Consider the following 144,179-nt stretch of genomic DNA (forward strand, 5'->3'; position numbering starts at 1 on the left):
AAGGTTAACAATAATCCTCTGAGAGTCAGCTTACCTGTGACTTCTTCCTCACCCCACTTTCTGTGACTCTAGATGAGTGGTTGTCAACCAAGGGTAGCTTTGCTCCCTCTGCCTGGTGGCAATATCTTGAGATAGTTTTGGTTTTACAAGTAGTGGGTGCTACTAGCATGCAGTGGGTAGAGACCAGGGATGCTACAAAATATCCTAACTGAATAGGACAGCCACTCACAACAAAGAATTATCCAATCTGAAGTGTCAATAATGTCAAGGTTGAGAAACATTGTCTTAGAGTTAAGATCAAAGGAAGCCCAGCTGGGGACTGGAGGCAGATCTGGTGGAGCTGGGTACTTAGTGAGAAGCAGCAGAGTTGAGGACAAGTTCGTTTCCTTTTGGGCTGTTCCTTTAACAATAGTATGGGGTTCCTGTCAGCACAATGCTAGATGCCAATGGCAGCTAATATTTGTTTATGTATAGAATACTCCTGTCAACACTGTCTTTGGGTCTTCGGAGACTTGGTGCTATCGGGGTACACTCCCGCCATGTTGTCTTACTATTTACTCCGCTCATAGGTCAGGTGTTAGGATCACTAAAAATTTGGATGTTTGATTCAGAAGCAGGAAAGTTTAAATTTCTTTTTTATAGCATGGATTTTATAGGGGAGACATTTCCTCACTTGGGTAATGGAGTCCCTATAATAATTAGCACTAATTGAGATCCAGGTAGGAGCTTTAGTAGAAAGGCTGACAACTCAATCACTCATGGTGGTGACCTGGGGACTAGTCTCACAGGTCCTTGTTTAGTCTTATGAATGAAGAAGAGGGAGGCAGAATTGAATGAGATTATTATTAGTTTTCAGGAAGCATTACATTTGTTGTAAGCAGTTGGAAAACTATTTATCTGGGCTAAATGCCATGAGCCAAACACACACACACACACACACACACACACACACACACACACACTTCTCTTAAGGAGAATCTGAGCTCTACCTAATTATACACAGAGATCAGAGGGTCAGCAGGATTATTCTTTGAATAATATATAGGTTCTGTTTAGTAGCCTGGGGACAAGATCACATGTGTCTCAGTTGGGTCCCTAGAGTGTTTTTGTGTGACTCTTACTTAACTTTTCTTCAGTTTCTCCATTATTAAAATGACCTAAGCCTTTATTGTTTTCTGTTCTGTGAAAACTCTCCCATACCTCTGCAGAACTACATTTTGAGGGAGGCTAACATTAGAGAGAACTGTGAAGTTTAAAGAGACATGAGTTCATTAGCTTTCTAGAGTTCTATCCTGGTTTTCTGGGGGAAATAAAGTATGGGAGAGAAAGTCATTTAGATGATGAGAACATTCCTTTTAGATGGATCACAGATGAGAAAAAATTCAGTGAAAAAAGCTTGAAAGAGCCAGGGTACCTGCTATGGAAAATAAGATGTAAGACTTTGGCTTTGTCATATAAAGCTAGGGAATAGATGCCAATCAAAGTTCACAGAATTTTGACAGTTTCTCTCTAACATTTCTCATGAGAGTACAGAATAAGAAGTCATCTGGATTGTATGAGGGCAAGTTTTCCATAATCTGGGACAAATGTGGTAGATGCCAAGGCTATAAGAGTGTCAGTAATCTTTGCCCTGTTGTTTTGTGATTTTTCCATGAGGAGACTAAAGAAAGAATTATCTGGATTCTAGCTCCAGCTTTGCCACTCGCTAGCTGGAAAAAAAAAAAGGTTCTTCATATGCCAAGAAGAATCCCAAACAACTTTCTGTGACAGAAATTTCTGTGAGAAATAGAGTAACATTTCTGTAATCCATACCTCTGGGACTCCCCAATTTTGAGCTTGGACCTTCTTTTGGCTGAATTCATCATCAGAATTAATCTACTGCTAGTGAGTTCCAAGCTTAAGTCCAAGCTGCTGTCACTCCAAGACAGTAGGACACATCCGCTCCTTTTGGCGAAACGTAGCCAGTGAGGTCACCCACTCATTAGAAGCCTATTTGCATAGAGACCTGTAAACTCTATGTATTCTCTGTCTAGGGAGAAAATTCTTGGAGAAGAGAGCTCTAGGCACCCACGCTTGTTTTATTAGCCTTGGTAGTTGAAAAGGGTTTGAGTACCTAATGGTGTTCATTATTTTTTCTCTTCTGTTCCCACTAACAACTCCATGAGAACTAAGAATGCCTGACTGCTCTGCTTTGGTATTTGTGTGGCAGAGTGTAACACAAAATGCGCAAGGCCTTTGGTAGGGAACTGAAGTGGGACTTCTGTGAATCGAGGGAGTCAGAATACAGGCTCTAGCAGTTACACTCTCAGGAGCTGTCAAGACACCCAGGGGGTCTGACAAGGGGATCTGGCAGTGGTGATACCTGGAGTGATCTTCGGTACTCTGGGAAGGAGGACCTTTGTGGTTGGTGGCCTCTCTGTGGGTACATGCTGCAGCTGTGCCAGTGAGATCTTCTTGAGTGGCCTTTTAAGGAGTATGTGTGTACGGAAGAGATGTTACACAACAATGTGTACTCCACATAAGGTGGATAATCTGTCAGGCCCCTTGGCGGGGGGGACTTTGAATAGGGAAGAAGCTCCAACAATCACAGGTCCAGGGGGCGATTGGACAACGTAGTGTATAACTGTAAATGTGCCCCCCTGTTTTCATTCTCCCTCCTTTCCCTCCAATAGCACCCCTCCACACCAGCCTCCTCCTTCTAACCACCTCCTATTCTCCGAGCTGAAAACCACTCGGTCGGAAGTCTGAAGAGAACCGAGTTAAAGTAGTTGCATTGTTGGTTACTGCATGTATGAAGGCATTTCTTATATAATAGTGAGAAATAGAAATGCTTTTGGGGAGTATAAGATAATTTGATTGTAAGTTTTGGATGATAATGGTAGAATGCAGGGAGAATGCTGAAAGAAGCATCCAAATGGAATATCCTAGAATAGAACTTGTACACATCATAGCTTCTTGGAAAAGAACCATAATATGTGGTGTGCTATACAACCTTACCTGGTGGTCCTAGCTTGCAACAGAAAAATAATCAACCTAGGTTCTGTGACTTCCAGTTTCAAAATCAAGTATGGTTTCTTAATTGCACTGAGCTTTCTACACTGACATCCTAGATCAGGACCACTGGAATGGTCTCTGACCTTTATTTTATTTTTGCTTTTTTGAATCCATTTATCCTTCTTTTGGTGACCGTACCCCAATTTTCCTCTGACAGACTACTCTATTCTTGACTTTCTGTATATGTCCTTCATTCTAATTGAGTGGTCTCAATCTCCAGCTTCAGCGATGGGGAATGGGATAGAGCTCAGGTAATTAGACAATTGTATTACTCTAGTTGCAGTGATTGGCTCAGAAATGGGCATATGATCCAATGGAATCAATGAGATGTACTGAGAAAAATCGTTGGAGTATTTGAGAAAGAACTCTATCTGGCTTGTTTTCTGCAGCCATCTAGTAACCATGAATGAAATAAGAGCCTGGCTGAGAGTAAAGCCAACATGGGGGCAAGTAGAAGCAGATAATGGAAGAAGAGACATTGACTTTTGATGCTATCTTGAGCTTTCTATAGCATCATATCAAAGGACTAGGACTAGTTTTATGGGCATATGTCCTGTGCAGGTGCACAGGGCCCCATGCTCAGAAGGATGATGAGCTTGATTTAATGCACTGCTGTTGCCTTGAAAAAATTCATTTTGTTCTTGAACTTGTATTCTGTGAGTAAAGTCCAGTGGAACAATGGAACATGTGTGTGAACACAGGAGTGCTTGTACACCTGTCTGCTTCCCTTGACCCCCACTTGCATACAGCATTCACGATGAGCCAGAAGCACAGAGTTCCAGTGAACTCCACAATGTGTAGAGGCTCAGTGAGACTCAAAGTGAGTACAAGGTAAGCCTGACATGTCTCTGACTGAGTAAGCAGGGGCGCTGACCGTCCAGGGAGGCCATGTCTTCCCTCTGAATCAGAACTGGCTTGGAATGCAGAAAGTAAACAAGAGCATTCTAAAAAAAAAGAAAGAAAGAAGGAAGGAAAAGAAAGAAAGAAAGAAAAGAAAAAAAACCCACAAACAACCAAACGATTCCGTCAGAACTTTTCTTGCTTGTGTTGTTACTTCCCCATATTAGTTAACCACTTTGAAAATAATCACTAGAAGGAAAGGGAAAGAAAGAGCAACTTTTAGTTGCTTTTCTTTTCAGTTCTTCCATACTTATCAATAAATGTAGGATAGAGTGTTGGTAGAATTTATGTGTCTCAAGAAGTGAAATAAAAACAGTTGAGTTAGTTTCTGTCATGTTTCCACTATTCACCTAAGATTGATGTGTCTATGTGTGTATAGGCTACGAAATAGGAGTTGTACAATTTTGGTGATCCTGCATGTGAGATAAGTGCTCTTACATTTGCATTTAAAACTGGCATTGCACAATACAGAGATGAATGGTAAAATTCATGCTAATAATTTAACATTTCGATTTTCCTCTGCTTAGAATTACTGAAATAGCAAAAAGTAGGAACAAAAATACCCCCCAAACCTAAACAACAAAACAACTATGACAAGTCAGAGGGACACTAGAGAAGGGAAAAAAAGCCTCATGTTTAGTATCATTAGTGACACTTTTTTTTCTTGCTTTTTGAACCAGGGGCACCACATTTTTTTTTCTCACGAGGATTTGCAAATGATATATCCAGCCCTGCAAGAGACTGGTATTAGTTAGCTAGGGCTGCTGTAACAAAACACTGGATTTGGTGGCTTAAACTACAGAAATTATTTTCTTACAGTTCTGGAGTCTGAAAGTCCAAGGTCAAGGTGTTATTATGGTTGGTTTCCTCTGAGGCCTTTTCCCTTGGTTTGCAGATGGCCACCCTCTTGCTGCCTCTTCATGTGATTGGCCCTCTGTGCATGTGTCGTCCTGGTGTCTCTTTGTGTATCCAAATTTCCTCTTCTTATAAAGACACCAGTCAAGTTGGATTAAGGCCCATTAACCTAATGACCTCATTTAACCTTAAAGACCCCTGTAAACCACCTCTCCAAATATAGTCACATTCTGAGATGCTGAGGGTCAAGGCTTCAGTGTATGAATTTTGAAAGGCTACAATTCAATCCAGAGCTAGACTTTTCAATGACATGAGCAATAAATTCCACCACCACCCCCCGTTTTTTTTTATGTCAAGTGTGCTGGAGGGTGCTTGGAGCCAGTATATTAAATTAAGAATACGTAGATTATGGCCTGCTGAATGAGGAGAGATCGGCTTCACACATGGGGGTCGCAGGTAGCTTCCTCAGCATCTGAGCTCCCACTTAAGGGAAGTAAAAACCCCAGAGTCATTTTGATTGAAGGTTCAGTTTCCATATACTCACTCAAAAGAAATAAAGTCACAAGATTTGTTATACAGAAATCCCAGAAGAGGAGCAGAGCGCATGAGCCTGGGGAAGAGCAGGCCTCCATCCCAGGTCATGAGCAAGCAGGGGATAGAGAGCAGAGAAGCAAGCACCCATTACTTCTAAGGTGGTCAGGGCGGAGGTCAGCTTTTCGTGGGCTCAACCATAGTGATTATTTGAACAGATGTCCTGGGAAAACCAAAGCAGGAACTTGTGGCAGGAATCCTAAGCTCAGATACTTATCCAAATGTCCAGACTCTGGGTATGAGCTGGTCATACAGTAAATGCCAAGGCAGCACCTCAAAGTAGCTGTTTGCTCATCACATCAAGTTAGGTTTTGTTGTTGTTGTTGTTTTGTTTTGTTTTTTTGGTCACTAAGAACTTAAGAGAGCCTAATTGAGACTGCTTCCCAGTGCAAACTCTCGGGTCCTTCTCCTCAGTATTCTGTTCTCCGTGGACAAAATAATTTTAGTGTTCTTAAGGGACTTGGAAATGAGGGAGCAGAGACAGATAATGTCGCCATAAAGTGCAACCAGCTGTTTATGAAAATACACCTTCACACTTTGTGCATGAAGCCCAGAAAAGACTAATGGTAGTGGAGATCAGGTATCAGCTCCTTCATTTTCATAGATAGTAGAATCAGAGTTTGTGGAAGTCAAATTAAATCCAGATAGCTTGGTAAGCGAATACTAGAACCCACATCTCCTGATGCCTAGGTCAGGATTCTTTCCATCCTGCTCAGTGATACTCACCTTCAACGTCTATAAACAGAGATGAAGCATATAACTCTGATCCCTGCCTGAATTGGCTCACCTACTTGATAAAAACCTCACCTCCCAGGTGGCCTTTGGAAATTTTTAAAACAAACAATCATTTGAATGAAAAAATGTGTCAAGTGTACAAAAATGTACCAAGATCTCCGGCTAAATTCTAACTAGCTAAATATGTGCAATAAAAGAGTGTTTTCTCATTTTTTTAAAAAAACAACTTCTTTTATAGAAGTAATGCAAATAAATGAATTTCTCATCGAGGAAAAATCATAAGTGCTACAATCTAAACTGAGATCTTTGTAGATGTGACTTCAATTACAGTATGTGCAAGGTAATCAATAATTATAGAAGGCAACTTCTCTAAGGCAATATTGGGCTTCAGAACTAGGATTGAGATTTGAAATTTAGAACACCCTCTACTCATCCCCTGGAGTTAATTCCACATGCAGGGCATAGACTTTGGTCTCAAGAACGAACAGGGAGCAGAAAAACACTATTTTACTTGCACAATTTTTAAAGAGGAATCACGTACAGGGTGGATGGATATTTTTTATTTATTGAATGTTCTCAGCATTTCTCATTGGTGTCTCTAAGCAGCAGCACTTAGATCAATAGGAAGGCATAAAGTTGCAAGATGGGAATGAAAAATGAGATTAAGAGTAATGTTTGTAAAAATACTAAGATAGCTGCTTGAGAGACAGTGGAGGCTGCGTGACTGACTCTTTCAAGCTCCCTCACTTCTTGCATGATGGCACTAATGCTGTGGACTCCTTAAAGGAGCTCTTTCTAAAGTACAGAATAATATATGGCATTGTGGAAAGTGAGACAGTGATGGAATGTGATTTCAAGGGAAATGACCATTTGGTCAAAGTTGAGATATTTGTCATTGTCCTAAATACGTCTGACTATAAAGTAATCTTTTTTTTTTTTTGGCTTAGGTCTGGTTTTCCACAAATATGTTAATACATCCAAATTAATGTTTTAATTCAAAATAGTCACCTTAACAATGTGTGCATGATAACATAGTAGCCATTGCTTAAAACATCTTTGGGATTGTCTTTATTCCTTGAATATATTCAGAACAAATAACATGTGTCTGTTGATTTCTGGAAACTGCCACAAGCTTACAAATGCCAAGTTTGGTGAATAAAGTCATGATTTAAGCAAATCATATTTTTTCTTGTTTTTTTTTTTATTGTACAATTGCTAATTAAACATGGAAAGTCAATGTAAACTAATGGAATTGATATTCTTATATGGTTCACAAAACGATGCTGAAAGCTTAAGAAAGAGTTGAACGATGACAACAGCAAAAATAGAACTTCTGAAGGTGGCTATTACGAAGGGTCTAATATTCAAGTACATTTGGTTATTTTTGCAAACACACACATATATATACAAATACACACAGAGCTTGCATACAGGTTGTACCATTTTCAATTGTCTTAGTTGTGTAAAAAAATGTAAGTTTATATGATTCGACTAAATATACATTCAAGGACACCATTACTCCCTGGTTATAAACATTACAAGCTAAGTCAATTCTGAGTTTTCTCCATTTCTAGTCTAAGCGCCATCCAGTCATAATTTCTGTTTTTCCCTGGGGCTAATCTAAGCTGTGATGTTTCAACAGTCTGATAGCGATAGAGATGCTATTTATGTGTTGGTCTTTACCTGTCCTGCACTGGTCTCTCCTGAAATATGCAGTTGTCCTATTCCGTCTTCCATGCTGCTTCATACTTCTGTGCCCTACCATCAGACTGCAGGATCCATTTGGGGACCCTTGTTCTCTCTCTTTCTCTCTCTCTCACATTCTCTTCTCTCTTTCAGAGCTAACATCAGTATCCTGAAAAGGTAAGGAAGAAGCAAGAGTCAGTGTACCTCCCACACCTTTTGGAGTGTTGCAGACTTGGAGAAATCTGGGACCCTCTACCCCAGGCATCCCATGAAACCATTTAGCTCCACTGCTGTCTTGCTTTAGTGGTGTGGGGAGGAAAAAGCCATATAAAGATGTGCCTGCCCCAAAGCAAGGATCCCTATGAAACCACTGACTGAATGAATGCAGATGTTGTTTCCCAGAGTTCCAGAAGGGAAGTAGGGAATATGTTTTCTCTTCTTTTGGATTCCCCAAACTAAACACAGGTTCTATTCTTTTCTGCATTCTCTTTGTAACTATTTCTGAAATGGGAATAGAGGGAAGAGGATGAGGGCCCTTCTAAGAAACCTGGAAAGAATAATTCTAGATCTCCAAGGACTCTCTGGATCAATGTAGTCATTTGAGGAGGCTGCCAAGAGTCCCATCTTGTTTGCTTAAAGGATACTTACCTTTTAAGGTCTAGATGAGGCCTATCCCTTAGTTCCCCTCTAGACTGTATGTTCCATGAGACTTTTCTGTTCTTATCACCTTTGTATTACCAGGTACTGTACTTGGCATATGAGCAGCCAATACACATCTTTGAAATAATTAATGTAAATATGAATAACTGAACTATTTGAACCAGTATATTTGGACATTTCAGAGGTTGGTGGTATTTTCTAGATTTGGTAGTTCAGTTATATAAGAAGACTGGAATTATTGTCTTAGTCCTGGCTACATCTTTGCAAATCTGGAGATAGTGGATTAAGAGGGAAGTGTTACTATTCCCAAGTTAATACCCCTTATTGAGCTCAAAACTCAGGGACATGATCCGGTTTTAAGATGCCATTTATTTAACTTTTCAGGTAGTTAGTTAACAAATTTATTTTTGCATACATTTAAGGTCTTATTAGAGTGCTCTGGGACAACTTGAGATCTGATAAAGTCAGTAATCATATGTAAATTTTTGGTTATATAACCAACAATCCATTTCTTACAGTCCAGATTCCTCAGTGACAATAAATGACTTTGAAAGGAAGAGTAATCCTCACCAACTAGTACAGGGAAATCTCCAATGGACACTTTGCACAGTGAAGATTAGGAATGGCTGGTAAATCTTTAATGGGCAATTGGCTGCACTCTTCATGGGTTTATGAAGAACAGCTGCACCACGCTTACTAAATTGAAATGTTCTGCATTTTGCTAAGAAGGGTCAACTTTTGTCTTTCTTCCTTCCTCGGTTTCTTCTTTTCTTTCTCCCTCCCTCCTTTCCTCCCTCTAGTTTTTCTTTCATTTGTTCCTTTCTTCTTTATTTTTATTTTCCCTATCATACTTGTAGCCACTGTGTCTTTAGCCTAGTTAACAAGATTTGCACAGAAGTAATTCTACGTGATTGGCATATGATGGGGAGAGAATAGTGCTTATATCCACTTGTTTAAACCACATCCATATTCAACTCAGCTATACATGGGAGCTAAATTTTTTTAAGGATAAAGATTATATTTCAAGGAAGATAACTGTTGTCTGGGATTTTCTTCCTTTTATCGGTTACCAAAGTCAGAGAGTTATTATGTATCCTCAGAGTAAAGACAAAAATTTATTATTGGCATGCAATATTCCATCTTGATTAATTTGGGTCAATCACAATGACACAGCACAGTCAACATGAAGGATGGGAATTAGATGTCAGTCCTTTATCTTAGATTTGGGAAAGATTATTGAACTATAGTTTTGAAATCTGGAGCTTCTTTCACTGGGGCAGACATGCATTCAATTTTTTTTTCTTATTTCTTTTCCCTTAGTTTTGACAGAGGATCTACCAAGGAGATGAAAAAAAACCCAAAAACCTGGATTATCAAGAAGCACCTTTTAGGCTACTAATTGTACATGTTGCTGACATACTGATAATATTTATAGCACACTTTAAACAAAAGTTTTAGGGGGCGCCTGGGTGGCTCAGTCGGTTAAGCGTCCGACTTCGGCTCAGGTCATGATCTCGCAGTCCACGAGTTCGAGCCCCGCGTCGGGCTCTGTGCTGACAGCTCAGAGCCTGGAGCCTGCTTCAGATTCTGTGTCCCCCTCTCTCTCTGACCCTCCCCCGTTCATGCTCTGTCTCTCTCTGTCTCAAAAATAAATAAAACGTTAAAAAAAATTAAAAAAATAAATAAACAAAAGTTTTAGTTTGGAATATTTTAAACATACACAAAAATAGTGAGGATGGTGTAATGAACTCTTATGCACATAATCCCAGCTCCAATATATATCAACTGATAACCAAATTTGATTGATCTAAATTCTCACCATTTCCCCTCACCTTAAGTTATTTTGAAGCAAATACTAGACAATATGGCATTTCATCCATCTGTATTTCTATGTGGATATTTAAAAAGATAAGAATTATTTTTTAAAAATCACATCATGTCAATATTATACCTAAAAATTAACAATATTTCTTATATTATCAAATATTGTCAGTGTTCAGTTTACCTCATTTCTTTATATTTGTGTGTTGAATCGGGATCTAAGTAAGTGCAAACACTGGAATTGATATGATTTTTAACTTTCTTTTTAAAACTTTTGTTGTAGTAAGAACACTAACATGGGACCTATCCTCTTAACAAATTAAGTGTACAATACATTATTGTTGATAATTGGTGCAGTGTTTGACAGCAGATCTCTAGAGAATATTCATCTGTTTAACTGAAATTTTATGCTGATTAATAACTCCCCACTTCCACTTCCCTCCATCCCTGGTAATCACCATTCCATTCTTTGTATTCTATGAGTTTGACTATTTTTGATACTCTATCCCTTTCTGTAGGTTGCTTTTTCATTTTGTGTATAGTTTCCTTTGGTGTGTAGAAATTTAGTTTAATATGGTCCCATTTGTTTATTTTTGTTTTTGTTACCTGTGTTTTTTATGTCATTTCCATACAATTATTGCCAAAACAAATGTCATTAAACTGTTCCCATGTTTTTTCTTAGGATGTTTCACAGATAGAGGTCTTACATTTAAGTGTTTAATTCATTCTGAGTTGATTTTTGTGTTTACTGTAAGCTAAAAATCCAACTTCATTCTTTTGCACGTGGATACCCATTTGTTGAAGAGACTATCCTTTTCTCATTGTTTGCTATTGGCACCCTCGTCAAGGATCAGCTGACCCTAGATGTGTGGATTTATTTCTTGGCACTGTACTCAATTTCATGGGTGGGAATACTGTGGTTTTGTGACATATTTTGAAACCAGGAAGTGTGATGCCTCCAGGTTTGTTCTTTTTTTAGTTTGATTTGGCTATTGATGGTATTTTGTGTTCCAGTAAATTTTAGATTTTTTTTTCTATTGCTGTAAAAATTGCTATTGGGATTTTGATAGGCATTACATTCAATAATATTAAGTTTTCCAATCCATGAATATGGTATTTTTTTCCATTTGTTTATTTTTTGTTTAATTTTTTCATCAATGTCTTGTTTTTAGTATACAAGTCTTTCCCTTCCTTAATTAAGTTTATTACTAAAAGTATCTTATTCTTTTTTTGTTATTGTAAATGGGACTGTTTTTCAAATTTCCTTTTCAGATAGTTTGTTGTTAGCATATGGAAACAGAACTAATTTTTATTTGTTGATTTTGTATCCTGCAAATTTATTGAATTGGTTTATTCTAAAAGTTTTTTTGTGGAGTCTTTGGGATTTTCCATATATAAGAGCATTCCATCTGCAAACAAAAACAGTTTTACATCTTCTTTTTTGATTTAGATAATTTTATTACTCATTCTTTCCTATTTGGTCTGGCTACAATTTCTAATATTACATTGAATAGAAATGGTGAAAGTGAGCATCCTTGTCTCGTTCTTGATCTTAGAGGAAAAGTTTTCTGTGTTTCACCATGAATTGATGTTATCTGTGGACTTTTCATATATGGCTTTTATTTTGTTGAAGTAATTCCTTTCTATTCCTAGTTTGTTGAGAATTTTTATCATGAAAGGATGTTGAATTTTTTTCAAATGCTTTTGCTGCTTCTTTTGAGACAATCATGTCATTTTCATCCTTTATTATGCTAATGTGATGTATCAAATTAATTCATTTTCATATGTTAAAGTATCCTTGTATCCCAGGGATAAATACCACTTTGTTATGGTGACCTTTTTAATGTTGCTCTTGGATTTGTCTTGCTAGTATTTTACTGAGGATTTTTGCATGTACATTTATTTGGAATATTGGCCTATAAATTTTTCTGTGCTCTTTGGCTTTGTTGACAGGGTAATTTGGCTCCATGAAATGAGTTTGATGTATTCTCTCCTCTGCAAGTATTTGAAAGTATAAGAAGCATTGGTGTTAATTCTTTAAATGTTTGGTGGATTTCACCAGTGAAACCATCTGGTCCTGAGCTTTTCTTTGTTGGAAAATTTTTGATTACTGATTCAACCTCCATACCAGTTATAGGTCTCTTCAGACTTTCTGTTTCTGTATGACTTAGTCTTGGTGGGTTGTATGTTTCTAGAAATGTATCCATTTCCTCTAGGTCATCCAGTTTGTTGGTGCATAATTATACATGATAATCTCTTATTTTGTCTTTATTTATGTGACCCCATTGGTAATGTGTCTTCATTATTTTCCCTGGCAGAGGCATCTGCCTTACTGTAGGCATTTGTTGCTATGAATTCCCCTTTGTGCTGCTTTTGTTGCATTCCCTAAGTTTGGGTATGTCGTGTTTTTGCTTTCATTTGTCTCGATATAGTTTCTAATTAAAAATTTTTTTTCTTTGACCCAATGGTTGTTCAAGATTGTGTTGTTTGTATAACATGATGTATAAAATTGTCAAATCACTATGTTGCACACCTTAAATTAATGTAACATTGTGTGTCAACTATACTTTAACAAAAAAGGACCTTGTTGTTTAATTTTTACATGTCTGTGAGTTTTCCAGTTTTCCTTCAGCTATTGATATCTAGTTTAAGTCCATTCAGTCAGAAAACATATGGCAAAACTGTAATCATTTTTAAATTTGTTAAGACTTATTTTGTGACCTAACATGTGATCTATCCTGTAAAAAGATCCACATGTGAACTTGAGAAAAATGTGTATTTTGCTGCTTTTGGGTTCAATGTTCTGTATAGGTCCAGTTAGTCAATAGGGTTACTCAACTACTTTGTTTCCTTATTGATCTTCTGTTTGGATATTCTATCCAGTATTGGAAGTAAGGTATTGAAGTATCCTACTATTATTGTATTGATGTCTGTTTTTCTTTTCAGTTCTGTCATTGTTTGTTTGATATATTTAAGTGCTCTGATGTTGGGTGCATATATATTTATAGTTGTTATATCTCTATGTTGAATTGACCCTTTTTTCACTATGAAATGTCATTCTTTGTTTCTTGTGACAGTTTTTGTCTTAAAATCTAATTTGACTGATATATGTATAGCCATCTCTGTTTTATTTTGCTTACCATTTGCATGTAATATCTTTTTCTAATAGACAGCATACAGTTGCATCTTGTTCTTTATCCATTCAGCTTCTCTATGTCTTTTGTTTGGAGAATTTAATCTATTTACATTTAAAGTAATTATTGAGTAGGAAGGATTTGTTACTGTCATTTTATTTTTTTTTCTGTCAGTCTTTTTTAGTTCTTTGTCTCCTTGTTCTTCTCTTGCCATATTCTTTTGTGTCTTGTTGATTTTTTTATATTGATATCTGTCTTTTGCACAGGACAAATAAGATAGTTGAATGAGGATGTGTTGGTAATCACCACACTGTGTCTTTCAAGTTCTTGATTGTGGCTCTAATTTCTTCAGTTCCTCTAGGAATGTAGTATTGCTTTTGGTTTACTATTTTCCTCCATAGAGGCCATTCTAATGGTTTCCACTTGGCCTTTCTCACCGTAATAACCCTTTCTCTACAAATCATAGACCTAATGTGGGCATTATGCCAGCTGGTAAGTATGTCTTTTCCAATTATGCATTCTGGTACTGGAGAAATACCACAGGATGGGCTTGGGGACTCACAGGACCCACTGTGAGATAGACCTGAATTAAAAGCTCCATTGATCATCTGGCATCTGTTAGTCCCTACTCTGTCTTGTGGGCCAAAGTGATATTTTGGGTCTCTTGGACCAATCAATTCAAAGTCAGTATCCAGTAGTCCCCCTAGCGTGTGAGTATTTCCTTTTCCCTCATGTACAAGTACTCTGGTAAAAGGCAGTAGGTCCCTTTTTGGGAGAGCTGGAAGGGAGGAAAATTAACAGTGTTGCATTTCTGTAGTGTACTGTGGTTCTTTCTCAAGGGGACCTGGACTCCCCTTCATCCAAGTTCTTCCGAGTCCGTAAACTGGCTTAAGCCTGAAAATTGACTGAATGGCTGTGACTCTCTGTTTTACAATCCAGGTTAGATTTTTGTTCACTTGACCTAGAATTATGGAGGTTGAATATGTATTTGGTATTTAATGTATAAGAACATCATGAGATCAGTTACTCAGTGTCCCAATTGTCCAGGCTATTACGATTGTCACTTTGACTCTGCTGTCCATTATGGTAACTATGCCCCTTTTGTCTTTGGTGGCTGAGTGCTGCCAGTTGGCCCCTGACATGCTGAAACCCAATCACTCCTATCACATTTAGGTTTCCCAATGACAGTTCTCACTGTAGATTTTTACCTACTGAGAAGAGTGATCACAGAGCCCTTCAAGGATATTGGAGCTCCCTCATAAACTTATTTCTCATAGTATTGGTGAAAGGTATGTGTCCTGGATCCTTCCACTGTGTGTGAGTTGGTCTTAAATGACAAATCCACATTAATATTGCAGTCTCCCTAAGCCCTTGAATCCCTTCTTACACATTAAGCCAAAGCAGGCTGTACTTCTCCAGTTTATTCATTATGGGCCATATTTGGTTTGTGTTTCAGCCAACTAACTGAAGAAACTGTTATAAAGCCTTTTCTAACTTTCTGAGATGCAACTTTCTGAGGTGCAACTTTCTGAGATGCATGCAGAATCTTGGCTGAGTGAACCCACATCAATAAATTCTACCTAACCCGACTTTATATTCCTTCTATCATTGTCTCATATCCTTAGTGTCCATAGCCACAGATGTGTCCTGATTTTCTGTCTGTATAAATTAGAAAACTCATGTAGTCCTTCTGGAATGTAGTGCATCTCTTCATGGGATACATATTATACCTCATCTTAAGGGGTCTACTGTTACTTGATATGCTTATAGATCTAGAAGTAGAGAGGGGCGGTTGGGCAGGTCTCGAGGATGCTCAACATTAGCTTGCAAAGAAACTGCCTCAAGGGAGGCCATTGCCGTTTCTTCAGGCAATGCAGACTAAATGGGAAACGTCAATGCTCTTATGGCTGAAGAGGTTGATTCCACTGAGGGTGGGGATAAGCCCTCTTCCACTGGCAAAGACTTCAGACTTTGTTTCAATGTCCCCAGTTTCATCAAAGTCTTCCCACATGTCCCCATTTCAATCTACAGGATCTCATTCTTTCCCAATAAATGCCCTCACATTAATAGTAGACACCCTGTGAGGCTCTGAGTTCCACTTGCTTTGTAACTCAATCATCAAAATCACAGGATGGTTCTGCATTTGATTTTCAGCAATTTCAGCTCTGCAGCTGCAGAATATAGGGGACTCCTTTGGGGGACATAAAGAAACTCTTAGGTCATTTATTGGATGCTTTAATTGGGAATTTGAACCTCTTAGCTCATCTTTTTCTTGTACTACTTTGTCCAGCAACATTAGGAGTAACCAACCAACATCATTATATTCATTAGTTTTTCAAAAATACTAAAAAATATCGTTACAGAGTTACCTCGCTTCTTGATTCTTATAAGTGGTTGATTAGGTGTATCCCTTGCAGGTGTTTTGGGTAGGTCATGCTGTAGACTATCAGTGTTCTCTTTATTATTGGAAACAGAGTCATTTGCATCTTTAAATCTAGTCAGGTTAGAGAGCCAATTCCAGAAAACCTGGGATCAATTCAAGAAACTCATTCTTAACATTCTGTTTCTCTAGAATCACTTTCAGTACTAAAATCTTTATTAGTCAGGGTCCTGTAGAGAAACAGAGCCAATAAGATATACATATGGAGATTTGTTATGAAGAACTGGCTCGCACAATTATGGAGGCTGAGAAATCCCACAACCTGTTGTCTATAAGTTGGAGACCCATGAAAGCCAGTGGTGTGATTCCAGTCCAAGTCCAAAGGCCCAAGAACCAGAGGTGCAATGGTGTATATCTCAGTCTGGAGGCAGGACCAATGTTCCAGCTCAGTAGGCAAGTAGGAAGGGAAGGAATCCTCCCCTTCTCCTTTTGTGTTTAATGTAGGCCCTCAATGGATTGAATGATGTCTATTCACATCAGGGAAGACAATCTACTTTACTAAGTCCACTGGTTTAAATGTTAATCTCATCTGAAAACATCCTCATAGACACGCCTAGAAATAATGTTCAATCTGGGCATTTTGTGACCCAGTCAAGCTGACACATAAAATTAACCATCACAGTTTCTTTCCATCTTATATACTGATTATCTGTATGACATTCCAACTCCATTTATAATTCAATTATGAGTACTGAGGAAGTGAAGACATGTTAATTGTGTATCTGGAGAAATTCCAAATTCCATGCAGTCTTGTTATGATGAATCAACAGGGCCTTTTTGTTCTGATAAATGAGATTTCTACTTCTCCATCTCTTCTAGCTCCCAAATTGGAAGAATTCAGGGTCTGGTATCAAGGTGATTGGTATTAATAATTTTATTTTCAATAAAATAAATAGGAAAGGTGGAATCCTTTTAATTTTCCTGAAATAATAGTGAGGAATATCATATTAATTAATACATATCTGTGAATGGTTTGGGGAGTATAGGAGATGTCCAGTAAATAATTGCTGGTTAAAGAGGAGGAAAAAATAGTAGGTAATTAATTTTTGTTGGTCATAGAAAGTATTGTGAAGTACTGTGAAGAATATGTTCTTACCCTATTATGCAGACATAGAAACTAAGGCTCAGGGAGATTAAATGACTTGTCAAAGGCTGCTCAGCTACTCGCATATGGATACTTAGTTAATTCGAGTCCTAATTTCAAAGTCTATGTATTTTTTACCCTACCAGCATTTCCAATGTATAGAAAAGATCAGTGCTGAGAAGTGTTCTCTGAGTAACAGATTGTGTGGCTACATGAATTTAGAAAACTCTGGATAGAAAACTTGTTTCTTAGCAATTCCCAATGTGCATAATAACGCTTCTGAGAAGTCCTGAAGAAATCAAAGTAAATTGTTTGCTAAATCTAGCATTTGACAATGGACACTTTCGCTCTTTCATAATAATTCTTTGGGGATTCCATACTCTACTGAGCTAGACTAATTCTTTGGGGATTCCATACTCTACTGAGCTAGACTGAGAGTCAGAAGTCATGGAAGCTTTATATCTATATATCTATATCTATATCTATATCTATATCTATATCTATATCTATATCTATCTATATCTATATCATCTATATCTATATTCAATCTATATCATCTATATATCTACATCTATCTATATCTACATATATCTAGATATTATATCTATATATGTTATAATTATACCTAGATATAATGTCTATCATCTATCATTTATCTATCATCTATCTATCATCTGTCTATCTCTACAGAGAGAGAGAGAATGGGAGAGAAAGAGAGAGTGTTCCAGCTAGCAGTTGATGCTGGCTACTGGCTAGGAGCCTCTGTTCCTCTCTATGTGGACTGTTTCATGCTGTCTCTCTACATGGGCTACTTTGGGCTTCTTTGGAGCTTGGTAGCTGATATCCAAAGGCAAGTATCCTCCCGTCCCAAAAAACAAAGCCAAACATAAATCCTATTGCCTTTTATGACCTATCCTCAGGGACTACACAGCATCACCTACACTGACTTTCTTTGTTGAGGATGTCAGAAAGTCCTGTCTATATTTAAAAAGAGAAGAAATAGGCTCCATCTCTTTATGAGAAGTAGCAAGATCCTAGAAATTCACCTGCAACCAAAAATGTTGTTGTGGACATTTTCGGTTTAAAGTTGAACAGATATGTTTTAGGCAAAGGGCGGTGGCAGGAGCATTTCTGGTAACATGAGAAAGTGGCACAAGCAAATTACTGAAGTGTGAAACAGCACAGCTTATTCTGAAAACTACAAGTAGTTTGGACTTTTGACTGGAACAGTTGTTTGACTGGAGTGCAAGATGCAAGGGCAGAATAATATGACAGATTTGTGATTCAAAAAGAATACTCAGTCAGAAATATAGAGGATAAACTGGTGAGAACTAGACGAGTTTGCCCAGATTGGACTATCTATATCTATACCTATATCTATCTATATTTATCTATATCATCAATTATAGATATACAGAGATAAATGCATATATATAGAAAGAGAGAAAGAGAAATATGTATAAGTATAGAGAAAGAGAGATATGATATGCATATATATGTATGTCATATATATGTCTGTCTGTTTGTATGTATATATGTGGAGATAATATAGCTCCACAAAAATCTCTGCCTTCATGGACCATATATTCCCCATAGCCTTGTGGCCGTGTATAGGAAATAAGGATATTATAGTAAAAGAGATGTCCTCAATGAAGCAAGAAGAGAGGAAAGTATCCTTTCACATAGATTTACTCATTAATGTGAAAAATCATTTACAGTTTAGCATGAATTAGAAGAGAAAGCTGGAAGGAGAGAAGCCCTTGGATTTTTTCCACCTGCTCATCTAGCCAGTGAACTTCATGGACAGTTATGCATTCAAGCTTCTTTGTAATTTAAGCCTTCTCTCGTGTGCTGCATATGGCGATCTGGGCTAGCCGTATGGGATGTGACTCCTGCTTCAAGAGTAATGCTGAAGTTTGTAGCACTCACTGCCGTTGTGGGAAGCAGACTGTTGTTGAAGTGTTATTATTAATGAGGATTACTGCTGGACAGCTTGAACTAGAGGATAATTTATTCTCCGTGAACTTCTAATTGCAGTAAAATGGTTCATTCACTGCCACACTTGTCCATCTTGTTTGTTCCTGTCTTTCAGGCACGGTTGGCTGCAATGAAATAAGGCAGAGCTGCACAGGCTGCACAAGAAACAAAAGTCTGCATTTCTGGAGACACCGTGGAAACTGGTCAGAGAGGCTTAGCTCATTTAAGAGAGGCATGGGAAAATGATGAAAGGCATGCTGGCATTCTCAAGGGGGTGATAATCAATTCCTGTGAACCAAGGCACCTACTATGTGCAATACATTATGCTAAAATGGGAAATGAGTTTCCAGATGGCCTTCCTCTGATCTCACTGTTGAAGCTCACACTTTCCCTCTGGCATTTCCAATCGAGAGCTCTTTCTCTTATTTTAAAATTTAGCATACCCTTTCCATTCTCTCATTTTGCTTCAAGAGATTGCTTTGGGAAAATGAAAACTGTCCATGATGATGACATGTGTACTTTCTTGGTAGTTTTTTTTGATGTTATGGTGACTTCCTCCTGATTTGTGCTGAATTTCTGCCTCTCATTGATTCCATTTTTTCTCCATCTTTTATCCCTGGTAGAACTATAGCCTTGCTCTTTGCATAAATGTTGTTAAATGTGCTCCTGGATTGCTGCTACCATGGTAATAGACACTTGTCGTAGACTCATTACTGTATTTATAAAAGATTTGGTCACTGGTGGTTTAGCATGCTTAAGAAACAACTGGATTCCCAGCCAGTAGAAGGATTCAAACCTGTCTAAGATGGATGAAAGATTAGGGTTTGGGTGCTATTATTATTTTATAGTTAGCAAGCTCTCTGAGTGGACTAGTGACAGTGTATCACCTAGGGAAGTGATCTGGGCTGTCAAATAGCATCTATTCTACTGTAGACAATCTTACAGAGACACTCAGCTAGAAAGAGACAGAAAAAGACAAGGAATAAGAGACAGAGAAAGACAGAGACAGAGATAGGTAGAGAAAGACAGAGAGATTGAGTCTTGCCATCACTGTCCTTGATTATCTTTGACAATTTCACACTTACTGGATAACAAGCCTGGAGGAATCCTCAAAATCTATACAGATGCTAAGGAAGTGGAGAGTCTAGTTGACCTCAGGTTCCAATCTTGACCTAGCAAGGGATGTTTTATGTGAGGAACAGATGGCTCACATGTGATTTAAGGATCACTGGGAAAGTAGCCATACAATAGTTATTAGATAGATGTACCAATCCACTGCCACAGTGCATGAAGTTCTTTTTTTCTTTTTAATGTTTATTTATTTATTTTGAGAGAGAGAGAGAGAGAGAGAGAGAGAGAGTGCATGCGTGTGCGTGCACAAGCAGGGGAGGGGCAGAGAGAGAGAGAGAATCCCAAGCAGGCTCCACGCTGACAGCAGGGAGCCTGACTTGGGGCTCGACCTCACCAACCATGAGATCATGACCTGAGTCAAAATTGAGAGTTGGACACTTAATCGACTAAGCCACCCAGTCTCAGTCCCCTGAAATTCTGCCCATAGAATCATGCCTTTGGGTTTAAGCAGAAGGCAGTAATTATTCACAGAGGGGGAGGATGAGAGCACAACTTAGGGGTGTTAAAAATTTCTCCTTAAGAATCAATCTGGCAATTACTTATGGAAGAAGTCATATTCTTATGTGTTGGGACAGAAAAGACTGAGATCCATTAGGCTAAGGCATTGCCTTCCCTGGAATCCCCTTGAGATTATTTAAAAATCTACTACAGACAACAGCTATACTGAGAGGCAGTATACAGAGAAGGCTAGACCCTGGATTTTGTAGCCAGACTCTCCAGGTCCAAATTTTTACTCTGTCCACAGTATATGTATAACCTTTGCAAAGTCATCACCTTCTCTATGCTTCCTATTTCTTATCTGTAAAATGGAGTTAATAATTGTACTTACCTCATAGAGTTATTGTGATGATTAAATGAACTAATATACCCCAAACACCTAGAGCAGTGCCTTACCCTTAGCAAGTACTACCGGAGTCTTCACAATTATTAATAATATTTTTGGAGGTAAATTTGTTTTTCTCAAATTGTTTTCTAAGGCAGTTTGGAATGGATTGTAGCACATCCAGAGCATTTTGATGAAAGAAGGAAAGGATGTTTTTGAGCCCCAAATGTCACTGCCCCCATGGTCACTCTGGGTCTTTTCAGTGGGGTGCTTCTGACACCCTAAGCTCCACATGAAGACAACACATTGCTCCACAGAAGCTGAGTGAGGGGGAAGAGATGTTAGAAAGATCCTTGTTTTTTGTTAACCATTTTGTCAGGGTCTCTAACCCCGCCATGGTCTTTCCTCTCATTCTCGTTTCCTTTTAGATGATGTAGAGAAGTGTTTCGCCTAAGGGGTTGGGGATGTGCCAGTGTTGGTGACATTATGAGTGCTGTTTGTAGAAGGAACTGGCACTTTAGAGACAGATAGACCCAGGTTCAAGTTCTGACTGTGACATCTACTATCTCTGTGAGTCTGGATAAATCACTTAATGTCTCAGAGCTGCAATTTCTCATTTATAAAACAGGCATGCCAAAATGTGCCCACCTCCCAAAGGGGTGGCGCTAAGCAAATGTGATGATATGCATGCCACCAACCTATAAACGGTAAAGGGTGACATAGATGTGAGTTGTCATTAGTCGTGGTTCCTTTAATATCGCTGTTCTCTACAAGCAGACCTACATTTCACACCTGCATTTCAGGTGTGCTGTCATTGCTTGGCTGTTGATTTTATTTGAGGCCTTCACTCAAATGAGTGAAGTGAGTCTGTGACTGGTAATTGTATGCGGCTTCTCTTGCCGTGGAGATGGTATATGCCCACTGCTGGACCGGTTCAGGGAACTAAGGCTGAAGCTCTGTTTCCATAAAACAATGAATCCTGACAGTGTTCAGAAGGGGTGCTTTTCTTTCCTCAATTTGTGAATCGCATGATATTAATAGGAAACTTTTTGGAATCATGAGCTGTTCTTTTTGGTGGTACTGTTACTCTGATGGTCGATTAAGCAAGTTCAGAAACCAAGAGAATCAGAGGTTGGCCGGGGTGGAATGAATGCTATAAATCAAGATTACCTGAAGGGATATGAGAGATAAGGGATTAAGTGGAGTAAAGAGATAACAAGGGGGAAATATCCAAGGAGCTTGGAGAAATTTAACAACTTGCAAGAGCAGATTTTGGGGTATTATTAAAAAAAGTCATTCTGGTGAAAACACTTTCACTAGCAAATTCATGAACTAAGGATATGGTTTTCTTAATGTTGTGTTCAATGTAGTGGCTGCGTTGGACTGAAGTGCTACAAGAAAAAAATGGAAGAGGAAAGAGATGTCACTGTTGTGGACAGAATCAGATGGGGTCAGACCTGTGCTCTGCGGGCCACAGAAAACATTTTCAAATACCTTGCCTTTCAGGTCTCACTCATGGACAAAAATAGAGCACAGAAGGTGCTTTTTAGGGAAGACTTCATTTTCTCAATCTTTCACAACTGAAAAATGGAGCAAATGAGTGTCTGGGTACAGACCCTTGGCACCAAGTGACTGGGAGTAAATGGAACACTGCAGGGACCCAGAACTTTGCCCGCCGCTGAGCATATTATGGGAGAAATACAGTACAGACCCAGCAGGCTTCTGCAAACAACACATCCCTTTAAGTTAATTGGTGTTATATAGAAGCTGAAATGCTCCTCTTATTTACAAAGCTACAGATTTATGTAAAGCAAAACCAATTACACTTAATGCCTAAACTATTCCAGGTGCTCAATGATAATGTTGCTAGGCTCTAGAGAAGAAACTGCCGTGTGAATGTATCCTGTTCCGAATGGAAGCATGTGTAGTTACTGCAATTTAGCTAATCGCAAGTGTCAACCCCAATGTGAGAATTCTAAGCTCTTTTGGTGTTTGCTTTGGGTCAACTTTATAAGTCTGTAGATCTCTTTTCATCTCTAAGGAGGAGTGAAAGCGTAATGAGCACTTTTTTCTATTACCGTGTAGAAATTGGGGAAATGAAGGCAAATTTTTGGGGGGAGGGAAAACACAACATAACAAAATAAAACAGACCCTTTTTTTCTAATAGTGGGAGAGACTGCCAGAGCTACTCACTTTGTACTAAGGTGAGGTGTTTAAAGGTTTCTTGATATTTTGGATGTTCACTAAACCCAGATTGCAAACGTGACATTTAACCTTTGCAGCAAAGAAAACCTGTAAGACGTATCCAAGGGTTGGCCTCACTATTTTTTCAGATCACACACACACACACACACACACACACACAAATAGAGAGAGAGAGAGAGAGAGAGAGAGAGAGAGAGAGAGAGAGAGAATGAGATTTGGAAAAGTTACAGGGCAAGAATTTATGTCTGCAAGAGCTAGTCGTTTTATTTGTCCTCCAAACAAACAAGCAAACAAAAAATTGAGTATGAGAAACACCTGGTGCTTTACAGCTGCTCTTTTGCAATTAAAAATGCATATCATATCTAATCAAGATGAATAAATCTTTTATTCTACAGATCTAAAATATTTTAGGTATACACAAGGGAAGGTGCTTAATTGCAGAGTCGTTTGCAATCAGCTGATAAACCCAGCTATCCTATCTGCTGTGAACTGTCCTAGAAAGCAGTGGCACTTATACTTCAGGGAGAATGAGAATGATTGGGGTGTGTTTGTTAAACCCACTGATTCCTGGAAAAAGATTTGGATTAAAGCAGTCTTTGGTAGGAGCCAGAAAGATTCTCCTAAAGCAGGTGATCCTCAACCAAACTTTGACAAGCATTGCTACAAAGGTAGGGGGCATTAGTTTTGTTTGATATTGGTTTATTATTTTTTATATGAGTTTCCACATTTCTTTGTTTATTCAAAGGATAAATGTTATTTATGTCTTTTGGAAGACGATCTTCTGAATATATCTGAATTGGTAGCATTGAAGACCAAAAGGTGTCATTTGAGTTAGGGATCCTCTTTAAGCTTCTCTATTTGATTCATCAATTACTCTCTCAACACTCATTTAATCTTCCTCAATTTTCTTTTTTTCCTTTAATCAGAATAATTCCATCACTTACCTTTATTTTATAATGTCTTCAGGATTGAATATTCTTTCTTTGTTAAGGGCCTCAGTTTTAGTTAACATTGCTTTTTAATTTCGAGAAAATTTCCTTCATATCTTGATAGGATAATATGAAGATCAAATATAGTAAAATCATGTATAGATTTATTATTTAGTCAGATATAGACAGCATATGATCACAAGGTCTGGCATTGTAATAAGTGCTCAATAAATGTATAGAAAGGAGGAATGTTAACATACTATTATTTTGATTCTATTGGCACATTAAAACTAAAAATAGCATTTATATTGCTTTTAATGGCTGAACCACCATTGTAAAAAGTTGTAAAATATACTAATGTTTAGGACCTAATCATTTTGTTGTCATGGAGGCAACACAGACTTTGAAATTACTTTATTAATTGTAATGTATAATGTGTTAATGCAAAAGCATAATAGTTCACCAGAAGAGTCATGATTAGTCTTTATAAATAAAGTACACCGATAATATTCCTGAAGTCACTGCCATGCATATTAGTTCTTAAACTAAAATGCATAAGGTGTTCAGGTGAAGAAAACGTGAATACTTTGCTCATAGGATGGGTAGAGTCAAATGTAGTTTCATAGGGCTGTCTCCCAAAGATCAATACTTGAAGAAAATTCTTGTGTACTGCCATAAAATTTCTGAGACTTTTCATGGAGGAGAAGTGTTTCTTCAAGATTACTTCCACTGATGTTCTGGGCATTAAAATGATTTAGATTACAATACCTAAAAAAGAAAGAAAGAAAGCTTTTTTTAGGACCAGATGTAGATGACTTGATAAATCATTTGCTTTCTTCCTGTGCTGTCTACCTTTTATTACGGGTCCATAGATACTGGCACAACAGTGATGATTATTTAAGAGCACTGCGTACCAGAACAGTCTTTATAAAACGACAAAGGGAGTTTTAGGACATGTTAAGTTGTCTCATAAAGACCTTTAGATGGCGCTGTTTTACAACTTGCAATGACTGACAGAGCGAGATGGGGGAAAGTCTGAAACCCTCTCAACTTTACAGTTTTCATGGAGGCCAGGACTCATGAAATACTTCAGATGCACAGGAGATTTGTAAATTCAGTGTTGAACCCATATAGAAAACACCGTTGTCAAACAATCCATGAATACATTTCTAGAATGCATACCCTATACTCCTGACCCAAGGAACATGTGGTTTTCCTGAGTGTCTGTCTTCTAAGTGCCAGGCACCATGCTAGGGCACTATACCCACCCTCGCTTAGTGAATTCTCACTACAACCCTAGAAGGATGAAATCATCCCCATTTCACAGATAAGGAAACTAAAATTCTAAGAGGTTAAATGACTTCTTTGGGGTTCATATGAATAGTAGTTGGCACACCCTAGGCTGGGAACTCTCTTATTCAAAATTCTGGCCTTTTCTCCCTGTAGCACACTACTTTTAAAGACACATTATTCTCTTGGGGCACCTGGGTGGCTAAGTCAGTTAAGCGTACAACTCTTGATTTCGGCTCAGGTCACGCTCTCGTGGTTTTTGAGTTCAAGCCCCACATGAGGCTTTTTGCTGTCAGCACAGAGTCTGCTTTGGATCTTCTGTCCCCCCTCTGCTCCTCCCCTGCTCGTGCTCTCTCTCTCTCTCTCTCTCTATCTCTCAAAAATAAATAAATAAACAAACATTAAAAAAAAAGACACAAACACTTCTGAGAAAGTTTTAGGAGGATAGGAATTTCAAACTGCTTTATTCACTGCTCTGTTCCTAGTGCCTGGTGGATAGCACATGCTCAAAAATATTTGTTGAATGAACAAGTGAATATAGGCTATAAGTTCAGTTTTATCAGATACATGTAAGCTTCTGAGGTCAAACATCTACTTCTGATCTGTGAAAGTTTCCAAAGTGAATTTTACCTGCTTTTCCCTCTCAATATATTGCTAAAAGTAACTGTAAGGGAAGAATAATGCTTGAATAAGTGGTCTTTTGTCTCTGATTTATGTTGCTTTCAATAATTATGACAAGTTATGCACAGAAGACTACTGGTATCATTGACAAAATTGGGGCAATGGTATCAACTTTAAGATGTGTTTTACAGAGGTGCCTGGGTGGCTCAGTTGGTTGAGTGTCTGACTTTGGCTCAGGTCATGATCTTGCAGTTTGTGAGTTCAAGCCCTGAATCAAGCTCTGTGCTAATAGTTCAGAGCCTGCACCCTGCCTTGGATTCTGTGTCTCCCTCTCTCTGCCCCTCCCCTGCTCTCACTCTCTCTCTCTCTCAAAAATAAATAAACATTAAAAGTTTTTTTAAAAAAGATGTGTTTTACCACACTGGAAGGACAGTGGTGTTGAGATAAAAACAAACACCCTTTTGCCCTCCCTCCCTAAAATATCTGTAATATCTTTTTATTTCAGCATCTAATGTGGGATATATATTTTTATCCAGCACTATAGAGATGTTTATGTAATACTTTTCAGCTAGGGAAAGACATTTCATCTACCTACATCCTTCACCCCCAACCTGAAGAGCCTCAGGTATGACATGTTACCATTGCTACTTTTAGATTTGATTGAGGAGGACTCTAAGACAGACAGAGGCAGAGGGCTGTTTTTTGTTTTGTTTTGTTTTTGTAGAAATGAAAAATAAATCTTGCCTGATATTCATATATAATTCCTAATGGTACTCAGGTGATATCTGAGTGACCCTGGCAAGATTCTTTTTGTTCTAGGACTTAAACTAGGATTGTTATCACACTAATATAAAAATCATGGTGGGGGTACCCTTAGGTGCCAACAGAGACCTAAGGTCAGCTGTGTGTTGGTGAAGATGCTGTTTCATAATTAATATGCTGTTCTCAAAACTTTAAGAACAGGAATAACTTGGGACTGTCTTGTTCTTGATAGATTTGTCACTGTTATCTGGCTCTGAACACCATTGGGTTTGGTAAAAATTGAATTGTGATGAAATGTTTATTGCAATCAAACACTGGCTCCTAAATAATATGTTTCAATAATACTGTCTCTAGAACACCTGTGTTTTCTCCTGTTTCTTCACATACTTACTGTTTGTTAGTGTTTGACAATCACACAATCAGTATAGAACTAAATCAAAATCATTCATTCCTTACTAGAGACACTGATCTCCTACCATAAGTTCCATATAGTTTCTTGCCTAACTTCTGGCTTGGTCTGTCCCGCCCCAATGGGCAATAGATACCCAGGGTAATGTGTGACTTTGCACTAATGTAGTTGGTTTTAGCTGCTTGATCTCTGCTGGCAAATTTTCCACTCTCTTTTCTTCTGATATGTGACACCCATTCTTTCCCGGTGGAGTGGCTGATCGAGAGGTGATGGTGGGTATGGTTACTTTAACTGAAGGGATGGGTTTCTTCCCTACCCATCAGAGTCAAGGGGTTGTTATAGAGTAGGTAGAGAGCTCTTCTGTGGCACTTAGAAACAGTATGCTGGTAGGAGAAAGTGTGTGAGCTTTATAAAGAAACACACATGGGTTTGAATCCTAGGTGTGTGAACCTAGTCGATTTACTTACCTAGATTCTCACTTTAGTTTTCGTATTTATAAAAAGTGATAAGATTTCTGCAACAGGGAGGTGGTAGAGATTACACGAGGTTATGTGTGTGTGTGTGTGTTGCATACTGCCCAAGATAGGAGTGCTCAACACTTGGAAAATTAATTTCCTCCCTTCTTGCTTTGTTTTATCCTGTCTCTATTTTTCCCTCTTTCCTCAAAAAGTAAACAGAAAAAAAGGAAAAGAAAATGTAGGGAAATAGAGACGATTTGCTAAGAACCAGATTTATTTCTCAATAAATCTTCTATTATCACTTAGTCCCTTCCCACTTTTGGTTCCTCCAATATTTGGTGCTTTGTACCATTTTATTCTTGTCTCCTTCTCTGCACCCCACTCCACCATCTGTCACTTCTTTGTAGTAACTCACTTGTTCAACAATCACAGAGAAAGAATCACACTTAAATAATTGAATTTGAGTACTAAATAGTAGCTCATATAGACTGGTACTTTGCTGTCTTCAGTTTTTTTTTTTTTTTTTTTTCTAGTGCCTGGAACAATGCTTAGTATATTGAATGAATGAGTGAGTGAATGAATGAATGAATGAGTAAATCCCCGAGCTAATAGAGTCTGGTTCCAGTGCTAGTTCTTCCATGAATTCAGCCCATAATCCTGGTCATTTTTGCCACACCTCTGCATGAGCCTAGAAGAAGAATTAAAAAGGAGGAAGAAGGAGGCATAAGGCAAAGGTCATTATTATTACTATTGCTCACACTTCTGAGCATTTACTCATCCTCACAACAATTTTGCGGCACAATTGCTATTCTTACTGTTTTCACTTTACAATGAAAAAAATGGGCTTAACAAAGTTAAATAGCTTGCTGAAGTTTCTACAGCCAAGTAGTGGAAGTGGATTCAACCGGGCTGACTAAAAAAATTACCTTTCAAACTACTTTATGAAAAGACAAAGGTCAGATCTTACAGTGGGAAAAGATGTAGGAAGTGCAGTGTTTGTGAGAACTAGAAGATGAGCACCACTTATGTGTTTGGAGGCAACGAATGGAGGGGAAAGAGGCTTTGCCTTCACCTTCGGTTTTCATCGATGACTCTATTTTGCTCCAAAACTGAGGATATTCCCCTTGGATCCTTCTGCAAGACTCTTTGATATTCTAATTTGGCTTTCAATCCAAGAATGAGATAGGTATTTATATTGTGGAGGATCAATTCAACAACTTATATACTTTGGAAGGTAAGAAATATAAAAATTCAGGGAGCCATTAAAACTTTTGATTTTGTCATTAATTCTGCCTTGCATGAAATTTAAGTGCCTCTCTTTTATACTGAACCATAAGCTCCGTGAGAGCAGGAACATAATGGCACTAAACATTTATTGACTTACTGACTTTGTGTCCTTCTAGTTTACTATCGCATGTAGTACCTATCGCATGACTGGTGTTCCAACAGAGATTTATTCAATGAATGAAAGAATGATATAGGCAAGGGAGAAGTGACAGTGATGAGATAAAATATGACTAAATAGATAAGTGAATAGAGGGAAGTGAGAAAAATAAAGATCTCTGTAGTTTCCACAACATGGCAGGTACTGTGCTCAGCCCTTTACCAAAATTCATATGCCTAAAGCCCACAAGATGTTGGTTTTCTTGATTTTATTTTACAAATATAAGAACAGAGGCTCAGAGAAGTTAGACAATTTGCTCAAAACTCCACAGTCATCCGAAAATATGTCAGTGAGAGAGAGAGGTGGGCTGGCAATGGATGGATGGTAGATGATACATAATAAGCCACTGACTGGTCTCAGGTGACTGACTAAATGATTTTGCAGTTTGTTATTGACCTTGAAATGGTCACTGCTGATTGAAAGGCCTGAATGGAATCCAAATCTTAAGCATCATTAGATTTCTAGCTATTTGTTTAATGATATTTGCTTTTAATGATAATGACTCATTCATTCTTATTATCAATATGGTTATTTCTAATTCTAAAGTGGTGCTATATAGTGGATAAAACATATCTTCTTTCAGAACATGTTTTAGAATCGAGTAAAGCACTATTTTATTATAAGGATCAATGGCAAAAGTGAAGTCTAAATTGAAATTTCTTGCTCTGAATAATCTGTTAAATTTCTCTAATATGCTAATTTGTCCAGTCATGGCATACAGGATTCCCGTTGGCTCAGTGATAGTTCCCAGATCAATATTTCATGGACTCAGAAATTGCTCATCTTACCACTAACTTACCTTTGTGAAACACTCCAGAATCCCAGGACGTTCAACAACGTTAATGATGCCAAAAAGAAGAAGAAGCTTTCTAAATTGCCTTTGTTTAATGTGTTTGGAAACCAATTGCCTGTTTGGAACAAAAGTAATTGTTATTCAACTGCAGAGTTGTAAGTTTCTGTGAATATTTTATCATTCCACTATTCATAGAGATTTATTCGCTTCAATAATATCTACAAAGCAAAAAAGCTCATCTGAAACTCATTGTCGAGACTCGTTTAATTCTGTAATTAATGGTAAAATAACAAGCAAAGTACCACAAATATTTTGAAGGTCAAAAAAACCTTAATTTGTATAACGCAATATAGGTTCAGAAGAACTGAGCTATAAAAGTAACCCTGATTATGCTAACTTAACTGGAACCGTGTACATATCTTATTCATCCTTATATATCTAGTACCTAGAGTGCCTGACACATAGGAATTATTCAGTAAATATACATTGAATAAAGGTAAAATATTTACCACAGTCAGTTCTAGCTGTAAGGTTAGTGACATAATAGACGTAGATGCCAGATGTTACATTATTTTGACATCTTAGATAAATCTAATATTACATTATTATAGTATCACAGAACCTATTTATCAAACTACTTGAAATCTCTAGTCGACATGAAAGTACTTTTTGACCTGATAACTAATTCCTTCAAATTAATACTTCTAAATAAGATATCCCCCTCTTTCTTATGATGTCAAACTTCTATACACAAAACTATTACATCAGTATATATGAAACTATTTAGGATTCAAGGCAATTGCTCTTACTTTGCTCCTAAGTTTTAACTTTTCTTTGGATCTTTGCTATAATTCTCTCTCTCTTTCTGTACCCAAATCCATATCTATATCTATATGTATTATCTCTATTTCTACACACACTCAATTTTCCTTCAGTGGGTTTTGATACATTATTATTTAATACATTATACGAAATAATGTATTATATATGCAGCACTTATTTTTTGCAGTACTTTTAAAACAAGAATAGGATATTAGTATTAACAAATATGTCATAGATACATAGTATTACAGAATATTAAAAAGATTGTTCAAAAGGCAAAACCTATCACCATGGACAAAACTTAAATTCAGTGGGAGTTCTGAATGGGCAGAGTCTTCCCCCAAAAAGTTATACATTATGAGAACAGGAATTTGAGCAGTCAGATGCCAAGGTTTGGACATTTTCTTGCTTTTTTATAGAAGTTCCTACAGTGGGTTGTAAAGAGAGGTGTGGGACGAGAGCAATCAGTCCATGTGCCTATACACTCGATCTTCAGTAACATCTTTGGCACATGGGTTGTGAGTTGCTTCCTGAGCTAGAAAATGGTTCTTGGCCTCTCCCTTGACAGTGCATACTTTTAAATGAGATTTGAATTAAATGTTCTGTTCAGGGTTGATAGTCAGCAAGTACATAAGTATGACAGCTGTGATTAATTGTGCCACTTCCCATTTAAAGCCGTTTCTCTTCTGTCATTTAACAATGACTATTATTACGGACCAACCATGAAAATTAGCTCGTGTCTTGGACCTATAATTGAAATCTGGTATTGAGTTTAAAGCTGTTTGGCAAGTTCTACTTCCCCATTTTATTAATTTGTGTTCCATTACAATAGAAATGCATGGTGTTATTGCTATATTGACATAATGCCTTCATCTGATAGGAGTAATTTCACATAACGTTTCCGTCTGTGTCTGTCTATTGGGTATTGTGTAGCCCTCTTGTGTGTGTGTGTGTGTGTGTGTGTGTGTGTGTGTGTGTAGAAACCAAGCATTTGATTGTACTTGAACGGGGGTAGTTGGGGTGGAAGTCAAGGTAAGGTGAGATAACATCACACATATTTTCAGGAAGAACTAAACCACCCTGCTAACCTTATTCAAACAGTCCTATTTCCTTATTTCTCCTGAATTAATATCCCAATCATATTTCTGTCCTTTTCATTTCACATCAGCACTTTGCATGTGATGCGTTTAGACCATTTTATCACTGTGTTTCTCTGGCTAGAATGAGAGGAGTTTGTACAGAGTATGCGAAGCCTCAGAATTAACATGACATTAATTCTGCTTGGAGCATGAATTTTGGTCCATAATAAGTAATTGAAAAGGCTATCTTTATATTATAACAAAGTCAGATGAGGGAGAAGAATATAAATTTTGTAAGATCTTTAAAGGTAAAACATAATATTTCTAAAAAATTATGCAATTACAGCAAATAGCAGCCTATCAGGATAGGCTCCAGCCTATCAGGATAGCACCAGCTCCCCCTGCATGTGCCATTGTATCTGTCACTGGGGATACTGTGGTGGGCACAAATGAGAAGCACCGTGACTGGGAATTATGGGCATGTGGGGTGACAAGAGGATGTCATGCTAGAAAGGTTAGGGAAAGCAGCGGGAATTTATGAGTAACACAAAATACTTTGTGAGTGGAGTTATTTAAAAAAATAAAATGAATGATTGCCATATCACCAATTCAAACTCCTGATAACATTTCTGTAGTCCTTCTTGAACATCATTTTTAGTGTTCAACTTCCTTCCTAATGCTGATCTTCATGCTAGCCCCATATTTTTGCCTTACTTAGCTATAATTTTACATTCCCTGTGTAGCTAATCTATATGGTGAGCTCCATGGTAAGGGGAACAATCACCTGAATTGATAGCATAGGACACACACTAGCATCAAGTTGGACAGAGGGATACTTCATGAAACCTAAAATTTGTTTTATTTATATAGAGATTATAAGTCTATGTAAAGAGATAGCTTTGGGTGTGAGTTTCACCCAAAGCTATCTCTTTACATAGACTGATAGAGAATGGGCTTGGAGGTGGAGAGATTTTGAAGTCAAATATTGTCTCTGTTATTTAATAGTTTTGTTTTTGGGCATTTGTTTAATTGAACCACTTCAGCCTCGGTTTCTCCTCTCTAAAATGACAGCAACACCTTTCTCACTGAGCTGTTATGAGAAGTTAGGATGTCAAGGGTTGGACACAGAGGAGGCGCTCCATAAAATTTAGATTATCACTCCCACCCACACACACTTTAGAAGTAGCTCATACAAAATCATGTAGCCTGAACTTGATCTCGGGCCCATTTCCTGTCAGATATTTCTTCATGTTCTGTGTGCCACTTTTTTTTTTTTTATCATTATCCCAGGACTGGTTGTAAAATGTTCCATTTAACATTGTCAGTTGACTCAGCTCTTAGGTACTATAACTTTATTTTAGTAGCTTATAAACTTTTATTGTCGTAATTCACATTTGTGCCATTTTTCACCTGACATTTCTAGTAGCTGATTGAAATCTGGGGCATCCTTGCCAAAGGAGACAAAGAGAAGACTTTAGGTCTAAAATGGAACAAACTAAACTTCTCCAGATCTTAGCTTGGGAAGGTAAGGAAGTTTAACAACATGAGAAAAGAATGTGCTACATAAACAGTGGTAAGTGCCATATGTCAATGCTCACAGTGAACCCAAGTTAAGTACTTTAGTAGAATAACCAGCTAGTTAGTAATGAATATTAGACCACTCGGTAATAGAACATTCACGAAATATTTAGCATTGCTCAGAAGTTCTCCACATATTTCTTGTTCAGTTAGATTTATTCGTTCATTTGAAAATTATTTGTTAAGAAATTTTCATGTATCAAAAAATGGGCATTTCAAGTTGCTTAAGAAAACGAGCTCATAGATTTGTAGAAGAGACATGCAAACAGGTAATTACTCTGGAGTATTAGACCTTATAGACACTAAGTAAAATGTTTCTATTTATTTTAAATTATCATGGCCATTTTAGAGACAAAAGGACTATAGAATTTTACAGATTTTACAGATTAAAGAGTGAAGGTGCAGAGAGGTATGTTGAGGCATTGCTCAGTAGAATCCTCATCTTACAAACTGCACTACTAAAGCCCCAATGATGCTAATAGAATTATGTTACTATAAACAGCACAAAGTCACTAATATGAAAGAAGAAAATGCTTTATTCTTGTCCCATATTATGCCTTGTATTGTAAAGCCCCAAATTTCATATGCTGTCTTTATGTCTTTGAGCCTCACAGGGCCCCAAAGTCCTAACCACATAGTTCTTTGCCCTTTCAGACACACTCCTCACCCCAGGGGAAGGCCTCCCTCACCTGGTTAGTTCCCCTATTAGTCAGCCCAGCTGCCTGCTACTGGTATTCACCCTAAAGCTCTCACCTCCTTCTCAGACCTCAACATCAAGCAAACAGGAAGTCACATCCTCCTGTGGGATCCAGGAGTCACTCCCTGTTTTGTTACTACCAGGCTTGCCCTCCACAGACCTTTGTTGCTCTATTCTCAAGTTAGCCCCCATATGGCCCTGTGTGACACATTCTCCTCCCCTGACCTGTGAGCGTGTCTGACTAATAAGCTGCTGTCAGCCCATCTCTCCAGTGTCAGGTGTCATATTTTCAGCCACCTTATCCTATTTAGGTTGAGGACCCCTCCCACACTGACCAGGTGAATAGGAGGTGATGAGAACATGCCCCTACACAGAAATCAAGGTCAGTTCTACACAGAATTCTAGTAGCTTCTGTGGCTCTGATGCATGATTACTGTTTTGGGGAGAAGAAGGAGCAGTTCCATATTCCATTCTAATCAGTACTCAGTACCAAGTAGCTCTGCTTCTAAACTACATCAGGCGGTATGACTCCTTTAAAACAAGAAGACAGGAAGTAGTGGGTGCATGGCAGTCAAGGCACATTGCTTTCAGGTAGCGTAGCTCCCAAAGAAAAGCATTATAGGTGAATGTGGGCTCTAGGGAGCACTCAATAGTCATGTATGCTTGAGACCAGTTTACAATCACATTATTTGATCAGATTGTTGGACAATCAGAAAATGGTGTCAAATTCTCACTCCAGCCCAGCAGTTTGCTTATCACGATTACTTGGGTTTTAATGGGGGCACTTTCACAGAAAACTTCATTAAACATATGGAAAGTGACATAGGCTAAGGGAATCCATATACGTTCTTAGTTGGTAAATACTGCCTATCAGTAAATTTCTCCTATTGAGGATGACTAAATACAAAAAAGGTCAAAATGAAGAAGGAAAAGGGACTGTATACATATTACAACTTTTGCTTATGAAAAAACACCCCTAACACACAACGACAAAAGTTAAAATAACAATAATGATAATAATAATAATAATAATAATAATATAGGAAATCATAAGGAAGAGACAAAAATAAAAAAAAATAGTAATTTCAGGCAAAGTTGAATTCAAAGGAAAAATAGTGTCAAAGAGACACTGAGGATTTTTTTCTATTTATAAAAAGCAGAGTCCAAATTGAAGATAGGTCAATGAACATCCTTTAAGTAATGAAAAATATAACAAGTCTGTTGGAAACTTGGATAAAAACAGGTAGATCAATTTTTGTGAATGACTGTCACATTTTGCTCAAGTTTTGATAGAAAAAGCAACAAAGAAAATGATGTAGAGGATTAGAATAATGTGACTGATAAGAGTTTAATAAAGATTATACTATTGTTTAGTAAAAAAAATACTCTCTTATAGAAGTTTAAATAACATCAATAGCAAACCAAATCTCCTAGAAATTAAGATACTGCCCCTACATAATCATTTGGTCAAAGAGAAAAATGAAACCCACAACCACAAAGTATTTGAAAATGAAGTGATGAGGAAATTGCATTTATAAATTTAGGGATACAGATTTAAATTCTATTCAGAGGTACATTTAAAGGCACATATTTTTTCAGTTTGAAGGAATGCAAATAAATGAACTAAACATTCAGCACAAAAGAACCCTAGAAAATAAATAAGAATTATAAGGAAAGTCAAAGAAAAAAATAAAGATGACAGCAGAAAATCAATATATTAAAGAATATTAGATTTAATAATTCTAAGACCTGGTTCATTTCAAGAAAAGGTAACAACAACAGAAACCCTGACAAATCCAAAGAGAATAGATAACAAAAGAGTCAGGGGCCATAATAATATTTATTTATAAGTGTGCTATATTAGTTTCAAAAATCTTATGGAAGAAGGAAGGTGTGGTGTATACGTGTGTGTGTATCTCATTATGTATATTATGGAATATTACTCAGCCATATAAAAAGAATGAGGAGCACTTGGGTGTCTCAGTGGGTTAAGCGTCCAACTTCGGCTCAGGTCATGATCTCACAGTTTGTGAATTTAAGCCTCTGTGCTGACAGTGCGGAGCCTGGAGCCTGCTTTGAGTTCTGTGTCTTCCTCTCCCTCTGTTCCTCTCCCACTCACACTTGGTTTCTCTCTCTCTCTCAAAAATAAATAAACATTTTTTAAAAAATGAAATCTTGCCATCTGCCACAGTACAGGTCCATCTAGGGGGTCTAATGCTAAGTGAAATAAGTCAGCCAAAGAAAGACAAATAATATGATTTTAATCATATGTGGAATTTAAGAAACAAAACAAAGGAATAAGGAAAAAGAGAGACAAACTGAAAAACAGACTCCTAACTATAGAGAACAAATAGATGGTTCCCAGAAGGGAGGTCGGAGGGGGATTGGTGAAACAGGTGAAGGGGATTAAGACTACACTTGTCCTAATGAGCACTGAATAATGTATAGAATTGTTGAATCACTATATTGTACACCTAAAACTAATATAACACTGTATGTTAATATAATTGAATAAAAAAATAAAACTAAAAAAGTATATTATGGAAATGGGATGATTATCTAGGAAAACCTTAATTATCTAAATTGAACCAAGAAAAAAGGAAAATCTTACTGGCAAGAAACAATGGGGGAAAAGTTACCAGGAAGTATCTTCAAAAGAGATAATGCATCCTGAATGTACCTTTTAATTTTCATGGAAGAGATGACTCTTTCCCCTGGATCTTTCTAGAAAGCAAAGAACCATCAAATATTGCTACTGCCAGCTGTTGTCTATCTCATGTATGTGAAGATGATTTAACATTGAAAAATCTATTAATTAAATATACTATAATATCAGGAATAGTAAGAAAATCAAGAGGTGATCTCAAGAGCTACTTAAGAAGCATTCGATAAAATTTTCTCTGATTTGTTTAGATCTTAGAAAACAAGAAATAGAAATTTTCTTATGATAAAGAATATCCTTTAACATTATAGACCTACAAATATGTTTAAAAAAATAGAGATTCAAATTAAGATTATGAACAGGGTAAAATGTGACTGCCTTCTGGTATTAACACTGTTCTGAAGTTCTTTGTCCTGATAAAGGTATAAAGCATCAGAGTTAATATTGGAAATAAGGATTTTTAAAAATTATATTTAAGATTAGATAATTTTTCTGTAGACTGAAAAAGATAAATACTCTCATAAATTTACTAAGAAAGTTTAAGAAGTTGGATGTAAGATATAGACATAAATATTAATACTCCCCCTATATGACACATAATTATTATCTCAGTGAATTTGGAAGGAGGGAAAGAAGTCAGTTCATAACAGCAAAATGAGAAAGAGCATAAAATGCCTACAATAAGTCCAACAGAAATGTTCAAGACATGGATGAAGAAAAGAAAATCTAACTGAACTGAATTTTTTAACATTGAATAAATAAAAAAGTTATGTTATCTACTTAGAGGGAACACTAAATATTATAAAAGCTTTTATTTATTTATTTATTTATTTATTTATTTAATTTTTAAAAATATTTTATTTCTTTTTGAGAGAGACAGAGACAGAGACAGAGTGTGAGCAGGGGAGGAACAGAGAGAGAGGGAGACACAGAATCTGAAGCAGGCTCCAGGCTCTGAGCTGTTAGCACAGAGCCGGACATGGGGACCATGAGATCATGACCTGAGCCGAAGTCAGAGGCTTAACCAACTGAGCCACTCAGGCACCCCGAAAAGCTTTATTGTTTTAATTAACAAGTAGTACTTATTTCATTAACATAAACACGAGATTTGGGGAAAATTGATAAAATGATTCTAAAATTCACCTGGAAATGTACACTATAGGAAATAAGAGCTTTACAAATGAAGAGTAAACTATAAAGAGAAGTATGATTAGCAATAGTTGATACATATCATAAAGTCATAATAATTAAACAGAGGGTGATACTAAGCTAAAATCAAGTGGCAGCTGACAGGAACAAAATAGACAGTTCTAAAATAGCCCTACAATAGCCTAAGAACTAAGAATATATTAAAGTATATATTACTAACTGATTAGTTTCATTCCACTTATCCTATGGCTATGGGGTATTTATGGTTTAAGTAACTTTTCACAACAAATATCAAGTTATGCTGTGAAATTTGGTTATTTGAAGGAAATATGTATTTACCTAACATAAAAAAAGTCCACATGGATAAAAATATGATTTTCAAAGTATTAAACTGCTAAAATTTCCATAACGATAGATAAATGCAATGATATTGCATGTTCACAATGCATGAACATGTTATTCATGTTCACAATGAAAAAGGTTAATAGGTTTGATTACCTATATCAGCAAAACTTGTGCAAACCAAACTCATCTATGAAACTAAAATGTTGAGTTAAAATAGGAAAATATTAGCAATATATTTGACTAAGTGATAATATCCTTAAAGTTTAAAAAACATATAAATCAATAGGAAAAAATGACAAATAGACCAAAAGAAAAATGGGCAAAGAATATGATCAAGCATGTCATGAGTGAGTAAAGATAAAAGTGTTCATACATTAAAAATTTCAATTTTCCATTCTGAAAAATACAAATTAAAGTAATAATGGAATATAATTTTTGCCAATCATATTCACAAAGATCAAAATACTATTATGCTCAGGGTTGCAATTAACATCTTGAGACGAGTATTATTCTATCACAATGGTGGTATAATTGATGCAGCCTTTTAGAAAACAATAGTCTTTAAAATATTTATCCTTATTGAATGAGTAATTCCATTCCCAGGATTCTGGAAAAAAAAAAAGAGTCTTTTTGATTGTTTGTTTTAGAAATTCAAATGACATGGAAAGATGCTCATGATATTTTCAAAGGAAAAAAAAGTGGGACTTGATATAATTTTTTATTGAGCATTCCTCGGGAGTTATTCAGACTACAATTTTGTTTAAAATATCTCTGTATATAATTTTTTTAAGTTTATTTTTGAGAGAGAAAGAGAGAGAGAGAGAGCAAGCAGAGGATGGGCAGCGAGAAGGGGACAGAGGATCTGAAGCAGGCTCTTGGTGGACAACAGTGAGCCTGATGCGGGGCTTAAACCCATGAACTGCAAGATCATGACCTGAGCTGAAGTAGGACGCTTGACAGATTGAGCCACCCAGGTGTCCCTCTCTATATAAATGTAATACCCCCTCCCCACATGCACACAAATAAAAAAAAAATTGGAAAAAAATTTACCCCAATAATAATTGCCATCATCTTTTTGGCCTTTTCCCCTCCTCCTTTACAGTTTGGATTTATCTGGTCATACATTACCTTAGCAGCAAAAAATAATATTTTAAAATGATTTCCTCAAGTATACTTCGGGAAAACTCTGACTTCTAAAAGTCATTTCTGGTTTATTATCAAACAACAGAAAAGGGTGGTTTTCTCTCACAACCTACTCTTCTTCAGCAATTGAAGTATTGAATAGCAGCCTGGATGTTGTAACTTGGAAGTTATGTGCTATTTATAAAACTGTCCTAAGATATCATTTTGGAAATCATAGTATCCCAAGTAACAATAACCAGTCTATTCTGAAACCTAAGATTCACTCACTTCAGTGATATGTCACTATATTCCCTACTGAAATCCTAGATTTACCAACTATCTCAAATATACATGGCATTATTTTAAGGGCTACGGCATGTTGCTTTTGATGAGAGGCAGATTTCTGCTATGTCTTTTTGGAGAAAGATTCAATATTTCCCCTTTTTACTAACTACTGTTTTATTTTGAATGTAGTGGACCTTTGAAAATATTAGATGGTGCCTTTTGGAATCTCTTCAAATTAGAGTTGAGCACAGTAAGCAATTATTTTCCCTGAGACTTTGGCAATATATTTTTAAAGTTATTTTTTGTAACACTGGTGATGTGGTAAACCTCCAAAATTGTTGAGACAAAACTGAAATGGCTTTTATACCTAACTTTATCTTAGGCACATCTATCACTTCACTATGTGCGAAGAAGTATGTAATTAAAGACATGTAACAGTCATTCTCCAGGGTGGATGTAGTTCTGTGCCACGGGAAATAAACCCTGTGCAGCAAAAAGAGCTTGGGAATCAGGAATCCACCACTGTTGTAAGATTTGGACAACTTATATAACTTTCCGAGTTCATTTTCCTTTTACATGTGATGGGGCTACAAATATCCACCCCCAAAGAATTGTTGTGAAGATTTAATGAAATAATATCTTTGTGAAATACATATAGCAAGGTCTGCATATAACTGACACTTAATAAATGTTAATTTCTTTCCTTCCTCTATTCAGTAACCTGATTTAAATGCTTCATTTGAGATTCATAGCTCTCCTACCTGAGTTAATTTTTAAAACACATTAATTTTCATGATACCTGAAGGAAATAATATCTAACAACTATATTCTACTCTGGCTTTTCTACCACCTTTTCCTATTTGTCGAATAAGTACTCAAACTATTATTAGCCTCAATTTACAGACGAGGAAACAGAGGCATGGAGAGGCTAAAGTGTCTGCCTGAAGTCATGTAAAGGAGACAGAATAATTATTTGTTGATCGAATGGGTGAACTGAGGTTGGGCCCCAAATCTGCACATACTCAATTCCTGGCTCTCCTAACAATGTCTGCATGGAGACTTTAATTGGCATTTGTTCTTCCTGGGAATTGTGAATAAAAATGAAGTTAGGTTGCTGTTTCCAGGAAGGGATGCCGTGTCTTTCAAAATTGTAGAGAAAGCACTATGTGCATTGTTCACCTGATCTGCAAAAAGAATGAGCATGGGATGATATTTGGGAAAACAGGCTTTCTTATAAGGGTGAGTTCATTCTCTTGAAGAGCACTGGGAGGTAAAAACCCATCAAGATAGTGTGTTCTCATGATGATTTCAATGAATTATCATGGAAATGAGTTTTAGAAGAGAGGTAATGCTTTGTGATAATAGCCCGATAATGCCATTAGCTATGAACTGTAATTGTAATAGCATTAGTCAAATGAATATATCTGATATTAATTTGAGTGTCAAATATTTCTATAAGATTCTTCTTGTTAATTAAACATCAGCCGTGGTATTATTAATTCACTATCTAGCCAGTGCTCGCACATAGTAGGAACCCAATACGTATTTGTGAACTGAATTTATAAGTCAACCTCGAAGTGGAACTGTTTAAAATAGCAAAATACTGAATTTAAATAATATCATGGATATAGCAGGAACTGATTTTTCCCAATATCTGCTTTTTTGTACAGTCTGTTCTCTATTGTAACTTCAGTTAGCTAATGATGTAGACTTGTTTATTTCAGAATTTGAAAAGATATGCACCCCCCTCTTGCATATTTGGAGGGAAACCACATGTGAGGTTTACTTCAAATTGCTTTAATTCAAGAGTACGGTTTGTGCCTTTCTTCCTCTCTTGTGGTTTTCAGACCATTTTAAAATCTACCAGACAGCTTCATAACTGCATTGGATACCTGACTATCACTGGACAAAATCATGCTTTAGGTAGTTTGGTATTGCTCTTTCTAATGACCGGTATCAACTGGGCCTTCAACACTGATGGCAATCCTAATTTTCTTCTTCTAAATCATCTCTCTCTCCTGTGACAACACGTTCTTAGCTCCCTGCTCTTCCTATTCCTCATTTTCATCCTAATCCCCCTTTGCTCTCATGAATGGTTTGCTGCGTATGTCATAAAGAAAACTGAGAGCCTTGAACAGTAGGAGTCAGCATCTTGCCAATACCAGGACCACACCTCCCCATTCTCTCTTCTGTTTTAGTGCAGGAAAGAAGCATCCACCCTCCAGTAAGAAGTCAATCTCTCTTCTTTCTCTTGTATTTTTAGCTTCTCCATCTACACCAGATGTTCTTATCGGTTAAATATGGCCAAGTATCTCTGGAAATAAAAAAGTATCTTGAACTCACACCTAACGTCCCAGATAAAATACAGGACCCATCATTAAATTTGAATCTCAGAACAACAACGAGTTATTTTCTAGGATCAGCTCTGTCATAAATATCGTACAAATAATTTTTTGGTTCAAAGTATGCTCACAGTATTGCATGAGACGTGCTTATACTAAAAGCGAAGTATTCATTGTTTACCTGAAAGTTCAAAAGACTCTGTGCTTTTATTTATTAAATCTGGCAAATCTACCCACATGCCCATCTAGCTACCACTTTATCTCTTAAATCTTCTTTAGTGCCAAGTTCCTCAAAAAGGTTGTTAGAATGTGATACCTTTAATGTTTCACTTACTAGATATTCTTCACCCTATTCCAAACTTGTCTTCATTTCCTTTTTACCACTGAAATGACTCTTGTAAAGTTTTCGGTGATAATGATGTTGCCAAACCTGCAGATACTTTCCATTCTTCATTTTTATTTGATCTTACAGTAGGGTTTTACCCAGTTTGCCATTTCCTGTTTGAAACAATCCTCTCATATATATATATATATATATATATATATATATATATATATGCATATATATATGAGATATATATATATGCATATATATATGCATATTTATTTATCTATGGTTATGGAAATTTTAGTAGTTTAATATTTTGAAAATATTAGAAATATTGAAGATACAGAACTCAGGAAGGGAGTAAAGAATTTAGCTGTTTGATTCCTATCAAGATCATTTTAAGTTAAAAATGTGATCTTTTAAAATTCTCATTTAAATATCTGTGATTATTGAGACCACTGACAGCCGTGTTGCCATGAAACTCTGAGTCGCTCGTGAAACAGGAATTTGTAGTTGCAGTAAACTTGAAAGAAAATATTTATGCATCTGGAAAACTATTTAACTGGATCCCATAAGTCCATGCCTATTTTCTTAAAGATATGTTTCTTCAAATTCATATCAGTGCCTCAGGTCCAGCTTCATCTGGGTTTTGAAATGAGATTTTTAGACCTAGGAAGGGAAAATGGCCTGCTACCTCATAATTTATCTTTAGCCAGGCCATTCTCTACTTGTCTGTCAACTGGTCTAGTGCCAGCGCTCCCACAGCTTACTTGGTGGGCCCACAATTCTCACAGGCAAATCCTGCTCATGGTGTTCAGTCAGAATTAGATTCAGAATCCTCCTTGTACAATGGGGGTATGTATCTCAGATATAACTTGTTCTACATCCTCAACCTTTGGCTCCACAGAGACCTTTGAAGCTGCTCAGAGGCCTTAGAGTTCATAACAATATCAGGGCAGAGTTCAAAATATCTCTTAGACGATGGAAAGAACTATCCATTGTTATTGGCTCAAAAGAGATAGAAAGGGCAGATCTTTGCGTCAGACAAATCTGAAATTCAACTCAGTTCTTAATAAGCTGTGAGACCTTGAGCACAATACTTAACTTTTCTGAGTCTCAATTTCTCCTTCTCTAAAATGGTGTCACTAATAACTTCCAAGATTTCTATGAGAACTAGAGGAAATAGACATAAAGCACCACACTGATAAAAGTGCACAAAAGTAATGGTTTGTATTGTTATTGTACATCTACAATATACAATCAAACGGCTAAATTCCTTACTCCCTTCCTGAATTCTAAGAGGAAGGACTAACAGGGACAAGAAGATGTATTCCTCGACTTCTTGATTCTGCCCAATTATCCTTTTTCCCTTAGACATTTTGCTTTGGATCTTTCAATCATCTTCGCGTCCATAACTAAGATGTCACTTTTCACTGAATTCTATTTTGTTATTTTTTTTTTCAAAAGGTAAGCTTAGACTCATGAGTATGAGAAAATTGATCTGACTGCTAATGGCATATGGTGGAAATAAGCAGTTTGACTGACTTCTTCACCCCCTTATATTAGCATTGCTACTTTTAGATAAACTATTCCTGAAATGATTAGTGTAGGAGGATGGGTTTAGTCTTGTATCTTCTCCTTTAAAGCACTCAGAGTTAGAGATCCCAGAAGGATCAGTTTTCTCACTTGTACTGAAAATGTCACTCTAACAGTTATCTGTCTGCACAGTCAAGTTTTGAGAAATCTTTTGAATTTACCACATTCACACCATTCTCCATCATGGTGCTAAAAATGACTAATGCAGCTTGGAGACTGGGAGACTGTGATAGCTGATCGTCTCTTCCAATCATACACCAACACTCACACACACTCACATGCACACATGCTCAGCTGACATGAATCCTTAAAGGTTTAAAATATCTTATATGCTAAATGGAATGTGGAGGCATGTGGGATGCTTAAACACATAGTTACAGTGTTGGGGTCTTTATGGTCGGCTCTGTCATGAAAATTGGTCTGGCTGTTTGACTAAAAGACTGATCTTGTTTTAACAAAACAGGCCATGACAACGTACGACTTCCTTTATATTTAAAGTAAGCTCTGACATTAAAATTATCATCATCTCTGAGAAAAGTGGAGTGCAGCATTCCCTTTTTTAAATAAAGGGAAAGTCTTAGAGAAGATAATGACCTACCCAATGTCATCCATATAGGATCATTCTTTTTTAGGGGCCTTAATTGGTCACATAAGCCAATTTAGGGTCACAAGACCTAATCCTCTAAATAAACTTCACTTCCTTTCTTGATGAATGCTATTCTGATGGCTAAAGGGAGTGTCACAAACACAGATATATCCTGCTCCCAGAAAAACATATGACAGTCTCCTGTGACATCATTCAGGGAATGATGAAATGCATGGGCTGAATGATAGTAATTAGATGAAGTGGGAGCTGATTACATCCAAAAGAGGAAGATTAGTTGATAACTTGCAGTGAGATCTTTAGGAACTTTCCATAAGGTTCTATTTTTGGTCCTGTCCAATTCAACAATTTTTTCAATTACCTGGAAGAAGTCTAGGAACTTGCTTACTAAATTTGCAGATGACACAAAGCGAGTAGAAGAGTAAAGATTAGTAACTCACTGGGTGACAGAATCAAGTTTTAAAAATGTCTGTTATTTAAGATGGTGAATTAACATTTATAAAGGATAAAGTCCTGAATTTAATTAGAAAAAAAAAATTGGGATACGATGAGTGAAACTGAACTGAGAGCAACTGCTTAAAAAAACAAAACAAAACAAAACAAAACAAAAAACACCTCAGGTTTTAATTGACCATAAGCACAATGCAGCTACTAAAAAAGTCAATGCAATCTCTGTTGGCATTCAAAAAGAGAGAGGGTGAGAGAGTCACCAGGTTGATAAAAGTAACAACTTGAGTATTGTGTTTAATCCTAGAAACTGTAATACTAGACCATAACCATCTTTACTGAGCACATATTGTGTGTATTACGAACTTAACCCTGATAACAACACAATGAGCTATGTATTGTTGTTATTGATATGGAAACTGAGGACACATACCTAGACTGCCTGGATTTGAACATTGTACAGCATTATTTCTCCAAATCTTTATCAGATGTTGGAAGAGTTGATATGTGGATAGAAAATCACCTTTATTCTGTGGAACATAGTTGTCAGCAGATGGGCAGACTCAGGTTACATTTCAAAGCAGAGAATTTTTCTGGGTGTTAGATGACGCTGGTCCGTCTAGTCTGGGGTACAATGTTAGACTAGATGGGCTCTGACATAATATCCAATTGTAAAATTCTAATTTATTGGGATAAGACTTGATGCAAAACAATATTATTATGAGCAACAACAACAAAAACCTTTAAAGAAAAAGTAAATTGAATTAGTGGTAATTTAAATGGTGTTCTCTTGACTATAAGTTTAGAGAGCACCTCACTCACATTTATGTGGTGAAGACGTCCTCACCATTTGTCCTTGGTAAACCTCCTTTCATGGGCACCAAACTCTGATAAATTTATATCAACTTCTATTTATTCATCTTTTGCTATATCTAGAATATTATCAATGATATTCTACATGTAGACCTTATCCAAGGAGGTTGTATTGCAAAATAACAAATGTCTTTAAAAGGCTTTTACACTGGGTGACCCTTAATAGTTGTTTGGTGTATCAAAAGCAATGTTGATGTTGGTGTTAGAATGCTGAGAGGGTCAGATCTCTGTCATACTAGTTATGACCACTGAACCATTTTGCTTTCGTTTTTCTGTTTCAATTATTACATTTCAAAAATAAGGATAATAATATTGCCTTTATAAAATTCTTGCATTAAATACAATAATATACCATTCTATTCATATTCTCAACAGAAATTTAGGTTTTCAGTGAAATAGATTGCAAGAATAATGGTGTGTAATAAAGAGTTTGCCTGGCCTTTGTCAGGCAAAGGCCTGGTTGTTAAACACCAAACCCTTTGAGTTTTCTGAGTAACTGGAATGCCTTTGTTATTCATGGTGGTTCCCCAGGAGCCCCACCTGAGAGCTTATGCTAATGAGCTGACACCTAAGGGGCCTGGCCAGCCAGGAAGACCCAGCACTGATTAGATGGTTGGGGCTTTGAGCCAAGTGAAAGCCCAACCTCTGGAGGGAAGAGAGGCGGGAGACTGTGTTTAATCATATGGCCAATGGTTCAATCAATCTTGCCTACATAAATAATAAAACTTCAATGAAAATTCTGCATACTGAAGTTTAAGTAAGCTTCCCTGGTTGGCTATATTCTGTATATTGTCACACTGGTGAGCCAGTTGGCCACTGCATCACTGAGGATGAAGGTGCTTTCACTTTTGGAACCCTCGTAGACCCTGTCCTGATTTGTATTTTTTTTTTTTCTATAATAAAGCTGTAATCATAAGTGTTGTGCTTTCCTGAGTTCTGTGAGTCTCTCTAGCAAACTGTCAAACTGGAGGGGATCTTGGGGACCTCGACATTTATTATAGCCAGCTTATCAGAAGCAATGGCAGTCCTGGGGACCTCTGAACTTGTGGCTGATGACTGAGGTTAGCACAGTCTTGTGAAGTTTGGCCTAACTGGGTAAGTTCCTCAAACATGCATATGAAAAATGTAGATTTATGTAAAAGATAAACTGATAATAATATTTGACTTTGTAATTCTTCTAGAATATGTCAAATGTGGTTTGATTATAGACCTTTTTTTAGACCTTTATTTGTTTATTTTGAGAGAGAGAGAGAAAGAGCTCAAGGAGGGGAGGGGCAGAGGGAGAGGAAGAGAGAGAAAGAATCCCAAGCAGGCTCTGTGTTGTCAGCACAGAACCCATGGTGGGGCTTGAACTCACAAACTGAGATCGTGACCTGAGAGCCAAAATCAAGAGCTGGACGCTCCACTGACTGCGCCACCCAGGTGCCCCTGATTATAGACATTTTTTAAGCAAATTTTCAGAGACATCTTCAGTGAGTAATGCTGAAGAAAATAAATATATGCTGAACACATGTGTATGTAAAGATATAGGTAAGACTTTCTCAGGTTATCCTCTAAAACTCTAATACCAGTGCTTTGTTCTGTGTTTATATGTATAAAGAACCTAACCATCAGAGAGGTTAACAGCTTGCTGCCGTGTACACGTGTTATTATGACTGGCTGGATTTTTGTCCTTTGAGAAATGGAACCAAATCTTAAATAATTCCATATAGCACAGAACCTAACACACAGTAAGCATTCAATACACACTTGTTGAACTTTCTCAGTTAACTAAGAAAAAGGCAGGGTTTGATCTTATTAAGAACCAATCAAGGGTTGTACATTTGCTTCCTAGAACTCTACTATACCTATCATCAAATTTATCACTCTTCATTTTATTGCTTCGCTATACCCGTGGAAACACTGAGAATGTGGAAGTGTATATTTCTTTGCCATGGTGTCCCCAGTGTTCAATATGATGTCTAGAACAGAGTGGGTCACCTATAAATATTTTTGAATGAAAATAGTGTTAAAAGGAGTTTTTCACTCATAGAAATTAATTTTTCCCTAGTTTGAAAGCAAGTAAATTAAATTTGTTTGTTGCAAGAGAACACAAGCCAATGCTTTCTTTTAAGTGCACAACTGTATTTTTCAAAGTAGAGAAGAATAAGCTTGTAAGATTTTCATAAAATAAGCAAAATTAATTTCAAAAAAATGTGAAGCCGTATTAACATCTTAGAACAAATAAAGGAAAAAGTCTGTGGATTTAAAATACAGCCAAAGGTATTTCACCATGATATCTAATTACTGTTGTCATCCTGTTGATTTTTCTACCAGCACATATGAGTTGTACTTTTTTGTTGCACGTGAATTTTTCAGATGGGTTGTTTTTCCTAATCAATTTGTATGGGAAAAATTTTCCAAGACCATTTGCTATTCAATTTACAATTTCTCTTTGGTTGCGTAGACATGATTTCTGGGCAATCACAAGGAAAAAAGATCATCCAGATACCCCCCTCCTCCTACATTTACATAGGACTCACCTTTTCTGAGGATTATGTATGCCAGCTGTGAGACATTATTGAATATGCCCTCATTGAAAGATCTAATAAGAATATAATGACCGATTTGTTTTAAAATACGCTAAAGAAAGACAGCAGAAAGGGTCTCATGAGAAGTGACATTCTGTAATTACCTCCTCCTATCAAAAGAAAAACAATTCCCAGAAATTAATGAATACAGCAAGAGTCTATTTCCTATCTTAATTCTATCTTAATTGCAAAAGTGGATCAATTAAAAAAAGACTACCCTGGCAAAGCCCTTCTCTTAAGGTTTTGTCTCCCAATTCTCTAGTCATCAAATCAATATATATACATATATATATATATAAGCATACCGTGAATCTATTTTTACCTTCTGAGATGAGATATACCAACTCCACCAGCAGTGCCCCCATGAAACAACCAAAACCATTGAACAGTGTCAAAAGATTCATACAGGTTCCTCTGATGGTACTTGGAACAAATCTGTGTATTACAGAGACTGAGAGGAAAAGAGGTCAAAATTTAGAACATTCACTATAAAATACTTTCATAGATACTATTCAAATTCGTGTTGATCATACCTCAGAAAAAGTTTACCAATAAAGACAAAATTTGAGTTAGACTTTGTTAAAGTTACTATAGTAAGACACTGTGATGTTAGAATTTATGTATGTCTAAAAGGAATAAAATATGGCAAAATATACTCTTGTGCAGGTACATGGAAAATTTGATTACTTGGTGGTTTGAGTGTCCCAATATATTCACCCAAATTTTACTCCTTTTTGAATATTTCTTACTAATTTTAGATTGAGGTGAGGATTATACTAGGTAATATGACAATGTAATAATGAGGTCTACCACTCTGTGAGTGTATATACATCATTAGTTTCTGTGTAGAAAACTTGAATTTATCATATAAAATTAGCATGGAGATTAAGAGGATGGGTTCTGGAGTTAAGCAAGATTATGCTAAAATCCTAGGTCAACTATTTACTACTTCTGTGATTTTAAGTATGTTACTCAAACTTTCCAAGCCTCAGTGTTCTTCTCTATAAAATGGGAATAATATTATCACCCACTTGCAGAGGTCCTGTGGCTCTTACTTGCTGTACTGTATGTATAATACTATATTAGTAGGAATGGAATCAGATTGGCTATTTTTTAACAGTATTAATCTTACCAAGTCAAATGTCCCCTACTTCCACAAAACCTCTTACATGCATTTGAATTATCCTATTCAAGGAGAGGTTACCTAGAGAGAGACAATAGCTTAAACTTTGGGTCTCCAAAATGGTTATCTTTTTTCCCCAAGTCATTGTTGGGGTAATGGTGGCGAGAGGTTTGGAAACAATCATGGAGAATTTTTTTTTAATTTCAATTACAAATAATATATTTTAACAGACTCTATAGAGAACACACTGATGGTTACAGAGGGGAGGAGGTGGGAGGTGGGTGAAATAGGTGATGGGGATTAAGAAGGGCACTTGCCATCATGAGCAAAGGGTGATGTATGGAAGTACTGAATCACTATATTGTACACCTGAAACTAATATAACACTGTATGTTAACTAACTAGAATTACAGTAAAAACTTAAAAAGCCCCCCAATTTTTTTCTGATATCAGAAATAGATGAAAATGAGTATATCTGATTTTGTACATACGATATTAACTATCTTAAAATATGCATCGCAACCTTAGGGATACATGCTAAAATATTTACAACATTTATCATAATAGGGTATCTGGGATTTGCGTCAAAATTATACAAAGAGGAGGAAGAGAGTGTGCAAGTGAGAGTAGAGATGAGACAGGTTTGGCTAGGAGTTGAAAATTATTAAAGCTGGAATGTGAATACAGCAGGAGTTCATTACACTAATCTCTCTCTTTTGCATATGTGTGGCAAAAAATTGGAAGGGGATACATTAAATAACGTGAGCAATGTTAGCTCTGAGTGGTTGAATTATCAGATTTTTAATTTTCCTTCTTCTTACTTTTTCTGTACTTTGCAAATTTTTCTGCAGTGAGAGATCATAAATAAACATTAAAAGGAAAGTGGTTATAGAAAACCTATATACTGTAAAGGCTAAACCTTTAGTTTCCTTTTCTATAAAAAGAGATCTTATCATCTCTTCCCTTCTCTCTCAGGAAAATTTCACCCCTGATTTACTTGTGCTTTAGCCCAGAAAAACTGTGCATTTGTTCAGCACTTTTAAAAAAATACTTATTTTTGAGAGAGAGAGAAAGAAGGGGAGGGACAGAGAGACAGGGACAGAGGACCCCAAGCAGACTTTGTGCAGACAGCAGACAGCCAGATGCGGGGCTCGAACACAGGAACCACAAGATCATGACCAGATCCAAAGTTCAACACCTAACCAACTGAGCCACCCAGGCAGTCCTTCCTGTTCAGCACTTTGAAATAAACTTACTAATACATAATGTAAATGTATTCATGCTCCTTCCTGCCATTCATTTAACATTTCTCTTTTGTTTTCTGCATGTTTTTATTTATCATCCAATAAACATTTAAACGAATCCCTGTCTGTGGTCCAGGAAATGTGCTGAGTGTCGAAGGCATGAGTGGAAAAGGCACGGTGCATCTTTCCTAGATTTCCAACTCCAGGCAGGCAGAGAGCAGAGATGTGCACAACAGGAAGGAGAGTGCTAAACAGGCACTTAATACCAAAATACTTATTGGAGGTGAAGATAATGATGGTGATAAATAAAATACTGTGGAGAAGGGCTTCAAATGTTGGCTGCAAGGGGCCATATAGGTACCCTAGCTCTCTTGTGTAGTGCAAATCACCAGCAGGAGCCTGAGGCCAATCTCACAAGTTTCTTTCAGGACGATCCAGAGGAGAGTGGGAGTGAAATGCTGAAGAGGCTTTGGGAAGAAATGATTCACAGTTATAAAAAGGATTTGGCTTATGAACTTTCCTTTCTATAAATACGAGGAGACAAACAATGGGCAGAAAGACTAAGTAGGCCGATTTCTTTCACTGAGAAAAAGCAGAACGTACAAGCCCATTATTACTCTGCTAGTTAATTATTAATCCTATGCTTTTCTCTTGCTAGAACTTCTGGTGCGGTATATAATTCATGAGCACACTTTGCCAGCTCTCTGCCTGCTGGTTAATCTCTCTTTGGTGTCATTTTAGTCGTTTTGAAAGCCTCCGGTTCCCTTTTAGAGGACTTAGCTTTTCAAGCCCTCGGATCTCCATTTTCAGGCATCTTACTTGCATGTTCCAATCTCTTTCGACTTTAGTGATAATCAACCTGATTTTTTAGACTCTGTGGTACTTGTTTTAGCACATAATAGTATAGATAGTAGCAACAAGTCTGCCTCTATTCCAAAATTCTCATTTTACTATGAAGACACAGTAAAAAATATTCAGTGTATGTGAAAGCTGGTCTTGCCAAGGAGAGCTGAAATGTGCCTCCAGGTGGAGGCTGGTTAGTGTTTGCAAAGATGCCCCATCACAGCATCTGCGGAATCTACAAACCGTAGCGTTGTAATCCCCTTCCCGAGGCACCTGGTATTGGGGACTCATTGCTGGAAATTTCTTTTACTCCAATTGTTCTTAAACTGTTAAAGGTGCTTATTATGTCTAGGGAGAAGTTATTTTGTATATGTGCAGCAGAAGCTAGCACAGGGGAGAAGTTATTTTGAACATGTGTAAGAGAAGTACCGTAGTCCTAGAAAATGGAACTTCATTCTATTACTGCTTTCAGATCATCATTCCTTCCACATACTGAAAAGCTTCAGCTTATTGTTTCTGATTATATCAAAGTTATCTGATTGTATCATGTAATACTTCTCTTTTGTGATGTCATCTATCAATCTCTAGGACATTTTCCTCTGTTATTCAAAGTCATCACCTCCTCTCTCCTGGTCCTCTGTCCACTTCTATTCCTGCCTTAGTTCCTGGCAATTTTACCATCTACATAGATCATCCTTCCAACCTCCCTTCTTCCCAAATCTTGGTTTTTCAGTTCCTTTCTAATATCTAATGTCTCCTAACTCTACATTAGCCACTCATACCCATGGTCACACCCTGAACCTTGTCCCCCAGACCAGGAGTTGGTGAACTACCATTAGGTAAGGTTCAGCTTCCACCCATTTATAAATAAAGTTTTACTGGAACACAGCCACATCCATTCATTATATATACCTATGACTGCTCATACACCACAATGACAGAGTAGTTGTAAGAGAGACGGTATGAAAATCCTAACTATTTACTGTCTACCACTTTTTGGAAAAAGTTAACCCATACCTTAGACCAGTAATGGTAACCACTCCATAATCTCAACTTTGTGCATCCTCTGACTACCACCTTCTGTCTTCCCAGTTTACTGTGTGCTACTCAACCACAAAATGCTTATACTCCTTCAGGACCTCCACTCCATTGCTTTTTTCATTATTCTCACCTCTTTGATGCCCTTTATGTTCTTACTTCTCTTTTAGCCAAGTTCCATAGTCAATTGGTATGACCATATTCTTTTCTATACCCTCATCCCCTTGTCTTTCTCTTGCTTTTCTGGAAGTTCATTGGCCAAATAATTCACTCTCTGCCATCTCTGCTCTTAGATCCATGCAGCCTAGTGTTTCTGGAAGAAAACTGCAACCATGTTGACCAACTCCTTTGAAATTCCTGACCACAAACCTCAAATGGTCTCCTAATACTCCCTGCCAATATTCTATATCTCCTTAGTTCATTCACTCTCTCATCATTTAGACAACGATTTCATACCTCTCCCCTCTCCTCAAACCCCCAAATATCCTGCTTCACCTTCACTCAGAGTCATGGCCTGGAATCCTACTTTACTGAAAAAAATCAATTACCAGAAGAGAATTTCCACAGAAATCTCCACATCATATATATGCACCTATGAATTTCTGTACCCACATACTCAGATCTCTGAACTACCATTGATGAATTATTCTTGCCACATTCTCAACTTGTAAATTAGATCTCAACCTCACTCCCTCCAGTATTTCCCACTCCCAAATACCATCAATTTTCCCTCTTTCGAGTCATTCCCACCAACATGCTATATGATGCCATTATCTTTCCCTCCTTAAATATATATAAACAACTCTTTCTTAGCCCCAGTCTTTTGTCAGCTACCGTCGTTCCATTTGTTTTATCTCTTTTGCAGCAAAATCCTTCAAGTGAATTATCTACAGTTCTCTTCCCATTATCCTTTATTCATTTTTTTTAGTTTCTTTATTTAAATTCAAGTTAGTTAACATACAGCGTAGTATTGATTTTAGTAGAGCCCAGTGATTTTCACTTAGATATAGCACCCTGTGCTCATCCCAACAAGTGCCCTCCTTAATGCCCATCACCCATTTAGCCCATCCCCCCTGAACTTTCCTCCAGCAACCCTCAGTTTGTTCTCTGTATTTAAGAGTCTCTTATGGTTTGCCTCCTTCTCTGTTTTTATCTTACTTTTGCTTTCCTTCCCCTATGTTCCTTTGTTGTGTCTCCTAAATTCCATATATGAGTGAAATCATATGATTTTTGTCTTTCTTTGACTGACTTATTTGGCTTAGCATAATACACTCTAGTTTCATCCACGTTGTTGCAAATAGCAAGATTGCATTCTTTTTGATCACCTAGTAGCATTCCATTGCATGTATATACCACTCCTCTTCTTTTTTTTTTAAATTTCATTTTTTTAAAATTTACATCCAAATTAGTTAGCATATAGTGCAACAATGATTTCAGTAGATTCCTTAATACCCCTTACCCATTTAGCCCATCCCCTCCAGTAACCCTCTGTCCTCCATATTTAAGAGTCGCTTATGTTTTGTCCCCCTCCCTGTTTTTATATTATTTTTGTTTCCTTTCCCTCTGTTCATCTGTTTTCTCTCTTGAAGTCCTCATATGAGTGAAGTCATATGATATTTGTCTTTCTCTGACTAATTTCGCTTAGCATAATACCCCTAGTTCCATCCACATAGTTGCAAATGGCAAGATTTCAATCTTTTTGATTGCTGAGTAATACTCCATTGTATATGTATATACCCCATCTTCTTTATCCATTCATCCATCGATGGACATTTGGGTGCTTTCCATACTTTGGCTATTGTTGATAGTGCTGCTATACACATGGGGGTGCACGTGTCCCTTCAAAACAGCACACCTGTATCCCGTGGATGAATGCCTAGTAGTGCAATTACTGGGTCGTAGGGTAGTTCTATTTTTAGTTTTTTGAGGAACCTCCATACTGTTTTCCAGAGTGGCTGCACCAGCTTGCATTCCCACCAGCAATGCAAAAGAGATGCTCTTTCTCCGCATCCTTGCCAACATCTGTTGTTGCCTGAGTCCTTAATGTTAGCCATTCTGACAGGTGTGAGGTGGTATCTCATTGTGATTTGATTTGTATTTCTTTGATGATAAGTGACGTCGAGCATCTTTTCATGTGTCAGTTGGCCATCTGGATGTCTTCTTTGGGGAAGTGTCTATTCATGTCTTTTGCCCATTTCTTCACTGGATTATTTATGCAGGGGTGGCGAAGTGTCCAACTCTTGATCTCAGCTCAGGTCTTGATCTCAGGGTCATGAGTTCAAGCCCCACATTAGGCTCCATGCTGGGTGTGGAGCCTACTTAAAAAAAAAAGAAACTACACGGACAGAAATTTTCATCTTTTTTTTTTTAAATTGATGCATCTTAAGGTTCTAGAGTAGTGTCAGGCATATTGTAGGCATCCATGCAGTATTTTTTGAATAAATAAAACAAACACAGATTATGAGATAGCTGACATATACATTGGTATAATCAAAACATAATTTGAAAAGTTTTCTATGTGTTTTTTCTTTCTTGTAGATCATCTCTAAGATATAACATGACTTAGTATGGGAAACAATGTCCACTGAAATTTGGAATGTAATCCACTGTGTTTCCTTGCTCAATGTCATCAATGTAAGACACTGACAGTAATTTGAATAATATGTTTTATTGTGCTCACATAGAAATAGCTATAGATTTTATTAATTCATTTGTTTATTCAAAATGTAATTACTAATCATCTGCTCTGTACGTGCACTTTTTTTTTTTTTTCAGAGAAAACAGCTTTTATTTTGTGGATTGCTGTACACATAAAGATGAATTAATATCAATGAGGTAAATAAAAGTTCTCTATTTAACAGAAATGATGACCATAAGCAAGACAATGATTATATCATAACCAGAGTTCCCTCCCAGAAATGGCCAGCCTTAATATTCCTCTCTGAGTGAAATGTACGTGCACTTTTAAGGAAGGAAGAACATTAGAACATAAGGATGGATAATGAGGATAAGAATCTTAACTTAAAGACTACACATTCTTATGGTAAGAGGCAGGCAATAAAGATACACATATAAATAAGATACTTTAGATCCTGACAAGTGCTATTAGAAAAAATGGAACACGGTAATGGTATAAAAGTGATAGCATCACCAGAGAAGCCTCTCTGAAGAGATAATCTTTGAGAAAACTTGATGATGAAGTGAAGCCAGACACTTAAAAACAGAGGAAAGGGGATTCAAGGCAGAGAGAAGAGCAAATACAAAGGCCTTGGGACAAAAATAAGTTTGACACTTTAGAAACACAGAATGAAGGTCATCACATTTCTAGTGAAGTGGTCAAAGAGAAGAATGTTATAATATGTAGATGGAGCAGTACAAGAGGCCCAATCATGTGCAGTCTCATTCACCATTTAAGGAATTTGTCTTCAAAATCCTACTGTGAAATGGTAGAGGAATGGTAGGACTTCTTCTGGAAAGAGTATGATAGCTGTTTTGAAGAGAATGGACTCACGGGCAGGAGAAGAAACAGCAAGACAAGTGAGGAAGCTCTGAAAGAAATGGCAGTAGAGACAATGGTGACAATGTAGACCAAGTGGGTAGCAAAGAAGATAATGAGACATGGCCAGATTTATATTCAATTTCAGAGTAAAGACTAAATCTTGCTGTTGGATTAAAAGTGAGAAGGGCAAAAAAGGATCTAGGATGATTCACGTAAGAAAGACACAATTTCATTCACACTACCAGATCCCTTGGTGTTCAAGTTGTGGTAGGTTTGGTAGAAAGAGATATGAGCAGGACATTGGTGCGTGAGTCCGGTCTTGCCCTATTAATTCATGTGAAATATTAGAATAATAATAATAGCAGCACACATTATAGCTGCTAATTTTTGAGTGCTGTCTTATACCAGATACCTTGCTTTTTCTTCTACATAAAATATTTCACTTAGTCCTTACAACAACCTTTCCCCAGCTTATAGATGATGAGAAAGGCTCAGAAATGCAGAATAATTGAGAGTCACACATTTAGTCAATGGAAGAACTGGGGTTTAAACTCAGATTTGTTTGATTTTAAGGCCATAGATATTAACCCCTATGCTGTACTGCCTCCTAAAAGAGTAGTTTTTTTTTTTTTTTTTTTTTAAGTAATTATTGAATTTACAGTTCAAAATACCCTTTCACGTGTTGTCATTTAATTCTCAAGGAGTAGTCCCCATTCCCATTGATTCTTACACTGATGTTGTGATATAAAGAAGACTTATAATTATTTCCATTTTAAAGTTCAGGAAGGTGCTTCAAGTTTACTTGAATTATCAAGGTCACAAATATAAATGACAAAGCTGGAAATCAAAACAAAATCTTCTTGTCCCTACCTTATGGTCTATGTAACAGATCAGACCATTGACTTAGTTGGTTGTCAGTTTCCCTATCAGTAAATCAGGGAAGGGTAGATTGAGTGGTTTATATTACATGATCCACCTTTTTAATAGTCTGTTGTTTTAAGTAACTTTCTGGCTTTTACATAATGAACCACTATTGTTAAGTTGGCTGGGAATTTCCTGACTGCATTCACTCATCATCCACATTCATTACCTTTTTTCACTTCTAACCTACAACATTTTGGCTACCTCCAACAATTTTCTGCCAACAACATCGGGGAAGTCATAAATGTTTGTGTAGTGGCATTTTTCTTCATGGTTCTTTTGTGTTTCGTATAGTGTCAAACAGTGATATCCACATCTTAGACTCTCATAAAGTAATTTGTTTATATAAAATGTATTGAATGGAATGATTTAAAATTATAAGAAGTGTAATACACATATATGATTATAATTCCACTAACTTACTTACTTTCTTTCTTCTTTCTTTCTTTCTTTCTTTCTTTCTTTCTTTCTTTCTTTCAGGCAGATTACCACATGCAGTGCCTCATTTGGATGTGTCTGGGGTCTTGGAAGCTTGACTACCCTAAATTCTCCTACAAATGGACCCTGAGACCTTGTTTGGAGGTTCTAGCAGGGGAATGCAGCTACTCATATACCCTTGACCAAAGAATGTTCCTCCTCTATGGGAAAGTCATCTTCCTTGACCGAGTGTGCAGCTCTGAGAGAGAAGTACATGGAGCAGTGAGGGAGGAAGGGGACATATGCCTAGCCAGCCAGATCAGCTGAATGAACCCTGATGATCAATGGGGGTGACACATGTCACAGCCAGATTATTTTCACATCCTACACAAACTTTATTAATTGACTTTATTTTTATTACCTTTTTCAGTGAATTGCTTTGGTATCACATATATATGTGTATGTGTGCACACATATATATATCTTTATTAAATATGTATATTTAATGAATTTTGAATAACTGAAGATAATAGAATAATTAAAGACTTTAGACAAGTGAAATTATCAGAGATATCATTTAAGATGATTACCCTAAAAGTCATGTGTTGTTTGATTGAATGGGAGAGATAGTGGAGGTAGGAAAGTAGGAAGTTAAAAAAAATAATCTTTGTAAAGTATAATGGGTGTTTGAGTTATAATCATGGCTCCCACTGCAGGGAAATAAAAAGAAGGTAAAAAATAATTGCAATAGATTACACTGATAAATACACACACACACACACACACACACACACACACACACTGCTGTATTGCAAGAAGTTACTGAAATACCTTGATGAATTTTAAAGTGGCTAGTTTAATTAATATCAGCAATCTAGATAATCCAGAAAACCCTTGATATTTAATAAAGTTACTCTGAACTCATCTTATGAAACACTAGTGATCACACTTAATTTAGTGAAACTTAATTTAAAGACATTGAGTTATCTGGAAAATTGGCTCAAATTTTCATTTCATTTGCATGTTTATACACTCTCAAAGTACATTATAAGTGTCATTTTTGGAAGGAGTGTATATATGTGAGTTTTCTATGAGTGAGAAGGGAGGAGGTGGGAAGAAGAAGAGGAGAATTTTCATCTGAATGTATTGGACTTCTAGGTTTTAGCAGTTTTTTTTTACTCTTGTTGTGTATCTGACCAAATAGTTACTGCCTTTAACAAATTCATAAATCTTTTATTCCATATACATTCAGGAAGAACTAATACTTGTTCTGTATCTGGCAGAGGAATGAAATGAAATTAAACACTTTTTTAAAACATAATAATAAAGGGTATGTGGTGGCTCAGTCGGTTAAATGTAGACTCTTGATTTTGGCTCAGGTTACGATCTCCCAGGTCATGAGTTTGAGCCCCTTGTTGGGCTGTGCACTGACAGCCTGGAGCCTGCTTGGGATTCTCTCCTCTCTCTCTCTCTCTCTCTCTCTCTCTCTCTCTCTCTCTGTCCTTCCCCAGCTTGTGCTCTCTCTCTCTCAAAATAAATAAATTAACATTTAATAAAACACGTTTGTTTAAAAAATGAGTGTAATTAATAGACTTGTCCTCAAGCATTATGGGAAATCTCCATGGAGTGAATAGGTTGCCAACCCCTTGAGGTGATGTGTTCTGTGTAAATACTCAGGGTATTCTTACATGAGGTGATGAAGGCTTTACTCACAGGCTGGGTTGACCAGTGTTTCAGCCACTCCAAGTAAAATGTACTGAAGAACCAGGTGGAAACAGGGCATGGAAGAAACGGTGAGAACTTTGCCTGAAAGAGGCTGCTCCATGGGAGGGAAGTGTTTTCTGTGTATTTCAAAGAAGCCAGCTACCATCACAGACAATGCAGCAGAAAGATTTCCAGTGACTGAAGGAAAATCAGGCAGGCAAAAAAAAAAAAAAAAAAAAGAATGAGTGAGCCCCCAAATCAGTGTATAGGCCATAGCATTTCTTACACATTGACACTAGGAGATGTTTCCTCAACATTTTTTGCCCTGGGAATATCCAGATGCCCACTAACTGTGTTGACTATACTGTGACTATACCCCAGTCTTTCAAAAATAGCTGCTCTGACTCGCTATTTCCTGACTTACTGCTTAGATGGCCTCTGGAAAGTTATTTAACCTCATTATCACTTTCCTCAGCTCTAATATGGGGTTAGTGATGCTGACTTTGTAGGGTGACAATGAGATTTAAAGCAGAGACTATATTGGTATTATTATAACAGTTCCTGGTAGCAATAGGAACCAATTATTAAAGATAAAGCGATAGTTTTGAATTTTTGTCCTCAGATAAGATAGATTGGTTTTGATGATTTTTAAAATTTATATGAATCAAAAATAGTTTGGAGAAAATTTAAAATAAAATTATCTCTTCATAAGGGTTGAATCATTTAAAAAATGGTTTTGAAATAATCTATAAGTATTTTCAGTCCTCAGTTTTCTGACATTTCTGTAATCTTTTCAGACAAAGTAAAGCAGCCATTAGAGAATTAAAAGCTAGAAACTTTTGTTTAGAGGGGCGCCTGGGTGGCTCAGTCGGTTGAGCGTCCGACTTCGGCTCAGGTCACGATCTCGCAGTCCGTGAGTTCGAGCCCCGCATCGGGCTCTGTGCTGACTGCTCAGAGCCTGGAGCCCGTTTCGGATTCTCTGTCTCCCTCTCTCTCTGACCCTCCCCCGTTCATGCTCTGTCTCTCTCTGTCTCAAAAATAAATAAATGTTAAAAAAAAAATTAAAAAAAAAAAAAGAAACTTTTGTTTAGAAAAAGAGATAGTAAAGGTGAATTAGCTAGTAAAGAGTGTAAATGGAAGCAATTATTCAAAAAGGAGCCTACCTCTTCTTTTCCTTTTACTCTTGAGGAATTAGCTACAAGAAGTTTGGCTGAAAATGAGTAGGGATTCTGTTACAATTTTGTTACAGGTTATATCCACTGCAACCATTCCATTTCTCAATTTATCATTCATATTACTGGACTTAATCCCATCGTTAGAGCAGAGGCAGACTTTAGCTTGATGGAGTTTACTTGAAATTTAGAGATAGTCACATTTTGCTAACTTGCATAAAATTTCAGATAAGGCAAAGCTTTCAATTCAAAAAAAATCAATCTAATGTTTAAATAGCTTAGTGTTTGTTCTGGTTGATAGAGAAACTGGTAGGTAAATTTTTTGATTATATCTCAGCATTTAAATGTATCCATAAAGTCTGCTCTTTACTGAGACCCTGAGAAATAGAAGGTGTAAAAGGGGGGGGGGGATCTGAATAACAAAATATTTGAGGAATTTTTAATTCATTTTTATTTTAAATTAGTTCCATAAAGGCCCATTCATAGTGAAGTAGAGATTTTGGTTCTTTAAACAGCTCATATAAAAAGTTTGAATTTCAGATCTACTTTTATACTTTTCAGATTATCTACTTTTCAGATCACATTCACCACACAATTGCATTTATTTAGGTTACTTGGCACATTACAGACTCATCAGAAAAAGAGCTAATATGTCAATTCAATTTAATATTTACTCTCTTCTTGCTATATGCAAGGCAGTATATTAGGCACAACTGAGGATACAGGATGAGAAAATATCTGTTCTTAGCCATTTCAGATTCATATTCGATTGGGGAATGTAGGAAAAACTTATTTCTAGTTGGGGAGGTGAGAGAAATAATTTTATGCTTTGAAGAAAGAAAGGCATCCATATGAAGAGGTGATGGCAGCATCATTGGCATGAGCAAAAGCACAGAGTTGTGAAGAGTCAGATTTTCAGAATAGTGAGAAACAAGTTATTTGGGAATCAAGGGACAAGATAGATTGAGGTCAGATCGTAAGAGGCATTAAATATATTTTAAAGGAATTTCTAAATTACTCTGAAGATAATGGAATCATTGAAGATATGAGACACAAGTGAAATGATTATAACTGTCATTTGGGATGATTACTCTAAAGGCTACATGCTAGTTCATAGGATGGGAGAGAGAGTGGAGGCAGAAGATAGTTAGGAAGTTTAAAAAATAATCTTGATAAAGTATAGTAGGGGATTGAGTTATAATCAGGGCTCCCACTTCCAGGAAACATTGCGAATAGAAATGTAAGATTCAATAGATTCCACGGATAAAACCATAGCAAGAGCAAGAAAGAAGCAGATGTCAAAGTTGAATATGAGTCCAGTTGACTAGAAAGATGATAGTGCCAATAATATAAATAAGATCCATGATAGATGGGGCATAACATGAATTTGATTTTGAGTTGAGTTGGAGATACAAAGAAATAATTTAAAGAGGAGTGCTCAGAAAACAATTGAAAATGTGAATCATAGGTCAGAAGCCTGGTTGAGTCAAAAGATAAAGATTAATGAATCATCTACATGGAATTGAAATTTAAGGTCAGGTGAAATTAAAAAATGACTGGGGAGAGAAGAGAACATCTAAGCAATGCCTTCAGACATATTTGCATTTGGGGGCAAGAAAAAGAGCTAAAACCACTGAAAGAAAGGTCAGAAAGATGGGTAATCTCTAAAGGAAGTTTTCAAAGAAGAGGTTACACAAAACAGAACTTTTGATCTTTCCCTACTTCTTCATTCTTCCCCATCTCTTCCAGTACCTTCATGCACTCAAGGCAGAAATTTGGGATCCTCTGTCTTTCCCAAATATATTATTAAGTTATCCAGATTCTATTTGAAAATATACTGTGAATGAACCTGCTTCTCTTTATAGCTACTGTCATCATTGTAGTCCAAGTCATTATTATTTTGAAACCAGACTATGTGCAATAGCATGATTAATGGTCTTCCTATTTTCACTCTTGCCCACCTGTAATCTATTAAGCACCTAACATTCAGGGTGATCTTATATAAATGCAAATTCAATGTTACTCTTCTGCTTCAATTCCTTCTCTAGGTTTCCATACAGTTAAGATGAAATCCCAAATCTTTCACATGGTCTTCATGATCTTTCTTGTACTTATCGCTTCACTCTCATTGCTTGCTACTTTCTCCTCTCGGACCATTTTTCAGCCAATTTTTTTGTTCTTCACTATCTTAAACTCTTTCCCATCTTAGAGATTTTGCTTTGCTCTTCACTCTATCTGAAACATTTTTTCCTACTGCTTACTTGCCCAGTCTCACCATTGATATTCAGTATATTACTGAAAATCCTAGCCAAAACAATTAGGCAAAAAGAAGAAATAAGAGTCATTCAAAGCAGGAAAAAAGTAAACAATTTGTTTGATTTCATATGTAGAAAATACTAAAGAATACATACACACAAATTGTTAGAATTAATCAACAAGTTCAGTAAAGTTTCATGATACAAAATCAACATAAAAAATCACTTGTGTTTCTACACACTAACAATGAACTATTTGAAAAAGAAATTAAGTGGGGTGCTGGGTGGCTCAGTAGGTTGAACATCTAACTCTTGATTTGGGTTCAGATCATGAACCCAGGGTCGTGGAATTGAGCCTCATGTCAGGCTCTGTGCTGAGCATGGAACCTACTTGGGACTCTCTCTCTCTCTCTCTCTCTCTCTCTCTCTCTCCCCCCTCTCCCTCTGCCCTTCTCCCCCACTCACACATTCTCTTCTCTAAAATAAAAAAAAAGAAAGAAAGAAAGAAAAGAAATTAAGAGAATGATCCCATTTACAATAACAACAAAAAGAATAAAATACTTTGGAATAAATTTAACCAAAGTGACAAAAGACTTATACACTGAAAGCTCTAAAACATGGATCAAAAAAATTAGAGTTGCTATAAATAAATAGAAAGACATCATATGTTCATGGATTGGAAGAATTAATATTGTTAAAATATCCATATTACCTAAAGTGATTTACAAATTCAATTCAATCTTCATTAAAATCCCAATGACATTTTTTTTATAGACACCAAAGTCAACAATTCTAAAATTCATATGTAACCACAAAAGACCCCAAATAGCCAAAGTAATTTTAAGCAAGAACTACCCTGGTGCCCTCACACTTCCTGATTTTGAAATATATTACAAATGTACAATAACCAAAGCAATATGGTAGTGGCATAAAAACAGACATATAGACCAATGGAACAGAATAGAGAACCCAGAAATAAACCCATGCGTATGTGGCTATCTGATCTTTGACAAAGGTGCCAGAAATATACAATGGGGATAAGATAGTCTCATGTGGTGTTGGGAAAACAGAATATCCACCTGCAGAAAAAATGAAATTTGACCTTTATCTTATATCACACAAAAAATTAAATGAAAATGGATTAGACTTAAACATAAGACCTGCAATTGTAAAACTCCTAGAAGAAAATATAGAGAAAAAGCAATGGTCTTGGTGATTTCTTTGACATGATACCAAAAGCACAAGGCACAAAAAAAAAAAAAAAAAAAAAAAAAAGCAAAATTGACAAATGGGACTACATCAAAGTAAAAAGCTTTTTCATAACAAAGGAAACAAAATGAAAAGGAAATCTATGAAAAGGGTGAAAGTATTTGCAAACCGTATATCTGATAGAGTTAAAACCCAAAATATATAGAGAACTTCTACAACTCAATGTCAAAAAACTCAAATAATCTGATTTAAAAATGGGCAAAGGAACTGATCAGACACTTATCCAAAGACAGAAAAAGTCAACAGGTATATGAAAAGGTACTCAACATCACTAATCATCAGACAAATGCAAATCAAAACTACAATGAGATAATCAGCTTCCACCAGTCAAGACAGCTATTATGAAAAACAGAAGATAACAAGTGTTGGTAAGGATGTGGAGAATAACCTGGTATAGCCACTATGGAAAACAATATGGAGATTCACAAAAATTAAAAAAGGAACTACCGTATGATCTAGCAATCCCAACTCTGGGTATATATCCAAAGGAATTGAAATCAGAATCTTGAGATATCTCCATTTTCATGTTCACTGCAGCATTATTCACAATAGTCAAGACACGGATGCAAACTAAATGTCCATGAATGGGCAAATGGATAAAGAAAATGTGTCATAGACATGCAACAGAATATTATTCAATCTTAAAAAAGAGAGAAATCCCACCATTTGTGTAATGTGAATGAACCTGGAGATCATTACACTATGTGAAATAAACCAGACACAGAATGACAAATACTACATAATATCACATATATATGCAATATAAAATAATCATGCTATGAGCTTAAAGAGGCAGAGAGTAGAATGAAGTTGCCATGGTCTGGAATGAGGAAGATATGGGAAAGTATTTGTCACAGGGTACAAAGTTTCAGTTATTCTAGGTGAGGAAGTCCTGGAGATCTATCATACAGCATAGTGCCTATAGTTTATAATACTCTGTTGCATACTTAAAATTTACTAAGAAGACAGAGCTTGTGTTCTTATCACACACACAAAACTATAATTAGTATCTATATATTTTATTTTATAAATATAATTATATTTTATCACCTATAATAAATATTATACATAATAAGTAATATATTTTAGAAGTCTAATATATGCTTTATATTATTATTACAAATTAATAAATAAAGAAGGCAGAAGGAAACTTTTAGAGATGATCTACATGTGTATGGCATAGATTATGTGATGGATTCATAGACGTATACTTATCTCCAAACTCATCAAACAGTGACCATTATATATGTACAGCTTCTGTGGGTCAATCGTACCTCAATAAAGTTTTTTTTTAAAAGGGACTTATTGGATTATTTTAGGAGGATCCAACACCTATTGTAATTAATAGGAGTTGAAAACAAAAATACAGAGAAAACGAAGGAGAGGAAATTCTATTTTAAAAATAAAAGAAAATTTCTCTGATTAAGAGAACAATGAGAATACCTGGTGAATAGTGTGATGGTTGAAAAGACCTTTACCAGGGCACAATAACATGGCAACTTAGAATATCACTGATAGAACACTCCACTTAGGAAAAGAGGTCATAAACACAGGAAAGAGCATCGGAAGGGCACGAGGCCTTTCAACAGTCCTTCAAGTGTGTGGATCACAATAGAGCAATAGCTTTAAAATTCTGAAGAAGGGTGCCTGGGTGGCTCAGTCGGTTGAGCAGTCGACTCTTGATTTCAGCTCAGGTCATGGTCTCATAGTTTGCAGGTTCCAACCCCACATCTGGCTCTGTGCTGAGAGTGTGGAGCCTGCTTGGATTCTCTCTCTGTTGCTCTCTCTCTCCTCTCCCTGCCTTTCTTTCTCTCTCTGTCTCAAAATAAATAAGTAAACTTAAAAAAATTAAAAATAAATAAATAAAATTTTGAAGAAAAATTCTTTTCAACCTACAATTCTATGTACAGTGAATTAATCAAGGGTAAGGGTAAAAAGAAGGCTTTTCAAGCCATATAAATTCTTGGAAAACTTGCTTCCCATATACCTTTCATAGGGAGTTGCTAAAAGATAAATGGTAATGAAAAAGGAAGTAAGTCAAGAAAGAGGAAGAGGTAATTAGAAATCTAACAACAAAGAGCACCATGTTGCTGTTCCTAAGGGCCACAGTCAAGACAGAATGAGGACATAGAAGTCTGTGAGAAGATCACCAGAGGAAAAAGAGCCTTTAGTATATTATCTTATATGTTTTAGCACTGGGACAAAGCTGGTGATGGGATGATGAAATTGGTAGAGCAGTCTGAGAATTAACAAAACAATTTTGGGGGCACCTGGGTGGCTTACTCGGTTATGTGTCTGACTTCAGCTCAGGTCATGATCTCGCGGTTTGTGAGTTTGAGCCCCATGTTAGGTTCTGTGCTGACAGCTAGGAGCCTGGAGCCTGTCCAGGCTGTTTAAAAAAACAAATAATTTAAAAAAATTTTTGATGTGTTTTATTTTATTTTTAAGAGAGAGAGAGAGAGGGAGAGAGAGCATGAGCGGGGAAAGGGCAGAGAGAGAGGGAGACACAGGATCTGAAGCAGGTGCTTGACTCTGAACTGTCAGCACAGAGCCCCATGCAGGGCTCGACTCGCGAACTGTGAGATCATGACCTGAGCTGAAGTTGGACGCTTAACCAACTGAGCCACCCAGGTGCCCCTCATATACTTTTTAAATATAGAAAATAAATGTTTATATGAGGCAATTTAATTCTTTGATTTTGCCATGAGTGTGTGTGTGTGTGTGTGTGTGTGTAAAACTGATAGCTGATTTAAATAAAAATATTCTATAATCATATTATTTAGCAATATTAACTTAGACAAACAACACCTAAAGATCTGCCTCTGGGAACCTTGAGTGGATGGTGGAGAAAGCCAGAGCTAGAGACCGGTACTTACTATTATAAGGCTTTCAGTATTATTTGTTTACTAACCTACACGTTTCCCTGAATCAAAGATAAATTCAACTATAAGAAGAAACACTTTTTTATGTATCACTGAGATAGGAAGAAATGCTTATGTAACACAATTTCAGAGATGACTTTATACATATATATGGTATTGCCGTGGACTGAATTATGTTCCTTCAAAATTCATTTATTGAAGTCCTAACCTCCAAAGTGACTATTTGGATACAGGTTTTTAGAGAGCTAATTAAGGTTAAAAGAAGTCAGAAGGGTGGGGCCCTAATCCAATAAAACTAGTGTCCTTAGAAGAAGAGGAAAAGACATGATGTCTGTGCATGAGTAGAGGAAAGGCCATATGAAGACATATCGAGAACAGGGCCATCTGCAAGCCAAGAATAGAGGCCTCAGGAAAAACCAAATCTTCCTACACCTTGATCTTGGACTTTTACCATCCAGAACTGTGAGAAAAAAATTTATGTTATTTAAGCCACCCATTCTGTGGTATTTTGTTATGGCAGCTATAGCAAACTAATGCATGTATGTTCAGGCATCACATAAAAATTCAGTTGTTCAAATTGCACGAATTATATTGTCCATGATAATCATGTCAACTGTAAAGAAAGTGTTGAGGTAGGTAAGAATAAGTTTTCAAACTTTCTTGTTTTAGAATTTGAATTCTATGAGAATCTTCGATGATACCCTTCATCCTCACTAATTTAGGATCATCCAGAGAAAAAACATCATGTCTGCCCCCTCACTACTCTTTTTTTGGTTATCTCCTTGTACTATGTAAAAAAGGTTATATTTTATTCAGAAAAGTTTATAACATTAGAGGCAATAGCTTAGACAAGATATTAGCAATTTTTTTCTGTAAAGGCTCAGTAATAAACATTTTAGATTTTGTAAGGCAAAGGGCAAAATTTTGGAGATACATCTGCAACAAGAGATAGAATATGTTTCTACAAATTTCTATTGATGAAATTCAAAATAATAATTCTTTTGGGGAGGTGATGGAATTTCACTTAATTGGTGTTTAGTTATCGTTTCTTAGGGCACCTGGTGGCTTAGTCAGTTAACCGTCTGACTCTTGATTTCAGCTCAGGTCACAATTTCATGGTTTGTGAGTTTGAGCCCTGCTTTGGGCTCTGTGTTGACAGCGTGAAGCCTGCTTGGGATCCTCTCTCACTCTCTCTCTCTCTCTCTCTTTCTGCCCCTCCCCTGCTCTCTGTCTTTCTCTCACACAAAATAAATAAATAAACATTAAAATTTTTTTTAAATGTTATTGTTTCTTATCATGAGATGAATAGCAAATGTTCATCTGTGAAAATAATTCTTAGTTTGCAGGCAGTGTAAAAACAAATGGTGGGCCAGATTTGGCCCTGGATTAGTCATCAGCTTTTATTGTCTACTCTGGCCTGATGAGAAATTGGGGCAGTTTTCTCTGGGCTCCTGCTCCCTGTACACAGGCATGAAGCACGACAGAGTGGTCTTTTGGTCTCTTTCTCTGTCCTTGATACTCAAAGAGTAGCCTCTGGCCAGCAGCACTTGGTATTACTTGGGAACTTGCTAGACACACAGAATCTCCAGCTCCACCCTAGAAGGACTGAATCAGATCTGTGTTTAAATAAGAACCTCAGAGATGCCAGTACACATTAAATTTTGAGAAGTATGACTCTAGCATAAAGCACTATGAGACCTAATGTAGCAAAATCCAATGAAAGACGGTTCTCCAGACAATTTTGAGCAAAAGACAAATATTTAACTCATTTACCCAGATATTTTAGGGCAAAGCATATTTTTACCTGAAGGATCTAGATAACTACATTTGCTTTTTATTTGCCACTGCTCTCTGATGCTAGTGAAAGATGACTTTCTTAAAATTCAAAACAAAGTTTGATTCTAACCTAAATTTAATCCATTCCATTTTATTCTTAACTTGTATGAGATCATAACTCGTCTGAAGCACAGTGCAGTTTATCAGAATGTACACATTTAAAACTTCTAGCAGATCTGTATTTACAAGATAAAGCACATGGTTCCAAAGGAGATATTATATTCAGATAAATAATGTATGTTTTAATATTGGCTGTGTGGTTGTAGACAAGTCCATAAGAGTCTTGAAGCTCTTATAGTTTATTCTATTATCCTGCCATGTAATAATTTTCCAAATTAGACAACAATGAAATAAAGGAAAGTCAGAATTTATTCAAACATTGCCATTTCACACTGAAGCAAAATCTAATACTAAAAAACAGATATGTTAAGTTTCTTCAGTTATTGGTTAAATTTACTGACTGAGGAAACTATGGGTGTTTTTTTATGGGTAGTCTGATATATGAGTCTCTGATATGTAACACAACTGTGTGTATGAAATTCTATTGAGCCTTGATCCATGATTTTGGCAAATTTCCAGAATAAGAAATTTGCTCATGTGAGGACGTACTGGTGTCCATAAACCACTCTCACAGAGACAACTATAATTTTATTGTCATATGTATCTTCTGCCTTTGCAGAAGATATTACTTACCCACTATAAGAATGGCATGTTTTTTACATTTATTGTTCCTATTCCTGGTATGTTCCTATATTTGAACTGAGCTACTCATATTGTGTCTTTTGTTGCTCTGTAGACCACTGGAACTCAATTCAGGAGATTCAGCTTCAGTTTGTGTTTTAATTTCTAAGTATGGAGCAGGTAACTCATTATATAGAGATCAGATATACACATGTATCTATTAAGATATCAATTATCACTTCAGATGGTGTATTAGATGGTCTATGTTACCTCAAATATAATCCATTGTTGATGTCCACTCTAAAAGTAAGAACGCGAGAACATTAATGTGTGTTATTTTTTTTTAGAGAGAGAAAGAGAGCATGAGTGGGGGAGAGGGGCAGAGAATCTTAAGCAGGCTCCACGCCTGATGTGGAGCTTGATCCCACGACCCTGGGTTATTTAAAAAAAAATTTTTTTAATGTTTATTCATTTTTTGAGAGAGAGAGAGAGAGAGACAGAGCATGAGTGAGGGAGGGGCAGAGAGAGAGGGAGACACAGAATCTGAAGCAGGCTCCAGGCTCTGAACTGTCAGCAGAGAGCCCGATGTGGAGCTCGAACTCATGAACCGTGAGATCATGACCTGGCCAAAGTCGGATGCTCAACTGACTGAGCCATCCATGTATGAAACAAATGAACAGTCGAATGAATGAATTATTCAGGCTAGATATTTATACATTACTTCTTTTAGTATTTACAGTTCCTCTCATCAGGTATTTTCAATGAGTATGTACTGTGATTGTTTTGAAAAACATGCATCAGTTCTAAAACTACAACAACAAAAACGTGGTTTTGCTAAAATAATCCTACTTTCAATGAAGGTGATTGGACCCCTGACTCAATTTTTAATTTATCAAGCGCTTTGGCTCCAGTCAGAAAAGGAGTCTTTCATCACTGCTAATTATTAGAACAAGGAGAGTCACTGGTTATGTAAAAAGTGACCAAAACCTTGGCTGTCCCTACATCATAAAGGACTTGGAGTTAATTTGAATTTTCAAGTTTTTATTTTAAGGAGCAAGGTCTGGGAGATATTTGAATATACTTCATCCACATTTCAAATTAAATGTTATTTAAAAGCCAAGATAATTGCTACCTACTGTGTTGCACACTTCTGCTTTATGTAAGACTTAATAACAATCTTAATTAGGCTAATTTTAGTCAGATTAATACTTGTGTATGTCAGCACTAACTACTAAATACCACATACTGCAGGATTTTAATTAATGCTAAGGAAAGGAAATGCTCACAGTGTAAACATTTTTGAACTGAAAAAGGCTAAAATGAAGTATGCCCAATTATGACGAGGATAAATCACAATATCCCTGATTTTAGATTTTAGGTAAATTACGGTTGACTTTTAAACAGATACATCTGCTCACATGTCGTGTTAGGAAGATACAGGGGAAGATATTAGGAAGATAAAACTCAGAGCATATCAAGACTTTGCCTTTCACAGTTCCGGAAGGGTTTGAGATTTTTTTATTGTTAACACTGTGATATACTTTTTGATGGCTGTAGGTGATAAACTCAAGACTGTCGTATCTTGAATCAGAAACCCTTCTTTCGTTGCATTGTTTATGAGCTAGATAGAGAAAGTAAGTTTATTTTTTTCCTTTATTAAATTTCTAGCTTGACCAACTGAGATTTCCCCATCCCTCACCCTTGTCCTGGGCTGTGATGATCCACGTCAAACACGAGGCATCTGCACTGTCTGTACCATCTGCCTCCTTCAGTAGGACAGTCCCTTTAAGGGGAATGACTGGATGTGGAAGAGAGTTGGGTGTCTAAGCAGTAACTGCCCGTTGTAGTGATGAAAGGATTTTTTTCATTCATATCATAGCCTTAATTAGAAATAGCAGTAAGGATTCCAAATTAACAATGGTAATGTAACTACTATAATCTAGCAGTCATTTATAGCTCGTAAGTAGAATAATAATAATAATAATAATAATGCAATGGCCTTGAATTAGAAGACTTGAATTCAAATGGAACTTACTCTCTTTGAGACTCTTGATTTATTAAATGACGGTTTATCATGAGGCTAAATGGGATATGTATAGGAAGTGCCTAGGTTCAAATTAGGAACTCATACATATTTGTTCACAATGGGTGTACTTATATATTTCACTCACATTTTCAAGGAACTTGGGTTTAAAGTGAAAGGAAATTTTAATATTAGACTAACTCAGTTATGTACATTACCACAAAAAAATGTACCCAAGACTTGTGCTTGTATGTCCTGATAAAACTTGTTAATCTTCCATAATCATAAGCAGAAATATGGAGAACTTCAGCAAACATCTAGTTTTAAAAAATGCATATCATCACACTTTTTTTATACTCCCATAGCAAAATATTATGCAAATAAATGAACAAGTATGTAAATGAACAAATGAATGGAGCCTGGCTTAGAAACAACTGAATTCAGTATGCTGTACTCAAAGGAACATATCTTAGTTGTTTTTTTTTTTTTTTAATGAGTCTAGTTTTTCCTTTTTTTCCCATCCAACAAGTCTGCTACCAATCTTGAAGGGGAATATTTAGTTCATATACATGAGATATGTTAGATAACTCTGCCTAACTTTCCTCCATCCATAAAAAACATACCCCTTTTAAAGAATAGACATGATTAAATATGCAAGAGTAGAGAATTGTCCAAGAGAAATTTGCTCATATTTAAAATGAATTTAAGATATCTTATTTTCAGGAAGGACTTCTAACATAGTTCTTTCAGCCATGTTGCATAGCATATTTTCCTAAAATGGCCCAAATTTTTTTTTAATTAGTAATTAAGCATAATTTGGGAGCCCAGACTGGTTTTACATTATACTAGACAAGACTGCCAAAGTTTTTGGCATTTTGCAATATAAATTTATCCCCATTTTGTCCTGTATTCATTCTGTTTTAATAGTGTTCTTGCTGAAGGTATGTACAATCTCTTGTTTCTTGTTTTATCTTGAAATAGTGTTGGGCATTCACTAAATATTGGTTTTGGAATTTCTACATTGGCAAACCAAAAAGCACTTTTTAAGATTTAAGGATTGTCAAAACCTATTAAGATGTATAGTTTGCCTAAACCTATTACAATAAATAATGTTGGGGTTAGCCTCTTAAGAACTAAATCAAAAAAAGGTTATTTGCTAAAGGCCTCTATAACTGGAGATAACAAAATAAACCAAGGTAAATTACAAATCTACCTTGACATGTGATCTGAAGTGATCTTGTCGATGGCTTTGGTAAATAACAGGAAGCGTGCTCCCTAAAAGTAACTTCTACAAACAGAGAAACAGCCGAAAAATATAGTAACGGATGACTAAAAGGCTGCATGGTCTCCACTGATCTCTAAAGAGGAAGAATTATTAATAAAAATAGGTTAACCAAGAGAAGAGAATCTTCTAGATGCCTGACCCTGAATAGTTCAATGGAGTTATTTCTTAAGTAGACACTAAAACATTAGGTTACCATCATATGATATTTCTTAAGAGTTTAAAGTGCCTTTGCTTTCTGTTTATGCCCACCAATTAGGCCTGTCCCCTACACATGATGATTCAATACTACTTAACATTTATAGAACTTTCACTATGTGTCAGGATACGCTTCAGGCACTGATGCCATTCAGAGTGATTCTGAAAGTCTTCCAGAACAAAGGGACCCCAAATTTATGGAGGATATGCCCCTCAGTGAACGAAAGAAGTGAACTAGAGGACAAGAAAGGTTAAGTGGATTTTCAAGGTCGCCCACGTCTAGCTTAGCCACAGAGCACAGGCTGAGACCCAGATCTCCTGTTCTGGGGTTCAGCCTGGTTTTGCTGTACCAATGCCTCTTCCTGTTTCATGGCAGTGCTTGAGGGACAGGAGCAAGGCAGAGGAGAGTGTGATCCGAACGGTCTTCATCTCCTTCTCTCCCACTGCAGTCAGAGAAATTTTGTTTTATGGTTCTCCTGATTGTGTTCTGGGTAAGATGACCTAATTTTTTTTCACTTTAAAAAATGAGAGTAGAACTTTAGTGTTCTCACCATAACAACAAGAAAGCAGCAGTAATGTGAGGTAAAGGATGAGTTAACTAACCTTATTGTGGTAAACGCTTTGCAATATATCGATGTATCAAATCATTACATTGCGCACCTCAAATTTACACAATCTTATATGTCAAGTGAGCTGGAAGATCAATAAAACTGGAAAAAAATGTTTGAAAATTATTGCTATATACCTTACTATTTGAATAAGTGCAATGAGAAGCTGTGAGTCACAGTATTAATCTTTAGGAAATTTTGCTACTGGTTCACAGGCTAATGCCTCCCAAGAACAGCCAGACATTATTTTTGGGTTTCATCACCTGTGTTAATTTTTTAAAGCTTGTTTGTTAATTAACTAATTTTAACTATTTAGTTTTGAGAGAGAGATTGAGAGAGAGAGAGTGCGAACGAGCATGGGGGGGGGGGCGGGAGGGGAACGAGAGAGGGAGACAGAAGACCCAAAGCAGGCTCTGTGCTGACAGCAGAGAGCCCAGTGCAGGGCTTGAACTCACAAACTGTGAGATCATGACCTGACTCAAAGTCAAGAGTTGCACACTTAACTGACTGAGCCACCCAGGCACCCCTTCCTGTGTTAAGTTTTAAAAACATAGTCAGCACTGATTTAGGAATAAAGACCGCCTCAATCGAGGAAAGATAGGCCATTCGGTGGTCTTGGAAGTTTCACCATGTCTTTATATCAGCTGTGTCCTCTGAGGAGGTATAAAAGGATGGGAAGAAAATGGGGCACTGATGTCCGCAGAGAGACTTGAGAAGCTGCATGTTATGACTCTCGCATTCACTTTCCTCCCAATTTGTCAAAATCGGTCTCTACTCCGCAACATATAGCTAGCTTAGACCTTAGCAGAGTGTTGTGTATTTTACAAAGTTGCAAACAATTCACCTGAGATGGTCAGTTGTACTTACTAATGCATGCCAACAGAAATGATCCATCTCTCTTAGAAGGAAAGAGGCAGGTACTGAAATACTCCATAAAAGGAGCCAGAATTAGTAGTGGGAGAATGCTGACGACATTCATTGCTGCAATTGGCAGGAGAAATCCATCCAAATTCAGGTTAGAATTCATGGTCTGCACATAATATCCTGAAGGAATCTGTATTTGAGGGGGAAAGGAACTGGCATCAAGATAGTGATTTAACTTTGCAGACAGCATCCTGCAGATGATGTCCTTGCCCCTTACACATTCTCTGGGGCAGATGAGCTGGATGTTCCCCAGATCTTCAACGTCCCAACTATGAGCTGAGAAAAGGCAGTATGAGTTCTATTTAGTCTTTGGCAAAACTACTGATTCTTTATGGAGGAAGCTTTTGTCCTTCAGTCTAACTTCTTACTTCTCCTATGGAAAGTGCTTAGGATGACACATAAGAAATCAAATGACGTATAAAAAGTATATAATTTTCCATATAAACAAATAGACTTTTTTCCCCAAACAACAAACTAAAAACCAGTAGAAAGTATTAAGGATGTTTCTTTTTAACCTGATGAAAAAAATTGGGGGCTAGAAAAAAAATCCTTCAAATAGCATGTAGTTTGGTGGCAAAATAGATAGGAATGATTTTTTACTAAGAAGAGGGGCCCAGGGTAGAAACATAGCACTCGTAGCAGGTTGCCTTTGTGGGCTCCTTGGATTGGTTTCACTTCTACAATGAGAAGAGAACACAAAAAAAGAGAAAAAATATATACTTGTGTTTACACTCTCGTTTTAAACTAAGTATGTGACACTGGAGGACCACAAAGGGAGCTGCATGAAAAAGATCTGCATAATAAACTAGCAGATAAGAAATGAAAACACAAACAAAAACCCCCAAAAACCAAAAAGCAAAAACAGAAAACTTCTACCCCATCCCAAACTCTCAGTGTAGTGTCTGAATTTCTTCATTTTTAAAATAACCCTGGGACACCTGGGTGGCTCAGTTGGTTAAGTGTCCGATTTCAGCTTGGGTCATGATCTCACGGTTCATGAGTTCGAGCCCCGCGTTGGACTCTGTGCTGGCAGCTCAGAGCCTGGAGCCTGCTTCGAATTCTGTGTCTCCCTCTCTCTCTGCCTCTCCCCTGCTCATGCTCTGTCTCTGTCTCTCTCTGAAAAATAAATAAACACTAAAAAAAAAATTTAAATAACCCTAATAATTTTCACTGAAAGCCTAACCCTAACTTGGAGCCTGTTCACATGTTCCAAACCTCTTGTTAATAAGCACAGTGTCACAGGAAAGAGGGCGTCTCTTCACTTTTCTAGTTTGTGAACTTTGTTGCAATCACTCACTATTATTCATAGTGCATAGTGTTTCTTTAATTCCCACTGGAACACAAAGCTGCTAAGTGGCTTGGAGAGGAAGTCACCCCAAATCTGTCCTTAAGAAATGGATTCTCCAAACCATTTTTCTGGCCGTGCATTCACCGCAGTAAGACTTCTGCCTTATCGCTGTATTGGGAGAACAGCACTACTCAAATACCCGAATGATAACTTCCTGTTTGAAACTTTCACTGACTCCTTCTCTGTTATCAATTGCACTATTTCAGAGGGCAGAAGAGTCAGAGTCATAAGTGCAGCTGTTAACGAGCCCACCGCTTGTAAAATGAGCCTATTGCAACGTTAACTGCCTAAACCCAGGAATGGACCGTATTTTCAGGGACATTCTTTCTATCTCTATAAAATTTGTCCTGGTGATAATTTATCTTCCAATCTTTAATTTGACCTTTAGGATTATAAACAAAGATTGCTTTGGTTGAATTCAGATGGCAAGACTGAAGGGAAAAATTAGCTAGTTCTGCCCTAGTTTAATAAAATTATTAAGCACGTATCCCCCAATCAGAGGAAAATGAAAGATGTTTTTTAAAAAAAATGCTGGCAGCAGATCGGCTCTAAGACTGAAAGGCTCCCAGCATAACTTGGGAGTTTCTGTTACTGATTTCAAATGAGAATTATTGTTAATAGGAATAAAGTTATTATCGGCATGAATCACAGACACAGAAACCTGTTAACTTAATAATGTGGTGAATGTACTATTAATCTTTAGTGAAGCAATATTAATATATTGCCTAATTTAAGAAAAGGCTCCAGTGTCTTGAAAGCTTGAAATCATTTCTGCTTCTGCCTCAAGTTCTGAAATCATCCCCTTTTAAAATTTTAAATACTTTTATTTCATACAAGCCTCTGAGTATTCAGAAATAATTGCTGTCAATAGAGATTCATTTTCACCTTTGAGTGGCCAGTAATGTCAAATGGCAACATCATGAGCCTTAATATCAACATATTTTAAATGTATGCCTTGGAACTGAAGGTCAATAATGGCTACTAAATTTAAAATATGGAATTCGAGGATGTTTTATTCTTGGTGCTTTGATCGCCTTTATGCTGGTGATTATTTCATCTGAAGGTAAAAATCTAATTTCAGCCTGTCCCGTTGGAAGTTTCCTCCACCTCCCTTGAGAAATACATTCTAAACTTTTTTGAAAAATCTTTCTGGCATGATATTACTGTGTATGATTTTGGCACCCGTACGTCTGTGTCAGGGGTTTTTAACCCGGCTGCAAGGGAGGCATTGTGGGGAACAGAAAAGCATGGTTGTTGATCCCAGCCCTGAGTTGAAATGCCATTTTTAGTAGGGTGACTGTAAGCAAGGTGCAAGTTACTTAATGTCTCTGAACCTCAGATTTAACATCATAATATCAGCCATCGTAAACTTGCTGTGGGAATTAAATGAGATACTATGATGTCATCTTTTAGGAGCTGTGACACATATAAGTGATCAATAACTGGGCCTCTAGATTTAGTGAGATAGTTAAAAGTTGGTTTATTGAAATATATGGTAATTTATGTCAGATTAAAAAATTATGTCAGTTTGCAAAAAAGGCTTGAATTTAATAAAAAAAATCAAGTGTCACTGCGTTATGAAGATAAATTTGTGCTGATTGCATAGAAGGTTTGAGGCTAGCTATGGACCACTTAGTAATTTTGTACTTATTATTAATTTTATCATTTTAAGATGTATATGATATTAATGATCATTTATACTGGTAATATTTTTGTCTTTTTGTGCTAGTTCCTACTGTGGAGTCAGGAGGGAGGCTGAATCTACTAAATCAACTTAGCTTTCATGTATTGTTTACAGCAAGGGTTCTTGGGAAACTTTTTGCAAAGGGCCACACAGAAAAAATTTCCACATACTGATTCTATTGCAACCACTGGACCCTGCTGCTTCATACATAAGGAGACATAGAATGGCTGTGTTCAAATAAAACTTTATTTATTGACCCTGAATCTTGAATTTGATAGAATTTTCATGAGCCATAAAATAGTTTTTTATTTTGATTTTTTTTCAAGCATATGAAAATATAAAATCCATTTTATCTTGCATATAAAAAAATTTTATCTTGCAAAAAAAAAAAAGCGGTGGGCTGGATTTGGCCTGCAGGCAGTAATTTGCTGACCCCTAGTCTATTAGAGCAAGCATTATACTACGAGCCAGCAGGTAGATTTGTTTTTCCTTTCATAATTGTGTGACTTAGCCATCCCTTCCAAAAATCGCTTAATTTTACTGAGCGTCGGTTTCTTCTTCAACAAACGAAGTAGTTGAGTAAATTAGTCTCTAAGTTTCTTTTCAGCTCTATTGCTCTAGGATTTGTGAATATAACTCAGATCATTAGCCATTTAAATTTCAAGTTGTGGGCTGACAGCAAATATAGTCCTGAATTTCTTCAGACTTTATAATCATTTATATTTCTTCCTAAGAAAGTTAGTCTTTGACCATTATCACATTGGAATTATTTTTTATCACATATATTTATAAAAGTTGCTTTGGCCTTGCTGTTTTTCCCTTTCATTTCTCCACCGCATAGGGACTGAATCACCAAGGAACTAAGGGTGGGTGGGGAAAGAATCACTTGTTCATTAGCACATGTACTTAAGAGTACAGTGGAGGTGGTACTTCAATCAGTCAAGTTAGCTACATGTGAGTACTGGCTTTTAAAGGTTTAATGAAGGAGGAAGGCAAAACCTTTGGTTAAAAAAAGGTGGGGGAATTGCCCATAGATTTCATTTTTTCATGCATTGCTCTTATGCCTTGTGACCATGCACTCCGAAATATCGTCCACAATTTCTGGAAGACATTTCTCGTTTTACATACTAGGTTCTCAGGTATACCTCTGCCTGACCCCACTTGTCTCTTCAAATTAGAGCCTGTAATGATGAGAAGCATTTATGGGATAACTGCCTGACAAAGTATATGAGAAGAGCTTGTTGGGATGAAAATAGTTACTGGTAAGGTTCACATGCAATCATTTTATTGTTTTGGGGGTAATATTAATTACCCCTCCTTACCTGCATGATGCATATTCTGTAAAGGAGCTGAAAAATGAGGAGAGGGAGACAGGTGAAGAAAAATTTTGTATCTTCCACGTGAAGCTCACTGTAGCAACCACCATTTTTTTTCTTGGCGTGGTCTAACCAGCTGGTCACATCTCTGGCAAGACGGCAATATTGCAGACAGCATGTTTTCAGTGCATTAACAAACACCCCAAAGGTTGTCAGGAGGGAGTAGCCTGCAATGAATTTGAAATGTTATGTATTAGTAAAGGAATTGTTCTTCAATTTTCCAAGATGTCAATCAGAAAGATGACAATTGCAAGGATGAAGGGCAGTAAAGTGAGCGAGAAGGTTTTAGCACTCAAGGGGCTGAATTCAAAGGAACAAGCTTCTGACAAGGGTTCTGGCATCCTGGTGACCAGCCCAAGGTGGTGCTTGACAGCTGATGTAAAAAATGAAAAAAGTAAGATCAATGGGAACATACTAAAAAGGGAAGAAAGGTGACAAAATAAAACACCAAAGTAAGAAATTCCACAATCTCTTAGAAGTCTAACTCATTAATGAACAAGACAACCAGAACTTTCTTTTACAGCCTTAACACAAAGAACTATTACTATTTTTGTAATATAAACTCTTATATAAATAATCCTCACTTGTCAGGTAGAGGGTGGTTTCTTATTTTGACATGGAAATGAAGCAAAATGTATTCTCTGCTTTGACTTTATCCTTGAATTTCAGATGTAAGGTTAAGCTTTGAACCCTTCAAATGACTTTATACATGTTGATAGTGTCACTAAAAGTTCAGATTGGATTAGCTGGCTTTTGACTTTTCCAGTAGTTTCCTCTGGGTTTATATGGCTGTCACTTTGGCATCAGAAGCATTTTATTGCTTCAGATGTTAGCAGTCACTTACTGCTCGTGATTTGCAACCTCATTGTTGCTTTTTTTTTTTTTTATGATCTTTCAGATTCCACCTTTTCTTTGACTCCATTAGGACTTCCTGATACAAAACAGATAAGAGACTACCCCCCTCCCCTGTTTAGTTAGCAATTCAGTGCGCCATCATAATTGTTACAATTTTTCATAGTACTCCCTTGACCAAATAAACCCTTCCACAAATTACATAGACACCAAACCATGGTTGAGGGATAAATGATATAATAAATGTAAAAATGTTTGAGTTTCTCCCAAGAAGGCCGCTATAAAAACGCAGAGTATAGTTTGATTGTCATTTTGTTTACGTTCAAGTTTCCCACAATAAAATGCTAGATGAAATACATTCTAACCAAATTCATTTAAATGCCACAGAGTATTGGTTTTTATATTTAAATAAAGAATATTTATTAATATTTCTTTTTATGGTTATAGAGTGATTATATTGATTTGATCTCTTTTAAGAGTTGTAATAGACCTATTATGTCAGGCTTTGATTAATTGAGGAAGCTGGGGGCCTGGTAATTGAATATGGAACCTTTAACCTCTAAGTCACTGAATCAAATCCAGCCCAAATTGGTAGTGACCAAGAATGATTACAGCAGTGGCTCTTTGGTGGCCTCTGTGAAGTGTGTTGAGGTCAAGTGGAAGTATGTCGGAATAATTGCATCTCCTATGAGCTCATATCTGTAGTCACTATTGCCAGACACAGATGAAAGCCCAGGGACTGAGAGGGCCAAGGGAACAGAAGCACCTGTGAGTGGTTGTGTCTCTTAGGAAAGAACAGGGACATCTTTTTATTATTGCAGGAAGAACTGCTCTATTATGAGACTTTCCTAGCTATTTCAATTAGTTGAGTTAAGATTTTAGTAAGACGAGAGCTGAGAATGTCTTGATGAACAGCCTGGAGACTGAATTTGAACAGTTCTGGGTGAGGAGGCTTAACTCCCTGACATTCCCTTGTGATCTCGCCTCTGTTGCTCATCAACCTGTTCTCTGCTCACCTTTTACAAAAGAGTGCTGTGCAGATAGTAGGGTTATTACTGGCATTAATCCAACATGTTCTATGCTTTCAAATAGGCTTTATGATGAAATGATAACTATTCACAAGAAGAAAGAGTATTTCCAAAAATATTCTCCCTAATTTTCTATTTTTTAAATTCAGGAAATTACATTAAATACGTTTTGAACTCATTATTCCTTTTTTGTTTAAGTAAGTCACTATTTGTTGCAAAATAAGCTTGCATCTGCTCTTAATGCATGGTAAGTTGATACCTGCAGTATTATTAAACAGTTAAATACCTTTATCATTTCTATTTTTTTTTCATTTTTAAGAGTTAGAGAGTGCAAGTGAGGGAGAGGCAGAAAGAGAGCAGCCCTGTCTGTGCTGACAGCAGCCCTCCTGATGTGGGGCTTGAACTCATGAACTACAAGATCATGACCTGAGCTGAAGTCAAATGGTCAACCGATTGAGCCACCCAGGTACCCCGCATATTATTTCTAAGGAGAAGTAGTTTAGATTATTGCTTCTTGAACTAGTTGTGTTAAAAAAGGTTTTTAAAAAAAGTCTCAACTATTATGGTCAATACATTTTTAAAATATAATAAAATGGAATACCTAAAGAATAAAACAAAGACATATAAAATATAAATCATGATATTTTTATTATTACATTCAACAGACATAAAATCTAACTTTCTGTAAATATTCCTACATGTTTTCTCTCAGTGTCTATATTTATTTTGTTGCACTCCAGTAACAAACAGTTCATTGATCAGCACTTCTCCGCGGGCAAGGCTTTGAGTAGCACTGGCTTCAACTGAATACACACTTTGAAAAATGAATTTATTTAAACAAGTAAAATTATATCTGATAGGGTGATATGAAACAACAAAAACAAAATGGTTAAGAACAAGAAATGACTGGGGCGCCCGGGTGGCTCAGTTGGTTAAGCATCCAACTTTGGCTCGGGTCATGATCTCACAGTTTGTGGGTTCGAGCCCCGTGTCGGTCTCTGTGCTGACAGCTCAGAGCCTGGAGCCCCCTTCGGATTCTGTGTCTCCCTCTGTCTCTGCCTCTCCCCTGCTCATGTTCTGTCTCTGTCTCAAAAATAAATAAAACATTAAAAAATTAAAAAAAAAAAAGAACAAGAAATGATCGATAATGAATGAGGTCTAGAATTTTAGCGAGGCCAGCAAGGGCACATAATTGATTCCAAACAAATGTGAATGCAATAATTCATTCATTCAACATATTAAGTACCTACTATGTGCCCAGGACTTTCATTCTTGAGAATACAGTGGTGAACAAGACTCACAAATCCCTCAGTTATCTTTCTGGTGGGGGAGACACTAACCAAGCAGAAAAATATCAGGTGAGTTCAATGATGAAACCAAAATGGACTGATAAGACAGACACTCATTATGAGATACAGACACAACCAAAAGAGTAGAAATTTGAACTGAGGACTGAATGACTGGAAGTAGGGAAAAGACATGGAGGAAGCATATGCCAGGCATGCCATAGGGTAGAAATGAGCTGAGAGAGATTCAGGAATGGTACAGGTCGATGAGGCAATAGCTCAGTTAGTAAGAAGATTGGAAGGAAGTGAGGCCCAAGAGTTGGTCAGAGATCAGACTTTACAGGCTCAAGTATGGAGCTTGGAGTTTCCCCGCCTCAGTGTTATGGGAAACCATTAAAAAATTTTATGCAGAGAAGAGATATTATAGGATGTGTACTTGGATAATACATTTTGGAAAACAAGAAGGGAAGCTGAGAGAGGGCGAGAGGTAGTGGTGACTTGGATGTAGTGGTAGCAAAGAAGAGAAGCAGACAGAATAGGATGTATGTTTGAACAACTGGCAGTATTTTCTGATGTGGGGGGAGTTTGAGCAAAAGAGAAAATTTGAGGATGACTACTTATTTTTCTCCTAAAAAACTGGGTGTGGGTGACTTACACTGAGACAGGGAACACAAGAAAGGGGCTCGGTTGCAGTTGAATGAATCAGGAGTTGAATTTTGGTCAGGTTAAGTTTGAGAGGACCATTAAAAAACCAAGTTAAAATGTTGAGCCTTGTCTTCAAGAAATGTACGAAAATCTCTTATCTTCTAATGACTTATTTTCTATTCATTTTTGAGAGCTCATATCTTTTTGTTTCTGTATTTGATTTTATTATTATCTATTTTTATTTTTTTTAAGTCAGCTTCATGCCCAGAGTGGAGCCCAACACAGGGCTTGAACTCACAACCCTGAGATCAAAACCTGAGCTGAGATCAACAGTCGGATGCTTAACTGACTGAGCCACCCAGGAGCCCCCTTTGTATTTTTATTTTGATGAGGTTTTGAGAGAGAGCAATGAATGCATGGTCAATCTACAATTTGATTAGAAGTCTTATTTCTGAATTTCACAATACATATATATGAATGGAAAAGGGAGAGAAACTGTGTAAGAATGTATTAAATTGAAAAGTAAAAGTTTTCCACCATAAAGAAAGGTCCAATAGAAGTTGGATATGTGAGTTTCAAGGTGAGGTCAATATGAACTTGAGTGTTTTGGGGTATAGTTGCCATTACAAACTGTGGGATTAGCGATCACTTAAGAAAAGAGTGTGGGAAGACATGGGGTCCCTGGAATGCATCCTAGGGCTCCACATCAGTTAGAAGACTATCATGGGAGAAAAGTTAGCCAAGGCAATTGAGAAGGAGTAGATAAGGTGCTATACAGGTTTTAAGTCAGAGGGAAAGAAGGCAGGGATGTAGCAAGCCTAAATTGATCAGCTGGACTGGGAGGGAGTCACAAGGTAGCTAGAGAAGGCAAGGGAAGGAACTGTACAGTAATCTGCCCAAGGAGAGCAGCGGTTGTCCCATCAAACCGTGGAGTTATCCCCGAATGTTAGGGATATCCTGTTGAAAACATCTACGTCTAGATATCGCACCATCTTCTTGGATTCATCCATTAGACTTAATAGAAAATTCAAGCCTTCTGTACAAATAATTTTGGGTGTCGTGTAGACTCAGCTTTTTTAAAAAATCCATTGTCATTATAATTTTCAAATTGCTTTTCTGCACCAGGAGCAGAAATGGGAAGTTGAAAAAAAAAAAACTGGAATGAAAATACAATGGAGACTTCAAGCTCTGGTTCAAATGTGCATGGCAAACACACCAGGCGTGCACATTTTAAAATAAAACAGATGAGCTATTTTAAATGTTTTATTGCAAAACTTAAAGATTGTAGCTATTACTATTTTAAAAAAACTTTAGAAAGCAATTTTTCTATTCTTTGTACCTTTAAGTCCTTGGCTCTGATGTTCTGCTCCTCTGACCTTGATCTAATCATGAATATCTATGCTACTTAATTATAATAAAAAAAGCCTACATTGCACTCTGATGGTAGATGCACATTTTTTCTTCTTTGGTCACCTGCCAGTTCTCAAAATTATAGCAGTGGGAAGAAATGCAAATGAAGGCCGTGCTTGACAGCTAAACATAATGGAATGCATGGTCCACATTTGAAAAGTTACCTTAAAATAAAAGGTAGCATATAAAAAATCATTTCTTTAAGGTCACCTATGGCTTTGAATTACAGCTTTGAGGAATTTCCAATTTAGTCATCAGAGAAGAAGAAGCCAAAATAAGGATTATATACTTTTCTAAGAGGGAAGACAGAGTTTTACCACATCATAGTTGGGTGATCTTATAACTCGAAAATAGAAAACAAAACAAAACTAAAAACAACGAGGTATTCACTTTATAGAGTATTGTGTAAAGTAAACTACCCGCGAACATTTTCTATTATACTTTTGGTTGCTGGTAATAAAATTTTTCCTTGTAAATTTCCAAAGAAGGGTTACTTTATCATATGTTAAAATATGTAACATATGGACTACAAATAGATTGGCGGTGAACAGTTGATTATATGTATCTGTTCTTACTTGAAGAATTGCATTTCTTAATTCAAATAAGTATATTCTCAAATAAGAAATCAGGAAGCAAATGGATGGATGGTGTATCGTTATTTAGAAAAATTTGCATCTAAAAATGTTATGTATATATAAAATTTTAAAAATTGTAAAGATATATATTCACAAAAATCCAGAAGTATTTGATAATTACACACTCCAAAAACGGCTAACATTGTCTTTCAATAAAACTCTATACTTTCCATTTTTCTCTTTTTTGCTATCTGGGGCTGACAAAGACTGTCTCTCAGACACCTTTTTTGCACATTGAACCCATTCCACAGACCATCAGGAGGATGTGCACTGCTTAGCTGTGATCCACAGACCATAGGACTCTGACAAACAGGGGCAGGGGCTTCTGTGTATGATATTTTCCATGCTCCCATATGTAGTATAATAAAGTGGGCTCCGGTCTGAGAAAAATAAGGCTTGGGTTCTGGTTCCACTTCAGCTATTTTCCACGAGGTCCTTGGTAAGTCTTTTATTTAATTATGCCTCAGTTTCTGCACTCAGTTTAATGATAACAGACACTGAACATTTACCATATTCCAAGCATTTATCAGACACAGGAATACCCAATTATAATTATAAGTAGATAGTTTCAAAATAATATGGTAGATAGGGGCGCCTGGGTGGCTCAGTCCTTATCCAACTTCGGCTCAGGTCGTGATCTCATGGTCTGTGAGTTTGAGCCCCACATCGGGCTCTGTGTTGACAGCTCAGAGCCTGGAGCCTGCTTCCGATTCTGTGTGTGTGTCTCTCTCTCTGACCCTCCGCCCACTCATGCTCTGTCTCTCTCTCGGTGTCAAAAATAAATAAACATTAGAAAAAATTTAAAAACAAAATAATATGGTAGATAAAATGGTAAAGATTCGAAGAGGTGCTGCTTCATATATTGCAGAGCAAAGCATATGGAGTCTGAGCTATGAAAGGATACATGGTACCCACTCTGCCCACGTCACAGGTATGGGGGAGGGGAGGATGAAGTAACATTGGTGAATGTATTTAATTTTTAAAAATACAACTCACTGCATCATTCTTAGTGATAGCAGCTGTATAGACAACTATACAGTAAAAAAAAAAAATGTTAGAAATTAAGGCCACAGTCAGACAAGATAGATAAATAAATTGTCAGACTGACCAAAGGAACAGAATAGAAACTCCAGCAGTGCAAGTGACTGTATACAATGAAGGTGGCATCTCACATTAGTGGGGAAAATGTAGACTTTTAAATAAGTGAGGCTGGATAAGTTGAGAGTTACAAAGAAAAGTGATAAAGTTGAGTTCACTCTTAAAACCTATTTTAATATACTTCGAAATGGGTCAGAGATACAAAGGTAAAAAAAAAAAAGAATATGAAAACTGACATAAAACATGAGAGCATTTCTTTATAATCTGAAAGTGAGGAAAACTTTTCCAACATGATTCTAAATATAGAAGCAATTAGGGAGAAGAATGATAAATTTTATTATAAACATAACCACTCCCCCCAAAGAAAAGACAAACAGACTTAAAAATCTTGTGCATGGAAAATAACACAAGAATGGAAGTTAAAAGATATTTGATAAATGGGGAATAATATTTATAACTTTTATCATATACAAAGAGTTAACATCTCCACTATAGAAAAATCTTCTAAAAAATCAAAAGTGCACAATCCTATAGGGAAAAAAATGGACTAGATGTATGAATAGATAGTTCACTGAAAGACATACAAATTATTCTAAGCATTGAAAAGACATTGGTTCAACTTTTCTCATAATAAAGGAAATGTCAATTAAGACTTTAGTGAGATACCATTTTCCACACTCAAATTGGTAAAAATTCAAGAGTTTGACATTACTCTGTTGTAGAGACTGTGGGGAAGTGGGCATTCTCATGCATTTTGGTGGAAACACATATGGTACAACCACTATGGAAGGGAATTTGCCAAAATATAGCAAAATTGTATGTAAATTTACTTTTTTGGCTTAACAGTCCTACTTTTAAGTTAAGCTAGGGAAAAAATGCAAAGAGAGGATTGCATCAAGCTATTCAGTAGATTCTACTTAACAGCAAAAGCAAAAAAAAGAAACCAAAAGCAACCCAATGTCTGTCAACATGAGATTGGTAAAATAAACAATGGCTTACTACACCATGGAGTACCAGGCAGCTATAAAAAGGAATGGGGCATATTTTCAAATACAATTATGACACGATCCCTAGGTCATATTAACTAAGAAATCAGGTGAGAAAAGTGAGTAGTAATACACTACTGCTTATATAAAGAGGGGAAAAATACATACATGGAGACATACACACACATATAAAATTTTAATATTTTCCCTTATTGCAAAAATGGGAGGATAATTCTTTACAAATGTGTAAACAGGGGCACCTGGGTGGCTCGGTTGGTTAAGCGTGAGACTTTGGCTTAGGTCATTATCTCATGGCTCATGGGTTTGAGCCCCATGTTGGGCTCCATGCTGACAGCTCAGAGCCTGGAGCCTGCTTCGGATTCTGTGTCTTCCTCTCTCTCTGCCCCTCCCCTGCTCCTGCTCTGTCTCTGTCTCTGTCTCTCAAAAATAAATACAAAAACATTAAAAAAAAATTTTTAATGTAAACAAACACCTAAGGGAATAGGAAGGTATATAGGAATATAAATAGACCTTGTTTTGTACATGAATTTAAGATACATGAAACTATTTCCGTGACTTAAAACAAAATTAAATTTTAAAAATATGTCTAAGTATGAAGAAAAATGGAACAAATACAGTTAATTGTGTATAAAGTTAGTGACATAACCAGATGGAGAGAAACTATAATAAGTAACTTTAAAAATAATAATTTTGGTGTACATTCCTAGGGTTTATAACATAAAGAAAAACACCTGCAAGAGTATTGAAACTGTTCTCAACAACCATACTGGTGGTGGTAGTGTCAGTCTAAGACTACTAAGGGGGCATCTGGGTGGCTCAGTTGGTTGAGCATCTGACTTCAGCTCAGGTCATGATCTCACCATTTGTCAGTCTGAACCCTGTGTCAGGCTCTGCGCTGACAGCTTGGAGCCTGGAGCCTGCTTTGGATTCTCCCTTTCCCTCTCTCTGTCCTTCCCCTTCTCTCTCTCTCTCTCCCTCTCTCTCTCTCTGTCTCTCTCTGTCTCTCTCTGTCTCTCTCTCAGAATAAATGAATAAACTTAAAAATAAAAACAACAGATCACCTATGGAAGATATTGAAGCTCAACTCATTAATTTGAAAGTCTAAAAATAGAGGAAAAAATTGAACATTTGCTTTCTTTTTCTTATATAAACTGTACTTATGTATAATTAGTTAATGAGGAGACATTTCTCTTTATAGAATTATTTCAGCTAATAAAGGAGGAAACAGAATATCACCACCTTGCAACCTACAGTGGAGTATGGACTTGAGCAGAAATTTTCAGTGGGGACTGTTACTGCAAAAGCAGAGATAATCAGACATCATGCCTCTTGGCCAAAGTATATAACACCATCTATGAAGGAATTTTGCCCCCACTCCCAAATCTTAATATGATCAAGCATCTAGGTCTTTCAGAGAATTTACAGGACATAAGAAGGAGAAATGTCTGACACATGTGGATGTAATGAGAGAAATCGAGAATATGAGAAATGCTCCATGGAATATTTAGATTTCTTTAATAAATTGAAAAGAGACAGAAATGAAAGAGGAAGAGACAAATGAAAGGGGAATATAGTAGATTTAAGGAACGTATTTGCCATTTGGAATGTACAAACCTTATTTGGATTTGATTTGAACAAAGCAAAAAATAAACAAATTTTTAAAATGGAAGCAGAGGGGTTCCTGGGGGCTCAGTTGGTTAATCGTCCAACTTCGGCTCAGCTCATGATCTCAAAGTTATCAAGTTCAAGTCCTGCATAGGCTCTGTGCTGACAGCTCAGAGCCTGGAGTCTGATTCTGTCTCTGTCTCTGTCTCTGTCTCTCTCTCTCTCTATCTCTCTCTCTCTCTCTCCCTGCTCTTCCCCTGCTGTGTTCTGATTCTCTATCAAAAATAAAAACATTTTAAAAAATGAAAGGTAAATAAAAATTAAAAAATGACGACAGAGATTTTTAACAGTGACCAGATATTCAATGGTGTTAAATTCTCACTGTGTGTCTTTCATTGTGTGTGTGTATGTAATAATGACATCGTGAATATTTTTTAAAGTATGTAATTTACACACATATGCACAAATGAAATGCTATAATGTTTCATTATTGCTTCAAAATTACCAAGAGGGATGGGGAAAAGAGTGAGTGGAGTTGATAATAATTGAAGCTGAGAGCTCGATAGAGTGGTTACATGATTTTTTTCTACTTTTGTTTATGTTTAAAAATAACCCATTAGTAAACCTTTTTTAACAAGGGAAAAGTAAAAGAAATTAGAGATTGTTGATATTCTTGGAGACTTTGTTGCTCTCAAGTGTAGTAATTGGTAGAATCTACAAATTCTGTGAGTTGAAAGAGAAGTTACCGGGGATCAAAGAGGAAGAAATGTGTCGAGAAAACCATGAAAACCAAAAAATTAATGTAGAATGTGGTTTACTTACATTTTTCTGGCTGATGAATCAGGTTACAGTGCATCATATGAAGAGTTATCATGGCCATAAGTGTAGACATAGAAGGAATGAGTAAAACCAGGGCCCAGGCCCCTGAGTGCTGAATGTAAGATATTCCCAGAAAGACAATGGTTGCTTTCAGGTTCATGATCCAACAAAACCTGGGGTGCACAGATGGAATTAAAAATACCATTCAGTTACCTCAGACAACAATCACAAATTTTAATGCTTTTGTATACATTTCTTTTTAATTTAATTTTTTATTTTTTTAAAATTTACTTCCAAATTAGCTAGCATACAGTGTAACAATGATTTCAGGAGTAGATTCCTTAGTGCCCCTTACCCATTTAGCCCATCCACCTTCCCACAACCCCTTCCGTAACCCTCAGTTTGTTCTCCATATTTACGAGTCTCTTTTGTTTTGTCCCCCTCCCTGTTTTTATATTATTTTTATTTCCCTTCCCTTATGTTCATCTGTTTTGTCTCTTAAAGTACTCGTATGAGTGAAGTCATATGATTTTTGTCTTTCTTTGACTGACTAATTTCACTTAGCAAAAAACCCTCCAGATCTATCAATGTAGTTGCTAATGGCAAGACTTCATTCTTTTTGATTGCCGAGTAACACTCCATTGTATATATATACCACATCTTCTTTGTCCATTCATCCATCGATGGACATTTGGGCTCTTCCCATACTTTGACTATTGTTGATAGTGCTGCTATATACATGGGGGTGCATGTGTCCCTTTGAAACAGCACACCTGTATCCTGTGGATAAATGCCTAGTAGTGCAATTGCTGGGTCGTAAGGTAGTTCTATTTTTAGTTTTTTGAGGAAACTCCCTATTGTTTTCCAGAGTGGCTGCACCAGCTTGCATTGCCACCAACAATGCAAAAGAGATGCTCTTTCTCCGCATCCTCGCCAACATCTGTTGTTGCTTGAGTTGTTAATGTTAGCCATTATGACGGGTGTAAGGTGGTATCTCATTGTGGTTTTGATCTGTATTTCCCTGATGATGAAGGATGTTGAGCATCTTTTCATGTGTCAGTTGGCCATCTGGATGTCTTCTTTGGAGAAGTGTCTATTCATGTCTTTCACCCATTTCTTCACTGGATTATTTGTTTTTTGGGTTCTGAGTTTGAGAAGTTCTTGATAGATTTTGGATACTAACCCTTTATCTGATATGTCATTTGCAAATATCTTGTCCCATTCCTTTGGTTGCCTTTTAGTTTTGCTGATTGTTTCTTTTGCTGCGCAGAAGCTTTTTATTTTGATGAGGTCCCAGTAGTTCATTTTTGCTTTTGTTTTCCTTGCCTCTGGAAACATGTTGAGTAAGAAGTTGCTGAGGCCAAGATCAAAGAGGTTTTTGCCTGCTTTCTCCTCGAGGATTTTGATGGCTTCCTGTCTTACATTGAGGTCTTTCATTCATTCTGAGTTTATTTTTGTGTATGGTGTAAGAAAGTGGTCCAGGTTCATTCTTCTGCATGTCGCTGTCCAGTTTTCCCAGCACCACTTACTGAAGAGACTGTCTTTATTCCATTGAATATTCTTCCCTGCTATGTCAGAGATCAGTTGGCCATATGTTTGTGGGTCCATTTGTGTGTTCTCTATTCTGTTCCATTAATCTGAGTGTCTGTTCTTGTGGCAGTACCATACTGTCTTGATGATTACAGCTTTGTAGTATAGTTGAAGTCTGGGATTGTGATGCCTCCTGCTTTGGTTTTCTTTTTCAAGATTGCTTTGGCTATTTGGGGTCTTTTCTGGTTTCATACAGATTTTAGGATTATTTGTTCTAGCCCTGTGAAGAATGCTGGTGTTAGTTTGATAGGGATTACATTGAATATGTAGATTGCTTTGGGTAATATCGACATTTTAATAATATTTGTTCTTCCTAACCAGGAGCATGGAATCTTTTTTATTTTTGTGTGTGTGTGTCTTCTTCAATTTCTTTCATAAGCTTTCTATAGTTTTCAGCATATAGATTTTTCACCTCTTTGGTTCGATTTATTCCTAGGTATTTTATGTTTTTTTTGTGCAACTGTAAATGGGATCAATTGCTTGATTTCTCTTTCTGTCGCTTCATTGTTGGTGTATAGGAATGCAACGGATTTCTGTGTGTTGATTTTATATCCTACAACTTTGCTGAATTCATGAATCAATTCTAGCAGTTTTTTGGTGGAATCTTTTGGGTTTTCCATATAAACTATCATGTCATCTGTGAAGAGTGAAAGCTTGACCTCCTCCTGGCCGATTTGGATGCCTTTTATTTCTTTGTGTTGTCTGATTGCAGAGGCTAAGACTTCCAATAGTATGTTGAATAACAGTGGCGAGAGTGGACATCCCTGTCTTGTTCCTGTCCATAGGGGGAAAGGTCTCAGTTTTTTCCCATTGAGGATGATATTAGCGTTGAGTCATTCATATATGGCTTTTATGATCTTGAGGTATGCTCCTTCTATCCCTACTTCTTGAGGGTTTTTTCAAGAAAGGATGCGGTATTTTGTCAGATGTTTTCTCTGCATCTATTGAGAGGATCATATGGTTCCTGTCCTTTCTTTTATTGATGTGATTAATCACGTTAATTGTTTTGTGGATATTGAACCAGCCCTGCATCCCAGGTATAAATCCCACTTGATCGTGGTGAATAATTTTCTTTCTCCAACAATACATTTATTGTTGGAGCCGGTTGGCTAATATCTTGTTAAGGATTTTTGCATCCATGTTCATCAGAGAAATTGGTCTATAGTTTTCCTTTTTAGTGGGGTCTCTGTCTGGTTTTGGAATCAAGGTAATGCTGGCTTCATAGAAAGAGTTTGGAAGTTTTCCTTCCGTTTCTATTTTTTGGAGTAGCTTCAAGAGAGTGTTAACTCTTCCTTAAATGTTTGGTAGAATTCCCCTGGAAAGTCATCTGGCCCTGGACTCTTGTTTTTTGGCAGATTTTTGATTACTAATTCGATTTCCTTACTGGTTACAGGTCTGTTCAAATTTTCTATTTCTTCCTGTTTCAGTGTTGGTAGTGTATATGTCTCTAGGAACTTGTCCATTTCTTCCAGATTGCCCATTTCATTGGTATATAATTGCTCATAATATTCTGTTGTTATTGTTTTTATTTCTGCTGTGTTGTTTGTGATCTCTCCTCTTTCATTCTTGAATTTATTTATTTGGGTCCTTTCCTTTTTCTTTTTGGTCATACTGTCTAGTGCTTTATCAATTTTGTTAATTCTTTCAAAGAACAAACTTCCGGTTTCATTGATCTGTTCTACTGTTTTTTTTTTTGGTTTTGATAGCATTAATTTCTGCTCTAATCTTTATTATTTCCTGTCTTCTGCTGGTTTGGGGTTTAATTTGCTGTTCTTTTTACGCCAGCTCCTTAAGGCATAAGGTTAGGTTGTGTATCTGAGATCTTTCTTCCTTCTTTAGGAAGGCCTGGATTGCTATATACTTTCCTTTTATGACTGCCTTTGCTGCGTCCCAGAGGTTTTGGGTTGTGGTGTTATCATTTTCATTGGCTTCCATATACTTTTTAACTTCCTCTTTAACTGCTTGTTTAGTCCATTCATTCTTTAGTAGGATGTTCTTCAGTCTGCAAGTATTTGTTACCTTTCTAAATTTTTTCTTGTGGTTGATTTCGAGTTTCATAGCATTGTGGTCTGAAAATATGCACGGTATGATCTCGATCTTTTTGTACTTACTTAGGGCTCATTTGTGTCCCAGTATATGGTCTATTCTGGAGAATGTTCCATGTGCACTGGAGAAGAATGTATATTCTGCTGCTTTAGGATGAAATGTTCTGAATATATCTGTTAAGTCCATCTGGTCCAGTGTGTCATTCAAAGCCATTGTTTCCTTGTTGATTTTTTGATTATGATCTGTCCATTGCTGTGAGTGCGGTGTTGAAGTCTCCTACTATTATGGTATTACTATCAATGAGTTTCTTTATGTTTGTGATTAATTGATTTATATATTTAGGTGCTTTCACATTTGGCACATAAATGTTTGCAATTGTTAGGTCTTCTTGGTGGATAGACTCCTTGATTATGATATAATGCCCTTCTGCATCTCTTAATATGGTTTTTATTTTAAAGTCTAGATTGTCTGATATAAGTATGGCTACTCCAGCTTTCTTTTCTGGCCATTAGCATGATAGATGGTTCTCCATCCCCTTATTTTCAATCTGTAGGTGTCTTTAGGTCTAATGTGGGTCTCTTGTAAACAGCATATAGATGGATCTTGTTTTCTTATCCATTCTATTACCCTATGTGTTTTGATTGGAGCATTGAGTCTGTTGACATTTAGAGTGAATACTGAAAGATATGAATTTATTGCCATTATGATACTTTTAGAGTTGGAGTTTCTGATGGTGTTCTCTGGTCCTTTCTGATCTTGTTGCTTTTGAGATATATATATATATATATATATATATATAAATATATAAATATAAATATATATATAAATTTTTTTTCATCTTTTCTCCCTTCATTGAGTCCCCCTTAAAATTTCTTGCAGGGCTGGTTTAGTGGTCACAAACTCCTTTAATTTTTGTTTGTCTGGGAAACTTTTATCTCTCGTTCATATTTTGAATGACAGCCTTGCTGGATAAAGAATTCTTGGCTGCATATTTTTCTGATTCAGCACATTGAATATATCCTGTCACTCCTTTCTGGCCTGCCAATTTTCTGTGCAGAGGTCTGCTGCAAACCTGATCTGTCTTCCCTTGTAGGTTAGGGACTTTTTTTCCCTTGCTGCTTTCATGATTCTCTCCTTGCCTTAGTATTTTGTGAATTTGACTATGATATGCCTTGTTGATGGTCTGTTTTTTTAATCTAATGGGGGTCCTCTGTGCTTCCTAGATTTTGATATCTGTGTCTTTCCCCAGGTTAGGAAACTTTTCCCACTATGATTTGCTCACATAACCCTTCTACCCCTATTTCTGTCTCTTCCTCTTCTGGGACCCCTATGATTCTGATGTTGTTCCCTTTTAGTGAGTCACTGATTTCTCTAATTCTTAAATCGTGCTCTTTTGCCTTAATGTCCCTCTTTTTTTCTGCTTCATTATTCTCTATAAGTTTGTCCTCTATATCGCTGATTCTCTGTTCTGCTCATCCATCCTTGCTGCCGCTGCATCCATCCGTAATTGCAGCTTAGTTATAGCATTTTTAATTTCATTCTTACTATTTTTTACTTCTTTTGTCTCTGCAGAAATGGTTTCTTATCTATTTTCAACTCCAGCTAGTATTCTTATTATCGTGATTCTAAATTCTGGTTCAGACATCTTGCTTGTATCTGTGTTGGTTAAATCCCTGGCTGTCATTTCTTTGTGCTCTTTCTTTTGGGGTGGATTCCTTCATTTTGTCATTTTGAAGGGAGAAAAGGAATTAATGAGGTAGAAAAATTAAAATTAAAAAATTAAAATTAAAAAATATTAAAATTAAGTAATTAAACACACACACACACACACAAATCGAATAAATGATGTTAGATCTTAGGTGTTTTTTTGTCTGGGTGTTGAAAGTGGTTTGACAGATTAGAGAAAAAAAGTGGGGCGGGGGGGAAGAAAGAAAAAAAAAAGGAAACCATTTGAGAATTTGAAAAATGAATACACTGAAGTAGACTAAAATGAGAGAATGGAAGTAAAATAGCATTTGAAAAAATATACACAGAAGTAGAGAATACATAGAAAAAAATTAAAGAAAAATATTTTTATTAAAAATTAAACATAAAAATAAATTTTTCTTTTTCTATATTCAAGAAAAAGGAAAGAAATGAGAGAAAAAAGAAAAAAGAATAAAAAGGAAAAAAGAAATGGTTTGAAAATTTGAAAAAGTGAATACACTGTAGTAGACCAAAATAAAATGATGGAAGTAAAATAGAATTTTAAAAAAATTTACATAAAAGCAAAAAATATAGTAAAAAATTAAAAAATATTTTTAATAGAAATTGAAGGTAAAAATGAAGTTTTTCTCTTTCTGCATTCAAGAAAAAGAAAAGAAAAGAAAAAGAGAAAAAAAAGGCGATTGTTTGAAAATTTGAAAAGGTGAATAAGTGAAGTAGACTAAAATAAAATGATGGATTTAAAATAGAATTAAAAAAATTTATACAAAAGTAAAAAATATAGTAATGAAAATTAAAGAAAAATATCTTTAATAAAAATTGAAAATAAAAATGAATTTTTTCTCTTTCTGTTTTCAAGAAAAAGAAGTGTAAAAGAGAAAAAAAAAAGAAAGAAAATTGAATTCAATCTGCTAACAGATTGAAGTAGGACTGAAATTACTTCTTTTTCCCCTAAAAGTCAGTCTAGGTATCGCTTTATAGTCCATATACTAAGTAGATGGTGAGACTTGTGTTCTTGAAGAGCAAGGTTGGCCCAGTTGGGCGGGGCTCAGTGTAACGGCTCTGCTTTCCACTAGATGGCGCTGCTAGCCTACTGAGGTGGATTATTGAAGTCCCTGTAGGTGCGTATGCGCATGTGCCGGAGGGGTGAAAATGGTGCCACCCACCTACCCAGTCTGTTCTCCCAGATCAGCAATCACACACCTGTCATCTGTCTTCAGCTTTCGTCCACTCCCTGCTTTTTCACTCTCTGTGACCAGGCCCCGGGCAGTACCTCTCTCCTGAGTTTTGTCTCTTGCTTTCCCAAGCCCCTTACTTCTGAAGGACTGCAGCTTTGACCCGTTCTGCCCCTCTGTGGAGGGTCTTACCGAGCAATGGCCGAATGAACAATGGCTGAGTGTCGACTGCACCCTGGAACGCTTGCTGGACCCTGCTGCTGCCAGTGCCCCGAGACTGTAGCCAGGTGCCAGCCTGCCCCCGAAAATGTTCATGAGATGGTGTAGCAGCAGCTTTTCAGGGATTATGGAAGATCACAACACACATCTGGCACCAGGATTCACCCTTAATGAAGTTGTTCCAGCACCAGAGAATGTGGCCACCCTCTGGGGTCTGCTGGGACCAGGTGGCTTCAACAGTCTCTACCAAATGTCCTTCCAGCAGTGAACCGTTTTTCCCCATGTGGCCCGAGATCCTCCCGGGTCCCACTCTGTTCCTGGTGATTCTCCCTTCCCACCAGAGCACCGCCACGTATGGAGCTGCGGAGTTGCAGACTCTGCACTCCCCTTGTTTACAGTCTTAATGGAATTTAAACCTTCTCCTTTCTCCTTTTTTTAGTTTAGTCCCTGCAGCTGTTTCCAATTTTCTACTTTCTCTCCAGCTGCTTTGGGGAGGGGTGCTTTTCCCGTATTCTCGCCCCCCCCAGTCTCCGTCCTCTCTCTGCTGGCAAAAGCACCTCCCTTCCTGCGCCTCTCGCTCCCCATGTTCACTTCTCCGCGCCGTGTACCTACTGAATTCTGTGGTTCAGGTTGTGCAGATTGTTGTGTTAATCCTCCAGTCAGTTTTCTAGGTGTGTAGGATGGTTTAGTGTTAGTCTGGCTATATTTCATGGATGCGAAACACACAAAAAACTTCCATGCTGTTCTGCCATCTTCGCTCCTCCTGCTTGTATATACATTTAAGCTATAAAATTGTGGCATGTTGGCTAAACTAGAATTTTCTTTTTTTTTTTTTCTTTTTTTTTAATGTTTATTTACTTTTGAGACAGAGAGAGACAGAGGATGAACGGGGGAGGGTCAGAGAGAGAGAGGGAGACACAGAATCTGAAACAGGCTCCAGGCTCTGAGCTGTCAGCACAGAGCCTGACACGGGGCTCGAACTCATGAGCCGTGAGATCATGACCTGAGCCGAAGTCGGACGCTTAACTGACTGAGCCACCCAGGCGCCCCTGAACTAGAATTTTCAAATATTGTTTATTAGATTTCTTAGTAAGTGTATACATATCAGCTATGGAGTCTTAACCAATTTTGTCATCTGTGTTTCATTCCTTTTGAGATTACATGTGGAAAGAATGCGTTCTCTTATCTAAAGTAGAAGTTGGCAAACTTTTTCTACAAAGGGCCTCATAGTAAATATTTTAGGCTTTGCAGGCCATGTAGTCTCTACAGCAACGACTCATCTATGTGTTGTGGTGTTAGAGAAGCCATACACAATACTTCACTGAATATGCCTAATGAATCTGGAAAAGGTTGCATGGTTTAAGAGTTGAATCTTCCTATTTATTCCACTTTTCAGAGTATGGGCAAACTCAGGTTATATCTAGACAATGCATTAAACCAAAGACACGACTGTCATTTGAATAAAACTTTCGGTATTTCTTCCCAATGAATAGTATTACAAATAAGTACCTAAACTAGCAGTCTGGTTTGCTAGTTCTGGGGAAATAATCTCTGCCTGTCAACCTTGCATTGGGTCTAATGAATTATTAGAATGCATTGTTAGAGTCACATTGTAGAGGGGGGTCTTAACATTAAATTAAAACATTTACTGAGGTAGAATTAAATACAGTAAAATACCTGTTTAAATATATAGTTTTATGAGTTTGGGTAAGTGTTTCAATTGGGCAAACACTAATAGATCTAAGTTTTAGAACACTTAACATTATCATTAAGATTTAAAGGGCCTCCCTGATTAGATCAGGCCTATGCAGGATTCCGGGATAATCTCTTCCTTGATTACTTTAAAATCAAATGATTAGAAACTTTAATTACACCACACAATCCCTTCGCTTTTGCCATATAGCAACATAATCAAGGATTTATACCCTGTCATCTCTGACATATTCTGTTGGGTGGAGTCAGGTCACAGGTTGTGCCCAAACTCTGGGGGATGGGTCTGTCAAGAGTATGACCACTATGGGTCATCCTCTGGCATTTCCTCTACTTGTTCTAATTGATCCACTCTTCCTTCCTTTTCCCTCCCTCGCTATCTCCCTCCTGTTTTCCTCCCCTCCCCCCGCTCTTCCCTCGCCTCTCCTCTACTTCCTTTTTATCCCCTCTAAGTAAAAAGAGAGTCACCAGGCAGGACTGGCTAGGCGAAAGGGATATTAAAGGTCTGAGGAGAAAGGAAAATGTTAGAACTAATCTAAAGGAGGAGGAGAGAGAGAAGACTGGATACTGGATACTTGCTATAGGTAATGCCAAGGGGGCCACACAGCTCTAGGCCCACAATAAAAGACTAGTAAATAAGTATTTGATGAATAACACAGCATCTCATAAAAAAATCAACTGATCAAACAACAACATAGAACAATAAACTGAATAATTGACCTAGGAAAGTAATCAAACATGAAACATGGCCGTGCTGAGGAAACTGGTTCGCTATTGTCCACTAATGGAAACTTGTCACGATGCAGGTGAGACACACAGAGTTTTGTAGGACAACTGGGGAGAGTCCCTATGCTCAGCCTCCGGTCATCCTTTCATGCTGCACACTTGAGCTGTGGCTGTCAGCAACCGAGAGAAGCTGGAGCCCGCAAGCAGTGTTATATTTCTTTCAATCTTTAGGAAACCCCCCTTTTTTTAAATGTTAAATGTTGCTGAGAAAATCCAAGAAGACATTGTGTGGCTCTTCTAAACACCACATGGTGATGTAAACGAAATTACTCTAAAGAAGGTCAAAGAAAATTACAATTATTCCAAGACTTAAATCTTGTGAAAGGTAGTTAGAAACAAAAGAATTATAGTGCTGAATATCTAGGTATAGGAAGAGATTTCACATAAAGTACTCCATGTATTTTAACAGATGCCATCCGACCTATTTGATTGTGTAATTTTCCGAAAGAATTACCTAGTACAGGCATGTTTTATATATGTCTTTATTGATCCATGGACAGGATAAGCCATAGATAATTAAGGGGGAAATTGTATATGTATCAACTGTAAAAAAAATAAGAGAAATAAAAATCTACCATGTTCAAACTCACCATTAAGACTCCTTTCATCTCATAGCTCACTAGCAAATTGAGTATATAAAGCACCTCTCACACAGAAAGTCAGAGAGCAAAGCACTAAAGCAAAATAAATACCAGTGATTAAGGAAAATTGAAAGCAGCAGTAAAAATATGTTTCTTTAGTCTACTTTTAAATACAGACTGGGAACTGCAAATAACGGGGAGTACTTAGAAATCTGATTTTTTTTTGTCTTCATGATCCTATGGTATTGAATACAAATAAGGGGGGGGGGAAACTTGTTGCTAAAACCTCAGCAATCCTTTTGAGATCATTTCTTTTAAATATTTGCCTTACCTTATTTAGTAATCATTATTAGAGTCACTCGAATATTTTGTCATGTCTTAGACGGACCAAGTTTCACATACTTGTGTTATTGTAAGTGATTTTAGGGGAAATGGTTTGAAATGGTTTTTCTTAACCTGAGGAGGAAAGCTTTCAGGTGTTCATGGTGGTAGTGGACAATTTACGGAGTTCAGGGAGAACATTTTATTCTGTACTGAACAATATTGAGATAATTCACCAGGGGATTGGTGGCTCTTCAATGGGATAGAATTGAACTGTTCGGAAACGTCAAGGAAACACTTGGGCGCTGAAACCCTGGTGGATGGCTGTTGTCAAAGGTTGCTTCTTTTAGTAGAAACATTGGCCCATTGAAGTACTTCAGAGAACACTCTGGTAGCCATGAATTTGGGGAAAGAAGGATCAAATGGAATTTTTACAGGTCTTACTGTTTATCCATACTTTTTTTTCAACGCTGCAGTTAAAGAAGAGGAAATTTAATAAAGGAAGATATTGATTTTGGTGAAGAGATAGTATGATTAAAGTAAAAGGTATATTTTTAAATAAGAAATTTAGGAGAATATTTCACTCTTTCTCTCCCTGCCTCTCCTTCTTTTAACTTACCCTCATTCACAGTTGCTCCTGTGTATCATTTTCTTATTTCCTTAAGAACTTTAGACTATCGCATATTTACTGATGGAAATAAGTCCCTAGTCATGTACCTACTAATTTTAAATGCAACCACTCAGGCTTTAAGAAAAAGCAGGAGCAGTAAGTCATGTAAGAAATCTGTCTTTCTTTTCCTCAATATTCTTTGGTTTCCATGATTGTATGTTGGAGAGGAATTCTGAGTGTATTTCCTGAAAGCTTACAACTTTGGCAAAGTTAAAGGCGGTGCCTATTGTTATAAGAGTAGGTAGGTAGCATTTGTTAAACTTGAGTAGGACCTGTGCAAATAGAAGTTTGGAAGATTTCTTTTGTATATTTTTTAAAACCTTTATTTATTTATTTTGAGAGATAGAGCATGCAAGTGTGCAGGGAAGGGTCAGAGAGAGAGAGAGAGAGAGAGAGAATCCCAAGCAGGCTCCCCTCCGTCAGCGTGAAGCCTGATGCAGGGCTCAAACACAGGAGAACTGTGAGATCATGACTTGATCCAAAGCTGGATGCCTAACCAACTGAGCCATACAGGCACCCAGTGATTCTCTTAAAGCTATTTACAGGCTATTTCTCAGTATGTAACTCACATGATATTTTGAATATTAATACAGTTATTCCACAAACTGCTTTGATTTTGATGGCTGAAATGTACTTCATAAATTATGATTTTACTACTGCAGAATTCAGTAGATTCATATTTTGTTTCTCTTCTCAAGGATCATGTAGATTTTCTCACTCAGATAGATTTTTAGGTGTGGTGAAAAATTGCTATGAATCATCAAAACTTTCCAAAGCCGCGTGGCATCCAGTGTGTGCACTCAATGTTTAGTTTCATATCTTTTCAAGGTATCCCTAGACCACATTGGAATTCCCTTCCCTCAAACTTCTGGAATTGTTTTCACAATTCCGAAGCACTTGATAAATGTGTACATTCCCTAGCGATGCTTTCAGGAAATTCTGATCTAAGTGGTTGTGGGTGGGGTCTGGAAAACATTTTTAAATAAAGCCCTTAAGTGATTCTTAAAAGTAGGCAATTGCTTGAGAGCAGTTGTTCTTAAACCTGACTACTTAGGCAGCTTAAAAAAAAAAAAAATTCTGGTCTCTCAGTCTCACCTCAAACCAATATATTTGGAACCTTTGATGTCAAGGCCCAGGAATCAGTATTTCTTTTTTTTTAAGTTTATTTTTGAGAGAGAGAGAGAGAGAGAGAGAGACAGAGTATGAGTGCGAGAGGGGCAGAGAGAGAGGGAGACACAGACTCCAGGCTCTGAGCTGACAGCACAGAACCCAATGTGGGGCTCAAACTGGTAACGGTGAGATCATGACCTAGGCTAAAGTCAGAGACTTAACCAATTGAGCCACCCAGGCGCCCCAGGAATCAGTATTTTTAAGATTCCTCAGGTGACTTTTATGTACATCTAGGATTGAGAATCGCTGCTTTCAAACAACACTCAAGTAAATATTAAACAGCTTCCGAGAAAACATTCCGTGGGATAACAAATTTTTACCTCTGGTGTTTCCCTAAGATAAAAGTTACTAAATTCAAGTAAGTATTAACATCAGAATATTTTAGTGGGAAACAAATATTATATAGAATCAATTTGAGTACTAGATATTCAAAATTTCTGGGATGGAATAAGTCAGTCTCTAGACTTTTTGAAGAACTCTACCAATATTCTATTTGGACTTTCAAATCATGTATAATTCACTCTGGTAACTGGTTAGCAACAGACTATGATATGCAGATAGGATGCAAATTATCAGGTGAAGTAACTAGAGAAATGTGGAAGCAAGATTTGAAGTTAATTGCAGTAGAATTTAAAATTATGGTTATAGACAGACTTAATTATCCACCTTTCTTTTTGCTTCCAGAAAAGATTCTGCACAGGTGTATTTACCTAGATGATCTCCAGTGTGGTGACTCTTAATTGCACACCTCAGATTTTGGAAAATGCTGGAAGAGCCAGGTTCTAATCTAGATAACAGCACAAGAATGTTGGCAGATTAGTATGCCTCTTGATTTCAGGGAGTTTAGCTATATTCTTTCAATAAGGTACATAGTTGAGGAAGATCCAGTACCAGATGGTGATGTTGGCTGGGAGTGGTTTTCTCACCTACACTTGGCAGCTCCACTCGGAAGTGGGGCTTTCAGTGCTCGAGACTTCCAGTCTATACTATTTAACATCATCATTGGGAAGCTTTAGGTGGTATAGATGCAATGACACGTCTCATTAAAGGTCCTGTAACTAGGAACATCTGACATCTGTGCTGAAAATAGAACTGGATGCAGCCTTCAAGTGGTTACACATTCAAGTGGTATGCTGGTTTTTAAAGATACTACTGAAATTCATTATATTAACCAAGCTTGTAATTTCTCTACACACTTTTGACTTGGAGAAATAGATTTTAAATTAATGTGCTGCCCATTTAAAGATGGCCTCCTCCTAAACAGGTTCCCTCTTACCCAGAATTTAGACAACGATTTTAGCTGAGGACTTACTAGTCATTTAATTATAGTAACGGCTACCCTAATTTGAATTCCTGTGATGTGCTAGGGTACTTTATATAAAATAAGCTATAAAACAGCCCTCCAAGGTAACCCCATTTTGTGGATGAGGGACTGGTGCTTTGAGAGGTTAAGGGACCTGCTGAAAAGCATAAAACTCCTCTGACAGAGCCAGGATCCCATCAGTTTGCCGGCTGCCCAGTTGGATCCCTGTCCATCTTGCCACCAGCCCCCGCAGTATATACAGCAATAGAGTTAACATTCTTTTCTATAAATTACAAAAAGCAGTTGCTCATAGTTTTCCCGTAGCTTGATTTTAGGAACTTAAAATCAAAAAAACAAAAATCAAAAAACTGAAACAACCAGATTCAGCCTTCAAGAAGCTTGCCTTCCAGGGGGGTCCTTTATAACATGAAAGAGTAACACCTTGATTCCTCATGCACATTTCTAGGTGCTTTAACTTTAGGTTTTAAAGATTCTGCATGATTCTTTCTATTAGAGATTTTAGTAAAATTAGGAAATAATAAGAAGCCAAATTGAAATGTGTTCTTCCTAAATTTGGCCTTGCTCCTCCCAGCTGCAGAAATTCATTTTCACCCTGCTCCCCATCCCCCTTTTAAAGGCCTAAAGTACAAACCCATTGGGAGTCCCCCCCTTTCCCAAAGGAAATATTTCATTCATATAATGTCTCCTTTGTAATCAACACTGAGAAATGTCACTTTGATTAAACACAACTCTGAATGACTAAGACCACAGTACAATAAATTCTCCAGAGCTATCTTTCAGAACAACTGATTGCTCTCCAGTCTTAATCCTCCAGAGTCTTATTTAATCAAAATGATGTTGCTAATTAAGGATTAAAACCTCCGAATAGAATAAAAAAGAAGGATTTTTCTTTCTCCTTTGGGCAGGTCAAGGAGGCAGAATTTGCTATAAGGAAGTAAAGAGTCCCTTCCACCCTTGGTAAAACTGCATTTTTTTCTGACGTTTGGACTGAATCCAAAACAGGCCTGAGTGCTTTGTAATATTAATATAACTGGGAAGAAAGAAAGAAAGAAAGAAAGAAAGAAAGGAAGAAAGAGGGAGGGAAGGAGGAAGGGAGGGAAGAGAAAGAGAGAAAGAAAAAGAGAGGGAGGAAGGAAGGAAGAAACTGCCTTGGATAGTTACATGGTTATATATACCTAGATTATTGATTCTAAATGTTTTCATTTAATGATTTTAATATGAATTTTCTTTAAATGTTTTGTCTGATTCTGTCTGTACATTGCTTTTTCCCATCGCTAACATTGATGGAAAGACAGAATATTTAGAAAAAATGTTGGCAAATCATTTCACAGAAACAGGGGAACAAAAGAATGTATCTCAGATCTACTTGATATTCCACTGATGAGTAATAATAACAACAAAATTTGCTAGTAAACGCTGAAATGCTCTACTTTAAGATCCAAATTTTATTTTTTTGAATCTGTATTCGATAACAAAAATTGATTCTAAAACCACATAAAGCTGTGTAAGAACTCACTGAAAGAGAAAAAGATTTACAGAAAGTAGTTAGATTTTCATGGAATCCAAACTCTTTTAGGTGTTAGGGGTGAAGTGGATGCAAGACAGAGGTACTGGTTGATGTTTCAACAAGTTGCAAAATATAATTCAACAAATTGTATTCAAATTGTGTTCAACACATTTAAAAAATTTACAATTTGTAGAATACAAAAATTGTAAACTGCAATTCAACAAATTGTAAAATACTTTTTATCTTCTCTGCACTAACCTGTGCATTTATAACCTCTGCCACATTAGTCTGCTACAGTGTAGACATAACTAACAACAGCTACCATTTATTGACCACCTACGATGTGCCAGGTTCTCTACCCACAATGCACACATTATTACCTCTAATAAAACCCAAGAAGAGGTATCATTATAACCTTCCATAAATGATTAAACTGAAACTTATAGAGAATAAATGACTTGACCAAGGTCAGATAGCTTGTGTTAAGTAGAGTTGAGACTTCTACCCAGGCCTGTTTGGCTCCAAAGCCACCTTGTATTTAATATGATAAGCCACTTGTTTATTTGGAAGATTAATTTATCATTGCATTTCAGGAAGGTGCTGGTAAGCTGTGGTGGTCTGTACCTGACTCACAGGCTCCCACAGTTCCTGGCTGAATCATTGTCACAGGCATTGTCACGTCCTCACTTACCCAACCCAGTCAATGACAAAAACTGAATTACTACCATCAACAGGGTACCAGAGAGCAAACAATGAGAAATCCCAGGAGGGAGAGGAACATCATAAGCCTTGTTTCTCTTCTAGCCAGTGCTACTTACCAGTTAAAAAAAGACATTTGTTTCTGGGATCCATACTCCTGAAGGCTATAAGCATCCGGTGGACAAATGATGGCTCGCATTCCTCCTGTGCCAAGGCAGATGAACAATAGTGCCATGTAAAACAGCCTGTTCTGCTCCTTTGTTGGTATATTGTTAATCATATGGTGTGTGCCTATATAGAAATCTTCCAAGGGAAAAGCAACCACGGATAATAAAACAGTGCCTGTAGAGAGAGAAAAAAGGAGAATAAATATGGCACAGACCAACTGAATCACCAGACCATGTTATAAATAAGGTTTTAACTCTGAAAGTAGCATCATTGTGTGATTGTCTTATCAAAATATTTGTTAGTCACTGCGATTCTGGAGATAGCATGATTTTTCTAAATGTGAAAACTCCCTTCAATATGTCTTTTAATGAATCCAGAAGCCTAGTTCTTTCCCCTCTCAAATTTGACGTATCTTTTCTCTCAGATGTATAAGGAAATCATGTCCATTTTAACAGAATTTGGAAATATGTCATATGAGAAGCTAGAGATGCCTGTAATCTCACGCCCCAGAGCCAACCACTGTTAGTAAGGGTTATTTGTTCTCGGTCACTAGAGTGATAGAAAACTCGAAGATCTCAGACATGTCAAAAGCCTGCTAAAGAAAATGTTTTAAGGAGAACATTATCAGAATTGTAAGAAGAACAGAGTCTCTTTTCCTTTTCTACTCTCTTTCTCCTTTTAATGCCCTTTGATTTCTCTCACTGAGGCAGCTGGGCAGAGCCATCTTGGCACACACAGAGGTAAGAAGGTGAGGTGGGTGAAGCAGTGCAAGCCTAGAGGAGGGAAAGACAGGAAATGACAGGGCTGGGGCCAGTCAAGCCTTCTCACTTCCATCTCGCAGGGACCACACTTGAGCACTTTCCTTGTTTGATAGAAATTTCATACTTTTGCTAAGCTCTTTAAATTCTGCAAAGCAATTATATGTATTATATTGTTTCATCCTGGAAAAGCTTTGTGATGTCAGAGGTAGATTTTCTCTTATTCCAATTTTTCAAAGAAAATAGATCAGATTTAGTGAGGTTAAGTGACTTGCCCAATGTTACAGAGTAACCGTGATGTTATCTGCCTCTTTTTGTAATTCCCATCAAGTGGTCAAATCATCTTATTTATTTATTTATTTACTTATCAATTTGATTAGTGAAAAATGCTTCTCCCTGTTACTTTCGTCTTCCATATTTTAGATTAATTTGGCTTTCGTATTTTTGATATAAATTTTTACATGGTGGTTTTGTGTGGTTAATTTTCTCAATTAGACTATAAGCTCCTAAAGGCAAAACTTAGGTCTAATATTTTATCTCCCTCTTACAATGGCTTTTATAATGTGAAGAATATATGCACTCAATAGCTGCTTGGTAACAAATTGATTTATCATGAGAGTGGGCCCTTTAGATTACTGAGGTTGAGATGTTTCCTGTCAAGTTTGGCCAGATGTGATACCAACTGCTTTTTCTCTGCCACTCAGTCCACTTGTCTCTGGAAGGGTGATGTGAGGCCTGGCTAGGCTAAGGGCACCCAAAGGGGATGGGCAGAGAAGTTACTTCTTGCAGCAACCATATATTTAAAGACAAACACTTTTAAAAATATACATTTGTTTACTTATTTTGAGAGAGAGAGAGAGAGAGAGCACTCACAAGCAGGGGAGGGGTAGAGAGAAAGGAGAGAGAGAATCCTATGCTGTCAGTGCAGAGACTGACCCGGGGCTCAAGCTCACAAAGCATGAAATCATCGCCTGAACTGAAATCAAGAGTTGGATGCTTAGCCAACTGAGCCACCCAGGCGTCCCTAAAGACAAAACACTTTTACCTTTGTGTACATTAGAAAGATGCTTTGCTTCCATCTTTTGAGAAAATGTAATATGTTGATTTCATTGGATCAAAACTTTATTTTTATCTGTTGTAAAATTGATGTAATAAAAATACAAGTCTATTACACGTATGATAGAAAGTCTCCTCTTTGATGTGTGCTATTGTGCACTACATAATCAGCACACATACTTCACAGGTCTTTGTAAAACACCAAGATGTGCTATCTCCTCTGCTAGGTCGTGGGGCCCCACTGGATTTCCTCTCCAGAAGCTAATGAGTCCATCAGAGAAGACAGACATACAGGTGGAAATTATATTATAATGTGCTAAATGAAATTATAGAGGTTTGATTAGAGTATGGGTGAGCACAGAGAAGTGAACAACATGGGTCTTGAAGGAAGGACAGGATTTTTCAAGTCTTGGATATGGGGCAGAAACATAAAGGAAGGTTGAAAATTTCAGACATACGAAAAAGCATATGTAAAATTTTTAAAGAAGGGTAGTAGACAAGAAGTTCAGCATGGTTGAGGTCACATATTGACACAAAAGTCTGGAGAGGTAAATTTGGGACAGATTGTAGAGGTTCTTTTGTACTAAGTTGGATTTTGTTTTTTTAGACAATACAGCCAATATATAGATTTATTGGCTGAGGAAGTCAATGTTGTTAGTAGAAAGGTATATGGATTGGAGTCATACTGATAGACCAGTAAGTAGGCCATTGTAATGATCAAGAAAAAGCAATCTGCAGTTTTGAGCTAAGGTTTAACATTGGAAATAAAAGACACATTTTTGATAGAACCTCTGATACTCAGTGACTGGTTGGAATTTGATGGCAGCTGTTGAGTGGGGGCCAAGGAAATAGCTTTTAGTAAGAAAATGAATGGTTATGGAGTTGATGTAGGTCTTTTGTTGGTCAAATTCTAAAATTGGGACTTCAGTCCTAGTCTGATGGCTTACACAATAATTTAGACTGATAGGAATCACCATGTTAAATAAGAAGTTACCAAAATCTATGGGTGTGGTCTCTTACCAAATTCAGAAGAGAAACCATTCAGGTGCTTGCCTAAATGTCTCCTTATCAGAAAACATTCCCAGATACAGAATAGTAACCATGTCACTGTTTAGTCTCCCCTGTCCCCTTACTGAGCCATATTTTTCATCATAACAGTACTGAGCACCTGGCATAGTGTCATTTGCTTGTTTACATTTCTCTTTCTTTGGAAAGTCAACTCCAACAGAGAAGAGACTGCATTCCTCCTCTGTTGCATTCCCAGATCCTGGGACAATGCCTGGCACAAAGTGGTCACTGAGGAATGTTTGTTGAATGTTGACTGAATATTTACCATGCAGTGGCTTTGTTTTTATTTAACAAAACTGGAGCAGTGAAGAAGTTATAAGTTTAAATCACACTCTATTAGATGAATGGTGAAGGTAATTGATCACCTGCTGGAAATTGGGTAATGTGTTGCATACCTGATATCCACCCCTTCCTCATTTATCTCCTCCCCTGTTCCCCCAAACCTGCATTTCTGCTACACTTCTCAGTAATGGTGAATTGCATACTACCTTCCTAAGTTCCTCAGCTCAGAAACTTGGAGTTAATGTTTGTTTTTCCATCATATTTGTTCTCTTATTTAGTAGCCAAGTTTTAATGTTTTTTTTTTTTTTTTCCATGTTCTCTCCTGGATTGACATTTCTCCTAGACTGTCCTCTGAGGTGTTCTGGTCTCCCTGTATAAAACCTGTCACTGTGGTTGTCTATCCTTTTTATTGAAGAAAAACATTTCCCAACTGTTTTAATTATATCTTCAGTGACTCTGTTGTCCAGAAGAACAACATAACTTTTCAGCCCCAAGTTCCAGACTGTTCATCAACTTATTCTCTATACCGTATCAAACAATCTTGATATCTCCCCAACATTTCTCACAATCTCTTGACTCCCAAACTTGTGTAGATTATTTTTCTCTATATAAAGAAGCACAGTGTAGTGCTTAAATTCATTCATTTGTTTAGCATATAGCCATAGTTCATAACATAGAAATCATGCCTGCATATGCAATCTTAATTACTATATGGCTAATTAAGAACCACCTTTTGATGAAAACATCCTCAATTATTCTACGTGAACTTCAAAACCCTTCTTAGCACATTTCATTGTAGTTGTGAAGCAAGTGAACTTCAGGTTTCACATAGAATTTGTCACGAATTTCGGCTTGGGGCAGGAAGGGGGAAAGGAGCGCATTTGAAGCACAGAAGACAGACACGTAAAGAGGTAATTATTATAAAAGATAATCAGTGCAACGATATAGGTATCAAAGCATCCACACATCCACACTCACACATACGCACAGATGTTTACTAGCATCCCTCAATTAATACAAAGAATAGTATAAATTGAAACAATACTCTTCATTTATCACATTTTAGGCTAACAGCAAGATAAGGATAATAGAAAGTGAAAACTCTACCAAAAAGCTATTCAATTAAGTTGCAAAACAATCCAGTCAGAAGAGGACACTCACCTAGAAAATGTAGACATAAGCAAACATATACCAGTTTGTTTCTTCTTAGACGGACATCAGCAAGCCATCCCACAAACACAGGGGTAAGTATTGAAGTTCCAATAAAACACAAGTTCAAAATGGCTGCCTGGTAATTGAGGTAGCCAAGCTTGACAGTGCAAAAGGGGATCATATTGCAGACGACTTCAAAAAAAATGAACCTCTCACACAGCTCCACCAGAAACAAACAGATTCTAACCCGAATTTTTTTCACAGAGTATGATGAAGAGAAATAACCAATATGTCTTAGAGTTTTCTCCTTCTCAGTGCGGTGATTTAAGGATATTTCTTCATCCGTTATTTCAAAGTCTGTAACAGACATGACTACCCTCCTTGAATACAACTTTTGTTAGTGTTTTGAACTTGGTGATTTTTTTTACTCCCAACCCTCTAATGAAAAAATAAATAAGATCTTTGCTTTGAATTTCACAACTCCACGCTGAAGTTTCATACTCTTTTTGCACATTAATGTTGTTCATTTTGATGATCCGGGAGCATGGGGGAGGAGACACAAGTGTTTAAATGTTCATGGTAGACCAGCATAGCCAAATCTGATTTGTTTGTCTAATTATTTAGAGGCTAATTAGGCTTTTCCTCCAAACTTATATTGTATGACATGAATCCTGTTGCATACATGTAGAAACTCATCTGTCTCACACTGATAAAGGTTTAAATACTGAGGCAAAAGAAGCAGTTTTTCAGGAGAATTTGAGTACTAGATCAAGAAATAATTTGAGTCTAATAATTTCTGATACTTTAATTAAACAAGCCAGAACAGCACCAAGAGATAAAGCGCAAAAGGAAATCTATTTTTGAGGGGGCAGAATACCTTATCATTATTACATTTCTTGTTATTTTTGGTTGAAATTCTGATAAGAAAGCTAATTATGTAACAAAAGTGCTGGTACATTTAGGTAACAAGCAGAGTTTGCAAGAAAGTAATTTAAGTGCTCTAATGAAAGGAGAAAATATTAAACAAAAACCCTTTTCCTTTAAGTTGACCCCATGCTTGTAGAACAGCCTCTCGGAGGAAATCAGAATCAAAAGGTGCTTTTTGACTCCTTATTATTAGTCAGCAGCAGGGATACAGCAACCATCCTACACATGCTTTGGGGAATATTGGATCTGGTATCACCCTGACCCTCCTCCAGCTGGGTGAATGGATGTTAGCATTCTATGTTGGAAAGCAGGAGGGCACCAATTAAGCAAAAAAAGCAGCAGTAAAATAGAACACTTGAACATGTAGGGATTTAGCTGCAAGGACACAGGAAGACAAGGAGATGGAACTATTGGGTTAAAATCATAATAATTCAACACATAGGCAATGAGTATAAGAATGTTAATTTTATGGTGGAGTCAGAAGCAAAAGACTGATAAGGGCTTTTGACTCTGATTCTTATCTTCCTACCTGAGAGATTGGGAGCAAACACTTTGCTTCAGCTCTTTCTAATAGTTTCATTCTAATGGTAACTATTTTCATCTGTTCAGCATCGCTTCGTCTTCTTTGGTAACAATGCCCTACTTTTCCTTTGTGTAGGGTGATCATGCAATTTATTATCCAAACTTGGCCTCTTCGGTGAGTGAAAATGAAGCTATTTATAGTTATTCCCCAAAACAGATATAAACTAGACCATCTAGGGCAAGGCCCAACATACATCTTACCTTTGGGAAATAGCTCCCATCTATTATGTGAGCTCCTGGTGGAGTTTTCTTCTGGCTAAAGGAATCAGCACATGGTCTCAGGCAGCCCTTTCATATTTTCCCCCAAGAATTTTAATCACGAGTGAAATGACTGAAATTTGGACATGGAAGCTGAGTCATTCAGATGGCAGTTCTCAAAAAAAGGGATTGTTCAAGAGGTTCTGATGGAAAATTCAGGGCCATCCTGGTTGTTATCCTTCAGGAGGCATGATTAGCTTTTCTTCTGTAAAGGACTCACTTTCCAATCAATTTTGGTTGTTTGGTTCCTGTGGTTTACAAAGAACCCTGAGTGATCTTTATCTTTTTGTTTACCCCAGATGCAAGGGAAGAGTCTTTCCCCAGCCACTGGGTGTATATTTAACCAGCACCTGACAAAGGACTCCTGCAGGATTATATCATAAGAAGGGTAGCACTAATGATAATCATGTTTGAATTCTTTGGCTAAAATGTGTATCCTTGCCCCAAAACAGGCTACAGGTATTAGAAACCTGTGTTGGAGATGGTTGACTCAGGGAGAGCAACAGCATTTGCTGACGAGAGTTAGAGCAATAGGAAAACACCTCTTTTTCGTTATTATTTCTCGATACCAAGCTCAGAGGGAGCTTAAAGAACAAGTACAAATTCCACTTGAGAATAACACTTGGCAGGGAATATTGAATGCCATCCTCTTTGTCAACAGACTTGAGCCCTTGAGTGGGGGCCGATGCATACTTGAGCTTCATTCAAATTTCCCCCCACCCAAACCTTGGGCTTGTTCTCTTTCTTCCCCCACCTCCCTTAATAAAATGATATTTTCCCTCCATTTTAAGAGCAATGTGTGTACAGTGGATGCAATGTGGAAAATATCTAGAAATAGAAAAAAGTGAAAATTGATGCAGAATTTATTTTGCTGTTTTCCCTCATGACTATTTTTTATTAATAGGCTTTAAATATTTAAATTATATAATTATATACAACTACTGTATAATGCATTTTCCATTCCTTTTTTAGGTAATTTAACATTCCATTATGAAGTCTTTGTGAACATAAATTTTTATGGTTGTATTCATAGATACATCATTCCTTTAACTATTCCTCCATTTTTGGTTAGTTACATTTGTCTCAGATCAGTTATAAGCCAAATTTTCTTTAACTTTTGATTACAAATCCACATCTAAAAGAGAAAAACACCTTTATAAATAATGCTGGAATGATTATATATAAAAATTCCCTCAGTCCCACATTATATTATTTTTTAAGTTTTTATTTAAGGGACAACTGGGTGGCTCAGTTGGTCAAGCGTCCAACTCTTGATTTCAGCTCAGGTCATGATCTCGTGGTCATGACATGGAGCCTTCGGTTGGGCTCAGCACTGACAAGGTGGAGACTGCTTGCGATTTCCTCTCCTCTCTCTTTGCCCCTCTCTCGCTTGTGCACGCATGAACACACTCTCTTTCTCAAAATAAATAAGTAAACTTAAAAAGAAAGTTTTTATTTAAATTCCAGTTAGCATACAGTTAATATTCATTTCAGGTGTACAATTTAGTGTTTCAACACTTACATACAACACCCGGTGCTCATCACAAGTGCCCTCCTTTATCCCCATCCCCTATATAACCCCTACCCATGCCCACCTCCCCTCTGGTAACCCTTAGTTTGTTCTCTATAGTTAAGAGCCTTTTCTTGGCTTTCATCCCCCCCCCATGATTGTTTTGTGAACAAAAGCCAAGTTATAGAAAGAGCCCAAATGTCCATCGACAGATGAATGTATAAAGAAGATATGCTGTATATATTACACACACACACACACACACACACACACACACACACGCATGCATGCACACACACACAATGGAATATTAGTCATAAAAAAGAATGAAATCTTGCCATTTGCAACTATGTGGATGGAGCTAAAGAGTATTATGCTAAATGAAATAAGCCCATCAAAGAAAGACAAATACCATACGATTTCACTCATATGTGCAATTTAAGAAACCCATGATATATTCTTAGACCAGTATTTAACAGTATTACTGAGTTAAAATGTGGGAAAATTTTCAGACATGTTGACATATGTCAAATTGCAGTACAAACTTCAGGCATTTTTTTTTTTAATTGAAAAGCCCGTGTTGTTTTTGGAATGCAAAGACTATACTTAACACTAGAATTCTTCACTGGAAAAACAGAAGTCATAAGTCATTGTGTGGGGTAACAGTGTTGACCATACTTACAGGTATTGGAAAATGTATCTTACGTAAGATGGAATTAGTCAGAAGCTCATTTGAGGAACCAATGATCCTTCATGTTTTTTTGTTTCCGTTTTTTATTTATTTTCCCTTTATGGTTTTTACTAAGCATCTAGAGCCTTAATGCATCAGATCTCATGAGGGCTGCATTGGGAATGTACCAGAAACAGAAGCCCTGCTTTAGGGAGACTATTTTTAGCAATGCAAGATTATAAAGTATTTTTATAATCTCCAAGTTGATTATAAATTTTGAGAAAACTGTAGTATTTTCTAAAGTGGTTTTACAATGTGTTTCTGTAACACTTTCAAATTTTATGTGCATTTGCAGAATGGGTTTTCATAGGTCTTCTACACTCTTAATAAGCATTTTTTAATGGAAAAGCTTTTCTAGCTCAATAATTGTCTGTATGTGGTAAGGACAAAGGCCATTTGAAGATATTTATTCTTTTAGGTCTATCAATTCTGCTTTATTTCATTGACTATGAAGTTTGGTATAAAACCTGGTTTGACCGTTATCAAGAACATAGAAGATTGGTCTTAACTATAATTTAATTACTAAAAATTGTGCACCAAAGACTTGTTGGAGTGAAATTTCTGCTCCATTGTTCAAGCTGTAAAGTGGAAATGGAAAGGGACGTATGGGGCTGTAGTTTTGTTTTGGGAAAGACATTCTCTGTATTAATCCTTACTACTCCATTATACAGAGGCTTTGGCAATTGTATGTATTTCTATCCTGATCCTTCTATCTAGTGTGAAAGAGAATTACTTCCAACTCCAACAGGTAATAGCTCAAGTAGTCCCAAGAACACAGAAAATGTTCCATTCTTCTTTCTCTGAGGACAACTAAGAATGAAGGCCATTGCACTCCTAAGGGGATTTTCTTCCATACCACTAATGACTATTACGAATTTTGCTACTACATTGAGCTCTACATGCAAGATATATTTGTATAAAGTAAGACAAGAGTATGCACACACATACACTGTAATAATTTTGTGTGTCAACTTGGCTGGGCCACAGTGCCCAGATATTTGGCAAAACAATATTCTGGAATGTTTCTGTGAAGGCATTTTTGGATGAGATTTACATTTCAATCACTGACTTTGAGCAAAGCAGATTGCTTCATCCAATCAATTGAAAGCTAGAATAGAACAAAAAGCTCACTCCCCTGAGCAAAGGGGATCCTCTAACAGATTGCCTTTGGACTTCCCTACATCATCGGCTCTTCCTGGTTTTCCAGCAGACTGCCTTTGATCCAGAACTGTAACTCTTTCCTGAATCTGGAGCCTCCCAGCCTCCTTGATGAGATTTTGGACTCACAAAGCCTCCACAGTAAGGTGAGCCAATTCCTTAAAATAAATCTCTTACTGTATAAATCCATACCTTGTTGATTCTGTTTCTTTGGAGAATTCTGACTGATACACTATCTAAACCATCCCTATTTTTCTTTCTTTTCTTCCTGTTTCGTTCATGAAGGAAAAACAGACATGCTTAAGAACATGGAATTGAGACGTGCCTGGATGCCTCAGTTGGTTAAGCGCATGACTTCAGCTCATGTCATGATCTTGGAGTCCCTGAGTTTGAGCCTCATGTTGGGCTCTGTGCTGACAGCTCAGAGCCTGGAGCCTGTTTCAGATTCTGTGTTTCCCTCTCTCTCTGCCCCTTCCCCACTCATGTTCTGTCTCTCTCAAAAAAATAAATAAAACTTTTAAAAAATTTAAAAAATAATAAAAACATTAAGAAATTTTTTTAAAAATTTAAAAAAAGGAACATGGAATTAAAGATTGATAGCTTCCAAATCTCTATGTGTACCCAAGACATTTGTCCTGAGTTGCTGGTAAATTAACAGACATGTCTGTCTAGATTTTTACTGAAAAATTCAAACTCCTCACATCCTATGCTAACTCATTATCATCTTTCTGGGTCCTACTTCTCTTGCTCTACTTTCTTTAACGTCACCATCTACCCAAATATTCAAACTAGAAAACTATGAGATATCTTAGGCTTTTTCTTTATTGTTTCCTTACCTATTTTATTCACCTTTTCACAGAAAATATTTGTTGAGCTCTTACCACATGCCAGGTGCCATCCTAGATTTAGGGATCAAGGAAGTATTGTCAATTCAACCTTCTAAATATTTCATAAATCCTTTTCCTTCTTCACCTTTTCTACTCTGATCTTAATTTGAACTCTTAACCTTTCTCCCTTTCTCAATGCCTGCATCTAGTATCGCTTCTTTTTATCTCAATCCTTCATATATGTATTATTTTCACCGATTTGCCATACCTGTGTATTCTTTGACTTTTTTGAAGTTTTCATGTTATATTATTTCCTTAGGAGTATTGTTTAGAATAATTTGCTCTTTAAAATCAAGTAAGTCTATTTAACAGGAAGTTTTATTTTTTTTTAATGTTTATTTATTATTGAGAGACAGAGCATGAGCAGGGGAGGGGCAGAGAGAGGGGGAGACACAGAATTGGAAGCAGGCTCAGGCTCTGAGCTGTCAGCAGAGGGCCCGACACGGAGCTCGAACTTAGTAACTGTGAGATCATGACCTGAGCCGAAGTCGGAGGCTTAACTGACTGAGCCACCCAGATGCCCCTTAACAGGAAGTTTTAAATTATTACTATACGTGGTTTCATTTGCCATAATAGAAGGTAAAAAAAAAAGGGGGGGGGCACCTGGGTGGCTTAGTCATTAAAGTGTCTGACTTTTGATTTATGCTCAGGTCATGATCTCACCGTTCGTGGGATAAAGCCCCTCATTGGGCTCTGCACTGACAGTACAGAGCCTGCTTGAGTTTCTCTCTCTTCCTCTCTCTCTGCTTCTCCTCTGCTCATGCACACTCTTTCTTTCTCTCAAAATAAGCAAATCAACTTAAAAAAAATCAGTATAATAATACTAGTTAAAAATAATAGCTAACATTTATTAAATGCTTTTCTGGTCAGGTTCTGTTCTAAAATTTAATTCATTTATCTTTGTAACCATCTGATGAGGTAGATACTATTTTTATGAACCCCATCTTACAGTTATGGAAACTGAGGCACAGACTACAACTAACTTACTCAAGATAATTAATAATAGAGCAAAGACTTAAACCTAGGTGCTCTGACTCCAGAACCTACACTTAACAGATGCTTTTTCTTTTATTAATAAAAACATGGAAAGAGAATATGTAAAAAACAAACAAACAAACAAAGCAAAAACATCTCCCCCCCCGCCCCCCAGAATTCTACATTATTCAATGCCCAAACTACATATCACTTGAAATAATTTCCAATTCCAAGATATTGGGAAACACTCTTCTATTTAAGTCTCCTTAAACCTTCCAGAGACTTTTTTTTTAATTTGAATTTGATTAATTTACTCCCATGTTTAAAGTCTGTGAAAAACTCCTTTAGACTAAGAGATTAAATTAAAAATTCCTTGCTGGCATGTAAGGCCTCTGATGATCAAGTTGCTGCCTTGTGACAAGAATCTTCCCTTGCCAGTCTGCCATGGAGCTGGTTAGCACACTCACAGTTTCATGACTACGCTATGCTCTTTTATCTTTTCATGCTTTTCACATGCTATTGCTTCTGCCTGGAACCCTTTTGCACTCAGGGAGTCTTTTCTCATTCCTTAAAACTCCGCACAAGTATCACATCCTCAGTGAAGGCTCCTCTGATTCTCACATAGTCTTTTCTATGCTCTTAAAACACTATGTTTCTCTCTCTTTCTTTTAATACATATGCTATGTTATATTAATTAGTTTGCCTGACTGTTTTCCTCACGAACTATGAGATCTTGGAGAACAGGAGCAGTTTCCTACTTATCTTTATCCCCCACTGCCTAGCACCCTGCCTGGAGTGTATTAGTTGTTTTGGTCTGTGTCTAGTGACTAAGGGTGTCTGTGCCACGTGCTATACTCAGTCATAAATAACATTTATGCAAAGTTCTGCAAGAAGTGCTATTTGTGTAGTTTTCCCCAATATGTTACCAGGATCTTGACTCTGATAACTGGGTAAAATCTACTTGATATCTATATATTAAAACATTTTAAATGGATAAATGGGTAGTTGACTTCTTGAATGAATAAGTGAAAAAGATATGGTTTAAGATTAGATGTTCTCAGGACATTATGAAGGAAACAAAAGCATTCATATGCACCAGTGGACCTTATCTGACTATGACCAGATATTTATTAAGCACCTAGTAGGAGCCAGGCTCTGAGGATCCCGTAATGACAAAATACCAGCCTTGGCTTTCTGGGGCTTACAATGTGGTAAGGAATATCAACAATCAAGCAAGAGCTAAGGTCCAGTGAGCTATGCGCCATGATGGAAGAAGAAGAAAGTGCCACAGAGCATACAGCAGTGCTTGTATCACAACCTCAGCAAGTTCACAATAAGGTTTCCATTGAAGCAATAGCTATGCTTGGGTGTCCTTTACAGGGATAGAATTCAGCTTGGGGAGAATATGTAAGGTGAGCGGTGTTCCTAACAGAGAGCATGTCTCTGTCATATAGAACATTTACTCTTGAAGGACCGAAGACGTTGTTTTTAATGGTTCTATGCAGGAGCAGATTCAGCAGGTCTGGATCAAGGAGTGACAAGGATCTGGGGAGAAATGAGCACTGACAGTGAAAAGACAAGAAAAAACCAAATCGTAAATGACTTTATGAGACAGAATTTTGACCGTTTCTCAAAGTCATTTTTCTTCTATATGCCAGACTTATCTAAGTAGAATGAATTTCTACCATAAAGCAAAGTATAAAGGACTAAGTATTTTCATACCAAATCATTTTTTGTTCCTACTCAAGATCAGAGGTATGGGCATCAGTTAAGAGGTGCTGGCAAGACTCAGTAATTTCTAGCTACTTTTTTTCTCCATCACCACCGCCATCAAGGATGATGTGTAGGTTTCTAGTGTAGACATCTCAGTGGATAATGGTGTTATTCGGCACAAAAGAACAGCTCTGGGGTAAAGGAAGATAACTTTACAATGTGACAGACTGAGTTCGAGACACCAATGGCATATTCAATAGGCGAGGAAACAGGGGAGTCAAATTCCCTCTTTTGGGGGGTGTGGAAAGAGTCACTTCTTACTCTGAACTGAGGTGAAACATATCTTCCAATGAAACTTAGTGTAACAATATTAAACATTCCAGAAGCAAAGAAAGCTTAGAACATTGCTTACTATTTAAACCACCTCTACTGAATACCATTCAAATTTCATGAGAATTTATGGGGCACTATGCCATTCCTATGGAAAGTGCCTAGAGAAGGTGTAGGAGACTGCAGCCAATGCTAAATATAAACTGTAGAACAATCATCTTTTTTGAGAAAAAGTTTTTATTAAAACAGGAAAATGGGTATGCTTGTTTTAAAATTAATTACAAAATACAAATCTAATTTACTTTTAATACTTTGAGTGACTTCCTTTTATTTCTTGAGGTAATCTAAACAATGTGGATGTTATTTTAACACTAGATTATATTTCATTAAAAGAAAAATGCAAGCAGTTGGATCACGTACTATGTTAATCAATAAGGAGGTAAAACTAATTCCCCGTCCTTGATCTCAGATTTGGGTTTTGCCTGCACCAATTTGGGGGAAAATATACAGGAAGAAATAATTAACCTCTATAGCACTGGTCTTGAAAACTTAAAATAATGATGAATGTTAAAGCCATCTATGCTCTTTTAAGCCAATCATTTGCTTAGGGACTCCTGGGTGGCTTAGTCAGTTAAACATACAACTTCGGCTCAGGTCATGATCTTGCGGTTCCTGAGTTCCAGCCCCACATTGGGCTCTGTGCTGACAGCTTGGAGCCTGGAGCCTACTTCAGGTTCTGTGTCTCCCTCGCTCTCTGCCCCTCCCCCACTCGGCTTCTGTCTCTCTCTGTCTCTCTCAAAAATAAATAAACATTAAAAAAAGTGCTTTAAAAAACCAATCATTTGCTTAGAATATGAGCTTGTCCATAAGTTAACAGACATGTAAAGGAATGATGGCTCCTTTAAGGAAGATAACTTACTATAGGGAGGGGGGAGGATTAGAGATTGTGGATACGCAGATAGGACTGGTGGTATATCATTCTAGAAACCCACAATTTTAGGGGTGCCTGTGTGGCTCAGTCAGTTAAGCATCTGACTCTTGATTTCAGCTCAGGGTATGATCTCATGAACCGTGAGATCAAGTCCTTTGTTGGTCTCTGTGCTGACAGCAGGAAGTCTGCTTGGGATTCTCTGTCTCCCTCTCTCCCTGCCCCTCCCCTGCTTGTGTGTGCCCCCTCTCTCTCTGAAAATTAAATAAATAAACTAAAATATAAAAAGAAAAGAAACCCCATAATTTTAGACTAACTATCCCCTAATTTCAAAATTGTATAATTTTAGATTTGGAAGAGGGTATTTTGGCCAAGCTTCTTGTTTTACAGTGTTTTACAACTGAAGGTCTGAGAGGTGAAATGACTGGTCTAAGCTATTTTAACTAATTAATAGCCTGTCCTGCCATAAATTCATGTCCTTTTGCTGCCAGTCTAATCGTATTTTTATAATATTGTATTTGGGTAAAATTTTCCCTTAGAGCTTTGAAGTTTGAGTACTTTGAAAATTAGAAATTGACCTGGAACAATCAATAGAGCTTATGCTTAATCAAATGTATAATATTGTAGAAATGCTTTTAGACTCAGTTCTTCCACTATCTACACAAATTTGTACAATAAAATTTTTAGGGCCCCAGTTTTCTTAAACAGTGACTAAGGGCCTTGGATTAGATATTTAAGATCCTTTCTGGTTCTCTGATTCTCATTTCCCTTGTTAAAGACCTTGAAAATTTACAAGAAATATATCCCTTTCAGAATGGTAATAGAATTGTCTTCCCATAAATTTTTCTTTTTGTATATGTAAACTATGCAGAGGGCATAAGTAAGATTTAACTATTTTAAAAGATGCAATTACCTTGGTTATGGCTAGATTTCTATCTTTGTAGTACAGTCCCTGTGGATCCAATTTGACAGGTGGGGAAGATGGAAAGCAAAGGAAGAGCTACTCCATCGCTCTCTTTCTCTGGACCCCAGAGTTAAAAATTATTATCCCTGCCCTTTCAAAATTTATACAGGAGAAAAAAAAAAAACAGAAAATTTAAAAATATATAGCTATAAATAGCACTTGGGTCCTGATTTTATTGTTTTTTCAAACTCTGCAAATTTTATTCTGGGAACTTTATTTGAACACATGTAATTACCTAAGCTAAGCAGTTTTTCATACTTTGAAAGCTCTTGCATTATTGCACCTGTACGACGGCTTTATAATTCAGTAGTAATTGAACAGCAATTATTTTTCATGATGCATGTACGTTTTTATATCAGATTGTTGGCAGATATTCTTTATGATGATGTCGTTTTCACTAATGAGGAAATTAGAGCGAGTTATCTCATAGAGTGAAATGTCTTTCTCTGACTCATTTCCTAGCCCTTGATACGGATTTCAGAAAAGTTTTTGTATTGTAAAGCAGCATCCACAAATGGGAACAATGTTATCTTTGAATGCATGGAGGGCAGAGGGAGTGTTGAACTATTTTATAGGACTCGTGAGATCTCACCTGTCTTGTTCATGTGATGGACTCTGATACTAAACATATATATGCAGCTATGTGTATATTTAGATTATAAAGTTCCAAAAGAACAAAGACCAAACCTTTTAAGGTTTTCACAGTATTTTGCCCAATTTCGGTCCTCAAATGACAGACTGACAGACGAACTTACTGATAGTTTGGCATAGAAAAAAAGAGCAGAGGGCTGGCATGGTTTTCTAATGAATTCAGGCACCAAATCAACTCAATCTAGAGCATTTAGGACCAACAAAAAATTAACATTTGTTGAATACTTTTTGTATGTCAGGCATTTTTCTTGATATTAGGCATTCAAAGGTGAATATGATCTGATGGTTAACTTTCAACTTCTTCCAATGAGTATATATTTTAGACATGACATGTATACATATAACTATGACAAAATTACTTCATTCAACCAAGATATATTTACTTAATATTTGTCGTGTGCTAGAAAACTATAATAAGTAGAAAGGACGCGGTGGGGGGGGAGGGGGGAACATAGATCTGGCCTTCAAGGAATTCATAGTCTGATGGTACAGACTGAAATAAAAATAAAATTAGAAAACAGTGGCAATTGTTCTCAAAGAAGTGTGCACAGGACACTATGGGATAACAGATAAAATACACCTTAATGAGACTATATAGAAAAAACTTTGTGGAAGAGGTAGGCTCGAATGAAATCTCAGTGAGGGGCAATGGGTTATCCAGGCTAAGAAGGAAGGGAAGTGTATTCTGGGAAGAGGGAGGAGTGAGCCACAGGCAATGAATAGTATGCGAAACCAAACAGAGAGTTTGAGAACTGCAGGCATTTTGATAGTACCAGAGCACAATGTAAAGAGAAGGGGTGGTGAGAGACGAGTTAGATGAGGTGAAATTGTGGAAAGTCTTTTGTCATGATAAAGAGTATAGATTTTATTCGGAACTGCGTAAAATACCATCAAAAGTGTCCACCTGTGGATTGAATGTAGTCAGAACTACATTCTAGGGAACAATGAGGATCACTTTTCTAGCAGCAATGGGGAGAATGGACAGGAGGCCGTAGAAACTGGCTAGCATAGAAACAATCCGGGTGATAAGTAATGGGAGTCTGTTTAAGGGTTTTAAAAAAAAATCTTTTTATACCAAGATGCCTTTTATTTCAGCAAAGCGGTTTTATTCATCTGATATTAATATGTATAGTAATAGAAGTGGCTGGGTAGGGTTGGTGCATCCTGCGCTGCCCTTGACAGATGGCAGGGGGTGCGTGTCCAATCAAACACTGAATCCTGAACTCCCTGGTGCTGAGAGCCCAAAAGCCAACAGGTGACTGGCAAACTCACCATTACCGAGCTATATAGAGCACATGTGCATTCATGCAGGGGACTCCAGGGTGTGCTCAGTACAGAAAGAGCTTCATTTCCTCAGGACCTACCGGGGGGGTGCCGCAGTGGCTACTGGACAAGGTGAAGAAGCATCCAGTGTGGGAAATTCTCCCTGTCCCCATCCTAACCGATGGGAATGCTTCCTCCTTGTTGTTTTGAGGTTTCTAGGACTTTTTTGTTGTATTGAAGTATATAATTGATGTACAGGTTTATATTGGTTTCAGGTGTACAGTATAATGATCCCACATTTCTGTACATTACTTGGGGCTCATCACCAGTGTACTCTTAATCTCCTTTATCTGTTTTACCCATCTCCCCCACTCACCTCCCCTTTGATAACTACCAGTTTGTTCTCTGCATTTAAAAGTCTGGGGTTTTTTTGTTTCTTTTTTCTTTCTTTCTTTATTTTTTAAACACATGAGTGAAATCATATGGCATTTGTCTTTCTCTGTCTGACTTCTTTCACTTAACATTATACTCTTCAGGATCATCCATATTGTTACAAATGGCAAGATCTCATTTTTTTTATGGCTAAGTAATAGTCCATTTCATATATGTGTGGTGTCTGTATCGTATAGTAATAGTCCATGATACATCTTCTTTATTCATTCAACTATGGATGGACAGTTGGGTTGCTTCCATATCTTGGCTGTTGCAAATAATGTTGCATAACTATAGGGTTGCATGTATCTTTTTAAATTCGTATTTTTGTTTTCTTTGGGTAAATAGTAGTAGAATTACAGATCATATGGTAATTCTATTTTTAACTTTTTAAGAAATCTTTATCTGTTTTCCAGAGTGGCTGCACCAATTTGCATTTCTACCAATGGTGCACCAGAGTTCTGTTTTCTCCACATCCTTGACAATACTCGTTATTTGTCTTTTTTTATTTTAGCCATTCTGACAAGTGTAAGGTGATATCTCATTGTAGTTTTTATTTGCATTTCCCTGATGATTGGCGATGTTGAGCATCTTATCATGTGTCTATTTAAGAGTGGTTTTTTAAAAAAAAATTTAGGGGCGCCTGGGTGGCGCAGTCGGTTAAGCATCCGACTTCAGCCAGGTCATGATCTCGCGGTCTGTGAGTTCGAGCCCCGCGTCAGGCTCTGGGCTGATGGCTCGGAGCCTGGAGCCTGTTTCCGATTCTGTGTCTCCCTCTCTCTCTGCCCCTCCCCCGTTCATGCTCTGTCTCTCTCTGTCCCAAAAATAAATAAAAAACGTTGAAAAAAAATAAAAAAAAAAATAAAGCCATTGTTAAAAAAAAAAAAAATTAATGTTTATTTTTGAGAGAGAGAGAGGCAGAGAATGATCCGGGGAGGGGCAGAGAGAGAGGGAGATACAGAATCTGAAGCAGGCTCCAGGCTCTGAGCTGTCAGCACAGAGCCTGACACGGGGCTCGAACTCACAAACCGTGAGATCATGACCCAAGCCGAAGCCGGACGCTTAACCAACTGAGCCATCCAGGCGCCCCTATTTAAGAGTGTTTTAATGAGAATAGAAAATGGGTTATAGATTAGTGAGTCATTAAAGAGGGAAAAGTTACAAATATTTTTGGCTGATTTAAATATTCGTACTAGGGGAGGAGAATTTGACTTCCAGGCTTCTGGCTGGAGAAATTTCACACTGATACTCCCTGAGACACAGGTTGGTGGAGGCAATTTGTGGTGGGAAACTTGATGGGATTGAGAAAGATAGTGAACTAAATTTGTTATGATGCCTTTGGGAAGCCCATGGATCAGGCAGAAAGAGATATCCAGAATATTCTTATCTGAAGTTAAGAAGGTAAACAAGGACCAAAGATACAGATTGAGTCATCTACTTACTGATGCTAGATGGAAACATAAAAGTAGTTGAAGCCATTCAAGATGGGTGGGGAGAGAAAAACAAAGGTAATACAAAGCACCTTGGAGAATTCTAATATTTAAGACAGAAAAGGAGTTGTGTACGTGGAAATGTAGAAAGAAAATGGGAATAGCAGCAGGGGTGGAATTGTCCAGCAGATTTAGAAAGACATATGTGTTTTGAACGTCTCTTTGAATGACAAATGTCAAGTTAGATAAGAAATAAAATGTACCTATGTGACTTAATAATATCTTTGATAAGGGACAATTTCATGGTTACCATAAGTGCTATACTGCAGTTGTTTTCAAAATGCTCAAAGTATGTTGTTGATGCTTATATTAGGTGCTTCCATAAGGGGTGAGGTGAGGAGACGATTTGATGGTATTTGAGCTGGGCCTGAAGAAAGTGGGAACTTGCTTTGTGGGAAAAAAAAATGGAAAAGACTTCTATTCAGAGTATGAGCAAAACCCTGAAGTCTGATAAACATGGGAGTATTTGGGTCCCCGTGTTTCTGGGAATAACCTGATCCTCCCTCTTCTCCAGGCTTCCAATTTTCTACATGTGACACTTACCTTGATCAGATTGAAGCAGAAGACAATTGGTAAGGAAGCTTCAGAAACAGACGTTTCAGAGGGCAGTCCCCAGTGATGCAGAGCAAAGTAGATGAAAAGTTAGGAATGAGCGAGGAATAATAGAGATGGACAGAAAGAGAAACTCAAAAGGTATGTCTTAGGTATTGATGCCTAAATATGCTGACTGGTTGGGTTGGGCCAGGGATACTGGTCCCAGAGGGATGCATAAAAAGTGACTTCATTCCCCCTGTCCTGGGTCCCCACATGCATTTGGGTGAATGATGTTTAACTGGGATGGAAATACAGAAGAAATAGCAGATTGGGGCCAGATATTTAGTTTGAATATAGGCATATTGTTGAAGTTACTGGGAAAGATTCAGATACTGATAGAAGAAATACAGGCCTGGGGCACAAAAATATGAGCCATAATGATGTTGATTTGGGAATCATCAATGTATAGATTATCTTTAGAGCCAACAGAATAGACAAGGTCATCCAGGAAAGGTGTGTTTAGGAAGTAAAAGATCACCAAGGACACTTCCTTGGGGGGCTTGACAATTCTGGATTAGATATTTGTAATATCTGTTTCCATCCATCATCCTTTTAGATACTGATGTCTTTGTTGCCAAGGGTAGCCACTGTAAGTGGGTTAGTGAAGTGTAAAGCTGAGGTTATTATAATATTGCTAAGTATTCTAATATTCTAATATTTTTTTAAAAAAAGAACTTCTAGTCTTGAGAGAAAGAAAATTTGGGCTGTTGAATTCTTTATTTGTTTGTGTTTTTATCATTTTTAACATTAATAACCACATAGATGATTTGGGTTGACTCACTTGATTTCATCCTCCAATTTCCAAATACCTCCTTTTTTTTGGCTTGTGTGTTTAGAGTCATACCCAGTTAATCGGCTTTAAAAAAAAAATCTAGTTTGGGCCTTACTCTGGCCACCTCTACTGAGAGAAATCAATGACTATTTCCTGAATCTCTTTGTGCTGTGCTGACAGTCTCCATTTAACACCCAGAGAGCACAGAACATTTAGTTGTTGCATTCCCTTACATTTGCAATTCATTTTCTGTGTCAATTCATGTGGCTGATATTATAAAAATCATTTTAAACCTAGTTTAACTTTTCTTTTTTAACGTTTGGCTTATTCATAATTTTATGAGCTATAAATTTTATTGCATTGTGAATTGCCTTTCCCATCTGCAGATAACTCTGAGGAAGTCCTTGGAGGAATTGCTTAGGATGTGGTAAAAGATGAAAAGAAAGAGACTTCTGTTGTGATTTGGTTCATGTTAGGCCAAAATGTATCCTTGAGTAGAAAATGACCAAGAAGGAAAGATTTGGGCTCTGTAAATCTAGTTTTATTTGAAGTATTCACTCTAGCTGAACAGGTAAATGCTGTCCACAACGTGCAAAAGGAATATGAAATTTAATACAATTGCATGGTTTACTGAAAACAATAGCTCTAACTAATTCATATAAAGTCCTTCTCAGTGAAAGATTTTCTTCAGTGTGAATTATCCAGATAGGCTGTCAACCAGAAGTAAAATGATGATAAAACGCAAATTTTTAGGATTTTTGTGTGTGTATGTGTGTGTGAAATACTGACCTAGGCTTGGTGTGGGTTAAGCTGGGGTTATAATGATCATACCAAATATTTGTTGAACATTTTGGGACTTCCACACCTATATTTTAGTATTAAGGTAAAGGCAGACATATGTAGGAGGAAAATTATATTGATTGGGTTAATGTTCAGTTTATGTTGGGTTTATTTATACTGACAGGGGTTAAGTGACTCAAAAGATATTAAAAAAACAGCTACAATGAATTTGGGGTCCAAGTTCTTTTGGTTTGTTGATTCGGCACAAATGTAATTTTATATGATCACTAACTATTTAAACCTATTGTTTTTATATTTCCAATAATTTATAATTGTTCCTCTAGAGAGTCTGGAGAGGTCCAATATCAGAGTACTACGAAGTAGTAGATTCTGGAGTCGCCTGGGTGACTCAGTTGTTTAAGCGTCTGACTTTGGCTCAGGTCATGATCTCACAGGTTGTGGGTTTGAGCCCTGTATCAGCTCTGTGCTGACAACTCAGAGCCTGGAGCCTGTTTTGGATTGTGTGTGTGTGTGTGTGTGTGTGTGTGTGTGTGTGTGTGTGTTTCTGTCCCTCCCCTGCTGGTGCTCTGTCTCTCTCCTTCTCAAAAATAAATAAACTTAAAAATAAATAAATAAATAAATAAATAAATAAAAGAAGTAGTAGATGCCGGATTTGAATATTGGTCTTTGGGCTCAATCCTCAGTCTTATAATTTTGCTGCCTTGTCGACATTTTCTGCCCATAATATATATTTTCACTATGTCCATAAACGCTAAACATGTCACCATTGTAGGACCTTTTCAGTTTTTTCCTCTGTCTAGAATGCTTTTCCCTTAGATGTCTACATGTCTAACTTCCTCGCTTCCATCAAGACTTTGCTCAGATACCATCTTTTCAATTAGGCATATACTAAGCTTGCTCATTAAAATTGCTTTCTGTTTCTCCACTCTCACATTAGGGTGATCAACTTGTCCTGGTATGCCTGGGATTTTTCTAGTTTTAACACTGCAAGTCCCACATCCTAGGAAACCCCTTCAGCCCAATGTGCCTTACTCTGCCTAAGTTTTTAACCTATCATCCATCCATCCATCCATCCATCCATCCATTTATCTATCTATACACACAGATAGGACACACACACACTCACACACATATTTAATTGAATATTTCCCTATTGTAGGATTAAGTTCCATAACAGCAAGATGTTTTGCCGTTTTCCTCCACTACAGAAACATCCAGTGGCCTCAAAGTAGTGCTCAAAATACTTGTTCAATGAATGAAAAAATTTATATGTCGGGGCAGATTAGTAAAAATTAGAATAGAAAGGCCATGTTGATATTCCATCTGTCCAAATAGCTACCAGAATTATGTTTTGATTTTTATCATTTTCCTAGCTCACACTTACAGGTAAACTCTGAATGAGTCAGAATTTCCAAATGGCAGGAAATGTAATGCCTTAAATACTGGTTGTTTGAACTGAAAATTGAGATTTATATAATGAAAATGCTGATTCATATCAGAATTGTGCTACAGGATAATCAGATTGGATAGAAACTTTCAGTGTGTCTCAGTCTGTTGGAGACACTGATAGAAAAATAAAGAAAAGAGAAGGAAATAATGGGCCTAAAAGAACATTATAGAACTAGCTTGGCATCTGACTTTAAAGAAGGCACGGAACAGTAAGTATGAGCAGATTTAGATTCAAATTCAATCAACCAAAATGTGCTTGGGCATTTTTATATGTAGCATACAGATATATGTTATCTTGTAAAAAAACAAAAAAACAGAAAACAAATATAATAAACCCGGATGTGTTATTAGATGGTGTTGGGGAGAAAAATTTTCGTTTACCCTTCAAAGACTCTTCCCACTTGTCTAAGAATTAAGTTGAGCCAGACTAACAGAAAAAAAAAATCAAATTTAATTTCATGTGTGGGAATCCCACATACATTAAGGGTTCAAAAACAGAAAGGCAAAATGAGGTATATATGCTATCCTGACCTAAGGAATGGGACAGGGGACTGGGGCTTCAAAGGGGAGAAGGGCAATTCACAGGGCAATAAGAAGACCAGATGTTCGGTAATTAGATGTTCACTCTGCCTTACAGATGGCTTGCTCAGATAAAATTTATTTCCGGTAATAACTCTAATTCTGAAAAAGATGTCCAATTTATATTATTTTAGGTAGTGAAGGGAGGGGCAAAAATTTCTCTTGAGACTGCAAAGTCTCCATATTTGAGCCTTCAGGTCAAAATAATCCACATTTTTGGATATTTTTGCTCAGAATCCCTTCAATGGCATCAATGCAAATACTAAAAGTAAAAACGAAGGCATCAGCCCAGGAAAATGGCATGATTTACCAGGATTAATCAGAGAGTCTCACTCTACATGTCTTTATCTTGTTTTCTTTTTAGCTTATGTTCCTGGCTCTGTGGCTAAGCATTGTTACTTTTCATTATTCCCCTTCCCCTTGTTTACACTTCTGTGGTTTGGGGTATTTCTCCTCTTTCACTTTCATATCAAATCAATCATCAGGCTGTATCCATATTACCTTCAGATATTTCTCAAATTGCTCTTTTTTATCCTTAATTGTTCCTTGATCAGGTCTTTATTATCCCTTGCCATAATTATTGTAAGAGATTTCCTATTGATTACCTTGTCTCTACTTTGATGACGTTGCAATCCTTTCTCTATTCAGTTGCCATGGTCCTCTCTTTACCATGTCACTAAGATAAAGACCTTGCTCCTTAAGAAGACTCACATTGCTCACCATAATCTGGCCTCTCTCTGTTTTTCATCCTTCAAGACTCTCTCTGCTTCAACCTTGAACTATTCATAGTTCCCAGCACAACTATGGCCTTACTTTCTTTCCTTTGGCTTAAGCCATTTCCTATTTTGTGAATACTATACTCTCGAACTGGCTAAGTTTTCTTCATATTTCAAGATTTATTTCAGCCTTCCTGTCCTCTAGGAAGATGTCCCTATGCTTCAGCCCATGGCAGGTGACATGTTCTTTCTCTATGCTTCTGTATCACTGTACTTCAAGATATTACATTTATTATTATCTATTTATATCTCTTCCCCACCCCCACTTTGTCCTTCTGTCTTGAAGGCATGGATGGAGTCCTATTCCTCTTCAAATTGGAGTCTTAGCAAAGTACTTGGTGATAAGACAACTGTTTATTGACCTATTGAATAAATGAATGAATGAATGTTTATATGACTTCATTGTTATCAGCATGACATCTATGGGCACACCTGAGTCATTCATCGATCAGCAAAGGACTTCCTTTTAACTCTCTTTTCAAAAGAATCTCTTTTGTTTCTCTTATGGAGAATCCTCTTTTACTTCGACACCTGACAAATGTGTCACACCTCAGCTGTAATGAAATTTTCCTTCTACTGCCAATTCTCTGTTCCTCATGGAAGGATCCATGTTAAAACTTTTTACTTTATTCCCTTCAGACTGTTGTAATAGTTTTTTGGCTGGTGTCCCAGCACACATAATTAACAGACTTCAGTCGGTATAAAATGTTGCTGCTAAAATCCAATCCAACACTGGATCAAATAAGCACATAACTCTGGTTTTTGTGTCATCAGAATTAGAGATGGAAAATTATTATTAGTTCCACATAGACCCATTCCTCTGGGGAATTAAGGCAAAATTATTCCCCTCTGGTGTTTTGTCCACTGAATTTAAGCGAAGCAAGCAACAGGTCCTCTACTATTTCCCTTGGGAGACTCTTTCACTGTCAAATAGAAGTGATTAAAAAGAAGAAGAAGAAAAAGCAGGAAAAAACCCTTTAACTTATATTAGATTTTCTTAACTTTTTTCTTTCTAGCCACTGCTCAGTTGAATTGTGAAGCATCTGTACAGGATAGAGTATATCTTTTGGCCAAGAGGTTTATTTTCCTTTGTGACGCTCATTGAAGGCATTGCCTTTATAATGACCCATTTAATCCCAGTCACTTGGAAATGAGTTAAATACTGCCTCCTTCACACCGTCTAAATTGGTTTAACATCTTTCAATGCAAGTTATTTGTGTAATTCTCTGCACATGCTAATGTGTATACCTCCATCTCACTACATAGACATCAGGTCCAAACAAATGATTTCAGGGGCCCAGGAGTGAATTACTGTATTGATCTATTAAATAGACCTAAAATGCTTGTTTGGATTTGGAAGTCACTTGCAATCAGCAGCATTTTATTGAAAGGCTTAGGCTGGGAATGACTTAGTAGTAGGATGCAAAGCCATGTTGCCTATCTAGCTATAGGGATTAGTATTCCAGAAGTTTCCCTAAAGGTTTTCACTACTAGCAAGCATTGCTATGAGATTTGATGTCAATTTTATCCATTAAAATAATGCTTGAAATTAGGTTACGGTAACATGGGAGAATTTTCCCATTCTATCTCTTCAGAGTTATATACTACATTCATTAGGGAGGATTTTAACACAGGGGAAAGGAAGCTTGCTAGAATTTGAAGCCAGATGGACTTCCATTCAAATACCAATTCTTCCACATCCTAGTGAAACATTAAAAATGTTATTTGCCTTTCTAAATCTCTGATTTCTCATTTAAAAATTGGGAATGGCAGTATAATACTCCTATGATTGTTGTGGGGATTAAATGAAATAATATATGTAGTATATCTTGGCACACGGTAGACATTCAATAAAATTTTTATTTCTTCCTCCTCTTCCATTTTGTTAAGAAGACTATTCTACTACACAAATCAATGAGGATGTGTTGGAAAATGTAGATAAACATCTGGGATAAATTTAATATGTATTTTATAGAACTAGGAAATCAAAGTACAGTTTATGTTTAATTATTAATAAACTACCACAAATGACATTAAATAGAAAGTTCCAGGTAGGTTCAAGATACTACTGCTACTACTAATATTATCCACTTAGTGATTTGTCACATCCCTTACTAGCTTCCTCTTCACCAACAGAGGCCTTTAAACTTTTTTTCTAATGTATCTTTCTGTATCCTCAAATATTATTTGGGGCACCTCAGACTTGCCTGTTGTCAATAGTATGTAAATGTGTTGTACTAAAAAGTCATCTCGTGTTCTGGAGGCCTTTTTTCCCCTCTTGTTTATGATCCATTGGTCAATAATATTAATTCAGTTCTTGGAGCAAGCATGTGTGTGTGTGTGTGTGTGTGTGTGTGTGTGTGTGTGTGTGTTTGTGTGTGTGTATTGTTTTGAGGAGGGTTGAGCAAAAAGTGAAAGAAATATGCCATTTAACTGGATCCTGTTTCCAAAGCTTCCATCATCCTCCAGGCTGATTTTTGGGGCCCTTGAAGCTTTATTATTTGTTTTGTATTACTGTATATCTTACTTTGTTGCTTAAATAAAAGGCAGTGGATTCTTTGGATTTAGGATGTCAGTGTGGTATGGGGATCCAGCATGAGTGTCCCAGCCTCAAACTACCGGATGGATTTCTTGTTAGTCTGGGCCAAGACTGCAGAAAGCCAATTTGGTGGAGGTCCTATAGAACCTGTGTGGATTGTGGTCTTGAGTGCATTAGCTGTGAAAAAGCTAGTGGTGTCGAGGATTTCTAGATTGTGTTTCAAGCTAAGTTATGATTCATTAAAGAGAATCCATCTTTTATTTTGCTCTCTGATTTGTTTTCCCAAAATCAACCCTGGTTGATTTTGAAGAAAAATAATTCCTAAAGACAGATGTTTACTTTACTTGTTTTTATCTAGAAACCAGCTCTGATCCCATTAAGAGAAGTGCCACAGCCGTATTAATTTTGTTATTTTTACATAAACCTGCATTAATATCCAAGACCCTACTCCAGGTGTGCAAAATAAAGTAGCATTAATTAATTAACGTTACTTCTGTCAACTATATTCAAGCCCAATATTCAAAGCATGAAAGTGGCTGAAACACACAACAGGTATATAAACAAACCAATTAGAGCTTACTCGTGCTTAGAGGAGACACACAAAGAAAGTTTGTACACACACACACACACACACACACAAAAGGAGGATGTCACGAATAGATACTCTCATATGTGTAATTGGAACCATGGCCACTCCCTTTCAACTCCTCTCTGCCTCCCCTACCCCAAAAGGACATGTCACAAATAACAATAAACACCCACAAGCTGGAGGGACAAAGAGCCTTAGTCAAGAACTTGATAAAGCCTCCATATACAGGTTTTCAAATTCTCTTATTATTTCAGCATATCTAAAAAGATATGACCTGCTCTCAAAAAAATCAGTGCAAAATTAAATGAGGTCGGGGTAGAGAGCTGAGCTTCTCTCCGTTAGCATATTGTGGGTGTGGGGGAGTGGTTTGAGAGGGAGGTAGAGGGAAGAGAAGGGCATGGAGGGAAGGAGAGAGTAACGAGCAGGTCTAAACAGTAAGAGAGACTGAAGTTGCTGCAATGGCTGACTATGTACTTTGATTCACTGGAGTAGAGAATATTACACAGGGGGAGATTATGGAAGAAGAAGAAGGTAAAACTTTTGGGAGACATGGTAATGTATGAAAAAGAGGAAGAAAAAAAAAACCCATGGGAGAGATTAAAAGCAAGTTTTCTTTTTCCCAAATAAGCTCCATCTTCTTAATTTTCATAGTACAGACATAGCACATAGCTCATAGTGTGGTTACCTCCATCCTGGACTATCACTAACACCTTTTCTCTGGACTTTGGAGAAAAATTGAAAGCAGTCTAATTTTTACCAATTTTTGTATTACATTCACATATGAACATTATGCAGCAAGAAAACCGAGTGAACTAGAGCCACATGCATTAACAAGGAAAAATCTCAAAAACACGAGGATGAATGGGAAAAATATGCGAAATGATATATCCAGTGTGACATCATGTATATAAAGGTTAAAAACTAAAAAAAAAACAAACAATAATTGTCATGGATACACACATATGAACGGGAATGATAAACAGCAAATTCAGTAGAGGTTATGTTCAGAGAGAAGGTAAAGTGAATGGGATTGGGCAGATGTTGATACAGGGGCAACATCTCTATCTGCAATATCATATTACACCCTTTCCTTTCTATAGGAATACAACTTCCCCCCGAGTTTAAAAGGCCACATGGCTGCCTGGCTAGAGATTACGTTTTCCGGTTGTATGCTGTTGTATGCTCATATGACTAAATTTTTGGTAGTGTGATTAGAAGTGATGTGTGTGATTTCGCAGTCACTTCCTTAGAGGAAATTGCTTGTTTCTTCTCCTTTCCCAAGTACGGGAATATGGGCGTCATGCTGGCAATCTAGTCTTACCCCTGAGGACGTGTGGACAGTACTCTGTGGCAGGTGTCCTTGGGCCAATGGCCTCATTTGATTCCTATCATAGTAATTCATTAGCCTTCACTCCTGTCTTATTTTAGTGTGTGAATACACCATGGTTTATCCTGTTGATTGACATTTAGATCATTTCCTGTTTGGGGCTTTTAAGAATATCTTTCTAGGGGTGCCTGGTTGGCTCAGTCGGTTGAGGGTCCGACTTCAGCTCAGGTCATGATCTCACTGTCTGTGAGTTCGAGCCCCGCATCGGGATCTATGCCGACAGCTCAGAGCCTGGAGCCTGCTTCAGATTCTGTGTCTCCCTCTCTCTCTGACCCTCCCCTGTTCATGTTCTCTCTGTATCAAAAATAAATAAACATTAAAAAAAATTAAAAAAAAGAATATCCTTCTATAAGTCTCCTTCCTGATAGATTAGAGTTTCTCTGTGATATTTTCTGTCTTTGTCTGCTTGAGCTACTATAACAAAAATAGAATAATCTGGGTGGCTTTTAGACATATATTTATTTCTCACAGTTCTGGAGGCTGGGAAGTCCAAGATCAAGGTATCAGCAGAGTCAGTATCTGATGAGGACCCAGCTTCTAGATGACCACCTTTTCTCTCTGTCCTCACATGGCAGAAGGGGCAAGGGAGCTTTTTCTAGTAGCTTTCAAAAGGGCATTAATCACTGATAGCTCCAGCCTCATGACCTAAATCACCTCTCAAAGGCCCTGCCTCCTAATATTATCACCTTGGGAATTAGGTTTCAACATATGAATTTGGGAGAGGCACAAACATTCAGACCATAGCGTATATATTTAGGAATGGAATTGATGAATCCTAGGATAGGTCTATGGTCAATTTTCCTTAGTACCATCAGAATAAACTTTTTTCCAAGTGGCTGTAAATCTATCATCTATTTATCTATCTATCTATCTATCTATCTATCATCTATCTATTTAAAAAAAATTTAAGTTTATTTATTTTGAGAGAGACAGAGATAGCATGAGTAGGGGAGTGGTAGAGAGAGAGTGGGAGAGAGAGAATCCCAAGCAGGCTCTGCACCACCAGCACAGAGCCCAACACAGGGCCCAAACCCACAAAACAGTGAGATCATGACCTGAGCTGAAATCGAGAGTCACACACTTAACTGACTTAGCCACCCAGGCACCCCGAAGTGGCTATAATAATTTAAATCATCACCAGCAATGTGTTAGAGACTCTCACCTTGTTTTTGGTTGAATTTAAAATTTTTAATTTATCATCATTATAATTTTCACAAAATTATTCATTTTTTTCCCTGTGTTTTTAATTTACTAATAATGATAGGCATCTTGCATATGCTTTGGGCTCTTTGCCTTTGCTGTGAAATGCCCATTCACATTTTTGCCCATTTTGCTATTGCATTGTCTTTTTCTTATTAGTTCTGCATATAAATGCTTTGTTACAAATATGTGTAGCAAAAGTCTCCTGCTCTGTGATTTGTCTCTTTATCTCATGTCTTTTGATCAATGCAAGTTTTTAGATTCAATTTAACAATATAACTATCTTTTATATTGTTTTTTTTTTTAATTTTTTAGCGTTGATTTATTATTGAGAGACAGAGTGTGAGTAGGGGAGGGGCAGGGAGAGAGGGAGACACAGAATCCAAACCAGGCTCCAGGCTCTGAACTGTCAGCACAGAGCCCGATGCGGGGCTCAAACCCACAAATGCAAGATTGTGACTTGAGCCGAAGTCCAACGCTTAACCCACTGAGTCACCCAGGTACCCCATCAGTTTTATAATTGTTTAAGAAATCCTCACAGTCTGAGGTTGCAAAGATATTCTATATTTTATTCTATAATTTCTATAGTTTTACCTTTCATATTTGCCTTAAATCTACAACTAGTAATTTTTTGGGTATGGGTTAAGAATCAAATTTAATTAATTTCCATATAGATAACCAATTGTCCTAGACCCACTGATTTAATAACTATTATTTCCCCCACTGATCTCTTCCTGCTCCATGTTATTTGTGTGGGATTATTTTAGGACTCTATCTTCTCCATTATTGCACTTATCTAACACCATGCAAATGTTACATGTTCTTATTATAACTTTAATAGAAGTAAGTGTTGGTGGCAGATAGGCCAAATCTCCCTCTCCTCTTCTAATGGAAGATTATCTTGAAAAGTCTTGTTTCTCTGCTATTCTATCTTACCTCAGAGTCAGATTGTCGGCTTCTTCCCCTGTATCTGTAGATTCCATTGTTCCTATAGATTAATCTGGGGGGTAATTTTGGCTTCTGTTTTTAATTTGTTTTTAAGTTTACTTAAACATACTTCTTTTGCATAACTTTATCATAAGCCTGACTTTTATACTTTTTTGTTTTATATAGGTTTTATGTAGGTTGATTCAAAATTAGAGAAAGTAAAGAGGTAGTTGGGAAAGAATTGTTTAAAAAAGAAGAAAGGAAAAGAGTTTTGGTTGTTGCTTAAAGGAAAAATTTATACATTCAGGGGAAAAAACACCTTAGATGGAAACAATGGAAGTGCGGGTGGTAAAGGATAAACGTGAGGCGCAAAGCATGTGCTTGATCTTGAAGCATGAGATAAGGAAGTAGGGGCCATGCTGACTACCAGCTGGCCCAGATTGGTGTAGGATGGCTCAGCTGCATTTTGGAGCACTCCCTGAGGGAGAGAGCAGAGGATCCTGAGGTAAATAGTGAGGGTGGGAAAGAATGAGTTCATTATGTAAATAATAGTTGCAAGCCAGATGTTCATAGCTTGGGTATACCTTACTTGCCTAAGGCAGTTGTACAATGCATTTTGAGCAAGTTTTCATATCCTCAGGGGTCGTGCTATCAAATTCCAAAATTACTCCCTCTCCTCAGACAGCTTTCCTCGCAACTGCTGAAAAAAGAAACTGTTAGGAGGGCTTCACATTGAGGAGATGTTGGTAAAGTGTGTTGCATGCAAACAGGAACATAGTGGGAATTAAACAATTCAGATAATTATTGTCATGAATGCTGGACTGTGTGAAAAAAAAAGACTTTGCTTTTCCGTGTTTATATACTGAAGTACATAAAATGAAAAAAGAATGCCACGAACCTAATTTTTTAAAAAAACTGAGTAGGCTTTTAGCTGTTCAGATCCCATAAAAATCAAAAGGACGAATGTGACTTAAACTTGCTTTACTGAAGCAAATTTTCACAACCTGGCATTTCAATTGAGCTTTGGGGCCCTCAAATAATCCCACAGCCATGTAAAATCTGATACTATATCTGCATCTAACTATTCTGCTCTGGGATTTGGAATCCCAATTGGCAACCTGGGAAAACCATATTACTTACACTTGCTCAAATAGTCTCTAATTAGTTCTCCTGACCCTCTTGTATACTAATAAATGGCCCATTACGGAACATTAAAACTGAATTCTTTCCATTAAAAATGATTTCCTTGCTAGTGAACATGATCTAGGTTTAATGTACAATGTTGGGTAACATTAGATTGTTCTAATGTACAGTGAATGCTTTCTAGTATGAAGTGATTGTAGTACTAATTAGGCTTTCTGGTTCAGTCAATTAGCTGAGAGGGGGATGAGTCTTCCTACAGTGGTCTAAATATTGCTTATATTCTTAGTTTGTTTTTGGTCTATTACGTTTTGATCTAAAGAGCTGAAAACTCTAATGTGAAATTGTATAATGAGCCTTGGAAAATTATGAGCCTAAAGAGACTTTTAGATCACCTCATCAGGTCAATTTTCAAGTTTTATTTGGTTAGTGGTACAAACAGGCTGATGTAATAAGAACTCCTTATTCTGGCACACTCCTCAGACCATCCAAGGCCCTGTTGGCGCCTAGTGCAGTGTCCAATGACTACATGTTAGGTTAATGTTGTAAAATGCTTCTAAGTACTATTAATTAATATTTCTGACATTCTTATCTAATCAAGCAATATACAAATATTAATTGAGCACCTATATGTGGCAAGAATTGTGCCAGACAAGCCCTAAGGAAAATTTGAAAGGTGCATTAAATTTGGCTCTGTGAAACAATATCATAGGGATTATATTATATTTTATTCTTTTAGATAATTATAATGATCTTAGATTAGGAGTATCCCCCCAAAAAACTGGGCCATAGGCTTAATAACCACATGTTAGAATGTTGAGTAGGAGGTCAGGGAAGATTTTAATGCAACAAGCCCATTTTTTTTTTTCTGAGTTAATACATTGGAAGTTTCACTCACTGAACTAATATTTATTGAGTACCTGGCATGTGCCTGGTGCCCTGCTAGGTTCTAGGTACATAGATGAAGCGTTATATCTGCCTTTCAGGAGAGAACGGTCAAATGGAAAAGAGGGAGACATGCAAACAAATATTATAGTTAAATGGAGTGAGCATGGCGATAGTTGTGATGGCAGTTTTGGACTGACGGATGCTACCTCCGTGCTGAGCTGGTCTTTGCTTATCCAGATCGAGAGGCAAGAATCCTGACTGGATAGGGATAGCAGGTGGAGCCAAAGGAATTGCTCAAGGGTGTTAGATTACTAGGATTGTATAGGAAATAGGAAGTTGATGAGGAAGGAGGAGATACTTGTTGAATGGCATGGAGTCGGCTAGAGCTTTGGGGACTTAGTTGGCACCCAGCATTGCAAGTGCTTCCTGACTGCTCTTCCTGTTTTCAGCCCAAGCTCATAATTATCAAGTGCATTTTTCTCAGTATATAGCACATTTATGCCCCCCTTCAAAGGTCTCCCTATTTTTAAAAAAAATTTTAATGTTTATTTATTTTTGAGAGAGAGAGAGAGAGAGAGAGAGAGAGAGAGAGAGAGAGAATGAGTGGGGGAGGGGCAGAAAGAGAGGGAGACATAGAATCCAAAGCAGCCTCCAGGCTCTGAGCTGTCAGCACAGAGCTTGATGTGGGGCTTGAACTCACAGACCTCGAGATCATGACCTGAGTTCCAGTTGGACACTTAATCAACTGAGCCACCCAAGTGCCCCAAAAGTCTCCCAATTTTTTAAGAAAATAAGTGCAATCTGCTTATTTTGGCTTTTGAGGTTATCTGCAGTTTGACTGCAACATGCAATTTTGACCTACATAAATAGTATGTTTATACATTTCAACCACATACCTTTGTCTCTACCTTCTCCATAAACATGCTTAACTTTAGTCAACCTTGACTCCTTTATTGTCTCTGTGCCTTTTAAAAAATTTTGCTCATTGCTAACAGCCCTTTGCTAATACTGCTCTTCGATGGTGCTCTTCCTGGTCCTCCTTCACTGCCATCCGCAGGGAGATTCTTCTTCACTTGAATACATACTGTGATTGATTTCTCTCTGTGGTATCTTCTGTTTTGTATTACAATTATTTATGTACATGCATGTTTTCAATCTGTTTGATTATAAGAGAATCTTATTGTACTCAACTTCTGGTCTTTCTTCTCACTCTGCTTATGAAGCCAATGTTCACCTCGTCATTTCAGATGAAAGAATAAACACTAGAGATCATATCACCCCAGGCACAGCTGGACCAACCAAGAAACCTATAGGAACGCAGCTCCACCAGCTTACAAGTTGCTAATCAGTCCCTAAAGATGTAGTCACCAGATATACCTAATTAAATCTCTAATGTAGTGAATAAAGGTCTTTTTCAGATTCCAAGTCTCCTGAGATGCAAAAGACTTCTGGGGACCAGATGAAGTGGCACCAGAGCATCTGCTGACATGACCTTATGGGACTCCAATCAGTGGTGTCCACCTTCTCAGAAGACTCCTGCCCCAAATTTTGCCCTTAAAAACCCTCATTTCCAAGTCATTAGAGAGTTCGGGACTTTTGGGCATTGGCTCCCTGTTCTCCTGGGTGGCGCCACGCCAGTAAATAGCCTATCTTTCTTCATTGCAAAAGATCGGCATCCGTTTCTATTAGCTTGCTGTGCAAGGGGTAGAGGAACTCTCGTTTGATTCAGTTACACTCACAGCAATGTGCATAATGTAAGTCCGTGCATAACAGTTACAAAAGAAAAAATTGAGTGCCAGACAGAGTTGATAGTGAGAGACTTCAAAATCCCTGGCAGAAGATAGGAGAGATAGGAGAGATGTTGTGTTGTGCTCTGCCAGAGGACTGGTGGAAGAATCTTTCTTGTTCTTGCTCTCTCATTCTCTCTGTCACACGTGTGTGTGTGTGTGTGTGTGTGTGTGTGTGTGTGTGTGTGTAAGTGTGTGTGTGTGTTTGAGGGTCTTCTAAATATTTAAATCAAGATTAGGAAATCTCTACTAAAAGCATTAATAGCTGCAACTATGCAAAACCATTATAACCTCCTTATTTATTGTGTAATGAGATTGACAGCCTCATTTAAACGTTGTGAATAATGCAAAATGCCTTTGTTGAGGATTCTAATGTACAATTTTCCAACAGTTTCAATTAATGAATACAAATTATTTTCAATGCCAGCAATTTCTGAGAATGATTTGACCCTAAAGATTTTTGTCCCTTACTTGCATAATAATTTTATAAAGACATATTATATATATACATATGCATATGTGTATATATATATATGTATATATATATACATATATTAAGAAAATTATTTAGAAGTGCAGCAGAATATTTGTGGATACAGACAGAAAATCTGTATTCAGTACTTGTATGATGAAATATATGTATGAAAAAAGTAAAAGGAAACATAAGGGAGAAATAGAACAGCATATTCAAATAAATAGTGCTAATCTATATCTGCTAACATTATTTCCAGATATAGCTAGCTTACAACTTAAGGTGCTCTTTTCATACCTGAAGGAGATAAGCATTTTTTCAGATTTGGAAATATTCCTAGAAAGATCAAGTAATATGTTTTTTTTATTAAAATTTTTTTCTAAACTTACATCCAAGTAAGTGCATATAGTGCAATAACATATATAGTGCATATAGTGCAATATAGCGCAATATGCACTATAATATATATAATAGTGCAATAATGATTTAAGGAGTAGAATCCAGTGATTCATCCCCTACATAAAACAGCCAGTGCTCATCCCAGCGAGCGTCCTCCTTAATGTCCCTTGCCCATTTAGCCCATCCCTCAACCCACAACCCATTCAACAACCCTGTTTGTTCTCTATATTTAAGAGTCTCTTATGTTTTGTCCCCCTCCTTGTTTTTATATTGTTTTTGCTTCACTTCGCTTATGTTTCTCTGTTTTGTATCTTAAATTACACGTATGAGTGAAGTCATGATATTTGTCTTTCTCTGACTAATTTTGCTTAGCATAATACCCCCTAGTTCCATCCACATTGTTCCAAATGACAAGATTTCATTCTTTCTGATTGCTGAGTAATACTCCATTGTATATATATAGCACATCTTGTTTATCATGTAATGTGTTCTAATTTCCTTTCTTTCTTGCTCTAGCTTTTGCTCTTGATTTCCCCACCATTTAAAGAAAAACTCATCATGACTGAAGAACTCATGACTCTATGCTCATACTCTATACTCTTGCTCTATTCTATTTGCTGGCCAACATTTTAACCCCAGATTCTATTCTAAAATAGCAAATTCTTCATGAGTGACCGGGTGGCTCAGTTTGTTAAGCATGTGACTCTTGATCTCAGATCTTGTCTCGGGGTCATGAGTTCAAACCCCACATTGGGCTCTGCTGGCTGTGAAGCCTACTTAAAAAAAAATAGCAAATTGTTCAGATGAGGACACTGTTACTGAAGTTAGGCAAAATTTCTTTGGTTTTAATCCCTTCTCTTTCTCTGCCATTCCACCTAGCAGCTCTAAAATACAGTTTTTATCTTCATTTAATCTAGGCTTTATATCTGTATTATTATTCCTGTTTTTCTGATAAGTAGAATGAGGCCAGAAAATTTATGAGTCTTCCCCAAAATCACCGGGATTCTGGGATTATAGGTTGAATTGTATCTCCCACCTCCTGCCCCTACACCCTTGCCTCCATCCATATGCTGCAGTCCTAACTAACTACTAATATTTCAGAACGTGACTTTATTTGGAAATAAGGTTGTTGCAGATATAGTTGGTTAAATTGAGATGCGGTCATACTGGAGTAGGATGGGATTATGACTGGTATCCTTATAAAGGAGGACGCAGACACACGTACAGGGAAATCACTATGTGAAGATGAAGAGAGATTGGGGTGATACTTGTATTAGCCAAGGAATTCCAAAGGCTGACAGCAAACCTCCAAAAGTGAGGGGAGGCACAGATTCTTCCCCATAGTTCTCAGAAGCAACCAACCATGCCAACACCAAGAGTTTGGACTTGAAGCTTCTGGAGCTATGAGACAGTACGTTTCTGCTGTTGAAGATGCCCAGTTGGTGGTACTTTGTTATGAGAGCCCTGCAAATGAGTACAGACTCCAACCCAGACCACTCTGGCCCTGTGACCTTTCTACTACATCACAATTCCATTTTCTGAAGAGATGTCTCTGACATGGGCCTTAAGATTAGGTTAAATTACGGGGAAACACAGAAGAGGAAGTGACTTCTTTTGTCTGGATGTTCTACAATGTTTTACTGAAAAGCTATCATTTGATGCCGGCTTTGATCACAGCATTGCAGTCTATCATATACAGGCAGATTGGGGTGAGGTTCGGGTAGCAGAAACAACAGATTTCACATTCAAAGATAGGAAAAGGGAAGGAGAGTAGATTAGAAAAAGATTAGGGAGGGTAGATCAATTAGGAAAATGTCCTAAAGACTTCTAGGCACGTAGAGTTTTAATATTTTAAGAAAATTTGTAGGGGATTGATGTGTTTCAGTAAAAACAGTTCTGACCATGAGGATGGACTTAAAAGAAGGTCAGGGGAGGCTGCTCTCCCAGTTACTGCAGTAGACCCAAGGTTATGCATCAGCCCACATCCACCTAGCTCTACCAGTCCCCAAACCCTGCCACTACTAACTGCCTTTCTCCCTGGCCTAGAAGTCTCAGCTATGTCCCTGAGCAGTCTCATGAGCCTCTAGAACAGCCACAATCATTTCATCTCCTAATACCACCAATTGGCTCAACCTCGTCTAGAGCAAGGACATCCTCTGGCACAACCTTCATAACTGCGTGAGATACAAATCTCCTTTAAAGCTGTCTGTGACTTGAGGGGCTCCTGGGTGGCTCAGTCGGTTAAGCGTCCGACTTTGGCTCAGGTCATATCTCACAGTTCATGAGTCAAACCCAGCTTCTGTGCTGACAGCTCAAAGCCTGGAGACTGCTTCGGATGCTGTGTCCCCCCTTCTCTCTGCCCCTCCCCTGCTCTCTCTCTCTCTCTCTCTCTCTCAAAAATAAATATTTTAAAAATGTAAAAAAGAATAAAGCTGTCTGTGACTTTAATAGTGTGTTTTAACTTGGTAAGGAGGTGCCCAAGCCTATCATTTTCTTTTATTAAGGCCTTCTATGCCCTCACAAATCCCTATCTTACACAACAGTCTTCATAACTGTCAATACCCCAAAGTATAACGGATACTTCCTTTCCTGGCAATACCTTGCTTTGCGTATGTATTCTTTCACCAATTAACCATAGGAGTAAACTTTAAGAACTGAGACCCTTATCCATTCTTATACCATCAGACCAGTGGGTAATTCAATGTCAAAATTCCATTCTGAGTCTGCTGCCTAATATTCCCCCTTATATAGATGTGCTAACCTATCTCAGAAACTGAGGCAAAATAGGCATGCTGGTGTTTTATTTTGGGGGTGGGAGAGGGAAATGAGTCATGATAGTCTGAGAAAGAAGAAGTGAAGGAAAAAGAGAGTGAAGTAGGAAATGAAACAAAGCAAATGTAAAGTGAACTGGTTATGGTATCTAACAAAAAAACCAAAAACCCACAGCTGACTGGCAAGCCTGAATGGCAACTCCACTCAGAACTTGTCAAAAATAGAAAGCAGTTCATTTGCCAATTCTTCCCTGTCTTCTGTCTTTAATTGGCCAAAACCTGTGGGTGTTGATTCCCATTTACCTCTGGGTTGTGTTACCTGGCCCCTCTGGGAAGCTGAGGGCAAAGCCAAAGTCACCAGGTAAGGTTGGTTCCCACTATAATAGGAGAGGATGTAAATACAAGGTGGGATTAGTTGTGCTGTTCTGTGACTTTCACCCAGCATTGTCCTCGATACTCCAGTACTTCCCTAATGGGTTTATAAACAGAGTGACCATGGTGGCAGCAATGGAGTCTTAAGATGAGTTCAACAATAGGGTCTTTCACTTACTAAGGCAATCTCACAACTAGCCTTGTGGAATGCAAAATTCGCCAGCAGCTATGATTAACACCCTTTGTAAGCCACCAATTTTTTGGAGCCAGCCATATGATCAGAGACCAATTACATTGAACACCTTCCATCTTGGTGAAGACAGTAGCTCATCCTTACCAGAACTGATAATAGATTGAAGCATACAAATTTGTTAATATAGGACAATTTTTGTGCTACATAAATGACAATTTTATGTGATTCAACAAAATGCATTATTCTGGATGTGGGTGTGGCAGGCAGAACAATGCTACCCTCTCCCCAAACACATCTATGTCCTTATTCCTGAAACCTATGAGTATGTTAGTTTACATGACAAATGGGAATCAGAGTTGCAGATGGAATTAAAATTCCTCATTAGCTGCCGTTAAGATAGAGAGATTATCCTGGATTTTATAAATAGGCCCAACATTATAAGAGTTCTTAGAAGTGGAAAAAGAACCAGAAAGATGGCAGTGTGAGAAGGACTCAGCTCAACATTGATGGCTTGGAAGATAAAAGAAGAAGACCGTGAGCTAAGGAATGTGGGTAACTTCTAGAAACTGAAAAAGCAAGGAAACAGATTCCTCCCTAAAGCCCTCAGAAAAGAATTCATCTTGCCAAGACCTTGATTTTAGACCAGTGAAATCCATGTTGATTTTCTGATCTATAGAACTGTAAGATAATTAATTTGTGTTGTTGTAAGCCACTAATTGTGGTGATTCATTATAGCTGCAATAGGAA

General features: G+C 37.1%; 1 protein-coding gene across 1 annotated transcript; it reads right to left on the reverse strand.

Moving 5' to 3' along the window:
- Positions 1 to 24,501: 24,501 nt before the first annotated feature.
- Positions 24,502 to 109,369, reverse strand: SLC15A5 (solute carrier family 15 member 5). The gene is made up of 9 exons (XM_042948434.1): positions 109,009 to 109,369; positions 104,635 to 104,857; positions 89,017 to 89,186; positions 78,575 to 78,795; positions 74,164 to 74,350; positions 59,100 to 59,288; positions 48,624 to 48,752; positions 29,809 to 29,917; positions 24,502 to 24,793 (listed from the first exon to the last, which is right to left on the reverse strand). The coding sequence occupies exons 1-9, from the start codon at positions 109,367 to 109,369 to the stop codon at positions 24,646 to 24,648; spliced, it is 1,737 nt and encodes a 578-aa protein (XP_042804368.1). The 3' UTR covers positions 24,502 to 24,645.
- Between the last annotated feature and the right edge of the window lie 34,810 nt (positions 109,370 to 144,179).

The sequence above is a fragment of the Panthera leo genome, chromosome B4, assembly GCF_018350215.1.
Source record: "Panthera leo isolate Ple1 chromosome B4, P.leo_Ple1_pat1.1, whole genome shotgun sequence".
Taxonomy (NCBI): Eukaryota; Metazoa; Chordata; class Mammalia; order Carnivora; family Felidae; genus Panthera; species Panthera leo.

Bases quoted from the DNA above. Each gene is read 5' to 3' on its own strand.
- SLC15A5 (XM_042948434.1), bottom strand. From the start codon at position 109,369: ATGTCTGTTACAGACTTTGAAATAACGGATGAAGAAATATCCTTAAAT. The intron at 29,918-48,623 runs GTAAAAATAGAT...TGTTCCAAACAG, and splicing joins GGTATATCTCATCTCAGAAG to GCAATTGGTTTCCAAACACA. The intron at 24,794-29,808 runs GTAAGTTAGTGG...TTTCTTTTTTAG, and splicing joins TTCTGGAGTGTTTCACAAAG to GTATTGTAATCTAAATCATT.